This window comes from Amphiprion ocellaris, chromosome 17, assembly GCF_022539595.1.
Source record: "Amphiprion ocellaris isolate individual 3 ecotype Okinawa chromosome 17, ASM2253959v1, whole genome shotgun sequence".
Taxonomy (NCBI): domain Eukaryota; kingdom Metazoa; phylum Chordata; class Actinopteri; family Pomacentridae; genus Amphiprion; species Amphiprion ocellaris.
In genome coordinates, this window is record NC_072782.1 from 6,046,191 (window position 1) to 6,190,369 (window position 144,179).

Genomic DNA, 144,179 nt, shown 5'->3' on the forward strand with positions numbered 1-144,179 from the left:
GCTCAAATTCTCCACTGCGACAATGTCACTTCTCACTCTTAAACACTACTTGCTAAGCGATGGCCACATATACGATGATTTCTGCAGTTCTGTAGTCAACTAGAGCCACAATGTTGTCACCATTAAACACGGTATGACAGAAGTGCACACAAACTGCGCCAACATTAGCAGTGACGGGGCGAAGTCCAGCTTTTCTATGACCTTTCCTACTAAAGAGCATACACTGACTGTACAGCTGCTGACTGATATGACTCTTCTGTAGCTAAACAACCAATTAGCAGTGATAGTCACATGTGACAGGTGTAAAAGATGCTCCAGATGTACAGCTGTTTATGCAGAGACTCGTTCACTTGTCCAGACTCTCAATGTCACCGCTAGCAAACACTAGCTAGCATGCTACGATAATAAGTATAATTCACGGCCAGCTCGGAATTCTGCTCATGTCAAGTTGGAATATTGTGTTTTCAATTACCGGTTTACATTTGAATTCACAAGAATGACAAGTGTCAGCTAAAATACCTGGTGTTATTACCTTGATAAGCGGCGACACTGCGACCGGAGGAACCATGTTGAATCAAAGGCGTGACTTCCGTTGGAACCGGAAGTTACTCTTCTTCTTCTTCTTCTTCCTCTTCTTCTTCTTCTTCTTCTTCTTCTTCTTCTTCTTCTTCTTCTTCTTCTTCTTCTTCTTCGAGGTTTAATGGCGGTTGGCAAGGTAATTTTTTCACGACAGACACTGAAAATTAACGCCCCTTAGCGGTTAAACACAGCTAATGGAGCTAAAAATCAGCAACTTCTCCAAAATGTCATTTCATTTATGGTGTTTTATTCTTTCTTTTTAGCTGCAAACAAATGACACACAAGCCCACTTTCAGGTGGACTGACTGTCTCTACCAGGTAAAGTTGCTCACACAGTTAGCAAATACGTGTAGAGTTAACAAATATATAGCCAAGGATGCTAAACTCGTGTTAGTTCAGGTGCCATGTTCAGCCCAATTTCATCTCAAGTGGGCCAGGCCAGTAATATCACACCATAAGAACCGATAAATAACCAAAATTCCAAATTTTCCTTTGTTTTAGTACAAAAAAGTGCATTCTGAAAATGTTCACATTTAAGGAATTATCTTTTTACTAAACACCATGAACAACCTGAAATTTCTTAAGAAAAATAAGAACAATTTCAGCTATATTCTGTCTCAGTTTATCATTTGCACATTACAACTTACAGATCACAGTGTTTCTACAAAGGAAGAAACATTTAGTCACAGGTATCTAAAACTGAATGATAGTATTTTACTTTGTGATCAAAATGACAAAAGTCAGACAAAAAAGACAGAAAGCAACAAAAACAAGACAAAACATTACACATTAGAAACAAAGAGACAAAAAATTAGACAAAAAAGTTACAAAGCGACAAAAAAACGGACAAATGACAAAAACAAGACAAAAACTTACACAAATGACTCAGACAACACCAAAAATTACAAAAGCAAGAAACAAAACTACAAAAAAGACGACAACACAAGCGAGAAAAAAAAACACAAGACAACACAAACGATACACAAAACAGCAAATAAAGCAAAACAAAATGTCAAACATAAGACAAACAAACACAAGCGAGACAAAAGGGTAACAAAACAACAAACATGAGACGAACGATAAAAGTCAGACTAAAAACAACAAAAACAAGACAAAATATTACAAAAATGAGACACAAAATGACAAAAGAACAATGAGCAATGTAGTATTTTACTTCATGATCAAAAAAACTTGTCATGGTCTAGAAATTTTTTTAAATTCATAGTTTTACAAATTTACAATTTACAGTTAATGTCTTCTCCGTAATTTTCACACTTTACAAAGTCGTCCCATGGGCCAGATTGGACCCTCTGGCAGGCCGGTTTAGGCCCGCGGGCCGCGTGTTTGACACCCCTGATATAGCCATTTAAACCGTTTAGCTGAAAAATGCAATTTAACTATAGCAGTTTGTTTCCACTGAACCATATGCTATATACATTGATCCTATTTACACTAATAAATGATTCCATGGTCATGTAAATTTAAAAATCATATGTTTGGTAAAATATATTCAATATAATTAATCTTTTCCTTGATTTTGTGGTCATTATTTTGGTAAAAATAAAATAAGTTTTTTTTTTTGTTCTCCATTTGAAACTACATTAACCAAATTGATAACTTTAAAAGTCCTCATGTTATCTATATTTTGTCATTACCAAACATATTTTTACACTTTGGTCAATTTTATCAAAGCGGGAGGACTGATGAATCTGACCCCTTTGGAAGCAGCTCAACATGATAACTATTCAAAGTACAATTCAGAGCCTCTGATTTATTTAGAATTTTCTAGACTCCCACGAATCTGTTAAATTGATAATATGCCATTCATTTAGTCAATATTTGTGTTTCCATACTAAGGAATGAATTTCAGCTCCTCCCTGCCTCAGTTAGTTTGGTGAAAATAAGGATCTCACTTACAAATCTGGACAATTATTTATGATCTCTCTCTCTACAAACTTTAGGCTGAAGACCGAAATCCAGATCCCAGTGTAAAGTTTGCTGTTGTTGTAGTTCCTGACGGCTGTCACTAGATGTCGCCGAATCCCCTCTTCTTCATGAGGAATGGAATCACGGTAATTCTTCTTGCCCTTTCATTCATCAATCATTGTTCATTTAGTCACTCACACATCATCCACCTGCAGAAGCATCACTCAAGTTTGCAGGTATCATACAGCAAGAGTCTCCTCAGAGAACAGAAGCCTTCCCTTTATTCTCTTTGTAGCAGACATGCTTTTATTTTAACAACAGACAATGCTGGACGTGTAGAGAAAAATCAAGCAAAACTTTTCATGTATTTCGGTTCATATGTACAATATGTCTCCGGCCATTTCTGCCTAAAACAGTTGTTTAGTCTACATGTTCAAACTTGCATAGAGGCGCGTAAATTCGGCGGTCTTACAGGCAGCATTATTGTTGACTTCAGTTAAGAGGTAAATGGATATAAATGTTTTCTTAACCTTAGCATATACTGTAGCTATTCTAATAACGTGGAAGTCTACATATAAATACAGAGCTCTGGAGTTTTTAAATGATGAAAACATAAACAGAAATATTCAAATACTGTTATTCCAGCAGATGTTTCCCACTTCAAGGTCCTTCAAGTAATATAACCTCTTTACATAGTTTGTCAAGCTGGGTTTTAATTTTTTTTTTTTTTTGGAGCAACTTATTAAGTATTGCATTGTTCAGAGGACTTAAAGCTAGCCCGCAACTACAAATCCTATGACAAGTCAGTCTGATTAACAGGCTAACTTATTGTAACTCCTAGCGTATACCATCAAAAATCATAATAAATAACAAAACAACAAAATGAGCAATATCAGTGTAAAACAATCAAGTGAGTGCAGGATGTTTCTTAATCGTTGTCATAGATGCAGTCTGGAAAGAAAATGTAATACTGGTTATTTAAAGAGCTTGTTTTTCCGAAAAGGAGATTTTTGGTGAACTGTGCAGAAATATATTCTCAACATACCATCTCCAATGTCATCATAGATATCGCCATCGCTGTAATTATGAAGGAAACAAACAGCATAATGTTTAGTTTCTCTCTCTTGGTGTGTACGTGTGTGAATAATTGTGATACTTACTCCGTAGCAATGTGGGAGATCGAAACATAACCAACTGTAAAAAGAAAAAAAAAGAAGCACATTTTAGAGTTGAGATGCAGATAATGCAATTTTGTAAGAATGAAAAAGATGAGCAAAACCGATGAGGAGCAGGGGGATCTTGAGCACATGTGCTGATATGCCCACAAATGAGTAAAGAGATACTCACACTTGCCGTCATCATTTCGGCATATCAGTTTGTTGTCCACGGCTTTCACGATGACGTCAAGTGTCTCGCCTGCTTTCACTGGCAGCTCTTTTGCGCTCCACTTCTTGTTGGTAAGGGTGTTAATGATGGTCACCTGGTACAGCACCTGTACCTCCCCTTCATACTGAAAGAAAGAAAAAATGAAATTCAAATGTCTTATAAAGTTGTTAATGACAGCAGGTATGATGGTGGGAACAGTTGAGGACTTAAATGATAGGGGAGGAGTGACTAACTTTGAACTTTTTCCTGAATTCCTTCTCCTCTTTCTCGAACTTTTTCTGCTTCTTTGGGTCCATATCTTCAGACCTGCTTTTGCCTTTAATGGCCGGAAGGCTTGACAGAAAAACATAGCAAGAGAAAGCAATAAGGACTTGATCAACACTTTGAAACTGGATGGATGGATGGATAGATAGATAGATAGATAGATAGATAGACAGACAGATAGATAGATAGATAGATAGATAGATAGATAGATAGATAGATAGATAGATAGATAGATAGATAGACAGACAGACAGACAGACAGACAGACAGACAGACAGACAGATAGATAGATAGACTTTATTTTCTGTCCCAAACGGTGACAGAAATTCTCCTTTGACAGGCTCCAACAATAAAAATACAACACATATAAAACACAGTTACAGTAGTACAGACATGCTGGTTCATAATATTTAACTGATTTTATTCAACCATTGATGTGGTTGTACCTGCTGATGGGAGGAGGGGGAGGCACATTTTGAGAGTCAACATCGTCATATATCTCTTCATCAATCGCTGCTCCAGACTGATCTGTATTAAGACAAGGAAACAAACAGTGAAGAGGCATTTCAGTCAGACTAACATCTAAAATTTGTTGTTGGAGCAGTCTGCATGTCAACTGGATAAGTAAAATACAAGAAAAAATTCTGATGCTAAAGATAAAAACACTAATCTCAGTGTTCAGAGGAAAGATTAGCCTAAAAAGGAAGGCGATCAACTGTTAGGCGTATGTCATAAGGATGCTATGATAGCATGTATGTAATTGCTCTCACTGCCAGAAGGGGGAGGCAAAAGTTCAGCACTACAGGTTTAAAGACCCCCTTTGATTAATATGAAGTTTCTATTACCTTGTTATGGTGTATTTTTTAAAAAATGCTACAGGACATACACTACCGTTCAGAAGTTTGGGGTCACTTAGAAATGTCCTCATTCTTGAAAGAAATGCATTTTTTTAAAATGAAGATAACATTAAATCAATCAGGAATACAGTCTTGACATTGTTAATGTGGTAAATGACTATTCTAGCTGGGAACGGCTGATTTTTAATGGAATATCTCCATAGAGGTACAGAGGAACATTTCCAGCAACCATCACTCCTGTGTTCTAATGCTACATTGTGTTAGTTAATGGCATTGAAAGGCTAATTGATGATTAGAAAACCTTGTGCAGCTATTTTAGCACATGGATAAAAGTGTGAAATTGCCTGGTTGACTCCAAACTTTAGAACGATAGTGTATCATGAGCAAGATAAGCCGTCAGTGCCATGGCTGAGCATTTCCTTAAAACTGCAGTGTACCAATGACAGCCTCAAGAGTAAAACTTCTGTTTACTTTAAACATAGTAACTCTAAAGAACCAATCTCATCACCTTGCAGGATGCTGCCTTCTGCAACATTAATTTACTTCAGAATTGGTTTCTGGTTCAAATGGCTGAATTACTCCAATAATACAACTTGCAATTGTGTAGCATAGCGAGGTTTTACAGTGTTTAAGCAGAGTTGCAGCCAATAATGGGAGAAAAAACCTTACGAATATGTGACTTTGACACACAGAATGATTGTTATTTGTTTAATTAATGACTGGAGGGGGGGGGATTTTACATCTGCATTCAGTTATGATGTTTTGAAAAGTTCAAAGTTCCAACAAAATTTGAATTTATAGGATTGTGTCTGGTTACTTTAAGCTTGTAGATGCATCAGGCAATAATCAAAAGCATCAATTGTTCTCGACTGGAGAGACTGTAGAGGGTCAGAGTATAACTTGCTGAGCACTACCAGCCAGTGTGGACACAAGTTACAATGACAGTATAATAGAACCGCTTACGTGACTCTGTAGTGGCAGTTACACAACGCCATACCAAACCCATTAACCCTGTATGTGCATTTAATAACTTAGGAATTCTTTATGTGCAAGAGGAGGAAGACTGTGCTGTATTAACCCTTTGATGCACAGCATGGGTCAAGAGATATCTGCTTTCCATCGAATATGGGTCACTTTTGACCCATGTTGTGCATCAAAGGGTTTAAAAAAACTGACATTGGTTTAATCAGGGATGAGTTATTTTTCTTCCAATATCAATATAATACAAAGTGGTCTAATTACAGTGAGTGATACCTGAGTTCCCATCTGCAGTAAACTGGCTGGGTGGAGGCACTCTGGCACAACAGAAGAAAAATATATTAAAATGTTACATAATATATACATATCCATACAATGTCAATATGATTCATAGCATCACAAATGAACCAGCATATTTATCAGTTACAATATGATAATTATATTGACAGTGTTAGCGGTTAATATCTTGATTTTCTGATTCTGACATGCAAATTGCTTGTGAAGATTAGTAAAATCACAAATCAATAATCAGACATGCACATATGGACATCACTGTTAACCTTCACTGTCTCAGACTGCAGTAATTAAACTGCAGGTTGGGATCTGTCGCTGTTATTCAGACAGAGGTGAAGTTGTTGATCTGATGCTGATCTCGGTAGAAAATCAACATCTGTGCAGCCATTTAAGGGGGATTGTTGGCTGAAGGATTAGAGATTAATGACAGGGGACAGAAGATCTGTGATCAGTCTTACTACTGAGTGTATTTTACACTTTAGTGCTGGCAAGACGTCTGTTTCGGTCAAACATCCGCAGGAAGCCACGGGGCTTTGTAGGAGGAGAGGACCTGGGGTCAGGGGAACTAGAACCAAGGATGAAAACATCTATATTCCTTCATTTTTGAATCTCCCCTGAGTGTATTCCTCCATTTAGCATTGTCACTCAGTGTTTGCTGTTTGTAAAAGAGTTCAAATGTTTTATTTTTACTGCAACTCTTATTTTCTCACCTGACTTCCAGGTTTGGATCAACAACATCATCATATATTTCTCCTCCTTCTCCTGGTAGTGGGGGTAGGACAACTATAAGACAAAAACAAAACAACACATAAAAAATGGGAAGCATGTTTATTGTTAGTGGCACAGCCTGACATTAATCGAAAGTGAGTCAATATGATAAGATGAAATATAGTGTAAAATCATACCTCCCGGTCCTTTGATGCCACTGTAGAGAGAGAGAGAAGACATTGAGGTTTAAAAATGAAAGACATGCATTTTGTTTACTCTAATTTCTCACCAAAAAAGTGTTCCATGAGTTCCAAAGAAAAGTAGGACTATTATTCCGCTGACAATATAACTGTACTTTAATGGCCATTAGAACTGCATGTCCAATCAACTCAGGACAAAAAACTGCAAATGGAGTGAAACATTTTCAAGGAACACTCATCTGGTCTCAGAGTGGTGGAGTTGTGAAACTTAGCTTCAGATTCTCAGAGCAACTAAACTGAACTTCAATTAATTCTGTAGATTTCCTTTAATACATTAAATCAAATCTGAAATAAAACCCAACCACAGTACAGTGTTTTAGTCCTAAACTGCAACAATAAAGTGACTTGTAGGTAGTCGAGAATCTGAGACTCTCAGACACTGTGGCAATAAGCACAATTAATTATACTAAAGTTTCAAGAAAAAGGGTAAAATGTAGACAATGAATGTCTGTTAATCTGTGTTTAGTAATAACTCTGTAGAGTTTCTGTTCTGTTTTCTGTTGTTTTGGAGTAGTTTCAGATAGTTTCCGCAGCGCTTCCTGTTTCACTTGTCTCCATTCTTACAAAAAGTGCAACTCGTCTGTGTTAGGATATTGTTAGAAAAATGTGATTTGTTATACTGATAAGAAGCTGAAGCTGCTCAAGAAACTGGAGTCAGACAGCCTGATATCACGCAGTCATGAGGTGATCACGCGCTGAGCAGGAATCGAGAGCATTTGTGACAAAGTTCCCAACTGTCGTATAACTTGTATAAAAATGTGTACTTCAGAATCTAATATTCAGACAACCCTGTACCTCTGTGCGAGGCTTGTCTCCTTGCTACAAGAATTAACCATCCTGCTGTCTTCATTTATGGGCACCAAAAAATATTGTTTCCTCATCTGAAAAAAATCCGAAAAATCAGCAAAAAAAATCCCCAAATTTCTGAAAATTTGCAAAACCTTCAGGAAGAAAATTCCAATAATTCATTAAAAGTTTCCCTTAAAAGTGTTATTTTAAAAAAAAAAAAAAAAATACCCTAAATTTGGCAAGAGAATTCTAGTAAATATTTTCCAAAACTGAGTAAAAACCTTGCAAAAAAATCCTAAAAATATCTAAAATGATTCCATATATATCAGTAAAACTTCTAATATTTTCTTTAAGAACATTCACAAAAAAATCTACCAAAATCCAGCGAATTTCGCTGGATTTTGGTTGATTTTTTTGTGAATGTTCTTAAGAAATATTTTTAACATTTCTTTTTTCCACCGAGAAATGTTCAAAGATTTCCCAAAAATGTTGAAAATGTGGACATCAGAAGTTTCACTGTGAAAATATATATTTTTTCCACATTTTCAAACTTTAAAATGGGTCAATTTTGACCCGCAGCACGACACGAGGTTTAAATAAACTCTGCTTTGACTTCGGTGACTGTGTGTGTCTTTCAGAAAATTTCTCTGACAGATATATAAATGGACATTCATGGATACCTGTTTTCAGAGATCACATCAATGTCATCGTAGACCTCAGGATCATACGACTGTTGAACCTGACGATTCTTTAGCGTGTTGAAGTCAATTTCCACTGAAGTGGTCTTCACATAACCAACTGTAAGAAGAAAATGAAACATTAGTGTGATTTATTTTTCCAGTGTTGTCTAACTGTCTGTAACTGCATGCAGCTCAGTCACTGAAATGTTTACTAAAAAAAAATGAAAGCTGAGAATCGAGCTGCATTAATAGATTTATGTTATATTTACAGATGCCAGACAGCAAAGAGGACAGATGAATGAAGTATGCATCATGAACGTACTTGATCCGTCCTGGGATCGTCCCAACCATTTCCCCTCTGGGTTTCCCTGCACACGGATGATGTCCAGAGAGTCTCCCTGCTTCAGAGCGAGGTCAGTCTTGCCGCCTCTGCAGTCCACACGAGCATTTCCTTGGTGAATGACCTCCAGGGGTCCAACCAACTAATGCACACAACAATGCACAAAAAAAATTTAAATCATAATAATAATAACTTTATTCATATAGCAGCCTTAAGAACAGCGTTCACAAAGTTAAAACATGCAACACAGACAAGCAAACAAGATATAGGAGACAAGTCAGAGCAGTCAGTTAAAATAAATAGTAAAAATGATAATAAATTAAATTAATAATTAGCTAGATTAGCAATCATAACAAACAAAGGAACTAGGCAGGTATGAAAATTACAGAATAAGATTGAGGGTTAAAGTAAGAAATTAAAAATCAAAAAGTCAGAGAATTTAAAAAAATAGAGAGACAACATGGCACCAAAGAACCGTGCAGCTAAAAGTAAAATAAAACAATAGAGAACATCAAAAATAAACAGGACATAATACAGAATAGGACACTAAAACTAAGTAAAGCTAAAAGTAAACCTCATATAAAAGCAAGTCTGTACAAGTGGGTTTCAGAAGGGATTTAAGAGAAATTCTCCTCAGGCAGGTTGTAAATGCACATGAAAACAATAGATGACAACTTTTAGTTATGTTGTTTTAATAGAACCAGGTATTTGCCATTCTTTTGTAGAGCCAAAATGATGTTGATGTATTCATTTGCGGGGCAAATGTCTGGCAAGAAACCCACACAACACAGCTCTAAAATTGTGTTTCTAGTCCATGCACAGCTAAGCTAACTGTCTCTGGACTCTAAAATCATATTTAGTGCACAAGAATGAGACTTTGCACACCTCAGGTTTTATTTGGATTATGCGAATGAGATATAACTTGTCAGGTATTTAACTTTTGAAATGCTACTAATTGGATTTTTTGTTTTTTGCTTTTGGACAAAGCTATGTTAAATGTCCCTGTTTGTAGCCTTTATGTTAATTTTATCTAATTGTTTGCCAGTTCTAGTTTTAGGTTTATTTTTGGGGCATGATAAAGGTTTCGATTTTCTCCTAGAAATCTTTAAAATAAGCATATTTCCTAAATCTGCATTCTGTGTCGATGTTCTAGCAGGTTTAGCTGGAAAATCCACTCACTTTGAATTTCTTTCGAGCATCTTGCTCTTTCTTCTCACGTTCCTTCTGCTCCTTCTTCTCAGCCTCCAGTCTTTTCTTCTCCTCCTTCTCTTCTTTCTCTTTTTTCTTTTCTTGTTTTTGATCAGCCGCTTCCCTTTTGAGACCAAGGGTATAGAAGAGTCAGCAATAGACATAAAATAATTGTTACAAATTATTGTAAGCAATTGCTAGATAAATAGGCACTGATTCAGCCTGCTTTGGCAATTTTAACAAAACTAAATGTATTTTCTACGTCAGCATTCATTTGGTGAAAGACAAAAGAACTCTTCACATATCTAACACATGAGACAGGTGTGTATTAAAAGGGCAAGCATAACAAAAAGCTTCCTCACACTGTCTAAATTATGAAGATACATTTCTCTCTGACATCCTGTTTTGAAATGTCATCAGGCCCGATGAGGAATTAGCACCAAAATTTTGCAAATAAATGTATTTTTGCAAATTAGAAGGTGTGCAAGTGGCTTTTTAAACTCTTTTGACATGGCACCCGAGTAAACCATGCCTATGAAGGCCTATGCAGCACACACATGAAAATGAGCAATTTGTGTTTGTTTTTTTTTTTTTTTAATCGATGCCACGTAGAACACAGGTTTATCTGCTTTATTATTTTGATCACTGAGAACACAACAGATGAACATCTTGTAGTGTTGCAACAGAACCACCAGAGAGTGCTGTTACTAAACTTAAGTGATACATTATTAAATCTGCTTATGCATCATTCAAGGAATTTGTATCAGGAGTTTTCAGCTTTGAAACTTGTGCTCTGCCAAATCCCTCATCAGACTTAGTTGCTGAGAAACCCACAGTTCTTTTCACTCACAGACAACTTTTTTCGTATGTAAATGTGAACTAGCTTTGGGCTTTAGTTGTGTGACAAACAGGTAAAGGTTTAATGTGACATTCTCTCACCATCGTTCATCAAGATCCTCATACATCTCTCCATCATTATCATCATCGTCATTATTTTCCTCCTGGGTAGAGAGGATGCAAAGCAACAATGAGAACAACTGAAATAAATGTACTTTGTGCCTTTCATACCTTATAAATGTGTCAGCTATAATCATGTTTAGACTCATGTTAAAGGCATATTTAATTTAACATTCCTCTGTTTATAATTTTACACCAAAATTTCCATCTTCATCCTTTGCATTGTGAAGATATCCATCCATCCATCATCTAAACACCGTTTAATCCTCATGAGGGTCACGGGGAGCTGGAGTCTATCCCAGCTGACTTAGGGTGAAGGAGCAGACACCCTGGACAGATCACCAGTCTATCACAGGACTACACTTAGAGACAAACAATCACATTCACATTCACACTAATTTAGAGTCACCATTTAACATGAGCATGTTTTTGAACTGTGGGAGGAAGCCCAGACAAAACCCACACATGCACAGGGAGAACATGCAAACTCCATCCTTCCCAGGAAGGCGGGGACACAAACCAGGGATCTTCTAGCTGCAAGGCAAAGTGCTAACCACCGAGCCACTGTGCAGCCCTAGTGAAGATTTTCACAGCCTTAATTTCTGCATTGACTACAGCTTCTGCAGTTTCTTTGCAGAAGACCTAAATAGTAACTAATATTTTTGACACTGTGATTCAAACTTCTCTCTTACTTTGTTCTGATGTCTCTTTCTGATATACTTATTTACTCTACGCACACAATTTATTGTTTAAATGTGGACACGTATTGAGTCTGTTCTGTTGCCGTGTGGTTTTGTTCTCTGTTCCTTCAGTGTCTATATTCCACCACTGTTGTTTTTGTAATTATCTGAGCATCTCTCTGCATCTGCACCTGCATGCAATTATGTGTTTATGCAGCATCTAATTCAGCATATCTCACCTTCGGCCTCAGACTGGGGTGACCTGCAGAACAGAAACAATGAAATAACATGACAAGAGATTATGCAAAGCTACCAACCAAGCTTAACAGTATCACACTGGCAGGATGTACTGACTAATAGAGTTCCTTTTATGCATGTCTTCTTATATGTGAATATGGCACAAGGTTCAACATTGCAGTCTTCTTCTGTCTTCATGTGGTGCTAGACCAAAAAGCAACTTGCAACATGGTAGTCACATTGCATCATGTTATTAAGTAGCGACTGTTACTGAACCTGCAGATGGTGGTGGAGGAGGTGGAGGAGCGCTGCTTCGATCGTCAACATCATCATAAAAATCTTCTTGCTGGTTCCTGAAGAGAGCAGTTATAAAAAAGTAAAGCTGTTGCTAACTTGAGTGGTTTTATCCAGAACATATACAGTGTCATTTATCAGATTGTTTGTTATTGTGTGAGTCTGACACGTACATGGTTCCAGGATGTCGTGGTGGCAAACTGGGCACTGCAGGCTGAGGTGGTTGAGGAACATGATTGTTGTGGTTACTGGGTTGAGAGGTTGGAGGAGTTGGGAAGACGGGTTTCTTAAAACCAGGGCCTGCAACAAAAACGCATAGTGTTTGAACAACGTAGTTTAAGGAAGCTTTACTAGTGGCAATGACCGTCATACATGTATAGCAGACATTATGTATGTATGTATGTATGTATAGACAGACAGACAGGTACCAGCAAACAATACAACAATGGAAAAAATACTCTGTTACTTTAACATAACTTAGAAAGTATTCTGCACTTAAAAGTATTGAAAGTGAAAGTATTCATACTAAACACTCACTTTAAGATTTTTTAGGCTGAACAAAAACAATCAGCACTCCATGTTTTCAACGTTCAATACAGGTTTTTATGTTAAATCACAATCTGACAAGTACCTCATGTCAGATAACTATAGTGGAGCAACAAGAAGCCTTTGAAAATGTATTTGAGTAGAAGTGTAAGGCCAGTGTTAATAATAATAATAATAATGATAATGGATTAGATTTATATAGCGCTTTTCAAGGCACTCAAAGCACTTCACATTGAATCCATTATTCATTCACTCACACATTCTCACTCAGTGGTGGTAAACTACATTTGTAGTCACAGCTGCCCTGGGGCAGACTGACGGAAGCGTGGCTGCCAATCTGCGCCTACGGCCCCTCCGACCACCACCAACATTCACACGCATTCATACTCCAGTGTGAGTAGCAGCACTGGAGGCCAGGTGGGTAAAGTGTCTTGCCCAAGGACACAACAGCACATGACTAGGACAGAGCGGGAATCGAACCACCGACCCTTCGATCATTGGACGACCCGCTCTACCACCTGAGCCACAGCCGCCACAGTGTTGAACTGTGAGCATACATTAGTGTAACTAATAATGAGACTGTGTATAAATAGTGGGTTACTTCATGTGTCTTGTCGATGCAATTTAGGTTTTACAGCACAAGGGCAATACTGTGAATACATACTCATCTACTGCACATGTATGGAACAGAGTCCTCCATGTGGACACAAAGCAGACCAGAAAGTAACCTAATGACAACTACACACCCACAGTGTCCACAACCCTCCATGTGTACAATGCAAAGTGAACAGAATAACAGGAGCACAAGCCTGAATTAGTCAAAAACAAGTACCTCTAAGTGGGATTATGTACAATAATTCCACTCGACAGAAGCAGCCTGGACAGCCAGTTAAAAGACAATATCGCCTGATACACTAATCACATCAAACACATCATCAATCACATGTAATGAAGAAGGCAATGCCTATGATGGTGTAACTTTAAACTACATTCTCAGTAGTACTAAAAGAGAGAAGAGCATAGGTCATAAAAGGGAAGAAAGGAAGAGCGGAAAACAATGTGTGAAATTCCAATCTTTGCTAATGGAGTCATAGACAAAAAACACAAACTAATTAAATTAAAGGAAAAAATCTGAAGTATAGAAATATAGTAGAATATCAGAAGTATTCTCCATTTTAGTTTTCCGTCTTCCAGTGTTTGCACCACATTTTATGTTGAATTTCAGCCAGCAGTCACCCTTCACCTCTGATGGGAAAGAAACTGAGATCAGGTCTGTGTCTAGAAACGGTCTCACGTCTGAAACAATCCCTGTTTGCTTCAACTTACTTCCCCATGTGGTGAAACAAACTCGACTGTCGAGCAGAGAGCAATGGGGGAGGAGAAAGGAGAAACTGGACAGGGAACTTGGCCAGAGCAAATAGAGGAACTAAGTGTGTTTCTGTGACTCAGTCTCTTATCTGAAGCTCCAAACAACTGCAGCATTTCTGTAACTTGCACTAATTATGGACTGAATATTACAAATTCCCATCATTTAGCACCATAATCAGGAACAAAGTGAAGTTTTTTGTGTTGCCGTTTGGTCCGACAACCCAAAGTAGCATCAACAACTGCAGGCTCAACATTGCAGACGTCACTAAAACCACACTGACTTGTGAAGCAAGTCCTTTTTCACACTTTTGAAATGTGCTAACAAAGCCTGGTAAAAGTAGCACTGCAAGTGATGAAAGGGAAATGCACTTCAGACTGTCATGAGACGTTCAAGTTATATACAGTACAGCCTCACATCACTTCATCCTCTCAACAGGAAGGGTCTGGCTCCGCTTAGAGAAAGTGTCCGTTACATAAAATGCTGCTGCCTGTTTATTTGAAAAGAAATTATGCTGACAACTTTTTCTGTGTTTGATTTGCTGTATTTGTTGTACACTGATTGGGAGTATTGGATCAAAGACATAATGGAAAACAAATGATGCAGCCAAATAGTTGAAGTATTCCTGCCTGTGGGGCCACATGTGTGTTCCTGCTGGCTGCCAGAAGTTTCCCTCCTAAACACGTCTCTGTTTTATGCTTTATTTTCCATCTGTTTGTATTAATTAAAACATATCACCTTTTTTATTATAAGTTAAGCAGCAAGGAATCACTGGAAAGCAATGTTTAATTTCTTATCTTTAATCATTACTCAGTTTTCACTACATTAGGTTAAAGCTAATGTGTTGGCTGAGCATTGTCTTTTTGATCATGTCTCTTTCTGTAAGCAGCCTGGACTGTAGTCGTGTCTGTGCAGCCCAGAACTACTTTTTATTAGGGTCCGAGCACCAGCATCTATTGTAATGCATGGGTTTTTTCTTATACGTTCTTCTTCGGACGAAAGAAATGCATTTTTGAGGCCCTAAAAATACTCGCAAACGTGTGAAAATTGGCACACACATCAGGATTGGCAAAAAAAATTGTATTTTGAGGGAAATACAAATGTATGTGGCAAAATGGCTCATTAGAGCCCCCTGCAATGTTATGAAAGTTCAGCCCCTGAACCATGTTTCACTGACAGCTACGAAATGTGGTACACATCTGTAGCACATCAGGACACACAAAAAAGCCTCAAATACCCAAAACCCAACAGGAAGTCAGCCATTTTGATTTATGTGTCATATTTTGGATGATTTTGGACCAATTTTTGCATGTTTTCAAAAGCGATAAACTGAATAACTCAGACAGAGCTCAAAATTCTGCCAGGATGTACACCAGGCATGGGTGATCAAAAGTTACCAAAATGCTCTGCAAAAGTCTGAGGGCATGGAAATGGTGGCCCCTGGAATTTTGACAGGAAATGCTGTATAGCTGACCTGTACATGCACCAATCAGCCTCAAACTTTACATGTGTGATCACAGTCCGGCCCAGATGACAACCTGATGCTGGAATAAGGTCACAGTGATAGCGCCACCTGGTGAACAGTTTTGATAGTTCGCCATCAACAAGGCCTTAGGACGAAATACGCTCTCAGTCGCAGCGCCATCTGGTGGACATGCTTGGATTCGCTGACCAACAAAGATGTGAGGACCCAACCAACGCTGCGTGCAGCTTTAATTTTTCTAGTTTTTTTCTGCATTTTTTTGTATACATGAGAGCCCACAGAAAAACAATCTAGCCACAGCGATTAGCCCACGCTAGCCCTATGGAAAACACTGAATGACTATAAGGAGTTGTCATCTGGAATAATATTATCTTCACTTCCTCTGTCTTGCCTAGTCTCCGCTCATGTCTGTTCCCCGGTCTGTGCAGAAACGTTGTGAACCTGTATGGAAATAGAGCCACAAAGACCGGAGCAGGACAAACACGTGGAAAAGGAGGAACAGCGGCATGCTTAAAAACAGCAGTAGAAACACTAAAATTGGGCTTAAATGAAATGAGCACTAATACGTGAAATATTTTGTTTTAAAATTATGTGAATTTTTAAGACACCAGCTGAATGCTGGACTGAACTTTTACTTTTCCAAAGTGGTGTTGGAGATCAGCAGCCGTTTCAAAAGACGGGACTCATGCATTAACAGGCATTAACTTGCTCTAACATGCACTATCATGCACGCAAGGCCAGAGTGGCTGCCAAAACATAGATCAAAACAGAGAAGCTTGTATTACAACACACACAGAGGGAGTGTGACTTCATGTCTTTACAAAACGGATAGTTGTTTGCTGCTATATTAATGCTGTATTTATATTTAAAATCTTGTCATTTCCGCCTTTTATGAGGATCTAAATGCCGTTTCCAATATTTCCTTACAATGCCAGGAATGTAATAGGGGTTTCTAGAGTGACAAGTCCTTCCCCATCTAATCTGTGACTGGTTGTCTGAGAAGGAGCGATTGTTGGAAAGCAGTTCAATAAAAGACAAAGATCTGTTCACTAGAAACATATTTCTGACACAACACAAACAAATGCATTTGAGAATGCAGTTTAGTTGTATACTAACTTATTTTGGGAGACGGGCCTTACCTCATGACTTTTAGTGTCTCTAAATAGAAATGTGTAGCAGTTCTTGAAGTGTCTTCTTCTGCACTTGATGAAATTAATTAGTTTTTATGCTGCTGGTAATAGTCACCAGGATCGGAACCGCTAAAAGATTTTATTGGTGACTTTGGTAAGAGAGGATGGAATTAAGCTGTAAAATAAGGCAAGGACACCTTAAACATATTGTAGGTGTTTGAGATAGCAAAAATAAAAGTGAGAGTTTTCTGCTGAACCTAAATGAAGGACGCTTGCTTGAGCTTAACTGGGGCAATAAAAGTACGATCACACCTCTCTACATGAATGTGAAGCTGTAGCTGTTTTGGTGATGCCTATGTCTACACTTTGATAAATATAAATATCTTAAAAGCAGTATTCACTGAATAAATTAACTAGTGTTGGTTTAATGTTTAACTGATGGTTTAAGCTTAAGAGTTGACTATGACATCAGTTATACTCAAACAAAGCTGTATTCCCAGTCTGACTTACCATCACTGGAGGCCTCAGCACCTCTTTTAAAGTTCTGCAGGTTGACTTTGGGGGGTCGGTTGGGTTTAGCAGGAGCAGGACCCAAAGCCAAACTGTTGGGGAGGAGGTTACGCTTTGGTTCTGAAGTAGAATCACCATCGGTGCTGCTGGTTGGAGGAAAGGCTTTATGTGGCTTCCTTAAACTCGGCTTTTTATTGGCTGGAGGTTTGGGAGGAGGAATGGATTTAGTAGCAGAAAGGGACGGTTTGTTGGCCACCACATTATCTGTCTGCTCCGTGTTCTCTTTGTTGAACATATTTTGAGCATTCCGAAAGTTGGAGGAGGGTTTCGAAGTAGAGTTAGCAAGAGGTGAAGGTTTGTTTGCAGTGTCTGTGTTTGCTCCTTCCGGTTCTTCTGCATGCTGCCGTAATTTTGCAATGCTGCTGCTTGGTTTTCTTTGCAAATTCGGTATTTTGGGTGGTGTGACGCTGGCGTTTAATGCTGCACCCCCACCGCTGTCTTCTTTTACCCAGCTGGGCTTGGAGGTGAATGCAGGAGAGGGTTTAGGAAAGGAAGGTTTGGATTCAGACAGGGTGGAAGTGAGGGAGGGTTTGTTGAGAGGAGGCTTCGGTCCAAGGCCTTTAGTTTCTGGAGCTTGTGAAAGAGGTGACTTCAAGGGTATCTGCTGCTTATGAACAGTGAAAGGTTTGTTGTTGGCGTCATCCTGGGTGCTGGAAAACCTGCTAGCCAGAGCCTTAGCTTTGTTTGGTTCATGTGCATCAGTGTCACTTTTAGCAGACACTGTGTTTTTCAGGAAAGTTGGTTTTGGAGGAACATTTATGGCGCTGCCCGAGAGACTCTCCAGGACAGGTTTCTTCTGTATGGCCGGGCCAGAGGAGAGGGTGGGGTGCAGGGGTTGTTTGCTACGTCCAGCTGGTGTGGAGGAAGTCTCATCCGTGCTCGCTCCACTCGCCTGGAAGCGAGCCATGATGGCCTTAACGTCAGCCTTGTTTTCCTGAAAAGAAAGAACAAATTTTCAATAGGGATCTGATTCAGATTCGTACACTGAAAAGGACACTAAGTGGAAATGAAATCAGACTGTGCTTGGTAGATGATAAACTGACTTCAGCAGATTAAAAAACAGAAACCGAAAGTGGCAGACAAAGCAAAAGGGGAATAAAAGAAAACAAGATGCATACACACCAACTAACATAAAAGTTCAAATAGGAACAGAAAGTTTCAAAACCTCAAAAATGCCTAATTTCCTTTTTGCACATATCATTCTCTTATTTCCAAACTGTTTGTCCAATGAGTGGACCTGGGGCTTTTTCTATGGTTACTCATTGAACCAGTCAGTTTATTTCTCTTGTTTCCCTCGAGGTCAGTCACACACCGCTGATGTACACAAACACACCTGTGGCTCTGGAGGTGCAGGTGATCCGCTAATCATAGGCAACTGTGGTTCACTTTTGGCATGTCATAGAGAAAACCACACTGAGCCCAAAATGACTTGCTGTGGCCAGGTCAGCACCTTGTCTATGCGTTACCATCACTCTGAAGTTAACTTTAAAAAAAAATCATCCAGTTCTGACATTTATGCCAAAAATCACAACAATCATAAAAAATAATGTATTGATTTTATCCTGTTGGTCTTAACTGTAAAATAATGTCCTCGATACTCTGTTTTTTTAAACATAGTTTAGCCTATAAAGATGAGAACTGAGGGCTGTACTATGAAATGAGATTAATGGGTTAGTGAGGTATTTTGAGCTGAAAGCCAAGTGTCATTAAAAACACTCTCTTTTAAACAGGCTAAGTCACAAATGTAACTGATGGGATTTTAATGGACTGTAAGCATTAGCAATAGGGTCAGTATATAATTGAGGTACTTTTGAAGTCCATGGGATATATCTGGCATACATTTTTATTAAAAATAAATAAACTAATGTTTTTTATGCTCATTATGATCATGTCTTTGCAAATTACATCATTATTTATTATGAAAACAATCACTTATTAATAAAAAATGACTGGATATCACTAAAATGTCAACTAAATAACCGTCCCAATTTAATAACAACCACCTTCTCATTAGCTAAACAATAATAAAATGAGCTTATTCAAAAAATGTTTTGATTATTATTCTTTTTATTAAGTTGAGCTAATCATGACAGATATTTCTTTTTTGTCAATATATTAAATTTCATATGGAAAACAACAAATTGTATCTGTGTCCAAGAAATCACTTTCAACTAAGCTACTCATTACAAAAACACCTCTCAAGGAAGTGTGTTAATTCCAGATCACATGACCTGCTCCACATGATGTTATTTCCTCCTGAAGAAAAGACTGGCCAGACTCCAAGGCTTTCTGAGTTATTTAATATAAAGTAGTGTGTGAGTCAAATGTGGATTTATGGCATGTCAACAGGTTTACTACAATATCTTTATAAATAACTTTCAATTTCATTTTTACTCAATTGTATATATAATATTTTAGAAGAATCTTTGTGTAAAAATGCCACGTGGTGTTTGGTTATAGACAGCCATGTTGATTTTAGGCCTGAAAACAGCAAAGATGTCAACTATGATACAAAAGTCCCACAATTATATATTGACCCAGTAGACTCTCAGCAGAGGGAACACATTTGCAAACCTGTTAAACTATAGGATAGTAATGCCACTGAATGAAGCAATGCATTTACAGAAACACAACCTCTATACATTTCATTGCCATTGGAGACTACATGTATTCAGAAAAAAAGCAGAAAAATGTTTTCATGGTTTGTGCTGATTTGCTGTCAAAGCAAATCTACAGTGCTGGTATTAGAGCTAATAGAACACAGGTCAGTAACATTCATTGATTTACATCTATCTTTCAGTATGGGGAATTGTCAGAACTAACAGTTTTCTACCACATCCTTCTCTTGTATCATTTGCAAAAACAGTGTTTTTAAACTGTGATAGATGTTAATATTCCTCACAGCTCTCCATTATAACAACCTGTTTCTTTTGACTGGAGTACATGGCACGAAGTCAGTCCATTTTGGGCAGACGAAGAGTCAAATGAAGCATTAAACCTCCGTTTTTATGAAAGTGTGCACAGAAGAAGAAGAAAACCTAGGTTAACAAAGAAAGCTGATAACCACCTTTATCTCTGATTTGACTTTTAGGTTTGTCAAGCCAGCTAATGCATAGAAAACCTGCTTTATTTACCTTTCTTTGTAGCACAGCCTTCTGGGAAACACATTCATATGTAAATTTGATGTGTCTTTAAGACAAAAGCATCTTTTTGGTTAAAAGTAATAAATTAATAACAAATATGATACATGACATAAGTATTTCCCTAGAAGCAGAAACATAAAAACAGAATGATTCTATATCTTATCATAAAATGGACTAAATATTCACTACTGACCGTTTATGGTTTTCATTGCAGGTAGCAACTATAAAATTATTATTTTCTTTTTTACCGCTTGTCACACCTCAGTCCAACTTCCAAGCATGTGTTTGTCATAAACACATTAGTTAATTTTTTACCTTGTGTAAATATACCAGAACAGGAAAACAAAGGCTACTTTTGCGAAGTGTTTACTCTGGAAAAGAAGGGAGATGGATAATGTAACAATATGCCTGGTTGGGGGTTGAATCAGCCTCAGCAGAAAAATGGTTTACAGTGTCATGCATTTTGTTTATTTGTTCAGTGGTTACACTGCAAACGATTCTGTAAGTAGAGGTCTATGGTGTTAATCTGGCAGTGATATTAATAAACAAGCCAATCATAATACAGTCTGTTCTATGAGTATACAGAGGCGTGCAGAAGCTGCATTACTAACCACAGGTTGCTTGGAAACTGTAGTGACAATTGGGTTATTAGGTTTGGTTCAGAATCAGATATGCAGCTGTATTGTAGAGTTTCATAATGATGGGCTGATCAAGTAACAGCCACACCTATTTTAATGATTCTGGTTTGACTGGGGTCAGAGACACCATACCAGGAAGTGGAGATAAGAACATGAGGACGCACTATTCCAGCAGCAGAGCAGCAAAGTGAGACGAAACTATACAAGGAAAAGTACAAACTGTACCGTGTAGAGCTAAATGAGATGTTAAAACACCACGGACATCACAGTATATGATAGAGATGTTCAAGAAGAATATTGAGTTGTGTCTTTTGATTGGTAACAAGTCGTCCAGTTGCAGGTAAAGAGAAGAAGTAATGTATGTTTTGAAATTGGATTATCTCTGTAGCTGTAGCTAATGGTCATGCTCATTTGAGACCAGTCTTATTTGAGACCAGACTGGTCTCAAATGAGCATAACCATTTGAGAAACAATTAATACTAGTTATTTTTAATTATTGCCTATATTATTTTCACTTCTAATTTGTTTTCCAGTCCACAAACTGCACAAACTATACCACACTGAAGTTATAGGGAAAGAAATCATGTCACTGTTGTCTTTTGCAATATTTCCTAAAAAAAAACAATCATAAAAATGGTATAAGTTGCTTAAACATAACCATTAATTTCATGGTTGTATGAATATAGTAAATCTAATCATAATTTGTTAGTTTATATAATATGGTATCATTAAATGTGCTACATAAGCCATGTTTCCATATAATTGTCAAGTGATGGAGCAGAAAAGCTTACAAATAATACTACAGTAGTTAGGTTATGTAGTGCAGGCAGCAGCACAGGTTTTGTTACACAGGATTTAAAACAGAGTAGTGTAAGTAGAGTAAGTAATGTAATACTTTAACATGTGCATAAAAATATGTTGAAACAATAACTCTCAAAATATAAACAATGTTTTTCACCACTTTCTAAACTATTTTCACATCAGTCATATGATTTCTACCCAGTCGTCATCCAAAATATGGCTAAAAACACTGCTTTGGTTCATTAGTGTAACCTAGAAGATTAATATTTCATGCATGGTTCCACAATGTATGTGCGTATTTGCTCATTAAAAGATAGATTTTGGGTGTAACATCACTTCAGTAGTGCCACTAGCATCTTATATTGGAGGCATATCGATGTGTGTTAACGTTAAACGGCTGAATATGAAATCTGAGGAAAAGAAACGGAGGAAAGTTCCCTTGTAATACTTCTGTTTCTCAACCGCAGTAAACTATAAATTACCCAATATTTTCTGTCCTACCCGGTTGCAGTTCTTGCTTCTCTAAATATGTTCGCACGGCAGTTGCAATTTTGTACAAACCTGCAAATTCTGCCACGTCCTGAAAACACTTCTCAGAATACAAGCATAATGCAGTTCTACTCAGCAGCACATGGAGCTGAACAGCCAGACACAGTGGTCAACTTTAAGGAACTTTAGGAACATTGTAACTGTCATAAAGGTGTAGTGTATAGTTAGGGGTATAAGTATAATCCAGATGGGTTTTAACTTGCATACAATCCATTGTGTTACTCCTGGGTCATTCTTATTATCTGGAAACTCACAGTATTGCTATGTTGGTTATAAAGCTAGCTAGTTTTGCTCTCACTGAATTAAAAATGCAGTAATTTTTAAGCACCAGTACTTTGGAATTCCAATGGCCTGCTAAAGAAATGACAGAGAAAAGATGAGACAAAGAGGAACCACAGTTTCTATTTCCAGTGTGATGAAAAGTGCAGGCCAAAGTTATCTTGCTCAATGTAGCTGACACTAACCACACAACCGCTGCCAACCCTACTTGTGAATTCTGTTTTTGCACCATATGTGTGGAGAACAGTGCCTTGATTATCAAATGCAAAATTAAAATAATAATTTATGGAGCAGTGAAATGACCACAAATGGGAAAAATGTACATCAGGTTATGTTGAATATGAGGCTAAAGTTTAAATATGACAGCCTTTCCTCTTTAATTACACATTCTCAGAGAATGTAAAGTGAAAATTAATTGATACAAGTGTGTTGATACAAACAACTTGCAACAACATTTCCATTTGCAGCTTTTTTTAAAAATTCAATCTTACCAAACTCTTCTAGTTTAATTCTAACATCAAGAACGTGATTCTTTTAAAAAGTTTTAGCTGTTCAGAAAGTTGTACTCACCATCTTGAGGACAACAATCCCAGGCACCGCTGCTCGGTCTGACCGGTTGGTGGATTAAGCAGTGGAGAGTGTTTGCTCAGTGCCTCTGTGTGAGTTTCTGTCGAACAGACCGTGGTGAACCATTGAGTATCTGAGCGTGCGTGTTTGTCTGCTGGGGGATGTATACTCCACTTCTGACAGTGACATAAGCATTTGTCTACAACTGACTACTTCCTCTCTTAGTAGTATGTGTGTTATCTGAGAACGCGACTCTCACCGCCTCTGTTATCTGAGTGTTTTGATCTGGTGGATTTGACTATCCCTGGCAAACTCTCTGCAGTTTCCCTCTGTGCTTAACAACCGATGTTCCTTATAGGTAGAAATAAAAAAAAAAAAAACAGCGAGAATTGTTCCTTAGCAACCGCATTAAACAATAAAAATATGATGAGTGAACAAAAATGTCACATTAAACAAGCTGTAAACAATAACAGACAATGGAGCGAACATTGTGGTCATTTAATATGCGACACAACAAGAGTTTACAGCCATGACAGGGCTTACATCCAAATGCTAAGGAGGTGTGACTTCTTTTAGATCACTCCTTAAAACCCACTTTTATAGAGTTACTTTTATGTGAGGTTTACTTTTAGCTTCATTTAGTTTCAGTGTTTTATTCTATATTATGTCCTGTTTATTTTAGATGTTCTCTCTTGTTTTATTTTACTTTTAGCTGCCTGGTTCTTTGGTGTGATGTCATCTCTCTAATTCTTTAATTCTCCATTTTTTGAGTTTTAATTTTAAACCCTCAATCTTGTTCTTTAATTTTCAAACTGCCTAGTTCCCTTGTTTGAGTTGCATTCTAATCTAGCAAATTATTCATTAATTTATTGTCATTTTTACTATTTATTTTTAATTGACTGCTTTTACTTGTCTCCTATATCTTGTTTGATTGTCTCTATGCAAACTGCAGGGAGTCACAGGGAGATTTGCTCTTCTTATACGATATGAGCTTCTATTCTTCATCCTTCATCATCATGTGTCATGTGTAAATTAGGCTATTATTATGAGTCATGCATGAGGTCACTTCATCACAAATTCACTTGAAATACTGGCATGCATGCTGTTCCTGTAAACACTATCGAAGCGTGGAAGCACAATATAATGAACATCACTCACTTTAACTTAAAGATTAAGGATAAAAAACAACTTTCTTGATGCTAACGGCAGTTTAATAAGAAATACAGAAGAAGAAACCTAACCGTCTGTGGTGCCTTAGGCTGACATCTACTTGTCATCAGTTTTCTCATTCTTATCATTCAAATTCTTTTTATCAGGAATAATGATAAATAAAAGCTAAATTACATTTATACATGTTGCATTTGGCATGTTTTGGTTCGCTCACTGTTCACCAGTGATTGGTGAAGCAGCTGTAGCTCACCATTTGTCAAACAGATGTGTCACAGTAGTACAGTAGCATCTGTCCTACAGTAGCAGAGCAGGTAGGAACATTTGGCTGGACTTATTGTAGCTCCATTAACCTAAAGAGAGCTAAGCAGCCCCCTAGTGGATGTCATCGCTGCCAATTTTATGCACCACAGAACATGTACTGGCAAATCACACCGAGCTGTCCAGCCTCAAGAGACTCTTCTTCTTCATGATGGGTGCTGCAAAAATGTGCTGGGGAGAGTGGGGAAAAGTAAGCCAGTTTTGACTGAAGCTGTCATTACAGTGGAGGCATGACAGTCTAAAAATAAGACATGTTCATATACTTCAGGAAGTGGGGCATCCCTGGGAATAGTTGCTTTGGATCTGAAATAAGCTGTTTTTGAAATATGGCTTTCCAAAAAAAAAGTGTTTTCTTGTCTCAATTTGCCCCCAGCAAGAGGTAAATTGAGCCTTAGGAGAAAATATGTCGGGGTAAATTGTGCTGTCAGTAATGTTGAAGTAAAATTGAGTATTTTATACCTGATATAATGCAAGATCTGTCTCCATTTGTCCATCTAAGGCCTGGTGGGCGAATCCTACTTGAATCCTGTTCTGGTTGCTTATCTTTTTTTGTTTTTTTTGTCCATGAATCGCTTTACAGTCATTCTGTCAATCTTCATCTGCCCCCTGACGTATGAACTTTTCATTCTTTACTTTTCCTACAGCTCTCGCTACATCCTTATGAGAACTTGAAGTCCTGTCTATCTTCCACTTATTCACACATGGCACGACCTCAAAATCAAACTGTCACATCATTTTGGTCATAAAATGTAAAAATACGATGTAGAATTACGGTAATGTCATTATTTACTAATAACCATAGGTAGCTCAACTCAACTTACTAATGCATTAACACACACGTGAGTTTATTTCAGATGTTTCAATAATTGTTCCGACACAACACTCATAAAACCAGAAACATGAAAAATGTACTTTGAATGGCAAAAAGCTGTTTTGTTAACTAAAATGTGCTCAGCTCTTACTCCTTATCCTCCTTCTCTTCACTGAGAGAGTTTAATGGATTCCTTTTCAAAAATATTTGGTCACATGAGCAATTATTTCCATGGTTTTGTAGAAACAAAGGGTGGCTCAACTAAGCCACAGCCTCATCTTACCCCACTCTCCCTATAAGCTTGTGATCAGGCTGTTGCACACAACGAGAGGATGATGGTTTGCAAATGCAGTGTGCTGTAACTAGATTCTGTAAAAAACTGTTTGCTGAATTATGGCTGAACTGAAGGCTGTGTTTACACAAAGCAAAGAGGAGGAAAGTTTTGAAATAAATAAAAAATCAAACTAGTAAAATATTTATAGCATGTGGAGCTCACTTTTTTTCAATATTGTTAATGTCTGTGGACCTAAAAAGGTGGAAAAATGTTGTACATGTTGATTCTTTCATTTTGTAAAATATATAATCAAAGAAATGTAGCTTTAATTTTATATTTTTTATGACTCATGGCATTATAACTGTGTCTTGATGCACAACAGATGTTTTTGAGTTCTCTTTACTTGTACTTGTGGTTGTGCTGATTCCTTGGACTTTATATTGCAGAGTAAAAATGTGACTGGAGCAAAAAAAAAAAAAACACCCAGAAACTACTTGAAGTTCAGAGGGTTTATTCAGATCTCTTGTTAATCTGAGTGCTAAACATAGACTTTTCCTGCATATGTGGAGGGTATTTTTTGTGTAGTTCAGCTGGCGGTGGCATGCAAACTCTAACAGGTTGCACCAAGTGGATGGACCTCATTCCTTCCCACTGCCCGTCATCCATAACAATCTGAAATTTCAGTCCGCCTGGCTGCCATTTATTTGAAATGTGGGAGGTACATTGTGCCGACATGCAAATTCAGCGCAGACAGTTATGGATGACTTTCTGTTTTACTTCAACTATCCACTTCTTTTTTTAAAATCTATTTTTACTTCACCTTTACTTCACCATTTGGGTTCTTTTGTTCGAAGCTCTTTGAAAGTTAAGGTTAAAGTAGAATTTAGAGGGCAGTATTTTTCCCTCCCCTGTCATTTTTGCTTTACTGTATTTCATGGTTATATCCCTGTTGTCTCTTTGTTTGTTAACATTGAGTGCTAAAGTGATTGTGTGAGAAATGTGCATCAAATGAGGTCTTTATGAAATAAGTGGAAAGTTTGCTTGTAGGAATTGGTTAGCGGTCCATCATATCTAATGGAAGCAGTTGTTTTGAGGACAAGGACAATTGCTGCAGTTCTTGGGCACATTGTTTTATTTCCCACTGCTAAAAGGCTCTGTAGACAAGTGAAACTTTGCTTTTCAAAGAGCTGCTGTAAACACTTGTCCTCAGGCCTACACAGAGTTCGGCATTAATAGCTCTTTGTTTTAGTGACCCTGTGGTGTCTGCAGGCTGCCGCTCTTCAACAACAGATGTTACTGTTACTTTGCACAGTGAATGTGTTTGACAAAGACTGGACAGAAGTGTTGCCAAAACACACATTATGCTCGGCCTTCACTGATCTTTCTTCTAGTTTCATCGTTGCAATCATCAAATAATAACAGACCACCAGCTTTCCGAAGGAAGATCTGAAGGATGCACATATGCTTTTATTATGACTTTTTATAAATGCAACCATTCCATTGTTTTCCGCTCAACTTTTCAATACAAAGCTATAAAAGATCCAGCTTTTTATTGTGGTATCGGACAGATACATCATCGTTAGCTATGTAGACTTTAAACACTGATTCTTGTGAGTCTTAATAGTGAGCTTTTGAAGATATTTCTTTTTGGTTTGCTCACATCAAATCCATGTGTTGATGCGTTTTTTGTCAAGAGCTCTTCTTCACTACTTTTTTCTCGTTATTCCTCTGATCTGTGATACAAGTATGTCTCCTCCGCCCTGTCGTCATCATATCCATAGTGTCCTGTGTCGCTGCCTCCTCTTCCTCTGTCCTCGGGGCAGCTGATCCCCAGTCTCTTCTGCAGCTTCTCCTCCTGGAGGCGAAGCTCCATAGAGTCCACCAGGTCGTAGATGTTATCCAGGGACCACATGGGCGAAGGGAACCACGCCTTGACATCGCTGTCCTTCCCCACAACCAGCATGCTGAAATAGTCCTTACTGATTTTCAGCTGCTCTCTCAGATTGTTGACCATGTCGCGGGTTAACGGCTCAACCTCACTCTGACTACGACCTGGAGGAAGTATGACAGAGCAAAAACTAAATAGCGCACTTTACACAACACAGGAAAAAGGCATGAAACTGAGTATTACAGCTAGAACTTCTAATAAACACAAAGTTTTCTTTCATTTTTATGATGCTTTTTTTCAAATGAGATTAAATATAAGGACAGCTCTACCTTACAACTAAGAGAATGTATATATTTTCATGCTACCATACACAATGATGGCAATAAATTAAAATTTACTGGTCCCATTACCACTTCATTTACACGGACTGCCCCATGTGATTGTGACTTACCATTTAGAGGAAATAGCTCAACAGTTCCTGATGCTTTTTCACCATTTCCAGTCAGCTTTAACATGGCAAAGTGGCGAATACCTGAGAAAAGATGCAGGAAGCCATATTTTAACAGTAAGACCTTAGAAAGGACATCAACCACCTCATGGAAACAAATAAACAAACAAACAAACATACCATTGCCATGAAACATTATAAAATACATTTATTTTCTTATGTAATCTTTAGTATATTATACAGGTAAAAAAAAGTTAAAGCGTAGATGCATTCCTAGCTGCGGTTTGAGATTTACAATAATCAGTTTCTCTTGCTGCCCTTTTTAAATGTTCCTTAAGTAACTCTTCCCAAAGGGGCAAAAGATTATCTTGGCCTCTTCTGCCTTTCTCAATGCTGAAGGTTAAAAAGAAGCCTTTATTTGTTACAAATACATTGTTGCAGCATTGTGAAATGTTTTGGCTATCCCAATTGGGGTCAGAGCACAGGGTCAGCTATAGTACAGCGCCCCTGGAGGAGGGAGGGTTTAAGGGCCTTGCTCAAGGGCCCGACAGTGGCTGCATCGGGGTTTGATACTCTGACCTTCTGATCAGTAGCCCAGAAACTTTTTTTTAAAGATCATTTTTTGGCCTTTTTTGATGGTGTTTAGCAGAGAGGCAGAGAGAAAAGTAGGGAGAAGACCTGCAGCAAAGGGCCGTGAGCTGGAATTGAACCCAGGCCATTGTGTTGGGGACTATAGCCCCTGTTCAGTTGAGCTATCTGGGCATCCAGTAGCAGAGAAACTTAACTGTTGCACCACCACCCAAGATGTTCCCTGACCAGGAATCGAACCTGGACCGTGGCAGCGAGAGCACCAAATCCTAACCACTAGACCACCAGGGAAGGGTTAAGGGGGGAAACCTAAATCTCCTACAATATCTTCAGATTAACAGAGCAGGCGGCGTGTTGTGTTCCTTACCCAGGTGACACTCCTGTCCGCTGAGAGCAGAGATCTGCTGCTGGAAAGAGTAGTCGTCCTCAGAGGGAGCAGAGATGAGCAGCAGTCTCCTTTTAGACATGAACCTAGACATAGATTGAAAGATTGATTTATGTTTGAAAGATGTAGTCACACACCTTCATTCAATCCCACCTGCTTCACAAAAAGAAGAAGACAAACACTTAGATGCTCAGTTGTCCTCAATTTTTATGTTTTAAGTCTTTTTTTTTTTTTAGACAACATTTTGTGCAATGAAATCAGTAAATAAACCCAGATTTTTTTCCCTAATAGGCAATAGTGAGAATTCTTTCCTACCAGGAAAAGAAGAATAATTATATTATGTAACATCAGTGAACATTAGGTCAGGACATTCCCAGTGAGGAAGAGCTTTTTGATTAAATTTCTGAAGAGACTGCAGATGCTTCTTTTCTATATCTAGTAATGAGATATTCTAGTAGAGTTACTCTACCTGAGCAGTGAATTCTCAGCTGTGGGCTGTTGCGTGTCTTTGGAACAGACCGGAGGACTTTTCCTTTCTTTCTCCTTTTCTGAGTGCCTTGAGGGAAAGTTGTCAATGTACTCAAACAAAGCTGGGCTTGATGGAGGAGCCTCGAAGACTCTCTGGGGGTGAAATAGGAGATGATTGCTCAAAAAACGAGAGAACATCAAATGAAACTCAAGGATTGCAAGAGTTTTGAAATGCGTATTTCAAAGTTTGCTTCCTCGATTCCTGCATCCTGAGCTTAAAAAAAACCTCAAACATGATTCTTATTAGTTTGAGCAGCTGTCAACTAGACTGTTTCCAGGTGTGAACACATGTAAAAGCACTGTTAAAAAGGAGCATACATACTTATCAAATCCAAATAAAAGACAACAACAAAACTCAGAAGACTCAGCTGAGGCTTTCTTACGTTGGGCTTGATGTCATAATCAGTGACAGTCATTGAAAAGAGGTCGGAGGACGACAAGCCGAGTTCTGATCTCAGCAGAGAGATCAGGCCTGGATCTGAGAACTGCTCTGATAGATCACTGAGTGGAGGTTCAGACTCTGAAACACACACAAACAAAACGCATAAATTAAAGATATATGAATATGTATGTGAACAAAGATGTAAAACTAACAAACAAAATACCAGTGATACCTTACAGTGTAATGCATACAACAAAAGCATTAGTTATGATCCAAAACTTCCACCTCTATCCTGATTTAAAACCTGCCACTCAAGATAGAGGTGGAATAATATGTATTGTTGATACTGAGGAAATTTAAAAAGTTATTACTTTGCTTGGTTGTCAGTATGTTTTCACTTTATTTTTCAGTTTCAATAAAATTTACTATGATGGATGCACCTTGCTAACCAAGCTAGCTAGTGTTAGCTGCTAATTTCTGTCTGATCTGAAGTCAGACCTCAGCTTTACCTTTTCTTTGAAACGTGGTCAGTTAGGTAGTTTTAAATTAAGTTCAAGCTTCAGAACTGTAGTCCATAAACCAGCGGATGATATTACATCAACTACCTCCATCTTTAATACACACTATCCATATCTAGCTGCACCTCATCATCGATCTGCTATAAGATAGGAAAAAAGTCTTTCTTTAAACCAATAATAATCATTTTGGGCAGTGCTATGCCCAGAATTCAGCAATGGTGCCCCTGTTAAATAGTGATGGGGGATCATGTTGTGATGGAATATTTGTATGCAGGGAGATGAACACTGTCATTTAAATGGATAATTCACTGGAAATACCACCTGGGTCTACCCTATTTTACAATTTAAATGCTATGCAAAGCTTGTTGTCTCTAGCATGTGGGCTGCTAGATAAGAGGTTGTTGTGTCGTGTAGATAAGAGGATTTTTTAGCCAGAAACTAGAAATGAGGGAGACTGTTGTGTTAGATGCTTGCCAGAAATTACAGAAATCTATATCTAGTCAGTTAAACAACAGTAACTGTTTTGGCTTCTGACTTTTCCTGTAGGGCCAACATCATTTCTTATGCAATACTTTTCTTCATTACCAGATACCAGTGACATGCTATAACTGTGTTGTCATTCAGCTAAATAAAGCACCGCTACAGAACAAGGCTGTAGATTATTTGTATTTCTGTTTTTGGAAACACAACCCTTCCATTTGGTCATCATTCCAACCGCAGTTATGTCTTTACAAAACAAAACACGGCTAATATCTGCAAGAGACTGATTTCATGAAATGTTTTAGATGCAAATATTCAAACACACAACACCACACAGAGATGCACAAACACTTCTTACCGAGCTGGTGGTGCTGCAGCGTGAGCGTGGCGTCACTGCCTTCACCCACAATGGTTGCCACAGTGATCTTCCTCATAGCGAGTTTACAGCGTTGCTTCTCGTTCTCGTCAGTCTGCTGAATGTAGAGCGTTGCGTCTCTGCTTGGCGTTGAGATCAGCTTCAGGACGACACAAAGACACGGTTCACTGGTTGGTTAGAAACATACATCTGCCCAATGCCACTGGGCAACAGGATTATGGGAAAAAACTGGAAAACTTCTCACCATCAACCTTCTCGTCCCCTTTAAACTGTCCACAAACTCCTTCAGAGCTGTCTTATCCTTCTCACTCGCCTCTCTGTTGGACTTTTTCCCTCTTCCTTTCCCTTTCTTTCCCTTCTTCCCTTTGCCCTTTTTCTTAGACGTCTGTTTCTCCTGTGTATCATCCTTTAGATTTGGCTCTATTTTATCTTCATTGCTTTGCCCTCTTTTCTTTCCTTCTTCCACAATAGTGTGGGACCTGCAAAAAAAAGACTTTGATGTTCATCCAGCACTAAAAAAAAAAACACTCGTCTGCTGTATGGAGATGAGAAGGCATGGCCGTCAGATGTGAACACAAATCAAAACATTCACAGGCACACTCCTCCCTTTAACAAGTTTGAAATTTTCACTGAACAGTACCTGTCTTTCTTCACGTCCTCATTGTGCCTTGAAACAGACGGGGGTACATTTTCTTTTTCTTGCACATTAGAAGTTGCCCCAGCACCACTGCTCGAGTCCTTTCCCTTTGTAGGCTGCTTACGGATAACAAACCTCGACCGACCGCTCAGTATGTCTTGGATCTTACTCTTCAGGGCAGCTTTTTTGTCCAGAGGAGGCTTCCTTTGTACCACAGAAGTGACATTTCCTTGTCTCTGTGGACTCAGCACCATCTTCTTCTTCATCTTTTTTCTTTTCACCACAACCTTCTTTTTACACCTAAAACATGACATAGAAAAGGATTAAATTCACATTATAAACAATCATTTGGATAATACATATTAGCATCTTAACCCTCGTGTCGTCCTGCGGGTCAAAATTGACCCGTTTTAAAGTTTGAAAATGTGGAAAAAATATATATTTTCACAGTGAAATTTCCGATGTCCACATTTTCAACATTTTTGGGAAATTTTTGAACATTTTTTGGTGGAAAAAAAGAAATGCTAAAAATGTTCTTAAAGAAAATATTAGATGTTTTACTGATATATATGTAATCACTTTAGATATTTTTAGGATTTTTTGGGAGATTTTTACTCATTTTTTGAAAATATTTACAAGGATTTTCTTGCCAAATTTGGGGGATTTTTTGGTAAATAAAACTTTTAAGGAATTATTGGAATTTTCTTCCTGAAAGTTTTGCAAATTTTCTGAAATTTGGGGAATTTTTTTGCTGAATTTTGGGATTTTTTTCAGACAAGGAAACAATATTTTTTGGTGCCCGTAAATGAAGACAGCAGGAGGGTTAAAATAAGTTGTTGGTGACTTCATAGCTATACCAACACAAAACATAAAACCACAATTAGAGACGGAAAATTTTGCACAGGCTAGCTAGCATTTTCATTATTCCTTTTTTTAAAAAAATGTACCAGTGTTTTACAGATTACATTGTGAAACAATTTTTAAGTGCAAAGAAATAGCAGAATAATGGAACCTTAAGTTTGATCCCTTTCTTGTCATCTTCTCCAGCTTCCTCATGGGGAACTGATCAATGAGCTCCAAAACTGCCTCGACACGGACCGGATAAGGGAAGTGCTCGCTGACCCGTAAGTTCTTCTTAATAACCAGCATGGTGAATGCTTGTTCCTGCAAGGATTGATGTTAAACAAAAGCAGGCAAACTACAAAACTATTATTGACGGTATTTCAGAGATGGAAATTGATCATTTTGTTTATGTCACACTGTTTACTTGGCTGGTGAGCTCCAAGTAGTGCAGCAGTTTGGTGACTGTGTCAGGATCCAGGCTCTCTACTGAGGCATCCCCCTCAAAGGTAGTTTTCTGGATTCTGCCTTCCATCATAGCATTCTGGATGATGGTTATGATGAAGGTGTCTCTTTCTGCTAGACGGCAGTTCAGCCCTTTCTGAGAGAGAGATGGGGAGAGAGTTGTAGAACAGACTGATAAGAGGCTGTTTTACATCTGATTTATGACTGTGTATGTATCAAAAGACTAAATCAGCCTCAGTGCAGTACCTGTTCCATGTCTTCTAGCTGTTTCTCCATCATACGAAGATAGTGATCATTGTGTGATGGAGCTGTTATCACCCACAACCGCTTTTTACCTGGAGGGGAGAATTGCGGAGGTTGTACGAACTAGAAGTAAGCAAACATACAAACTGATAAAGCAGTTGGTCAGTTAAGTTCTCTTGCCTGCAAAGTCAGCCAGGAAATCCAGCTCCGGAGCCAGGCTTGATGAAGTCTCTCCAACTCCCCTGTTTTCTCCATGTTCGCTTTCCTCCTCCAGACCCAATCCGTGCTCGATACCTGGAGGAAGATCTGAATAGTCTCCCCAATCCCTCACATTAGGGTCCAACTGATGCTTTGGCTTGTTTCCACCGAAACCTGGCCAGGCGGTGAGCAAACGCGGATAGCTGAGGCTCCACAAAGCAGTGAAAAACAGATAGTATGAGGCATAAAAATGAAGCATCCTTACTGACATAACTGGCTTGGTGATCAGATGGAACCGCTCAGCAGCTCATAAATCCTCATCTGGAATAATAATACATATGTTTAGTTTTGTTTTCACCACTGCAACGTCTTGGGCAGCAATGTTGCATCTGAAAAAAGCTACACGAATTTGGCAGTCGTTTAGCAAAGTGATTTAAGAGTTTTAAAAAGCTCAGGATATGTCCAGCTGAGAAGTTTCCATACTTTGAATCCAAATTCAAAACTCCACCGAAGGCTGCAACATTTCTGTATCCTGAAGAAAAAAACAGGTGGATCAAATCTGGAATCTGGAAGGTAAATGGAGAGAGAAGACTTCAGAGATGTTAACCCCTCTCTCCAGCAGAGAGGCTGAATCGGGAGACGTTCCTCTCTTTGCACACAGACACATACGCTCCTGGTTCACATTATACCCCAGGCTCGTTAACAGGAAACTCCTGGAATTTTCTGCAGCTTCAAAGCATTTTCTTGCAGAACAATCTCTCTCTCTCCCTCACACACATACATTGTCCTTGTGTACGCGTGGTGCTGCTTGATAACGCATTAATTTTAATGTCTTTTATCAATAGAACCACAATGAAGAACATTTGTACATACCCACATATGTGCATTCATTGTTGCATAACTCGTTGTAGCCCAACATTGTCTTTGGTCCCTTCCTGCTTCAGGGGCATTGCTTAGAAGCCAATCCTGACCTATGACCTCTCCATACTGGGGCCATTGAACAAACAATATGCCTGCCAGGATCTGCAAAATATTAAAGTACCCACATTTTACACCAGGTGAAGACTGATTGTATTTGACAGTTTCGATTTAAACATACGCCACAATCCATCAGACACCAGCACTTAAACTGTTGCAGGCTAGTTCGCACATGGAGGGTTAAAAACTAGAAACTACAAAGAGGTAAAAATATGAGAGAAAAGTGGGGGTCTAAAAGTAGTGAAAGCAGTTTAGCCCAAAGCCATTTGGTCCGTGGGGTTAAAACTAAAATGAAGGGAAAAGGCAGTAACCGTAAATAACCCAGACTGGAGAACAGATGGCAAAGTCTGGAAAAGTTCACACCAGTTCAATGTTGTGAATCTGTTGCCCACAGGCAAGTTAACCTTTAAGAATTTCTACTTGGAAAAAGCACTGATCCCTCCCACAAATACTTCCCAAAATTCTCCACTGACTCAAATCAGAATATCTTAACCACACACACACCTCAGAAACGAGATGCCTCCGACCATGTCAGTTTTCTCTTCCCACCAAGAATCAAACCAGTTGCCACTTTAAACAGCTAGTATTAGTGCAAGACCACACGGCCTCATGGATAGCTCCAAATGCATCCAATAAAATGAGGATGCATAATGTTATACACAGTTTATTTGTAACAGGTTAGTGGTGATATTAGTTTTAATAATACAGTAGTCGTAATATAAATGACCTCATCTGCAATCCTAAAATGCTATGTTTTTTGTGTTCATAAAAAAGAATTTAATTGACTAGAATCTGATTTTAGAACTACTTGAATGGCTTCTCAGAATATATAAAGTAATATAAGCGGAAACACAAGGAATATGATGCTCAGGACATATGAGTCAGAAATGAGTTTACCAAGTAATGTTCTAATAAGATTCTAATTGGGATGGTGTTTGATTCGTAATCATATTCTTTCTTTCTTTCTGAGGTAGACCCAGGCTCAGTCCATATTTGCATTTTTGATGGCCACCAAGCAAAACATGTTTATTATCAGAATTCATAATAGAATCTTCAGAAAACTATCAATGTGCAGCTTGGTGGCAGTTTTAAGTTTCGTTTTCAAATTATTTCTCAGTGATTTGGTCCTAAATTTTTATAGCATTAACATGAAAAACAGGCTTGGGCTGAAAAATGGCAAGGAAAAATGGATATATAGTTAAAGTAGCAGTTATTAGTGACAGCCTGAAAGCACATGCACAGAGCGAGGTACTACAACAGGTAGAGTTACTCAGATATGACTGAAACTTGTAAGAGTTACTACCATCAGAAATGCTTTTGCACCTGCTGTTTGACCTCAAAGTTGCACGTGTTGGTTAAATTTATCGTTTTAATATTGCAGACAAGGAAGGAGAAATGAAAGAATATAGGCCAAAACGGGAAAAAAAGAATCAAAGCAAAGCGAATGCAATTAGAGTGAAACGGCACAATGAGAACCAGGCGTAGCAACAATGCATTCCAGCCTCTGAGCCTGATAAAAAGAACCAGATGATCAGTATATGTGAGAAAAAGGGGTGTTTATGCTGTATACAGTACATCCAGTACACTGTAAGTGAATAAATGTGCTGATGTGGAGTGAAAATACAGCACAGAAAGACAGACGAAGAAGCTATTGCTGCTGTATTTTTGTGTATGTCAACACAGGTTGTGCCCCAATTTTCCCAAACCTTTTGTTTTTCATTAACAACAGAAACCAGTAAAATTCCACATGTCGCTATTACCACAAGACATATGCAGTTCCTTATTAACGGTGGTGGTAGGAACCTTTCTCCCAGTGGTTTTTGTTCCTATCTGCATAAACCTCTGGGGCTCACGGTTATTAGTCAGATTTTTGCGCGATACTACACTGAATGCTTTATTTTTTTTTAATGCTACATTTAGTTGGGAAGGAAAGTAAAGCCTGGATCGAAGCATTACATAAAATAAAGATATAAAACTCATAGTTTTTATTTCACTTTGCTGTGGATGAAGCTGTAATAGAGCGCCCCTTAGTGGAAGCATATGGAGTTGCATTGTTACTGTTTGGACGCCATTTCTGCTTTAGAATGAGATATAAATATTCTAATCAATCAGATTATTTTCAGTCATGCATTTGTCTGTGGGTAGTTGTGGTTTGTGCATCCAGAAATCTGTCTGCGTAAAAAAAAAATAAGACATAACATAAGTTAATCATTAATGATAATCTGATAGTGTTAAACACACACATGCTGCTGCCGGTTAATAACATGTTGAAGTGACTGCTACCATTACAGATGCACAATAAAAATCTATTTATAGCCCTTTAATGCCCCGTCAGAGGCTGCAGCACATCAGATGTCCGACATCCTCTGATGCGTCTCATCGGATCCAATAACGTTCCCGGACCGGCCGCCGCTCCAGACGCCTTCCGGGTCGACGGAAAGTTCGCCAGTGCTGCACAGAGCCCGGACTGTCTGCAAAGGTCAGTCGAGATATCCGTCGTTAACCTCTCTGCTCTCACTTTCCGCCATGCACTTGTTTCGTTTTGCATTGCTGTGAGTGTGCAGAGGCACCTTTTGAGTCAAAACCGCATCCACGAAAACCGAGGTGACTTTGTTGTTAGCTAGCGCGCCGGCTAGCCGCCGTTAGCTTCAGCCGCCCCCGTTATGTTACGCAGCGGAGACAAAAAAACAGAGAGAAGCTGAGCCCGCCTGGATGTTTGAGTCACAGACAGACATTACTGAGCGGCCAAAATACGGAAAAAAAAAAAAATACACACTTAATGCGCCTGTTTTTGCCCTTAAGGTTCTTTGAATGACCGTTGAGAGGCGGCGCTGCTGAGCGGAAGCAGTTGATTCAGAAGTGACTTAGTTTTATTGGTGATTTATTGCGTTATAAAAGGTTAATAGTGTCGTTAGTAGGAGCTTTATGAGAGTAACGGCCGGGTTTAATTCAGCAAATTCAGCAGAAAACGACCAACGTTTGTAATACGAAGGTTGATTGTGTTTGTGCTAGCTTAAATGGTATCCGAAACTGGAGGCTTCATATTTTTGGACAGCAGCCACAGTTTCTGGTGACGTGGTGGTTTAGATTTTTGGCCCCTGAGTGACTTGAATATACTGTAAATTGTCAGTAAATGAATTAATAATAATAATCACAAGATAACAGTCCAAAACCTAACGTTAAAAAATGTGCAATATACGAAAAATAAAAAAGAATTTTTTTGTGTGGCTTCCATTTGCCCTTGATAAAATAGCTTAAATAATAAAAATGATCGTCAAACAATTGATGTGACATTTTAATGTCACAAATCTGAAGGTAAAAGGTCTTTTAGTTGTGTTTCTTTTCGTACACTGGAAGGGCTTTTTGAGAGAAAAACAACTTAAATATATTTGAATCACTTTAAACACTTTTACAAGCACTTCCTAACATTTTGAAGGTTTAGTTGAGGAAATTCGGAAAATGTTAAGCCAGGTCTGAATCAACATTAAATGATTTTGTTTGTTCGAATAGTTTGCGAGGTTGTTGTAAAATTTTAAATTAATCTCCGAAATGTGCCAGATCTCATCAGAGCAGTCAATTAAAATAAAGAGTAAAAATTATAATACATTCAATGAGTAATTAGCTAGATTAGCAATCATAACAAACAAAGGAACTAGGCAGTTTTAACAGTTAAAGAATCAGTTTGAAGGTTAAAGTTAGAAATTGAAAATCAAAAAAATCAGAAAATTAAAAAAAATTAGAGATGACATCACACCAAAGAACCAGGCAGCTAAAAGTAAAATAAAACAAAAGAGAACATCTGAAATAAACAAGACACAATACTGAATAAAACAGTAAAGTTAAAAGTAAACCTCACATGAAAACAAGGCTGTAGAAGTGGGTTTGTAAATGATATGTTGTTTTTTTCCCCCTTAAATTATAAGGAGTAAATTATAAGTTTTCCGTTGGCTAATTTATTAATTGTACCCTTTTTAGCTCCAGTTTAAGTTAACTAAACAATAGCTACTGCTCACGAATTTGGGCATTTGCAGGTTGTCTACCATTGTTTTTAAAGCTTCACCTTAGTATTTGCTGTCCGATAGATTTAAAATATGTGATTGATCATTACCACATGAAACACGTCACATGAACTGTTCAGATAGAAAACTTTTACTAGTTTTTAATGTCAACATGTGTTTTTTAAATGGCAAAGACAAATGTTATCACAAAGCTATGACTTTTAAGTTAAATAAATGAAGTAATAATGGAAAATACAGTAATTCCAATAAGAAAATAATAGCAACTTTCTGTACATGCACATGCTGCAATCAAGTTAAATAAAATAATAATAATAATAAAGACAATAAATAAACTCTGCAGCAGACGTGCTACATTTTGTGTATCTAAATAGCTAGTTGACCTATTTCAATTTGCGATTTAGATTTGAAATCAATTAATTGTTCAGACCCAGTAGTTGTTTAAACTTTTTTTCTTGTTCAGTTTTTTTTAAATTTCTTTTTTGACCTTCTCCCTGAAAGTTGTGTCATTATTCAGGGCACAAACAGTGTTAGTGTGGAGTTTATAGCCAGTCAATTCTAGTTCAAACCCTACTACACCAGCCACCTACCCCAGTTTATCCCAGTTCCATTATCTCCTTTTAAAGTAAACATGCAGTCCCACAGGCTGTTTACTGCCTCAATGTCATTCGGGGGCTGCGATTTGAAGAAGAGTCTGCGGTTGTCGGTTTAGGCCTCCCTGATTCTGTTAAGACCTGATAATAGACGAATCGTTCAGCGTTTTCCCATATTTAATGTACAAATTTATAAATAAGATGTTTTCTCATAAGGATAAAAATTGTACGTATGCATGTATGATAGTGTGAACGTGGTGGAGGTTCATAATGGTGGCTCCAGCAGCAGACTGTGTGTTGTATTTTGGCACAAATGCATGTAAGAAAGTGTTGCCTCAGTCAATGTGACCTGTTGCATGAAAGAAAGGTCATACATATGTACTTGTTCCACAAAGGAACAGCGAAGGACGTTTTTCTGTGAAACTTTTTCACATGTGTACAGTTTTTGGGTGAAAGTTTTGACATCCTCACTTTGGTTGTTTTACTGATGTTAACCTCTAACCTCCCTCCCCTCTCTGTGTGCGCTGTCCCCTCCCCAGGAGGGCTGCTGTCTGTCCCGCTGAGCTCCTCCTGCAGTGTGAGTGTCAGGTGTGTGTGTGTGCACCATGGCGAGCCTCCTACGTGTTGTGGCGGCCAGCTGCTCGGCGCCTGTGTTCAGCGGAGTTTCCTGTGTGAAGCTGCAGAGTGGAAGCGCTGTCAAATGGTCATGCCAGAGGTTTTTCAGGACTCATCAAGCTCTCGGGCGATGTGCAAGTCCAGGTAGGAGACTATGCAGTGATTAGGCACTGTAAAGTCACTGCCTGTGCAAAAACTGCAACTTTAAAGAGATAAACTTTGTTGAACTGAAGTGTGATGATACATACACTTATTATTGCTACTGCTGCAAACTGCCAGTATCATCCTGAGCGTTGTGTGAACAAGGTACATCAAATGCATTCAGGCTGTGATGGTGTCAAGTTGCCCCAGTGTCAAGAGGGCCTTCAAAATTTCTCAATCCACTTTTTGGTTGCACACAAACAGTTTTTGGAGACAATATGCACACCTTGATAAGCCACATATCAGCTAATAAGTTCACTTGCTGCTTGTTTGTGCAGCTTCTGATTGATATGTCTTTTTTTTTGCTCAGTTCCACCTCATGCTTTTAATTGTTGTACATTTTAATTCATGTTCCTCTTTCATATTGTGAGGGTTGTGATACATGGCTTATTTTTTCTCAGTTCAGCTTGCAAAGAGCTTAGACAGGAAAAGATTCTCTCTAGAGGTGAAATGATTTAATTTAATTCAATTTTTTTTCTTGTTCTGGCTTCTCAAATGGGACAGTTTTGATTTAAACACTGTAAACTGAATCTTGAATGTTGAAACACGCAAGTTGCAAAGTTGATTTATCAGCCTATAATCCATAGATTGGTCAAGGATGAAAATAAATATTAGCTGCTTTACATTTCTGTCTTTTGAGGGAAAATGCTGAGGTACAATTTTTTTTCACTGTGTGTTACATAACCACATTTTCCATGACTAGCACCTATTTTTTTAAGTGCATGTCACCCCAGCCATAGGCCATAGCTCGTGCATTTACATGTTGGAACACACACGGAAAATACTCCCACTTGTTGATTCATTGGGTTTGTAAAAAGAAGAAAACCTGCAGAATGACCCAGTTTTAAGTCAGCATGGAATTTCTGTTTTTAAGCATTTCTAACCTGGTGTTTCTATGTAGGAGTCGTGGTCTGAATTGCAGAATGATACAGATACACTACAGTATACATGCATTTAGATTTCACAGCACATTTCATAGTAGAAGTAAATGAGATCATAAAGGAGTTTCTTGTTTTCCTCCCGTTGGAAGCCGTATTTAACGCACATCTGTTTAGGTTTATAGATAGGAGTTTAGCTGCTGATAACCACATGAAAGCAACACCACCTGCAGCTTCTCTGTGCATTCTCATGCACTTGTGTGTCAGGTGTGTGTCAGGTGTCAACCACTTATTACTGACAGAGGGGTGTTCAGTTAAGTGGTAGCACAAATATATACCATTGTCCTTTGTTGGCCTTGGCAACTAGTGAAACAAATCTGTCATTGGGATCTAAATATACTGTAGAGTGAATCGCTACCCATACATTCATCTGCACATTTATTTTTAAGGTCAGCGCCTTCTTAAAAACAAGTTAATCCACTGTTTAGGCAAAATGGAGATAAAGAAAACCTCACAGAGGACTTACAGTAGTTTGTCCTTTAACTCCTGTTTATTTAAATAGATTCAGGGTCAGTGTCTCAGCCTGCATTCACTTTCAGCTCCAAGGTCACATTAAGGAGACTGCGGCCCTCAGGCATTATTCTCCATTTTTTATGCCCTGAGATCTAGGTGAGCATGCAGAGGGTGCATGAGTGCCGTGAAGCCGGCCGGTACCAGCTGGTTGCAGGAGCTTTATGTCTGCGTGTGCCGGGTTCATGAATGTGCCAATGTCTCTGTCTCTCTGGTTTATGGTGACAGAGGTTGACAGTCCTGCAGTTCAGGCAGCTCCAGTAACAGCTGGCAGCGTCTATTCTGGACACACAAGTATCAGCTTGCAGCGTTGTAGAGGAGGGGCACACAAACCACACGCTCTGTATGGATGATTGTGCTTTGACCTCCAGGGAGCCTATAGACGTACAGTATAGACTGAGACCACATGTTGACTGGATTCTTGAACTTGGAAGTGGGTGAGATCACACTCTGCTGTATGAGCAGACTGTTACTGGTGTTTGTAAACCTTCAGTTTCTTCACTGTAAATGTGCCAGAGCAGTTAGTTCATCAGACTGGTGTTTTGAAACGACCGCAGCAGTTGTGCTTCAAGTTAGCAGATGCTACCTATGTAGATCTATTTTTACACTGTGCCAAACAGCTGACACAGCACTGTCACACCTAGGGCAAGTTTCTTCAGGTGTTGATTGGCAGAGAAATACAATCCAGGAAGGCTTGTGTTATGTGTGCATGAGTTTAATGGCTCAGAAATGTCTCTATAATGGCATTATCCACAGTTCTGAAAGCCCAAATATGTAGCGTGTAAACACAACGTAATGGTTGGTCGCTAATTTTTTAGTAACACGTTGGTGGTTTGGATTATTGCTTGGTTTCTACTCATTCTTAAAAGAACTTACAGCCCCTGTTTGTTCAGTAACATGACATCCTTAGGACAGGCTACCCAAGTATTAAGCACTAATCTCTTAATCTTTACCTAAATTGCTTCAAAAGTGCAAGAAAAACGCAAGACATCCGTATGGTATACCAGCAGTGGTGTGTGGTGACCTTCGGTTTCTATGCGTTGAAAAATCACATGGACTCCTAGTGATCAGTTATATCTGGCTGTCTTGTGTTGTGAAGCTTTCAGTCGAGCTAAATTTGCAAGAGGATGGGTCACCGCAGCAGGAGGAGGAAAGACAGAAGGTTCTTATGTTTATGTGAAGGTGAAGAGACAGTGGGAAAGAGCTGCAGTGGAATTTTCCATAGGAGCCAACCCAGCATGTGACCTGCCTGTTGCTCTGAGGCCTAGATATGAATCCAAGTACGAAAAAAGACACTGAACTATTTTTATTTTCAGACAGTTTATTTTTTCTGTGTGCTAATAATTCGGTCTCTCTCTTGCCACTGATTTATTTCATCCTTCCTGCTTTTTGTCACAATTTAAATTACGATTTCTTTAAATAGTACAAAAACATCACTGTGTCCATATTTTACCATCTCTCTCCCTATTACTTATTCTTTGTGATGTTCATGTTGCTGCGCTGTCACAAACCTATTGAACCTAGACAGTTATTGTACAGATAGCCTTTACATTTGGATACAGACGTTCATATCTCCTCAGGATTTACTGTAGTGAATCTGATCAACCAGTGACATTATCAGGCCAAAATTAGGATTTCTCTAAATAAACAGAGCTTAATTTGTTAGAGGACATAGACCCTGACTGTCTGCTTACCAAGGCCATTGCACATATGATACTGTATTTATAGTAAACATAGTTTTAAGCTGTTTAAAAGAAGCTGTCTATTCATGCAGCAATCCATTAAATAAATAAAATAGCTGTATAAAGGTAAAGATGTTTGCCTCCGTGTGCATTTCATTGATTCATTATGAACTCATTTGACATTTTATGGCTTTAAGAAGGCCTGAAATGACCATTTCCCTGTCATTAATTCAAAGATTATTTGTCATCATTATAGAATGAAATGTGGTTATTACAATAGTCGTCCCCTATGTCACACGCTCTTGTATTGTTTCTCTTTTCCTCTCCAGGTATTCCATACAAACAACTCACAGTCGGTGTTCCCAAAGAAATTTTCCAGAATGAGCGTCGTGTGGCGCTGTCTCCCGCCGGTGTCCAGGCGCTCATCAAACAGGGCTTCAATGTCGTTGTGGAGTCTGGAGCTGGAGAACCCTCCAAGTTTCCTGATGAACAGTACACCCAGGCCGGAGCAACAATTAAAGACCTGAAAGATGTCCTGGCGTCTGATGTGGTGGTTAAGGTAGGTTTAAAGTCAAGAGAGAGGAGGAGGAGGCGTATGAGGGGGTTTGATGAAACCTTAGACACAGTTAAAAATGTCAGAAATGTGGTATTTGAGGAACTGGTGAAGAAGAGGTAATAAACGAGGGATAATGGAAGGAACAGGCTTGGCAGATGATTTGTGTCTTTTGGTGTTCATTGTGGGAGGGAAATGAGGAATGACAGAGCATGGGAATGTGGAAAAGAAAGAGTGTTCCTAGGCCAAGACAATTAACTGCCAAGTATGTTTTCACTTCAGACACAGTGGTTGAGGGAACAGAACAATTCTGAACATGAAAAGCAGGATTGTGCTTTCAGAGATTTTCCTCTTCAATATGCATTCCTGGTTAAATGTTTGTGAAGTATGTATAGTGAGGATTCTTGACATACTTAGAGGCTAAGGTGTGGAAAAATGAAGATGACAGGAGGAGGAGAAAAGATGTTGGAACACAATCCTATGTGAAGAAATGGACCACAGAACACTGTCTGAAATGCTGGTGTAAAATCAGAAAGATAAAAGTAAAAAACTGAGAGAGAGGAAACAATTCTGCTCTTCTACAGTATGTTTGATATAAATCCTGCAGCCAAATCACTGATCAGGGCAATCAAAGTACTGAGGTTGGAATTGGAACAAAAGAGGACAAAGGTAAAGAGATGGAATATAAGTTGTTGTTTTTCTCTGTTCAGGTATGCAGAATAGTCACATTCTACCTGATTTTTTTGCTGCTTCCAGGTCCGTGCTCCTGTTTTCAACCCTACTGTGGGTGTCCATGAGGTGGAGATGATGAAGGACGCAGCTACTTTAATCAGCTTCATCTATCCAGCTCAGAACCCGGAGCTGATGGACATGTTGTCCCAGAAGAAAGCCACCGTTCTGGCTATGGACCAGGTGCCCAGAGTCACCATCGCTCAGGGTTACGATGCACTGAGCTCCATGGCAAACATTGCAGGGTACTTGTCCACTTCAGTGACCTGCTGCTGTTGTATTTTATTTATTTAAGAGTTTAGGAGTAGTTTGAGTGTTTGGAAATTACTTTTTACTTTAATATTTGTAGCAACCTCTTGGTTTCATTGATCAGGACGCAGAGGGTGTGGAGTTATTTCTCACTCTCAGTGAGCACCATGCACCATAAGCACCATGAAAACTCATTCTGCTCTCCAAGGGCACTAATTTAAGAGTGTCAGCCATCAGCTAGCATGCTCGATGCACACACACGTCACTGTTCAGAGCTACGAATACAAAGTAATGAGGTAAATCACAACGTAAACTCTTTCCTCATACAGTTCAGATAAATCTAATGTTTAACTCGTGTTTTTAGACAAGGTTTACCGTTCTTTCGACAACGCATGAGCACAACGTTGAAGACAAAGAAACAGGAAGTTTTGCGTCACAAAAAACATAAGAAGAAACGCTTTTATCCACAAGATAAAAGCGGAACACTACAGGACTACAATGTCTTGTTAACACATAAACAATACTGTGTAGTAGAATGTTATTACAGTTTATCAGACATTCACAATATAAATGACTTTTGTTGTCAACTGTTTCTTTCTCACAACATAATCCACTTGTCTGGTACATGTATCATGCACTCAGCTTAAAAAGATAAACCATCCTGGTGTATTTACAGTACATGTGTATACTCTGTATTATTAACTTTGTATGCTATAATACCTTTAAAATATACAAAACAATCAATTGCAGCCATAGTTAGCTAAGAACTTCCACTAACTGCAAAATGTTCTGCAGTTTATGCCAGCACAGTAACACCAGCAGTGACAAAGTGTTTTTACTCTTTGATTAAGCTGTCTCTTTTTTGGGGGGGTTCTCTATCTTATCAACAGACATTTTAGTTTATATCCACAGACTAGTCTTTAATTTATATCTTTGCCACATACATTTTTGTTTGTCCTGGTGTATCGGCAACTACAGCGTTTGTTGCTTTGAAATGCAGGATGCGTTAAACATGCCGATGCTTAATGTCTGTATTAATAAATTTTCCCCATAATTTCCTGTCATTCCAGATACAAGTCAGTCGTGCTGGCAGCTAACAGCTTCGGTCGGTTTTTCACTGGACAAATCACAGCAGCTGGTAAAGTGCCTCCTGCCAAGGTGTGTAGTGTTAGTGAATGTGTTTCTGTGATTAAAATTAATTTTAACTAGAATGGAAGTATCATCTGTGAATGTGTCTGTGGTAGTTGCAGCTACACGTGACTGTTCTGGCTGTCTCAAACTAATCATTATGTATGTTTGTTACTAGGTGCTGATCATTGGAGGAGGTGTGGCTGGGTTGGCAGCAGCTGGCACTGCTAGGGCCATGGGAGCCATTGTCAGAGGATTTGATACCCGGTTTGTTTATATCTGAATTACTGACTTTGAAACATGTATTTCCACAAAGGTTTACATTTAGATTCGATTAATGTCCTGTTCACCACCTAAAATGGCTATTAATATTAATTCGATTGGCTGATGGTTGCAGTGGCATGTTTCATCTCAGAGCTAAACAAAGTGAAAAATACTTTGTGGCTTCTGCATAGTAAAAGCCATCTAGTATTTCCAGTTTGAACACTTTTCTAGTAAAGCAGCAGCCTGTGGGAAATGGGTCATAAGGCTGTTCTAAATGTGATGAAATTACATGCAGTTCTTTCATGCAAATCTTTTTTTTTAACCTGTGGAGGGACTCTGCCACTAACAGTAAATGATGTTATATAGAGAGGGGCTTAATAAATGAATTACAATAAAATGCACACTGTAAATAGTAACAAAATGGGATTTGATTTATTGAACACCTCAGAGATGGAAACTAACTTTTTACTGTAAAGCTATGCAGCTACTCTACCATTTTGTTCTATGTATGCAGTTTGAAGAACTGACAGATTAACTCCTTGAAGCTTTTATTATCAAAGTAGGACTTCAGCTGACAATTATTTTCAGTATTTGTTTATCTGATGATTATTTTCTTGTTTAATTGTTTTGTCTATAAATGTTTGAAAATGAGGAGAATGCTTATTATTTCCCGCATCCTAACCTGATGTCCTCTGCTGTCTTGTTTTGTCCAAAACCCAAAGATTTTCAGTAGAATTGGGATTTTTTAATAAACATGATGGAAACATTACATTTCATGCAGATAGATTTTATGCAGTTCAAATAATTAATTTATTGACCAATCAGAGAAATCTCTCCTCGCACCTCATCTCCCTTCTCTCTCTTTCAGAGCTGCAGCTTTGGAGCAATTTAAATCTCTGGGTGCAGAACCACTGGAAGTGGACATTAAGGAGTCGGGAGAAGGACAGGGAGGCTACGCCAAGGAAATGTCAAAGGAGTTCATCGAGGCAGAGATGAAGCTGTTTGCCAAGCAGTGTCAGGACGTCGACATTGTCATCAGCACTGCTCTTATCCCTGGTACGCTCTGAAGTACAGACTCATGCACAATACAAGCCGTAAATCTAAAAAGTGACGGGCACTTATCAAAGATAGACCGTGCCCTCGAAATCAAGCTAACGTAAACAGTTTTCTCTCAGTCTGTCTGCAGCATCTAATTGTGAGACGTGGTTTTTCCAGGTAGTCAGAGAATTTACGCCATTAAAATATATTTATAAGAAAGGACCAGAACATTATTTGCAACAGTTACACAGTTGTTCTGTTACTGGACCTGGAACATATATAATGTTTATATTATCAGCTCAACTGCAGTGAATATCATGTCCTTGTTCAATCATAATATAGTGAAAGCTTTTTCTCTTGAACTTTTAAAAAATATATATTCTTCACCATGTTTGACTTTGAAGCTTAAATGAATGTGACAAGCAAGATATTTAGTTTTGGATTTCGACAAACCGCTAACGCCTTCAAGTCTGTCTTTTACACTGCAGGTAGGCGAGCGCCCATCCTCATCACCAAACCGATGGTAGAGAGCATGAAAGATGGGTCAGTGGTGGTGGATTTGGCTGCGGAGGCCGGCGGAAACATCGAGACCACAGTTCCTGGAGAGCTGTCAGTACATAAGGTCAGTGGATTTCCTGTTCAAACAGACTTTTACTAATGACAAAGCTTTTTTGACTTGTGTTGGTTGTCTTATGTCAGTCATTGTTGTCTGCCAATCCAATTGAATGTGATTTTTCTTTTTCTCAATTTCTTCATTTCAGGGAGTGACCCATATTGGCTACACAGACCTGCCCAGCCGTTTACCAACACAGTCCAGCACTCTGTACTCAAACAACATCACTAAGCTGGTGCGGGCAATCAGCCCTGACAAGGACAACTTTTACCTTGATGTCAAGGACGTGTTTGACTATGGGACCATGGATCATGTCGTCAGAGGATCTATTGTTATGCAGGTATGAGGTCTCACGTGGCTAGAAGCCAAAACAAACATGCAAATGCAGTTATTGTAAAGGTGACATTTCTCAGAACATTTCCATGTGATATACAGGCTGCATTACTGAAAGAACCTGAGGAAATATGCAATTATTAGAAAATCATTCAACATGTTGTAGCTCCCTGCCACAGTCACTAGATGTCACCATGAGGACACGTTACCATTCTTACCAAGTGGCAAATGGAGCACTGTCCGTTTAGCGCGCCTTAGCTTAGTTTCTGACAAATGTGGCTTAGCAAGATAATAAAACACACATGCAGACAGATGTGCGGTTTTCTGTCTTCATATTATAGCTAGAGCATGCCCAGCATAGAGATCGTAGATTACTTTTTGTGTCATTGTCAAAAAAAGATTACTGTAAATGGTTATAAATGAAAATCACAGGGAGAAAGTAGTCGTTAGTACTCTGCTCTACTTGTCAAATATAGTAGCATCATTTTATTGTCATTTTTGATATAGCAAGATTTAGTAGTACGTCTAGTGATGTTTAATGCACACTAATTCAGTAACAAAGAAAAGACTAAATCTAACCTAACAGCAGCTCATCAAAGATAACTAAGAGACTAAATTATTTATAGTTTCCTAAAAACTGAAAACTCTGTCCATGTGTGATGATAATCTAATTACATGCTGATTGATTCATTCTCGTAGTCGGTGATCATTTCAAATTGTAACAGTTGTTCCAACCATAAATGTGCACAACTCTCTCACTTATAATGAACCTGCTCCTGTCTGCTGCTGCAGGCATTTAATGAAGTCAGAAGACTTTCTTTGGTGTGTTTGGACCAATATAGGTGCTGCAATGTGGATAAAGCCTTCTTTTTATCATTTCACACAACTCAAACTACCATTTATTCTATCCGTTAATATAACTGTATGCAGTTCAGCCTTGTGCGGTTTTGAAAGTAATACTTAATCCGACATGCACATTTCAACAGGATGACAATGTGTTCAGTTGTGATCAGATGCAATAAAAGGAGTGAAGGGGGCTTTAGATGTAGTTTACTTCATGCTAAGCCAACAATGACTAAATTATGGTTCTTTTATCCTCTGTCAACCTTTCATATTGCACCATTTTCTGTCTATTTATTATCACATCCAGAATGGAAAGAACCTGTTCCCGGCTCCTCAGCCCAACAACGTGCCCGTTGCAGCTCCTCCTAAACCCAAGTCTGTCCAGGAACTGGAGGCAGAGAAGACTGCTCAAATCTCCCCCTTCAGGGCTACACTCACTACTGCTGGCGCGTACACTGGAGGTCAGTTGCTGTCAATTAAATGTAGATTTTCTGGTGGAGAAATCAGGAAGGTGCTGAATCTGATTAAAGTTCTAATTTATACAGTTTACACTTTGATAATGTCATCATTGGGTCTCAGGGTTTGAGGGCTGCCATAAGGTGAAGGACAGGTTAAAAACCAGCTTTTTAGGTCACTGCTGGAATGTGCACAGGAGGCGAGAAGTGACAGAAGCACATTACAAGGGTGCACACGCACACAGGCACCCTGTTAGTGTCAGGAAGTGTGCATTGTAAAAACGGCGTCACGCTGAGTGTTTGTTTGAAGTAGCGCTGTAGTGTGGGGTTCCCATGGTGCTGCACAGCGCTCTGTCTAAGTGCACCACATGTAGTTAATGTGGTTCACACATTGTTTAGGTGCTTGAGTAGTTTCCTACTTAACACCACCACACAGCCACTGATGTTAGCTGCTTAGGTGAGAACTTGCTTAGTGCTGGTTAGATGCTTATTGGCTTGGCGTGTAATTTAGCCATTTTAGTCATTTTAGTTTGACCGCCATGGATAGACAGTCAGTCAGGTCAAGAAAATGTCCCCAGTTTCACAAATGTAATCAGACAAATTGCTCACTCTACCTGTCTCTTGAAGTAAAAGGAAATTAAGAAAACTTGGGTGGCCAAGCGGTCTACCACATCTTAAAATCAGCTGAATGTGCTTAGATCTGCTAAATCTAGAGCTCATTTATACTCTTCAACTTGCTACAGTCAAAAGACGCTAACAAGCGAAGAAAGGGAACTAAAAGAATTAGTCATTTTATTCTACTTTTCTTCAATCCTGGCCTTTTTCTAAAAGTTTTGGATATATTTACGCTTCTTTTGCTTGGCTCAAACATTCACATCAGTTAGCATTATGCTAGCAAACAATGTACTAATTATTTTTGACCATTATTTTATAGCGAATATGTTTTTGTATAATTTTACAGTGACTTTATTTAGGGGGGCAGAACATGTAGACATGTTTAATCTGGAACAAGGGGTCACCAGTGGATGTGTTTTTATATTTGTCTCCAGATATACTGTCAAACCTTTATATTTTTTTTTGTTACATTAACTCTGATTTTCTTTCTTTAACCTTGTGTCTCTGTGCCAGGTGTTGCCACCCTGCTGGGTCTGGGCCTGTCGGCTCCTAACGCTGCCTTCACTCAGATGGTCACCACCTTTGGTCTGGCAGGCATCGTGGGATACCACACAGTGTGGGGAGTCACTCCTGCTCTGCACTCTCCGCTCATGTCTGTCACCAACGCCATCTCAGGTTAGTAGTGTTTTCCGTTTCTTATAGAGTGAGTGAGTTAAGCTTTAAATCAGTGAAGTCGGTTTGCTCTCTGATTTCACATGAATGCATCATTCTGCACCATAATGTAGGACAAGTTGGCAAAAAACTTAAAAACACCTTTCAACATTATGGAATCCCAAATTATTTAAATCATGATTACTCATCACGTTTAGCTTTGTATCAAAGTACATGAGAAAAATCGTTCACATCTGGCATAGATTCAAACATGCATCTTGCTTACCCATTAAGAAATAAATAAACACAATTATTTCTTAGCAGCTGGAAAAGTAGCAGTGAAAATACCAATAATGTTTGTAATCTGTGAATGGATGAACAGGTTACAGCTGAAAAATGTCACACTCAAAAACGTAACCTCCTACAACTTGTGTATGGATTGGAATAAATTAGTTCTTTAGTTGGTCGATATATAATTGAGGGACTTTTGAAGTCCATGGGATATATCTTGCATACATTTTTATTAAAAGTAAAAAAGCTTATATTTTTTTATGCTAATTTTGATCATGTCTTTACAAATTCCTAAATTATTTATTATGGAAACAATCACTTATTAATAAAAAAAATGACTGGATATCACTAAAATGTCAACTGAATAATCGTCCCAATATAATAACAACCACCTTCTAATGAGCTAAACAATAATGAAATGAGCTTATTCAAAAATTGTTTTGATTGTGTTCTTTTTATTAAGTTGAGATAATCATGACAGATATTTATTTTTTTGGCAATATATCAAATATTTTCAATTTATTATAAAATAGTGTGTCAGTCAAATGTGGATTTACTGCATGTCAACAGGTTTGCTAGAATATCTTTATAGATAACTTGTAATAATTTCAGTTTTACCCAATTGCATATATAATATTTAGAAGAATCTTTCTGTAAAAATGCCATGTGGTGTTTGGTTATAGGCGGCCATGTTGATTTTAGGCCTGAAAACAGCAAAAATGTCAACTATGTTACTAAAAGTCCCGCAGTTATATCTTGACCCAGTTGCTGTAGTTGATCAGTTCACATGATTAGTCATTATCTTTTAGTGAAACTGAATTTACATACATTTGGTTTGTTGTTCAGGTCTAAACAAAGATATGTTTATGAAGTTTGAAATCAGATTTTTGCACAAAATTAACACAAAATCAGTCACATAATGTCAGTAATAGTTTTATGACTGTCATTGCCCACACGTATGTTAATACAACTTCATTGTCTACCAGAGTGAAAAGTTATCGAGCACTCTGAAAAACACAACTTACACGAAACAGCATTAAGTTACACACTCAGAATCCTTGTTAAAATTCAAATAACACCTCTAAAACATTAAATACAGACCATCTAGCAGGCCTTTGTAGCCTTTCTGTTGCTTTTTTCCTATTAAGTCCAAATAAAAGTTTAAAGATGGTGTACTTATTGTTTGCTGCGGCTTAACACAGAGAGGTTAAGAGGTTAGAGAGGTAAATGCATGTGTGTGTTCTCACAGCTTTGATCACTTTAAAGCCTCACACTGGGGTAGGAAGTAACACACCATCTGTGATCTTTGGGGGTCAGGGAAGTCCTTTGCCTGTTTACTTGTACACACAGCCGGACACCAGAGCTTGGTGGTGGAGCCCAGCGGTGTAACAACTAAGAGACACTTTTCACTTTCTTTCAAACTTTATTAGTGACAACTTTACCCTGTTAACATGTTCCTGTCTTCACACCATCTCCATCATGTCGGTGCCCTTTTATTTTCCGCCTTCTTTTCTTTAGATTTATTATCTGCAACTTTGAAGTTTTTTCAAACGCCATCCTTAAAGGGGGAGCACTCTAACAGCCATAAATTTACAAGTTGATTACTGAAAATTGGCAGAATTTGAGAATTAATTTGCAATCAGGTTTCTTTGAAGGTTTTTCTCATGGCTCTCCTTCTGTCTCCCCTCATCTGTCCTCTTCTCCTCTTCACTCCTTCTTTTCCTTTCTGTCCAGGTATTTTTTTTTCTTTTGTATTTGGCATAGCCTCATTACCTTTTTTTAAATTTCTGTCACTGGCTGACTGCGGTTATGGAAACAGACCAGCAGAATTCTGTTGTTGTTGTGCCAGGCATCGTAAAGACACACACACACACACACACACACACACGATCACTTGCAGACATTAGGGAATCATGTTGGAATTTAGGGTTTGAATGAAAGACAGTTATATTCTTCATGGGGAGATTATAGTGTTACAGTCAGTAGTGACTCTGACTGGTGGGTCATCTTAAATTCTTCAGATACTGGTTTCATATCCAGTGGCTCACTCAAGCACATCTTCATATCTGATGACTGGTGAAAATGCTTTCATCTACTTGAGAGCATTGATTCACTCTTTCCTGTACCTGATGTTTGTCACGGAGTCACACCTACACGACATTAGCCCACCCAACATACATCTGTGTATGTACGTGTTGCAGTTGCGTGTCCACCGATGCCTATTGGCTTTCTTTCTGGCTAATCAGTTCATTGTGGTGGACAGGCGCGCCTTAGATCTCCTCCTAAATGGTGTAACTGGACCCGTTTTCTTTTCTCTCCTTTTGTAAAAATACAAATTCTTGGCTTAATCATTGTCTTTTGTCAGTGACCAGGTTGGGCTTTCACACTGGCCACAGGATAGCCTCTGTTATAGGAGCATGATGGATGTGGATATATAGTATGTTAACAGCCTGTTACCCAGTGTTATTACCATTAACCTGTGTATCCTAGTATAGGTCATAAGGTGGCGGTTTGCAGCTATAATTTCTGCTATTTGTATGTCTTTTTTCTGTCAGAACACATTTTACACCAAACTTTTTAGTAAATGTTAGGCTGAATATTATTGAGGAAGACAAGCCTGAAAGATTTAGTGTGAACAAGCAGGCAGTACTTGAAAATGTACAGTAAAGGGCTTGACATTTGGGTCAATAAATAATTACAGGACTTTTTATAACATAGTTGACAGGTATCATAGTTGACATTTTTGCTGTTTTCTGGCCTAAAATCAACATGGCCGTCTATAACCAAACACCACATGGCATTTTTACAGAAAGATTCTTCTAAATATTATATATACAATTGAGTAAAATTGAAATTGAAAGTTAATTATGAAGATATTGTAGTAAACCTGTTGACATGCCATAAATCCACTCTTGACTCACACATTACTTTAAACTTAGAGGTAGAAGCTGATAGACACATAAATTTAAATTTAACTTGTGCACTGGAAAATAAAGGTTAGATTTTTCCCTTTTCCCTCATTTGAAAGTCCAGTATTACACAGTTGACTTTAACTGTTGGCATTCATCCACACATGCAGACACTCTCTACCTGTTAGTCAACCTAAATTGCACACAGTCTCAAGTCTCCCACAGCGCTGAGCCACATCGTGCTGCCTGTAAATCATTACAGGTCTGATCTTATCAAGATTTCCTGAGCCTCTTTGGGTAGAAACACGCACACTCCCTTTCACTCTTTCCTTTTTATCGCTGCATCTTCCTGTCTTTCTTTTTCTTACATGGGAAGCAAACAATATTGGGAGCAAAATTTCAGTAGATGTGCTGATTAAACAAATCTAATAAATGCTAACTTATGCAGTCCCTCCAGGATTTTGCAGGCGTTTTTCCAGATTGTTGCGGCCTAAAATGCCTGAATTCACGGCAGCTTTTCTAAAAACTTGTGATGTTTTCAGTGTATTTGTTGTGATGAAATTGCAGGAGACAGTGACAATTGCTAAAAAGTTGCATTGTTTTTTTGTTTTTTTTTTAGCTTTTAGAACATGTTTCAACATTTTCATCGTCAATATTTATTCCCAAACTAATTCTGTAACACGCTCCAACCCATTTACACAAGCTGGGAAATTAGCACCAGCCAGAAAACTGGTTTAACATGAAGTGGTTGGTAGATTTAAAGCACAAAATGATAGTTTACAATTGAAGTAATCATATTTGGACATATCTATCAGTGGCTTCAAAAGTTAATTTCACATCCTGGCACACACGTATTCACAACAATTACAAATTTTTATTCAGATTAATCTCAGGGTTGCTGTGGATTAATTTCGATTAATCACAATTACATCTATATTAATCACGTTTCATTTTGCATGAGCAAATATATATATATATATATATATATATATATATATATATATATATATATATATATATATATATATATATATATATGCCCAAAATGTGTTGCTAGAGACATTTCAGGAATTTTGAGTCATTCTGCACTGTAGATGAGTTAATTGCATTAACATTTTTAATCAAATTAATCCTGATGATGGATTAGTCTGCATTAATACGTTACTTTTGACAGCCCTAATTCCACACAGTATTGCACGGGGTGCAAAACAGTCTATCTCCGCTTTCATGAAGAACATCAGGGAATTGTTTTTCACGGTCTTTAGCAGTAATTTTTGTTGGTAAATATGAGACATTGGAACGGGACATGTCTGCATCTTCAAACCATAAACAAGGAAGTGAATTCAGTGATGTACGTGCGTTACGTTTGCACTGGAGACTTCAATGATTGGTGGAAGTCATGGGAGGATGGCCAAAATTACGAAGAAGTTGCGGTGGTTGGACAGTTGGAGTTTGTTTGAATTTGCGTTAATTGTTAAAATCGCAATATCGCGAATTCCTGGAGGGACTGCTTATATAATGACTGAATTAATGTTTTGACATCCTGTGCTGTTTTTTTTTTTTTTTTTAAATATCTTCAGTGTCTTGTATTGTGTAGTGTGAAATTGTAAGTAAATGAATGCTGTAATATGAGTTGTCTGCAGGTCTGACAGCTGTGGGTGGTCTGTCCCTGATGGGAGGCGGCTACCTCCCAGGTACCACTGCTGAGACGCTGGCTGTGCTCGCCGCCTTCATCTCTTCGGTCAACATTGCGGGTGAGTCACCCGAACACAGACACCTCACGGTGATCCCTGCCAGTTACAGCATCCTCGAGCCAACAAAATATCAACTTCCCCTGAAGATTGAAGAGTTTTCTATTGATTGTACAATAACATCATTTCGAACCAAGTTTTGCAGCTGCCCTCTCTGCCCACCTGCTCAGACCAGAGTCGGTGGCTCCAGCTCGGACCACACACATCAATTCCTGCTATTACCCTTAATAATTCCCGTTAAAATGACAAAGTGTTCCTGGAGTCATTATAATACTCATCACTCTGTAATAGTCCTGGGAAACGGAGTGGTCCTCCGGGGCTGAGCCATGAATTGGTTTTAATTTCTCCTATTAGCTCACAGCCAGGCATCAGGGGAGACTTTGATGCAAATGAATAGTTGAGTGGCAGAGATCAGTTCAGCCTGTTTGTTAAAATGCTCTGGAGCCTGTTTGAGTGTTGTGTGTGAGAGATTCAGGACACCATAAGCTTCAAGTTCAAGCCAAGGCTGTGAATCTAACCACAAATCACTAGCCCTTTAGACTCTGTGGCATTACTGTTCAAACTGTTTTAGATTTTTCCTAACGAAAGCATGCTCAAATACCACAGCCGTCCGAGACATACCTACCCGCTGTTTAATTTCATTTTTGATGTCGTCTTTGGGTTCGGTTCCACACGCACATTTCTGAGCAGTTTACCACATTACCCATAAACCCATGGGATCAGAAAAAAAAACATTCCATGGAAAAGGGACGAAACACAATGGTGAAAATTTAGCTCCAATAAAAGCGACCTATCTACACAGTCATACGATGTGGAAATGCATAAAAGACACCTGTTGAGCTGAACATGTTCAGTTTCTCACTATCCGAATGTCAAAGTGCACAAGATTGGTCATTAAATTCAGGATTTTCCTGGTGTTGCTCCAAATGACTCATTCTACTCGGTAAACTTTGATTCTATCTCTGATCATTGATGATTTAATATGCAGTTCAGTCCGTGGTAGAAACATACCTTAGTGCAGTATTTAGTTAGTTGCTACCATAAATTTGTCTTCTAAAACTCCAACCGAAAATTAATTGCCCAGTAAATCACAGCTCCCGTTCTCCTTTGAGGAAAAAAGCATCATTTTAGAGGGAGAAATATATTTTGTGTCTTTAGCCATATTCGCACAGGAGTAGTATTACCTCTGGACCAATGGTGATTTGTAATAACGACGGAGGATGTCTGTGATCTTAATCCCGTGGGAATGCGCCATGTCTGTAATTTGTAAAGTAAAAATTCTGCCTCAAGTTACCTACCAACGCCGACATCCTGTGATAATTCTGCGAATCTGCATCTCAGTGACTGGGGGTATTTTAGTTGTTGTTTCAGCCATGACGTCTGTATTTTACTCGAATTTTCTGCCATTACAGCCCGGATATGATGTCAAATCTGTGCACGTCGCAACATCCGCTTTTACCGTGGTATGTAGTCGTCATGGCAACAGTAAATATGTCAAAGCAGCAACGTGACGTGAGAACAGTGGGCAGCATTGTCGGGATAACGGGCCGTCATGGCGTTTGTATTAAGCCTGTTGAAAGATAGGCCTAGAGAAATGTTTATTAGAGCATGCTGCTATGCATGTCATCCATCTCAATATCCTCCCAAATTTCCCTCTTCTGGTTGATCTGATTTTGCCGTTTTTGTGAATGCTCCATAGGCCTGTTGTGTATCAGTCTACACCTGCATTTGCACCTAAAATGCTGTCAGTAATTTCCACTGCATCCTCCATAATTCAACTGAGAAAGAGGTTTAAAAAAAAAGGTGCGCAATACAAAAAACAACAACTAAAATACCCCCGATTCAATGAGATGCAGATTTGCATGGGACTAGTATTATCATAGGATGTTGGTGAAATATGGTAGGTAATTTGCGGTGGAATTTTTACTTTACAAAGTACAGACATTCACACTGGATTAAGATCACAGACATCCTCCGCAATTATTACAAATCACCATTAAACCCGAGGTAATACTTATCCTGTGCGAATAGGACTTAAGTAGATAAAAAACGTTATAGCTGCAGCCATTAAAGTCGATGCATGTTTAATTTAAGGTGCTGCCAGTTTTTGGTTTTTAAATTCTTAGCATGCTAACAGCATTATACAGAATTAATAATAGTGGTGTTCGGTTGGTGCATCCATCACTTTGTTCCAGACTGAAATATTTCTGCAGCTATTGGACTGATAACACTGTACTTCTGCTCCACAGATGATGAATCCTGATTACCTCTGAGGGGGATTCTCTAGTTTCAACTCTGTGAGCAGTTTCCGTGTCTGTGCTGCCACAGTGGCATTAGCATAAATGTGATGACACTTGTGCTTGAAATGTGAACTTTATTCACCTTCCAAAACAGAAAAATGCAAGCAAATTGAAGCAACAGATGCAATTGAGCAACACGTGGTATCACCACTTTCAAAGTGAATAAGAAGAGAGACCATTGAAACCTGAAACACAGATGTGTAAGTTCTGCCTTTAGTCTCGTTTTAGGTTTTAGGCTTTATAATGTACACTATGTTCCTGTGCTTTTTTTAACTTGCAAGCTTTCTAAAGGTAGTCTCAGGTGACCCATTTTAGGTTACTTTAATAAAAATATAAGAACAACTAAAATAAATGAATAGATCCTGGCTTTGCGTTGTTTAAACACATGAACATTCCTTCATGTTAATGTATTGACTCAGACTGGTGTGCAATAACAGTAGTCGGATTATTATTTCATGTTTTATCTCGGACATTCTATAACTAATATTACATTCGCTGGAAAGAAACAGACGCTCACCTCTGATTCACCTTTGTATGTATGAGTTCGAGTGTGCACGTGGCTACAATCATGCCAGAGGGAAAAAGAGAGACATACACGCAGTAATGTGATCTTCCCCTGTAAAGCAGTGAGGCACTGTCTGGTCCTGGTTTGACACTTTTGAGGTTTTCAACTTGAAATGTTTACACTGACATAAAGTAGACTCATTAAATTCCTAACATTGGTTATTGGGCTTGGCAGCAATTTTAACTATTGGCTTTAAAACACCTGTTCGACCAAAAATTTTAGATATATTTCAGGTGCTTTGACTCCCTACCTCTCCTGTTGTTCTCTCCATTTTGCACTTGTTATAATCAAGTTTTTTGTGTACTACTTCTTTTGCACTCTAAAGCAACTTTTAAACCTTATTTTGTGCCACTTTAAGTACAAGTGTGTTATTTTTCTCTCACCCAGGTGGCTTCCTGGTGACCCAGAAGATGTTAGACATGTTCAAACGTCCCACTGATCCTCCAGAGCATAACTACCTCTATCTGCTTCCTGGTGGCGTCTTCGTCGGAGGCTACGCTGCTGCTCTGCAGTCTGGATACAACATTGAACAGGTGTGAGAGGATGTTTATGCCATGTCCACATGTTTAGTTGAAGACTGCCTTCGCAGTTTCCTCCTGCAATCATTTTCTTTGTCCCTCAGAATTGGTGCAAAACAACCTTTGACGATATAAAAGTCCTCCAGACCTCCAAATGTATTCTTTGTTTGCCCAGATGTTGTACAGGACCTTCCAAGTAAAATCATTTCATTTTTTTTTTCATCTTGTGATCCCTCAATCCTCATCTGCAATCCCCTTTTTTTCCATTCTCTCCCTCTCACCAGATGATGTACTTGGGCTCAGGTCTGTGCTGTGTCGGTGCCCTGGCCGGCCTCTCCAACCAGACCACAGCCCGTCTGGGTAACGCTTTGGGTATGATGGGAGTCGCAGGGGGGATCGCTGCCACTTTGGGCGCTCTCAAACCAAATCCAGAGCTCCTGGCACAGATGAGTGCTGCCATGGCTGTGGGTGGCACTGCTGGTGAGTATCTAGAGAACAAGTCTTGCAGGAATATCTGCAGAATTACGTGGCGGCAGATGGAATGTCTCTTGACTTCCTAAAATAGTGGATATGGGTTTGCATTGTTTGTGCGTGAATGCACGTATTCCAAATCTGGCCAGATTAAGCAGCAGGTGTGCTGAGAGTATAGTCTGTGATGTTTACATCAAACACAACATGACTAACTCCCCGCCAGACGCAGGAGGTCTGTCAGGACGGTCAGCGGCAGGTATTACTCACTTTCTTTCTCTCTTTCAGGATAGCACGATCATTTAAATGGTAATTGTTCCGGTAACAAGGCTGAAACCAGACTAAACTATCCACGCAAACAATAATGCTCCTTTCAGCAAAGACTTCCTTCAGGACACACACGCACACAAAGTGTAGACCAACTCACAAATGTGGAATTTCCCTGAGCAGGCCTCATCAGCAACACCTGGCTCTTCAGATGGGCCCACTTCCCAGCAGTCATCTGAGTGTGTGTGCACATGCTTGTGATTTGCATGTTATTTGTGTGCAGGTCTTTCGGGGCTGCTACATTTATTTGCTATCTTCTTTCTCTCTCTCTTCTCTCAAGGTCTGGCCATTGCTAAGAAGATCCAGATCACTGACTTGCCTCAGCTAGTGGCTGCTTTCCACAGCTTGGTGGGGTTGGCCGCCGTGCTCACCTGTGTGGCTGAATATATGATCGAGTACCCCCACTTTGCCACAGACCCCGCAGCCAACCTCACCAAGATAGTCGCATACCTCGGCACCTACATCGGTGGAATCACTTTCAGTGGCTCTTTGGTGGCGTACGGCAAACTGCAAGGTGAGAAAAGCACAGCTGCACTTACCTGATATTCCCTGAAAAGTAAACACTCACACCTCTACTATGCTTGTGTACAGACAGAACTCTTATTAATTTTGCTATGCACCTATAAAGCACATTTCACACACTGTTAATGACCCTGGAAAATACAGCCCATTGTATGCTGCTATTTGATTCCTTATAGGGACATAATACACACTGGAAAAACCTTGGATGAGGTATTAGTTTTGAATTTTGTTTAGTTAGTTTTTGCGTAGTTAATTTACAAAAAAATTAGCTTTGTCCTAGTCTTCTTTCTCTCTTCCTTCCTTCCTTAAGAATCAGCTCACATCTCTGTTAAAGCCACTCACACTGTGCGATTTTCGGCCTTCCCAGACGAAAGATAACAATGGTGAGAGAATTGTGGTAATATCTTTGGTCTTGGCTGTAAAACGGTGGTCCTACGTCGCACTGTGAGACCAAAGACAAGCGGCGAGAAAATTCTGACTGTCAGAAATTTGGGGTGATCATCTCACAGTGTGACTGCTGCTGTGACCTACGTCAACTAACTAACCAATAGAAAAGCTGGATGAAATGACGTACTGATCAGCGCAACACTGGTGCTAAACCCAAATAGATGATTTGTGGCGACAATGACAAAACACATCAAAACAAGTATGTGGGATTTAAACAAAGAAGAAGTGTGTTTTATTGGAAAATGACAGACCATAACAGTAAATGCTAACGTAAAATGCTAGTAGATGCTAACAAGTACTCACTTCAAGCTCCCCTTGCCTCTCTTGCTGAGCCACGACTGCATCCATATTCTCCTCCTCCTTTTTTTGGGATTCCTCTCCAAACGTATAATGCCACAAGGGCGAGGGCTCTGTTCATGTTTCGCTAGTTTCCCTGTGATTGAAGGAGCTCCGTCTATGCTCTGGCTGTTTATTTTTCATGGATGGACGGCACATGCTTATGACGTTTTAATCTTGTGCATTCACATCGACTCACGTACATCGTAGGCTGCGATTCAGCTGCATTTTCATTGTGCAATCTGTGCAGAGTGAACTTCACATCGTGCCCAAAGACTATTAGATTCATGTCGTACAGTGTAGCAAGCTGTCAACTTATGAGACTGTTAAAATCGCACAGAGTGTAGAGGCCTTGAGACCTGCAGGTTCGTTAGCTTAGCTTAGCATAAAGACTGAAAACCTGGGGAAACTGCTAGCTTCACAGTTTTGTTTTTGCAGAAGATTAAACAGAAGTGTTAACTGGGGAACTTTACAGATGTTAGATGAAGAAACTTTGCACTTCAAAGTGATCTATTCTTGCCGTTTCCTCCTGTGTTTAGTCTTTATGCTAAGCTAAATGAATCACATCCTGCCTGTAGTTCTGTAGCTGCCAGGAGAGTGGTATTGAGTCCTAAAATTTTCCAATTCCCAGTTTCTTCTCTTTGTTAAAATTGTGATGCATCTTTTATTATGTTTTTAGCAATTACCCTTCAGTATTTTACAAGTTATTACTCCCTAGTTATGGGTTAAATATCACAAGTTAAGTGAGCTGGGAATCCTGATGCACTTTAATATCGAGCTAATAAAAGGACCTGATTGTCTTTATGGATGTGAATAAAGTCCCTTTCTAAACAGGACTGATGGAGTTTGCTGCTTACAGATGATGTGTTAGCTTGGCTGTACTGTATTTATCAACCTAAGAAGGTCACTGCTGCCCGCTGTGTAAAGGAGAGAAAATAACAGTTCATCAGGTTCATGTGCTGGCACCAGTCCTGGCAGCCACGCTGTAATTTCCATGTTGACGGCAAGTGTTTCATAAGGACAAATTATGCATGAACATGACATTCAGTTAAAGACAGGTCTCAAGTGGTGGCAGCTGAAGGAGAAAGCTAAATGATAAATGCCACGCTTGGAATTTGAATGTCTTTAAATTCACAGCTCAGTATTTTTTGTTTACAGGTGTAATTTAGGTTTTATTCCCCCTATTTCATATGACATATTTTACCTTGTCTTTCCTCCACCCTTTCCTTTTGCCCGCTTCAGGTGTGCTGAACAGCGCTCCTCTGATGCTCCCTGGTCGTCACGCTCTGAATGCCAGTCTTATGGCAGGTAGTGTTGGTGGAATGATCCCCTACATGCTGGATCCAAGTTACACCACAGGCCTCACCTGTCTCGGATCAGTGTCTGCTCTCTCCGCTGTCATGGTATGTTGTGGGTCTGTGTTTTTGAGGTCTTTAGTTGCCCTCAGCGGGACCCTTTTCGGAGGGAAAATCTTGAAATGTTCTTTCGTGCTGACAGTCTGAACATGTAAGAATGTTGTTAAAAACTTCAATAAATGCCAGGAAGGAGAGAAGGCATAAAAGTCAGAAAAAATTATGCTCGAGACAGACTAAAATGTAGTGAGAAAATAGACAACAGAAGGGATTTACTAATAAATGTCAAGTAGGAGACTTTTTGCAGAGGAAACAGTAGCTGCCCAGAAATTCAGAGTGAAGCAGAGAGCTGGAAGTCATAGTGGCAAAAAGACCATGCTTTGTGAAGCTGCCAGGTCGCTGCTTGTTTTCAACTTATTACCTTGGTCTCCACTATTGTTAAAGGTATAATATGTAACATTCATACATTAAAGTAGGGGTTAAAATCTTTGGGCACCTCACGATTCAATGACGATTCAGGGGCTATGATTCGATTATAAAATGATTATTGATGCATCTTTAATTTATGTATACTGATGCACTTTTTCACAACACACATTTCTTTTTGTAATTCGTTTCACCTTTTCCGATGAGGGTGGCAGCTTTCTAATTGCTTCCTCGATTGTTCTCTGGTCGGTGGCGCCACTAGTAGCAGTCTTTTTGTGTTGACAAAGTATTTTATTTTAGCACGACACACAGGATGACGCATACCACGCTTCTTAGTTCCGCATTATTTAGAACCTTCTGTATTACTTTAATTATCAGATTTAAATAATCGAAATTTGGACGTTTATGAATTGATTCAGATTCATCCGCGTCCGAATCGCAATGCATCTAAGTATAGGAAATTTCCCCCACTCCTATATTAAGGTGTTTAAAAATGGCTGAATGCCCAGATAGCTCAACTGGTTGAGTGGGTGACCCATAAACAGGGGCTAGATTCCTCGACATAGTGGCCTGGGTTTGATTCAAGCTCACAGCCCTTTGCTGCAGGTCTTCCCCCCTTTCTTCTGTCCTACTTTCCTGTCTGCCTCTTAACTTAACCGGTCAAACCAGGGCTATATATTATCCCAAATGTTTCCAACATTGTTTAAACTCAGATAAATCAGTAGTTTTATTCAGTGTAATATTAATTTTGGTCACTTTACATAACGTAAGAGGGGATATGCAGTAAACACAGATGACACGACAGAAAGTACAGATAGAAGAAGCTGAAAAGTTGGAGCCACAGTTGTGTTGGTATTGCTCACACGTGATGGATCGCTACTGTTTTAGTAGAATTGTTTTGACCACAGAGAGCAGCTCTGGGCCATCCCACGACTGAATTCACCTCCTAACATTAGTTACAGTAGCTGTATTAACCACCTCATAGAATACTAAGTTGAGATTTAACTTTACATTAGTTCATGTTACTTTCAGCTTTTTCATTGAAAAGAAATTACGTAATGTGAATTTATGTCCCTAAATATAATGTGTATAGCACTTTATTAGGTTACCTGATTTCTGTCACAACAGATTCCATGATGATCTGATGTTACTTTGCAATCTCATCCAACTACATCTTTTGGTTTCGTTTTGATTGAGGGACCCCTAGCACCAGAAGTTACATCCTGTCTTTGAATCATGCTGACACTTTTTGAAAATCTGACTTTGTCTGACAAAGACAAACACTGTTTAGTGTAGATATTTTCTCCATAGCAGTTCTAAATACTGAATATGTGGTGAAATATTACACTTTAAACAGCAACTCCAGCTACTGTTGACCTCCACAGACAGATTATTCATTGCATATGATCTTATGGTCTGGACAAAGTATTTTTATCAGTCGGAAACGTTAAAAAAAAAAAAAAAAAAAAAAGAAGAAGAAAGTTTTACATTTTTTTTCCAACATTGCAAAAAGAAGCCATTATCGTGGTGGCTCGTTTTCACTTCATGATTAGAAGGAGATTAAAAACGGAAGTGGTCATTTTTGTGGGATTTAATTAGTCTTGGGACGTAATGAAGTTTTGATAGGCCTTGGCAGTTTTCTTTACTGATGTTGAGTTTTTGCAGCTTCTGAAAATAGTTTATAATCAAGTGAACTTGAGCAGAGCCGACAGAGGCAGAGAAAACACACTTTTTTGATTACTGCTAAAAGTTAAAAAAAATAGATAAAATTTAAACACAGTGACGTGTTGCAATTTCAGCATTTCTGCTCACTTTGTGTATTTACATGTGCTGCTCGGAAAATCAGCAACTGGACCAAGTCCCAGAAAAGACTATGAATGCATTCCCAGAAAATTTAGATGGATATCGGTTCACTCTCTTTCATAAGTCTGACCTCTAATCAGTCGTTAAAGTACAGTATAATGCATCATGTACTGAACATGCGTGTGTGTTCGCTTCAGTTCAACAATTCAAAAAATTAAGCACACCCTTCTGGATCTTGCTGCTGCTTTGGTAACTACAGTTGGCCCGTGTTGAACAAAAGCTGCACAGATGATTCAGGGACGAAGAACAAGTGAATCTGATTGTGAAAAATGTATCTAAAACCAAAGAGGTGTTTTTTCTTTTTGATTATAATTCATAACTTCACCTTTGTTGATTGCTCTTCCATATACTGACAATATCAAACAACTAATGTGATTACAGCAATGGATAAAATCTCATGTTTTCTCGTTGTTCTTCTTAAGGGTGTGACTCTGACAGCAGCTATTGGAGGCGCTGACATGCCAGTGGTTATCACCGTACTGAACAGTTACTCAGGCTGGGCTCTGTGTGCTGAGGGCTTCCTGCTCAACAACAACCTGCTGACCATCGTCGGAGCTCTCATCGGGTCCTCTGGAGCCATTCTGTCCTATATTATGTGTGTGGTGAGTGGAGCACAGTCTGGGTTTAACAACAACAAACATTAAAATGCTGGTACTTCGAATCCCAACACCACTGTTTGAAAATACAAAGGGAAATACTGCAAACACTGTTTAAGATTCAAGAACTTTATCATACAACTGAAACATTGTGGTGTCTGCCAGACAGATGGCAGGAGTGTGAACAGTGTGTGCTGTGGGTGGGTGTGGTCCTTGCTGATGTTGTGTGCTCTTTTTATGACCCGGGTGAAGTAGATGTCCTGTAATGAGGGGAAGGCTGCTCCACAGACGAACTGTTCTGTCTTTCTGACACGCTGGAGAACCCTCCTGTCCATACAGCTGTAGTTCTCATACCATATAGTGACAGAAGTGGTCAGGACACACTCCGCTGTGCATCTGTAGAAGTTGCTGAGGACTTTTGGGGGGTAATCCAAATTTCCTCAGCTTCCTTAGGAAGATGAGTCTCTGTGTTAATGTGGTGGTTCCTCTCCTGTCCACCAGGAGGGACTCTAACTTTACCATTACAGTAACATACTGCAGTCCATGATCTGAACTCAATCCCATATTGCGAATGTGTGAAATTTCCCTTTAAAGTTCCTTGTGATTGCCATATTTTGCTGCGTACAATCCATAAGGTAAAAAAATAAAGGTGCAGTTGTTGAAGATTAGTACTGAATATCCTCTCTTCCCTCTCAGGCCATGAATCGCTCCCTGGCCAACGTGATCCTGGGAGGCTACGGCACATCTTCCACAGGTACAGGAAAACCCATGGAGATCGTCGGGACACACACAGAGGTCAACGTGGATCAGACAGTCGAGATGATTAAAGAGTCCCAGAACGTGATCATCGTTCCAGGTGAGATGCACACAAAAACACACACACACACACACACACACACACACACACATACAGAGGTCTTGTACGTCAGTGGAAAAACATGGTACTCTGACTGTGCCAGTCACTTTTTTTTCCAGCATTAGCAAAGTGTGTGTTCTGTTTATTTAACCTTTTCTTGACCCATGTTACATCACCATTTTGCTAGGCTAATTGACAAGTCATGGTGGAGCATCTACACACACACACACACACACACATGCACACACTCTTAGGTTTCTGTGTGGTCGTCAGTCCCTCGTAAGCAGACATTCTACAGTGCAGCATATATATATGCAAGGTCAAGGGGAAATTAGATGGAATGAGGGTATGCTGGCTTTTTGTTGACAACTCAAATACTACATTCCAAATGAGCTTGTAGTTCTTTTGTCAGGGTTAAAGCGTGAGGTCCAGACTCTGTTCGAGCTACATGGTTTTCTACGTTTCACATGTTTTCAATATTTGGCTAGAAATGTGTGTCAACCTCCCACCAGGACCATTACGATTGTCCTTGCCCTAAATTCGTCATTGTGTGGCCCAGTGACATTTCAGTCCTCTCATCAGACTGTTGTGAACCAGTCACCATTCCAAAGAGTTGTTTTACTCACGTGGGTACATGTAAACACAGACAAAAGACATCTAGCCTGCAAATTGGTGATTCCAGTCACAGCGCTGAGTGCCTATATACAAAAACTAAATCTTCAGAGGAAACCGCTGCAATTTGCAAGAATTGCAAAATTAAGGTGGTCACGTGGTCGAGTGAAAAAGAAGCGAGCCAAGGAGAGCCATCGAATGTAGGTTAAATCTTTTTTCCCCTCTTTCTCTTTTCTGAGAATACAGGAAGACAAAGAGGAACACGTCGGGCAGCTAAAACCAAAACCAAGACAAAAAAAAAAATGGAATTGAAAGGAGTAGGAGAAATGGAAGAGCGGAAATGAAAAATTATGTTTTTTTTTTTAGCCTTTTCTCAAAAACAGTCCATAAACAAACCCACACCAGGACAAGACGGATAATAAAATACCAGACATTTCTTTGAAAGATTACGGAACATCATAAATCTGTTGAAATACAAGGATTGGAATAAGTTGAATGAAATTGTAATAGAACCTGTCAGAGTAATTTTATAAGCCGTGTAATTTAAAAGATATTGGTCAGCTATCCAGACTTTGATGCTCAGTCCGGGTGTCACACAGCCTCGAAAGTTGGATTTAAAAGTCAAAATCACACTTACTCTTGAGCAGTGTTGATGTAGCTTTTGTTTGGTGATATTTGCAACTGGAAAAGTTCATATGGAATTGTACAACCACCGGCACAAAATTTAAATACCGAAACATGACATCAGCCAGAGCATGCACGTAATATTTCACTGTTTAGACCGGTTACGTAACACTTACCAGCCAAATACCTCATTCTTCTCTCTGCTCTCACGCTCGGTGTCAGACTGGTGTCGGTGCTCGTCGCCGGCTTTCACTCAGCGCCCTTGTTTCCATTTTGACCCTTCTCCCTAATTGGAGCCGTCACAGTCGCTTTGCCTGATTGACATCTGTGGAAACGGTTAAGACCTCATCTGATAAACATAAGTGTTTTCCTGGCTTTGTCTGGCCCATCTCTGCATGGTCTGGGTCCCGTTGTTTTTCTTACAGGAGAAAAAAAATCCACAAAGAATATTGGAAGCACAGGGAATAAAGGAATTGTGATGGAGAGAGAGAAAAAAGTGAAAACCATTAAATAGCTTAGCTTGATGGCAGACAGTCAACTGTGTTTCTAGTCAAGTTTTTTATTTTTTTTTCCTTTTTCTTAAGCTGAATTTGAAACCTTGTCATTTTTATTGGTGTGTTGTAACAAGACGGTTTCTGACTGGTTGTTGTGACAAGGCTAGTAAACACCACTGGACCGTTTGACATGTGTTTGTGTGTGTGAGAGATGGTGTGATAAAAATCAAGTGCCATACACCAGATTATTAAACATGAAAGAAATCCACGGCTTGGAGAAAGAAACACATACTGTATATGGAATACAGGGTCACTTTCTCACTCATATTTATAAATATTTTAACACTTTTAAATGTCATCTATTCACAGACATGAAGGCAGGCCAAGTCATGTATATTTTTTTAGTAAATAAATCTTTGTGCAGAGTTTTTGGTCTTCTTTTTGAGAACTAGATGACAGTCTAGGTTGCTCACCTTTATTTCTTTTGAGTAAAACACTGTTGAAACCTCAGTAAAGGGCTAACATCAAGCAAAAAAACACATATTGGCTATTTCTCCACTTCAGATCACTTATATAGAAATTCATTTAGATTGACTGGGTCATGTGTTTGACATTTAAGTGCCTGGTTATACCTCATTCCAGACGGCCACACGGACAGCTGCAGACACCACAAATGCATAGTTGTTCTTATTATGATACTTTCTGGTTGGCTCGGAGGATGCCTGCAATATATACGTAGCATTTCTGCAGGAAACTGAAGACTTCTAATGTCAGTGGAGGCATTTTAACCCTGGTTTACACCTCACTCATTGAATCCATCCTCACATTCAACATTTCATCCTGGTACGACTCCATCTCCACTAAACGCAAAACAGAACTCTCCCGTATTGTTAATCAGGCCAGCAAAATCACTGTTTCACCACAAACTCATGTCTCTGAACTGTTTAACCACTCTTTGATCACAGATGACTCTCTCATCCCTCCATCACTCCTTCCACTTACTTCCATCAGGCAGACGTTACAAAGTCCCACTGACCTGCAAAAACATCTATAAAAATCCTTTTTTCCCACTGCAATAACCATCCTGAACAAAATGAAATGAGACACTGAACACTACATATATTTTGTTACCGGCTGTTTTTTCTTTAACATTTCTTTTAGACGTCTGTGCTCTGTGAGCTTATGTTTTAAATGTGTTTTTATGTGTTTTATTTTTATTGTTGGAGCCTTGTCAAAGGAGAATTTGTGTCACCATTTGGGACAAAGTTTATCCATCGTTCTATCGTTCTATCTATTACATAATTGTCACAATGAATTTATCCTCTGATGACGAAAATTGTCACTTAGATCCTTGCAAATACAGAAAATATAACATTAGCTTCAGTGGTATACCTACTCAGACACACACATGCACCATCTTTTTCCAAATCAGACCCCAATTAACAAACTAGTTATGAGAAAATAGTTTTTTTTTAAGTCCCAGCATTTTAGTGGTAGTGGCTTTCATTTTGCATTAGCTTAAACTTTTTGGGGCTACATCAAAACCACCACTTTTTTGTAATTTTCAGTTTGTAAAGACTAACAAGTGAGACAAACAACAGGGATATCTGATGGTTAAACATTTGGAGTCAGAACATCTCTGTCCACTGCTTTGCTGCTGCTACACTTCATTTCTTCATTGGATACGATTCATCTTCTGTCTCTACGGCACTCAAACTTCAAGAGCATCTAGTTTTAAGCTACAATAAAGGTCACATGCGTCTGAAAGTTGCCTGTGTTCGTTCATAGTCCGGTCAGTGCATGTCTGAGTAACGTTAGCACAAGATGATGAAGCAATAGTTTTTGCCTCAGGCGTGAGAAGTTTGTGTAACACAGGTATATCTAAGCAAAACTTTAATAAATATATGACCATTCTTAACTGTCTTCTCCATTATTTTTGTGTGTTTTTCAATTTAAGGTTATGGACTCTGTGCTGCGAAGGCCCAGTACCCCATCGCTGAGTTGGTGAAGATGCTTAAAGAAGCTGGCAAGAAAGTCAGGTAAAGCAACAAAGCTAACATGGGGTAAATTATTTATTAAAATACACTGCAGTAACTAGCTGTAGGTAGATAAAGACGGTACAGATTAATATAGACAGATGTAGTTAAAGGAGGGAGTGATACGCAGGACATTTATATGAGACAAGATGTAAGCTGTTCCATGAAACAGAAGTTAAGGCTTGAGTCTGGCTCACGATAACGTGTGATGGGACAGATAAGAAAAGAGAGCGTGTAAAGGAGAAAATGAGAAATGAAAAGAGGGAAAAAGGAAATGCAAAAGAGAGGAGGGGAAGGACAAGGTACAGCGGAAGCTTGTGTAATTGTCCTGCCTCTGTCGTTTGATCCTGGCTTTTGCAGCTGCTGCTGCTTACAGCATTTGTACTTGATTAAAGGAAAGTGGGTGGTCAGAGAAAAATGAAAAAAAACCTCCTTCACCGTGATCTCTGGCTCTTTCTCTCTTATTTTCTCTTTTCCACTGTTCTGTATTCAATCTCTTGATTTGTCGCTTGTCCTCTTGCTCTTCATACCAGAATGTGTCATTTTCTGTCACTTTTTCCAGTTGTTTTGATTTTATTCCTCTTTCTCTGACTTATCAATTTAACTGTATAGAGCTTGGAGACACAACACACTCAGTTCTCTTCTTTAAGACCAAAGCCACTGTGTTTTCCTCCCATCTTACTATACATATGGACTGTATGGAATTATACGAAGGGCAGAAACTGACTTTTTCAGTTGGCAACAGATGATGCACCAGCATTTTGTATCTGCCTCAACTTACCGATCAAACAGAAAATAAATCTCCAAGTGGTGGATTTACATGGAATAGCATCTAGGAGAGAGAGAGAGAGATACAGCCACCAGGATTCAGTGACTGGTGTTAATTTCCTACTCTGATTACATGACATGGCTAATTGAACCTGAGAGCTGTGTGTACCCAGGCACACACACACACACACACACACACACACAAACACACACACACACGCACATACACATACGTAATACAAGGTGGAGAAGTGGAATTGGTGTGTTTGTGTAATCAGACAAAATGTAATTTTTTCCTCTCTGACATCTCCTGTCTCCTTCATGTCTTTCTGATTGAATTCACTTTATTGGTTGCCAGTGAACAGGTGTTTAACTGAAGTTCTGTGTTCAAGTATTTATTTAAAACAGTCCCTCCAGGATTTCGCGGGTGTTTTTCGAGATTGTTTCGGCCTAAAACGCTTGAATTCGCGGCATCTTTTCTTAAAAAAATTGCGATGTAAGTCGCGATGTTTTAAGCGTATTTATTTTGATGAAATTGTGGGAGACAGTGACAATTGCTAAAAAGTTGGATTTTTTTCAGCTTTTAGAACACCTTTCAACATTTTAATTGACAATATTTACTCCAAAACTAATTCTTTAAAACGCTCCAACCCATTTCCACAAGCTGGTACACTATGGTGGGAAATTAGCAGCAGCCAGATACTGGTTTAACATGAAGTGGTTGGTAGATTTAAGGCACTAAATGCTAATTTAATACTGAATGAATCATATTTGGACATATCTGTCAGTGGCTTCAAAAGTTAATTTCACATCCTGGCACACATGTAATCACACACACACACACACACACACACACACACACACACACACACACACACACACACACACACACACACACACACACACACACACACACACACACAGCTTGTCACGTCAATTAATGAATCTAACTTACCTTCATTCACAAAATTGCAGAATTCATGGAGTTTGGTTGAATTTGTGCCAATTGTGATCACAACACCGCAAATTCCTGGAGGGACTGAATAATCAGCCCTTGGTTCCCACAGGTTTGGTATCCATCCGGTGGCCGGCCGCATGCCTGGTCAGCTCAACGTGCTGCTGGCTGAAGCTGGTGTCCCATACGATATCGTCCTGGAAATGGATGAGATCAATGACGACTTCCCTGGTAAGAGACGGTCTTTTCCATTTTTTATATCCTGAACCTACCGTGCATTCGTCCAGAATGAAGGCTGATTCATGTTTTCTGTGTACGCGAGAGTCTGCGTGACATAAATTTTGTTATCTGCTCAAGTCTGCGAGGCTCAATGTGGACATCCACATGCAGGCCAAAATTTATGACCACAAGGACTGCACATACTGCAAATGTGCCGGCTGCAAACGCAGCAGGAAAACGAAGGCATTTCACTTGAAGTAGTCGCTGCCAGACTACACAGGTGCTTTGATTTGTACTTGCTTTCCATCAGTGGCGCCCAAACACAATGAGAAGCTCCACATTCTTCAGAAATCCTGTGATATGTCTGTATACAGCGATCGAGACGGGAAGACAACAAACTCCAGCCCAGCAGCAGACTGTTCCATAGCATTTGGCAAACCTCAGAATAATCATTTATACAAGACGCTGCTGTCCAGTCTGTATTTAGCTGAAAGAGCGTGTAAAAAAAGTCACTTTCTGCAGAAAACATGAATTGGTCTTCTTGTGACTCATTGTTTTATTTTGCTGCTTCCATTAGAGAGTTAGCAACAAAGACAGTAAAAGCAACAGTTTGACATTTTGCTTAAACAGAGCCTAGCTAACATTTCCCCCCTAATCCCACCCTTTATGGTCACTGGCTAGCTTCACATTTAGCACTCAGAAAGAAGCCTGCTAGCAGTCTTCTCTTCTGTGTCTTGGCATGAAAGCAAATAAACATATTTCCCAAAACACCAAAGGATTCAAGTTAAAAGATAGTTTATGATGAGCTTCCTAGCAAATGTCAACAAACTTTTCGGATAGGGATGACATAAATATTGCTCCATAATGTCTACTTTTCTATTTTTTACTTGTTGTAGAAATAAAGTAAAAAGAAATTCCCGAATCTGTCCCATCATGATAGATTTCTTTTGGTATTTTTCATCTTATTATAAACCTATAATCTTCTAGTATCATCTCCTATGTCATCTCTGACTAAATGAGGTAGAACTTGTGAGATATATCATCATAAAACAGGATGCACGTGGTTGGATGAATCAAATTTACACTGGATTTTCAATATTGGCTTTTTTTGCCGATATGCCGATATTGTCCAACTCTCAATTTCCGATTCTGATATCAACCGATACCGATATATGTGGGCTATTTAACTAATTTTAGGTAACATCACATATCTCCTGCTGTGGAATTAACACATGAAAAATTTTATTGTGATGCTTCATTGGATGCATTCTCAGATGCAACAAGGCTTTCAAATGTAAACATTGTGTGTGCAAAAACAGAAAACTACTTCAGCTTAAGTTATGGAAAAAAATGGCATATTTATGCCATTTTAAAAATGTTTTTATTGTCTCAAACAACAGTTCACACTCTCCCCCTTTTCCTCTATGAGTTGGTAAAAAAGTAGTTTGGCAAAAATGTTGAATTGCAGAAAAAAAAGGAGTCAAATCCCTAAAAAAACGAAATAAATAGAGATGTAGTTCATACATTTTTCTCTATGTGTCCAATCCAGACACTGACCTGGTCCTGGTGATCGGCGCCAACGACACAGTGAACTCGGCCGCCCAAGAAGACCCCAACTCCATCATCGCCGGCATGCCAGTGCTGGAGGTCTGGAAGTCGAAGCAGGTGAGACATCTGGCGTGTGCATGTCTGATAATAAGGTTTGTCCCAAAGCCCAACGAGATGAAGAGGAATGGAAGATTTTACAACAACTGGACTGTCCACACCCGCTGAGAGGGCCTCCATCTGATGATACACACAACCCTGAAGAGATGCCATCCCACATTAACACACACACACTCACACACTGTTCCAGTTCCAGGTGCGGTCCCATCCTGATCCCATTAGTGGTGACTGTGTCGGTGTGGAATGACAACATTCAGAGCATCCCACTGGCACTGCTCAGAGATGTGGGGTTTATACAGCGCTCCCTCTAGTTTCCACACACTTTCCCCAGGAGAAATCAAAGAGAACGTTCTACTTAACCTCACACACACACACACACACACACACACACACACACACACACACACACACACACACACACACACACACACACACACACACACACACACACACACACACACACACACGTATACTGTGATTTATAAGTGCCCAACTGTTACATACATCGTGCACTACTTGTAGAATTTTGCTTGGTTTCAACTCAATATACATCTTTACTGAATTCACTGGCCAAAACGAAAGGTTATGACTTGTCGTTTTTGGAATTAAATTTACTTCAATGAAAACAAGGTTGTAAAATATGTTCAAACACAAGCCAAGAGGAAATTCACCTAAAAAAAAAAATAGCACAATTTCAAACATCTCAGCTGTATGGAAAAAAATTATCAATCACTTCACTTTAGTTCTACATCCAAGTTCAACAGACATTGTTTGGTGAAGAGGGACTGGCAAGGAGGAAGGAAAATTTCAGTTTGATTTACAAAACTTGGAAGAGCTTTGACAATTTGCATTTCTCCAGAGCTCTTCTTCACTGTTTTTCAGGCTTCTCCTTCTTCTTATTGTCCAATTAGATCAGGGGTGTCAAATTCATTCTAGTTCAGTCGCTACATTCAGCCCAATTTGTTCTCCAGTGGGCCGACCCAATAATATCACAGCATAATAACCGATAAATAACCACAACTCCAAATTTATCCTTTGTTTTAGTGCAAAAAAGTACACATTTAAGGAATTATCTTTTTACAAAACATCATGAACAACCTGAAATTTCTTAAGAAAGATCAATTCAACTTCAACAATATTATGTCTCAGTTTATCATTTACACTTTACAACTTCCAGATCACAGTGTTTCTACAAAGACAAAACATTTAGTCACAGGTGTCTGGAACTGAACAATCTAGTATTTTACTTTATGATCACAATGACAAAAATCAGACAAAAAAAAGATAAACAACAAAAGCAAGACAAAATGTTACAGAAATGAGACACAAAATGACAAAAATGAGAAACAAAATGACAAAACTGCGACGAACGATGTGAAACAAAAAAGAGGCAAAAAAATTAGACAAAAAAGTTGCAAAGCAAAAAAAAATTGACAAATGACAAAAAACAAGACAAAAAATTACACAAACGGCAAAAGCGAGAAACAAAATGACAAAAAAAGACAAAAAACACAAAACCACAAAAAAGGATACACAAAACAATGAATAAAGCAAAAGACAAAAATAAGACAAAAAACACAAAGGAGACAAAAAGGAAGCACAAAACAATCAAAGCCAGAAACAAAACAACGAAAACATGAGACAAATGATAAAAGTCAGACAGAAAAAGACAAAAAAAACAAGACAAAATATTACAGGAATGGGACAAAAAGACAAAAACGAGAAACAAAATGACAAAACTGCGATGAATGATACGAAGCAAAACAAGAGACAAAAATTTGGCAATCTAGTATTTTAATTTATGATCAAAACAGCTTACAAGAAATTATTTTAAATTCATAATTTTACAAATTTACAGTTTGCAGTTCTCTTTAATTTTTGCAGTTTACAAAGTCATCCTGTGGGCCCCATTGGACCCTCTGGAGGGCAGGTTTTGGCCCGTGGGCCTCATGTTTGACACCCCTGAATTAGATGCTAATCAGAGTGTGTGTGTGTGTGTGTGTGTGTGTGTGTGTGTGTGTGTGTGTGTGTGTGTGTGTGTGTGTGTGTGTGTGTGTGTGTCTGTGTGTGTCTGTGTGTGTCTGTGTGTGTGTGTCTGTGTGTGTGTCTGTGTGTCTGTGTGTGTCTGTCTTTGTCCCGTCTAGGTGGTCGTGATGAAACGTTCCCTGGGCGTGGGATACGCAGCCGTGGACAACCCCATCTTCTACAAGCCCAACACTGCGATGTTGCTAGGCGACGCTAAGAAGACTTGTGATGCCCTGCAAGCAAAGGTCCGCGAGGCCACGAGCCAGTAGTGTGTTTTAGAGAGAGACACCTCCACTGAGAGCACACATGGAGAGAAGACGACCAGGAGAAGTTTTTCCAAACAGCGTTGAGATCATCTTTGTCCAATTGCAGCTCAGCCAACTGAGCAAAGATGATAACTTGGATAAAAGGTTTTTGGCAAACCCTTTCTGTTATCTATAAATAAAAGGAAGTTAGTTGCAAAAAAACAAACAGGCTTTTGCAGTAAGAGCCAAATAATGCACACACTGTAGATTTATTAGTTCCTCTGAGTTAATGCACTTAAATGACTCTTTGACGCTTCTTTTATTTGTAGATATTAAAGGAAGGGTGCGTCGACCATCTGCATGTGCTCTGTTTAATCTGGGGAGCAGCTGACCGAGTGTCATCTTCATTTTAGACCCGTATGTTAATGTACAACAACAATCAGAAGTGTAGATGCTTTAAAGTGTTAGGTATGTTAAATTTCACTGTTAAGATGTTTTAGGAAATAGTCGATAGCTCAAAGAAAATAGTAGATGAACTGAAATCTCACCAGAGGAAGAGATAAGAGACTTGAGCACTAACATCTTTTCCACACTGTAAAGAGTTTCCTCCCCCTTTTTTCTCCAGAGTTTAATTCTCTTAGGTAATACGGTGTTCCCTTGGATAGATGCTCATTTCTTTCTGTGTAAGTTAAAGGGAAAAAAAGCAGAATAGTGCAACATTTTTGTAAAGTTCTTTCAGTTCCAGTTTTCTACTGTATTGAGAGATTTTTGTATTCGGGCTAATAGTTATCCTAAACTTAGAAAATGTCTGTATGTCGTCGTGCTATTTGCTTTTTTTTCTTTTCACTTGTCTTGTGACCTCCACCAATGCCTCAAGAGCACACTTGGATCCAGAAACAGTTAAAAATCCATTCATGCGTCTTTTTTCGAGCCCATAATGCAATAAAGCGACTGGTACTGACCTTTCCTTGTGAGACCACAGCTGTCCTGAATGCCAGTAAAGGCTGTCCCACTCTTACAAACACGGCTGAATGGATTTTATGATGTTTTTGAACCAGGTGTGTTCTTTCACCCTGTGTGGTTCCGATATTACAGTACATGAGATGCTAGCTTTTGGCCTTAATGGTGAAGAAGGGTTTTTTTTTAAGTGAATGTGGCTCATCCACTCCAATGTGTGTCTTCATTATTGCTCCATGGGGAAATGAAGGATCACTGTTTGTAAAGTAGAGCCAGATGGCAGAATGACTGTTGTGTAAAGAGTTGAAACAACAATGCAGTTTTTTAAATGGAAATTGTTGCTACATTTCAGTATATATGGATTGCTAGTTAGTCCTAAGTCAGCATTTCTGAACTGAAATTGCCATTTTATTTCCCCTTAATTTTGTTAAAACCTAACATTTGCCATAAACATGTGCCAACCCCTCCTTTCTCAAACTCAATCTGGTTAGAAACGATGGCACAAATCTAGATAATCTGACTGGTGTAGTTGAAGAAAGATCACTGACAAATGACAATAGCTTCCACTGTATTCTACTGACTTTACCAAACTAAAAGTACAAGAACTTGGTCCATTGAATTCTAGTTTTTAGGTAAGATTTCTTCCATTTGTATATTTCTTTGACAGTTCTGATACAGTAGTTGAACTAGGATGTATATTGGTACATAGTTCGAGGATCAATAGTTCGTGAGGTGACGGGTCAGCAGTCTTCTTCACTTTGTAATTTATAAATGTACTGTGAGAAGTTATAGTTTCATCCTGGGACCTGACACTTTGTTGACCATGACAACTATCCTACCTCTCCATAAAACGACCAACACCTTTCCACCGGACCTTCATCTGACCAACCGTCTCTTACCGTACCTCCCGCAGGACCACACCGGTCATTTCCCATCCACAGAACTTCCATCAACCAGTCGCCTCTCATGTTATCCAAAAACCAGGACCAATAGCCTTCTGTTTTGTGTTCATTTTTAACCATCAGACCTCAGTTTAATCTTATTTTTTGCAAGTGTAGAGCTGCAGATGTCATTAGTGCTTGAGAAAGCGGGTTATTGTTGTCGATTTACACACACAAACACAGTCTTTATGACTACAAGAGCGAGATGTTTGCCTAATATTTGTAAGTTGTCGCCATTTTTGAGGTGTTGACAAATTAAGGGAGAAGGAAATTTTTACTAATTTTGACTAAATGCCCCTTTGTGTCCTTTTTTCTTCTTCTTAAGGAGAGTATTTTTGTAAAGCGCCATTATATTTGTGCAGAGCAACAATGGGATTTTGAAGAATCAATGCGCCACGTTAGGAAGATGAAATGATGAAATGTACTGTGAATTTGTTCCCCCACCCCCCTCTTCTGTTTATCATGGAACATTTTCATCCCTAATAAACCTGTATTTACACTAAGTGTTGCCTGAAGGTGTCATTTCTTCCCTGACACACTCTTAAAGGTGAAAGGTGCAATTGAATTCCCAAACAGTAAACATGTTGATCTGGAAGGTTTTCCTTGAGGTCTACCACAGCTTTGAGGTTAATGTTACCGGCCCAATTTTCTACGGCTGGAGTTGAAAACTCAAATATTTGTAGAAATTACCTGGATGAAGTGATCATGAGGGGAAGGAGTTTAATCCACATCTCCTCACGTACTTCGTCTCTGCAGAGCTGCTTTACAGAAAATAAAATAATGTAAACATGATCAATAGAAGTTTAGATCACGATGTGAGGCAAATAGCAGGATTTAAAACTGTATGTTCACTGTTCAGAAAAGCTACTAGTTTACAGTCAGGTCCATATATATTTGTACACTGACACAAGTTTTGTTTCTTTACCTGTTTAATGATACATATTCCAATTACAGTTATATAATGGACATGGATGTAAAGTGCAGACTCAGCTTTCATTTGAGGGTATCCATATTCACCTGGATGAAGGGTTTAGGAGTTTCAGCTCCTTAACATGTGCCATGCTATTTTAAAAGGGACCAAATATAATTGGACAATTGACTCAAAGGCCATTTCATGGGCAGGTGTGGGCAATTCCTTCGTTATGTCATTACCAGTTAAACATACAAAAGGCCTGGAGTTGATCTGAGGTGCTTGCATTTGGGAGATTTTGCTGTGAAGACATGCGATCAAAGGAGGTCTCCATGCAGGTGAAACAAGTCTGTCCTTAAGCTGCGAAAACAGAAAAAAAAAACATTTGTGAAACTAATACTATGTTAGGAGTGGCAAAATCTACAGTTTAGTTCATCCAGAGAAAGAAAGAAAGCACTGGTGAACTTGGAATTACAAAAAGACCTGGACGTCCACAGAAGACAGCAGTGGTGGATGATGGCAGAATTATTTCCATGGTGAAGAGAAACTCCTTCACAACAGCCAACCAAGTAAAAAACACTCTCCAGGAAGTTGGCAAGTCATTGTCCAAATCTACCATAAAGAGGAGACTGCATGAGAGTAAATCCAGAGGGTTCACTGCACAGTGCAAAACACTCATGAGCCTCAAGGATAGAAAGGCTAGATAGGACTTTGCTAAAAACAAAAAAAAAAAAACATCTAAAAGACCAGCACAGTTCTGGAAGAACATTCTTTGGATGAATGAAACCAAGATCAACCTCTACCAGAATGATGGCAAGAAAAAAGTATGGAGAAGACGTGGTACAGCTCATGATCTAAAGCAGACCACATCATCTGTAAAGCATGGTGGAGGCAGTGTGATGGTTCCCTGTGGCACTGGGTCACTGGTGTTTATTGATGATGTGACACAAGACAGAACCAGCTGGATGAATTCTGAGGTGTTCAGAGACAAACTTTTGGCTCAAATCCAGCCAAACTGATTGGACGGCATTTCATAATACAGATGGACAACGACCCAAAACATACAGCCAAAGAAACCCAGGACTTTATTAAAGCAAAGAAGTGGAATATTCTTGAATGTCCAAGTCAGTCACCTGATCTCAACACAACTGAGCATTTGACCTGTTAAAGACTAAACTTCAGGAAGAAAGGCCCACAAACAAACAGCGACTGAAACCCGCTGCAGTAAATTCCTGGCAGAGCATTAAAAAGGATTAAACCCAGATCTGGTGACGTCCATGAGTTCAACACTTCAGACTTTGAGCCCCTGAAATGAATTAATTGTGATTTAAAAAATGCTTAAATTCCTCACATTTTTAAACAATCTTTTTGTTCAACCCACTGAACTAAAGCTGAAGGTCTGCACATGAATTGTTTCATTTAAAATTCGTTGCGGTATTGTACAGAAGCAAAATTAGAAAAACTTTCTCTGTCCAAATATTTATGGACCTAACTGTATTTGAAACCATAAAAAAATGACAAATACTTCAGGGAGCACTCAGTATTTGCTGCTGACCGCCATGTTGCTGTTTCCAAAATAAAATAAAATGGAAATTAAATGCTGAAGAAGTCCAAGATAACAGTGTAGCTCTAACACATGGTTTTCATGAGGATAATTAGTTAAAGACGGTCGCATAATTAAGCCATCGAAACACAGCTGGGAGGCGGTTTTCTTCTTGCCATCCTACAATCCGTGTCATGCAACAAACATTTCTTCTGTTTTTTAAACAAGACAAATGTGTGTTGCATGCCTAGCTCTGCCCCGGAGAGGGTTAGTGGGGAGAAGATGGGTCGGAAAAGCCACCTCGATAACCTCAAAGGCTTTTCTTGGTTCCACAATGGGATCGCATGAGTCTGTGATGAGGGCTGTGACAATGACTGCAATGTAAATATCAGTTTGTGGGACATCTTCGCCGACAAGCGCCACTTGATTTGCTATTCATCAGCCGAGAGCGAACTGGAGGTACTTAGGAGGGGAGTGGTGCCCACAGAGATAGAGCAGATTAGAGCGTAGATAGATGTATGGGCGTTGGGGATTGCATGTGTGTGCGATGAGGGTGGCTTCATCCTGCAACAAGTAGCACTCAGACGGGCCGTTATCTGCTCTCAGGCTGGAGGAGATCTGAGGAGAACTGTCACTCCCACAGCAGAGGCGAGATGCTGCGATAAAAGCTGACAAACTCACTGCAAAAGCGTAAAATCTTACCAAGTCCGTGTGTCTTATTTTTAGTCAAAATGTCTCATCCCACTCGATTTAAGATAAATTCACTTAACGAGTGACATTTCAGCAAGATGGAGAGACTTTTTTAAGACAATGCATCTTAAATATCTTGTTAAGTCAAACAATCTTGAAATTATCTTGTTTTGAGTTGAATTTTACAAGAAAACTCAAAATAAGTTTAACCCTCCTGCGGGTCAAATTGACCCGTTTTAAAGTTTGAAAATGTAGAAAAAATATGTATTTTCACATTGAAACTTCTGATGTCCACATTTTCAACATTTTTGGGAAATCTTTGAACATTTTTGGTGGAAAAAAGAAATGTTAAAAATGTTTCTTAAGAACATTCACAAAAAAAATCAACCAAAATCCAGCGAAATTCACTGGATTTTGGTTGATTTTTATGTGACTGTTCTTAAAGAAAATATTAGAAGTTTTACTGATATATATGTAATCACTTTAGATATTTTTAAGATTTTTTGGACTATTTTTACTATTTTTTTGAAAATATTTACAAGAATTTTCTTGCCAAATTTGGGGGATTTTTTTTTAGAATAAAACTTTGAAGGGAAACTTTTAAGGAATTATTGGAATTTTCTTCCTGAAGGTTTTGCAAATTTTCAGAAATTTGGGGATTTTTTGGCAGATTTTTTGGATTTTTTTTCAGACAAGGAAACAATATTTTTTGGTGCCCGTAAATTAAGACAACAGGAGGGTTAATACATCTCAAATTAGGAGGCTACATGAAAGCAAAAATCTATTTTTGAGTGAAAAACTGCTATTCTTTTCAGCATGTCTGGCTTATTTTAAGACACCTAACCTTGACAATCCTGGTAAAATATAGCTTAAAATAAGTTTTCCCGTCTAATTTTAAAATCTCAATATTCTAAATATCATATCTTATTTCAAGAAATCTGACCAAGCCATTTTTTACTTGTTGTATTGGCAGATTTTTGCACTATTTCAAGGTAAAAGTTCCTTAAAATAATTTTTTTCTTGTTTTGAGAGGGGCATTTTTTCCAGTGCCACTGTGTGGGAATTTGTGTGTCGTAATGTGCGAGGCCATTTATTATGTGTGCATCGTCCGTCCGACTTGTTTTGCTCTTGAATGCGACTATTTACTCATCCATCTTCGTGTGTTTACTTCTTGCAGTCACTTACTTATGAACGTCGCGTCTGCTGGAGTGTATCCGTGGCGTGAGTGTGTGTGAGAGGCAGACCGTGAAGATGCATGAGCTGATAAGTGCTGAGGTGACAGCATCCTCAGCTCAGATCATCCCATTGTCACACTGCCAGTATTTACTCAGGGCGCTGAAGGACGGCCAGCATGTTCCAGACACAATAAGCCTCCATTTGCCCTCCTTGTTTTCTCTGCTCTTGCATGCGATTTGATGTGGAGTAATTATTTACAGCTAGGGTGTGTTTTGATGAATCTGTTCAGTGATGAGCATGTGGAGCTTGATAAGGTCAGAGAACATGCATGTACATGTGTGAAGATATTTTCACTCCAGTGCTGCAGCGATGGGTAACAACATCAGCAGTAGATCCTGCCTTCTGGACTGCAGGGTGGATCAGGGAAACTCGGAGGCCAGTTTCTCAGGTTTTTTTTTTTTTTTTTTTTTTTTTTAACAAAACTAATTAGCCAACATGTTCAATTAGTCATGTTCATATCTTACTAGGTATTTCTGTTTTTTTTTTTTAAATTCATTACGTTGTTATTTTTAAATACAGTTTTAAGTATATTTAAACCAAACAAACAACAACAATAAAATACAAATAACTCCATTGCTCCGCCCCCTCATTAATTTCAAACGTCACCGTCTCACCTGCGGCAGTTGATGCTAATGTAGCATTTCGCTAACGGGCTTCGTGTCATTTTATCGACACATTGCGGCTTTCTTAAATAAATAAGCATTCTCCGCTGTTAACTGAGAAGTGCGCCAGGTAAGAAGCTAAAGTTTGATGCTAATGCTGCTACTGAGAATTGTTGTGGCCTGAGTAGCTTAAGCTGGGGTTGTCTGAGGTTCGTATTGGCTTGTTTTGTGTTGGTTTCTTGAATTAATGTTTGATTAACTCCAGCTTTAGGCTGTGGTGTTGCTCTTGGCTTTCATTCTCTGCTTGTTTTGGCTGGCTTCCTCCTGGTTCAGTGTAGTGGATGTTATGGTAACTGCACTGTTTTTATACAGGTGTTGTGCCTACTACTGATTGCTTCTTGTTAAAGCTGCATTTTCCTGCTTGTGTACCTCTACAGCTGCTTTTATCATTATCTAACAGTCATAACTTGCAAATCTGTTTATATCAGTAGTGATATTGTTTTTGTGAAACTTTTCCAATGAACAGATAAATGTTTGTAGCATAATCAGACATGGCATTTATGATTACAGGCAATTTTATAATAGTGCTTTGATGTTTAGGAGATGTTTTGTGATATGTTATTCATATTTGGACACTATACTGTGAATAGCATGACTTAGAAATGGGTTTTATATGTACAAAAAATAAATTATGTCTATTGCAATTATCCTATGGGTTATATCTTTTGAAATATAACCTTCACAAAGTCCTTTTGATGCATTAATATATTTTCAGTCACAATGTTAGTGCACCAGTTTCAAGTGGAAAAATGTCATTATATGAGTTGAACTCTTCCTATAAAGTTATTTAATTAGGTAAAAGAAACTAAATTGGTTGTAATGTAGTGCACAGAATAAGTTTCTTTTTTGACAGAATATCACTTTTTGGCACAACACTATCTGTACTGTGGATGTAGCTAACCATGACTACTTGTTTCACGCTGTTTGTTTACGTATACAAACCCAAATTTCAGATTAGTAATGTATAAATCTTAAACCCCATCTGTCTTGTTTCTCTTCTCCTCATGTTATGTTGACTTCTTCTGTGATTTATGCTGCTACTGCTGCTGCACTCATCTACACTCCAGGGAGAGGTCAGATCATACCAGGGTCTACTGTTGGTAATCTGCCTCTTGTGTACTGCATACAAACTAAAATTGTTAGCTCCACGTTATAGCTTTTGTGAATTGTTTTTGTAGCATGTACCATGAGGCTGCAGACCAGAGGACTGAACTATGAAGCAGGATTTCAGGCTAGGTAGGTAACTTTAGGTTTTTCTTTCCCTGATGAGCATAAAGTTGAAAGATATAGATCCTCAGGAGAACAAACTTCCTTGCTTTGTGCTTTTTTTCCCTGTTGACTGTAAGCAATTTCAAACAAATTTTGCTGTTCTACAAGCCTTTGCATGGTGATATAATTCTATTCCAGAGACTGATTAAAGCACTAAAGCCTTGTCCTTGTTGACCTTATGATATTTGTAGTGAGCCTACTTATTATGTTGTTATATTTGTTCATTACTCTCTCTCAAGAATGTTTAACATTACCATGGTTGTAGCTAAAAAAGTAATGCTAAAATCGCCTTAAACACTATAACAATACGTCTACAACACATTAATATTTTGGAATACACTATTATCATTATAGACTGATTATGCTTTAATGATGGGGCAATGATACTTATAAGGCTGTTAACATGTCCATTCACACAGTGTACAGTTTACAGTTTCTTACCTGTTGATTTCAGCCTGTTTTATAAAATTCCTCCTATAGGTTTAGGTTTGTATTTTGTTCTTCTTGCAAGAAAAATGCAGTTCTGGACCTGGCCATGTCTGTGATTGGTGATTTGTTACCAACACCACCACTTTCATGTGAATGCGCTCATAGTTCAATTGCTGTTTGAGTTGCTCAGCATCAGTGTGGTAAGACTCCGATAGTGACAAGAAGTACTGGTTATGCTAAGCTTGCTTCGTAGGATCCTCGGGTGAATTGTAGATGCGTCTAGCTGTACTGTGTTTGGTAACGAGCTTCATTCTGGGAGGTGTTAACTGTTGTCACTGCTTTGTCTTTGCTGTGCAAATCTTGGCACGTTTGCAAGCAGTGATCATTTCAGAGCCAAGAGGTGAAATTTTAGCTGTGCACACTTTCTAGATTCACATAAAAAAAGAAACTTATTCCACATCAGGTGGCTGACAGAACCCACTCTACTCTTAAATCCTCTGAAATACGGGCAAACAGTATTTCAGTGCTAAAGCAACATCTCATCTCATCACACTCAGCTGAGGAAGCACATATGTTACACAGACATGCTCAGGTCTCTGCAGTGTGTTTGATTGTGTGATGAGCGCTAACCTCAGGCCCCACAGCGCTTGAAACTATCTGCAAAACCCACAGATGCTTGTTAACTGTGTGTGTGTGTGTGTGTGTGTGTGTAGAGATTCCCTTGTGAACATGAAGTAATCCGTGTTGAAAGGCATGTGGATGAAACTGTGTGATTGAAGAGATTTGTAGACGGGTCCCCCATGGTCCCACCACAGATGAAGCAGATGTGTGTGTGTTTGTGTGTACTACAACATGAAGCACCTCCAACAAATCTGTTTAACATGTCTCCCAACTAATTATGAGTCTAAACATTAGCTACTGACTGTATGTGCTACTTTGCTTACATGCAATACAGACTCTGATACTGAACTCACTGCAGGAAGACTTATTTAACATCAAATCAAAGAAATATGTTCTTGTAACCCAATAACAAGGGCTAATTAATTCATATATCCCTTACTATATTCTTACTCAAACTAATTTTACTTCAAAGTTGTAAAACGTAGTTAAATAGGAACATTTTGGGAAGTATAGTCTTGAGAAAGAATTCCAAAAATGAATCCATGTTAGAAGAAAATGACTAATTAATTTTCATTTCATTCAACAATTCTATGACCTCTGTGGCTATGGATTCAGACCAGCTTTGTATTGATTTTCAGTGATTTTTGTCCTCTAAGGGGACAAATGTGGACCCAAACTATGCCATTAAAATGAAGCTCACAGTATATCAGGATGCCCTCATTCTAGAGGTCAAGGGTTCAGGTTTTTCCTTCAATTTATTTCCCACCTGTGTGTTATTATTCCGTTGATCTCTTGAAGTACAGTTTTTTCTTCCTTTTGATGTGGTAAGATAAATCTTTAGGTTCTACTAGTGTTCGGCTGTCAAGTAAATGAACCAGATAAAGTTGCAAACAGGATGAAAACAGAGTAAAGGACAGAATACTGTAGAATAAATCAAACTTAAATTAAAGCTATGTTCAAATATGAGTAACCACAGGAAAGTAAACAGTAAAAACATTATACAACAGCTTGAAATATGAAGGTTATCTACTACCTTGCACTCTCAGTACTTGCAAAATAGCCAAATGAAGGTTACATAACAAATACAAAGAACCTTTTTCTTTGCAAGTAAAACGTTTGACTGGTATTTTTAACTGCCAAGTAAAGTATTTCTCCACTAGCAGTTCTGAGCCATATCAAACAGGAGGTGCACTTTGCTAATCTGTCACTGCAGTCTCTTTATATCTGCAGGTAGAGTGATAGTGTATCATCAGTCGTTGGTAAGCTGGACCAGAGGAATCTCTTTCATGCTCGATCTTGTGCATGTTCCCTCTCTTAATGTCTAATCTGATCATCCTAACAGCTTGTTTGGAGAAACTGTGCTATTGAGCGGCGTTTTAAAAGCCCCCAGATCCAGGCGTCTTGGACACATCGTCCCGGAGATACACAGTGTCTGCCCCAGAGTGTCCTAAAGTCGTTTGGACTGTGACGGCCCAGAGATAGATGTGGACACACAAACCTGGCCGGCGACCAAAACAACTGGCCTCTTTACTCCTCTGTTTGATTGCTGCTCAGAGCTGGCTAACATAAACATTGTGGGAGAGTGTCCTTTTAAGCTGCTTTTATTGTCCAGCTGCTCCTCAACCTCTGGATGTAAATTGTTGAGAGGCTGGGATGGGAAGGATGGGAGAAAAAAGGGAGTGGGGCGGGGGTGAAAAGAGGTGAGGGGTGGTTAATGTAGTGGTAAAAAGTGAGGGGAGAGGATTTTCTCTGAAGCGAGGCAGGGATCATTAAAAATGGTTTCTGCGTGTGTGTATCTGTGCATCTGTGTGTTTGTACATATGTGCCATTAAAGCAGAGGCATCACAGAGTTCAGAGAGACGAAATGTTTATTGAAACATCTTCCCAGACCGCTTAGCTTCAGTTTGTTATTGTCTTGTGGCTAGTCGAGAGTTGTAGGGGCAAAAAAAAGAAACGTAAAAAGAAACAAATTCTATTTACACTGAATGGTTAGGAAACCCAACCTATGCAAATCAGGATGGGAAACACTGAGGAGGCTTTGAAGCTAATGTAGTCCCACGGTGGCTGTGAGGCACAAACACTGTGGAGGAAATCCTTCAAAGTATGTCTGCAATGCACCTGTGCTGTCCGCAAGTTTAAAATGTATTTGTTTTCCCCGTAAGTTGTCACTGTAACAGATTGTTTGACGTGAGAGAGCGTAAATTTTTCTTCTCTTGTGCCTTACATCACTTTTTACTCATTGTTTAGACTTGTGTCTTGTGGGAAAGTTAATATGTGATCAACATGTATTGTTAAACTCTATTATCTTATTTTTGCTTCTTCACTACAACAACAGTCTGGTGAAGCAGAAACTGGAAGGTTTGTCAGTATAAATACTTGCTACAGAAATGTATCTCATCAAGGTCTTTCAGGCATGTTAATATCTCAACAATTTTAAAATGTCATTATCTCTCTAGGAAGGCATTTTATATCATATATAATGTGAAGCATTATTCTGATCCAATCTTTCTGCTTTTGGAAAATTGAAAGAAGCGAGAACTTAGAGAATTTTTTCATGTCAACATGTTTTGTGATATATAAACCTGTCTCATCAGCCCAGCACTGTAAAAACATCCAGCTTTATTTTGACTGATAACACTCTATCATGACAAGGTGACCACTTGGTTGTGTCATCTGAGATAACTTTCATCTGAATTTTAGAGCTTCAACCAAGAAGAAAATATATTTGGAAGGTATAGAGGTTAAATCCCTCAGGATCTGACTTAATGTGGCATCTTTTAAGTGGTTGATTTGTTAGCAGATTTACCTTTTCAAGGTGAGAAAACAAAGTCAAGACTCCCCCTTTTGACGATGATGCAAGGTGTTTTCCGATGCTTCTTCTGTGGTATCTGATGAGTATCTGTGTTAGGGTGGTAGAGAGGTGACTAAAAGGCTCGGGACAAAGAAGAAAGGAAGAAATTGAGAGACAGAGGCTTGTGTGTAGGAAAACTGAAGAAAAGAGGATAGTGGATGTGTGCATGTGAGTGTGTGTGTGTGTGGTTTTGAGAGAAAAGCATCTTCAATGGGAGTCAGGTATCAGCTGGATAACCTCTTCAGTGTCAAGAGGGCCTCATCAGCAACGCACACAAAAGAGAGACTGACACAATGAAAGAGGGAATGAAAGCAGGATGGGGTTTCACAGCCGAGGCAGAAAAAGGAAAACATCATATCTTTCCCCTCCCTTTCTCTTTCTGTCTCACTCACTTTCTGTCTCTTTCTTGGTGTTTGTAAGACTACAAAAGGCAGAAACACCTGAGCCCCCCTTTTGGGCCGGACTGTGTCACAGAAGGAATGTGCCACTTTGTGTGAGGCTACCTGTGTCTGTGCAGTTTTATGTGCACGTCTGTTTGGGTTGTTGCATGAGAGGGAAACAGCAGCAGCCAGCATACCGCACTTGTCTACCTGCCTGAGTGTCTTTGAACGCTCCCCAGCTGCATGGTGGCCCATTCAGTGATCAGGGGCTCGCATGAAGTGTTTGATCACACAGTTTGAGTGGGGATCTGATGAAACATGTTAGCCAAGGAGATACTAATGTGTTGACATGCTGATATTTCGGGCAGATAGGCGTGTTTAATGTAAAATTGGGGATGGCGCATCCAGTAACATCCAACAACCACATCTCATTTTGTTATTCTGACTACTTAGTTTTGAAAATATAGTATTACTTTCTTACTTATGATGAGTCCTGTATGAGGCCAGATGGGAAAATTTCTGTAATACATGGTTTTGTTGTCTTAAGATTTGCACATTCTACTACTCAGTCCTCAATTTATGACATGACTACTGTTTTACTTCTCAAAATAGGAATATTTGCTGTTTTTGTGTCATGTCATGAAAAACTGGTTTGAATTATTGGTTGTGGAAAGGCTAAGTAAGTCTCAGTCTGCTCCTTCATCCACCCCATTTCCTACAGTTTATCCAGGCTTAAGTTGTGTTTGCAGGAGGCTGAGCAGGTCATTTCAGATGTCCCTCTATCCAGACAGGGAACCCAGGGGGGTGCAGAGGTTACATGAGATATGTGATAACTCAAAATAGTTCTGTATCTATCCAGGGTTCTCCTCCCAGTTGGATGTACCCCAAAAGCCTCCAAAGGTACCCAAAAGGCATCCTCATTAGATACCTGAACCACCTCAGTTGGCTCCTTTCAACATGAAGTAGCAGGAAATCTACTTTGAGCCTATTCTGATTGCCAGAGCTCCTCACCTTATCTCCCTGACTGAGCCCAGCTCTTCCACAGAGGAAACGAATTTTGGAAGCTCGTGTCTGCAATCTCATTCTTTCGGTTACTGCCTAGAGGTCATGGCTGGAACATAGATCAACTGATAAATCATCACATCAGACCAGTACTACACCTGTATTCCTACTGATGCCACTGCAACCCCTCTGTCCATCTTATGTTCCATTTTCCTTTTCCCCGTGAGCAAGATCCTGAGATACTTTAACTCCATCGCTTGGAGTAGTAAGCCATCCCCAACCCAGAGGGAGCAATCCACTGGTTTCAGAGGAACCATGGCCTCCAACTTCTAGCCTCTGACTCTTATCCAGGCTGCTTTACACTCAGATTCAAACAACCCTAGTGTGTGCTGAAGGTCACAGTCTGATGGAATCAGCAGAACCACAGCATCTTCAAAAAACTGAGTTGCAAGTCTGAGGCTCCCAAACCGGACATCCTCATGCCGGCTGTGCCATCTGTGATATTATAATGTGGGTGCCTGATGATGATGTTGATGGTGGCCGAGATGGAAACTCTTGCGATACCCTCATCATTACTCAAGCCATGCAAGTCAGGTGTTTTCAAAGCTGAGAAAGAAACTTGTAGTTGTGGTTCAAGTGTGAGAGATGAACCTGATATTAGAAATCCTGTGCCAGTAGAGAAGACCAATGAAAAGACCGACCAAGAGCAGACAGTAACGGGTTATTTTGTTCTTTCCTTCATTTCTGAAATGCACAAGAATCTTTCACTTCCATTCTTTTTAGAGATTCATGCTTGCACACATGCTGTATATTATAGTGATTTATATTTTCATAGGTAATCCCAAACAAAAATTGTTTTACTGAAATATTGGGCAGTACATTAGCAAGTGCTTCAATTTATCGATTCTATCCATCTGGGGTTTATTGTGTTCAGTGAGAATATTCAAAAATGCTAATAACAAAAATGCCTCTTAAACTGAGCTCTGTACAGACTGAGGAGATTTTATTTTGACAGCCTGGCTGTTTATTACACCATCTCTTGCTGAAAAGTTTTATTTATAGTCAACACCAAGAAAATACAAAGAGAATTTAACAGTATTGAAAACCATGGAGAAACAGAGCTTACATTTGAATGCAACTTGGGTGGAATCGACAACAGCAGCAACAAAAAACAAGATGGAGCCTTGATGGCTTTACTTATATAGACAGGCAAATTTATTTACTACACCAGCTTAGTGCTTGAACTAGGCTTGAAGACGTCATTTGATGTCCCAATACCACCATTAATTATCACACTACATGGTGGTAACAGACAAGCTTTTCTACTCAGTGTATAAATAATTTTCTGTGACGGTTTCGAGTGACTGCAAACAGAGAGTAATAACAGAGAAATCGATGCCCTGCCAACAGAGCAGACACGAATAATAAATGACAGACTGTGACACGATGAACATATTACAAGCAGAGAATAATAACAGCAGTTACATGGTGCCAGACAAGAAACTAATTTTAAATCAGTCACTCCCATAGAAGAGATATTGTGCATTGCAGATGTTTTCAGAGCTGTTTTTTGTGTCAAATGCAAGTCAGATTGTCTGTTGCATTGTTGTTTATTGGTTCATGCCAAAATTTTATTTTAAAAAACCTCCTTTTTTTGTCAAAGGTATGCGCAATTTTGATTTCCCAACGTCTTCAGTTTCAGTTGCAAAAAGAAGCAAAAATGCCTAAGTAGCCCGTCTACCCAGGACTCGACAAGAGAAGCATTTTGCTCACATGCAGATGAAACTTGGAGTATGTGAATGTGACAAAGGATTTGTGCACGGTAGAGTTCTGATATTCAAAAAAACTATTATTTTAGCAGCTTCGCATTTTAGTTGGCTGCCAGTTAAAAGGTCAAACAGCAGGTCATATTAACTATCACTAACTAACATAAATTCCATAATTTCATTTGATGAAAGATAAGACTTTCCTGTTAGGTTTGTATCTCTCTGAAGCCTGGTGAGCAAAGAAGTTTCAGCTCAGTCTGCACTCAGCTAAAGTTTAATAATGTGATAAAAATATGACATTGTAGTTAGGATGTTTTGTTCTATTAAAAGAAAATTGAAATTTTTACCTGTCGACTAGTAAGAAAAATCATGCTGTTTGACACACAAAGAAAACTCACATGGCTGACTCACTGAGTTTCCATGACTGCTGGAGATTTCCATGTTCTTGAATACACCGAGGTTTGTGAACTTTATTTAAAAGACATTGTGAAATGAGTGAGGAACAGGAAAGAAACACTGGAAAGGAAGGTTTGATTTAAACCAGCATCTGTTGTATGGATATATTTTTCCACAGTGAGGATTGTGTCGACCAAAAACAGGCATTTTGTCGTCGGTGTCTTGCAGTTGTTACCATTATGAGGCAACACAAAAAGGAACTTTTTTTGACATTTAAATCGACAAAGCTCTGTATAGGGGTGCAAAGACAGAAAGCTGTTTTGTTGATTGTTTTAACAAATGTTAAATCACCTGAGAAAAGGTTCCAGATGACAGAGAGAAGTCACTGATACAATAGCTTTTCACCTCTCAAAGGACATGATACCAATTAGTACGGTTACCAGGAAGGTTTTAAAATGTGATCCCAGAGCTGTAGGAACAATGTATGGCATGAGTTAAAACAGAGCTGTCGCAGTGGAATATTACTACAACAAATTTGTGGTCCAGTCGGACTACAGAGCAGAGCATAAGTCTTATTGCTCACTCTATTGATGAGGACTAAAGTGGTCAATTATACATTTTGTCCTGCTAAACAAACAACTCAGTATGGCTGAGTAGATGAACTGAGACTAACGCTACACTTACAATTTAATCCAATTTACCTGCTCTCAAAGATGCATTTTTCTCAAAGGCTTATCCTTAGTCTACTGCAGATGAAGTTATATTTAATTTATATATCTTTTTAACTGTTTGTGATCAGTTCATGAGTTTAAAAACAGGTGAGAGATAAGAACTAGTCTCCTGTGTTGAAGTGAGATATTTTCTATCCACTCTGACCTCCCCCTTTGCAGTTTTTGTGGTAGTATAATGTTGAAGTACTTCCCTCTAGAGGACAGTCATCCTTTACATTACTGAAATATGTCGCTTGTCAGTAAAAAGTAAACATGGATCCGCTGAGAATTTGAGCAAACGACCAATGTTGTTGTAATCACACCATGCGTTTGGAATAATTACATTACACTGTGTGGTACTGACAGAAGGCACGATGGTGATGATGATGATGACTGAGAGAAAGGAAGGCTCAAAGACAGACACACCAGCATACAGAAATAAACGAAAAGGCAAAAAAATAGGATAGAAGTAGGGGAACCCCTCATTAGTGTGGCAGTCCAATGAGTCACCTCCTGGAATGGTAATAAAACTTAATTTAGAGAGCTTTCAGTGAAACTCTGTGTTTGTGCAGCCAGGCCACACACTGCAGCAGCACAGCCTGCCAAAAGAACACTCCAGAATAGGAAATATTAATAAGAGGCCACGACCTGCCTGTGTGTGTCCGTGCATGTGAGTGAGTTTGAAAGTGTGTGTTTGCGTGCGAATGCATGTGTGTTAGGATTTGTATGTCTGGGTTACAGCATTGGTATGAGATGCTCCTCAGCTGTCGTAGTAGACATGTTGAGAAAGAGCAGTGGGGTGCAAAGTTGTACAAAGCTATAAAGAATAGAGCTTTTATTACGCCTAATTACGCTTATGTTGTTTCCAACTTTTGGCCCCAACTTTGTCTCTTTTATTACCATTTGCGATTGTTCTGTTTGATTACAATTTTATTTCAGTCTACAGCAGGTTCACAGAGCAGTGTGCCTGTTTATTTTCAATAGCGAAGAGAACATGATGTGCACCAATGATTAAAATGTTAATTATTGAGAGAACAAAGCCAACCAGCTTTGATAATCCAATTACTTTTCATCTAATGCCATCAACAGATTAGTATTTTCAGTTATCTGGTCAAGTATCAGCACTGCTGGATTCATAGTTCCTAGGGGATGAATACTTGGGGTATCCTCTAATAGTTGACTGAATGTCACTCAGTGAGGGGAGGCTCATTGACTAGGTTTTAGTAGGATCAGTTGGTGGCAAGAAAAGCCCTCTCCAAGAATGAAGAAAGAACTTGCAGGAACAAGAGCTCCACAAAAAATGGAAACATATCTGGTCTTCATGGTTACTGAATTACAGATGTTAGCCAGGAAATCCAAAGTGTGTCATCATTTCAGATTAGGAATATTAATGACTATTTGTAAATCGGTCAATTGCCATTAATAGTTTAACCAATTAGAAATATATCAGTTGAAAAGGCAGAAGATGAAGGATATGCATGTCAGAAAATGTATTGCAGATTTGTTGTAGTACTTGGCTGCACCACCAGGTGAAGCCTCTCACTATTGAATGAGATTGAAGACTACAGCTTGTTTACTATGTTATCACTGTAACAACCCGAGTAGATCACAAGGCTTTACTGAAGCTTAGGAGTACCATGACCTGGGTGACTGAGAATCTACACAGACATTGTGATGGTTTAGCTACCAACAGGCCATCGTGACAGAGACTTCTGTAGCAGTTAATGACTTCCAGCCAGTGCTCATGTATTGAAAATGTATCCCTATTTCAGAGAGTAATGGATGACCAAAAGGAGGAAATGTCAAATTAGGGTTTCACTATGAAGTTTGTATTGGGTCTTAGTCAAGTGTCTTGATAACTGTTGGGAGGATACCATGAATCTGATCCATCCCTTGACTCCTCATAGACTCTTCATTAGGCTGAAGTTTGAATTTTGCCCACTACTGATTACATTCTCATTAGACTGAGCTGTATTTTGTGCTTATTAACAAATGTTGTTATTTTAGCATGCTACACAAAGTGGGTGAACATCACTCGGGCATTAAGCTAGTTGAGTTTTGCTTGATCCAGAGAGATACATCTTCCAGCTTTAAACTAAGTGAACTTGGGCTTTTTTGTGTTTTGATATATGGTGACAAAGCCTGATTCTGAATCATATAAGTCTACCTTACCATACACAGAAGCCTGAAAAGGCTTTTCATTATTTTCCGGCCTGTTGAATCTCTTCTTGCGAGGAGAAATATTGTTGTTCATAATGGGTGGTCATTTTAGTTTGATTTTGACTGTGGTTTGTCTTGGTGCCTGATAAAACATGCACTGGATCGTGGAATTTTCTCCAGTGTCTTTCCTGGTGATAGACTGAACCCAGAGACCTCAATCAATTCTTGACACTAAAGCTACTTTGTCCTTTCAGTTTGACTTTTTAGAGAAATGAGATTTAGCAGAAGAGGTCATTAAATTCACAAAAAGAATAGACTAGTCAAGGTTTCATTAAATTCAGAGTTCATGCAAACCATCCACAATGCACATAACATGCAATATAAACACATTGAAAGCAAGTAAAAATGCATCCAGACACAGCTGAATGCTACATAGCCATTGTTAGCCAAGCATAGATATAATTTGAATTTGACATGGTATCATGTCTCAAAAGTAACAAAACTGATGACAACTAAATCAGGAAGTCTACCTTTAATCATAATTGACACGTGTTCTTGCTATAATTTTTGACAATTCAGACTGCATATATCAAAGTGAGCAAGTCTATCCATCAACTAAAACCAAAATAGGCGTGCCTTTGTTGATAATATTCTTAAGATTATGGTTCAGAACTTGTGTAACAAACAGGAACATATTACACAGCATGTGATCATAAAATTGATGTAAAATACAAAGACTGACAGAGCCAAAATATGATCAACAGTGTGCAAACTCCAAGCCTTTGAAAAGCACATTTTAAATCTGAATTAGGGGTGGAATAAAAGGAATGTCAGACTGTGCATTGGCTCACACTTGCATGTTAATATTTCCAAACTTGTGTTCTGGTTTTAGTAGTGCAGTCAGCTATTTGTGACTGTTAGGACTATCAATAAAGTCTAATAACTAATGGGCAAGACTGATGTTTATTATTTTCTGCCAGATAATTTTTCCATCATCTGCTCACATTAGTTCAGGATGTTTAGTCCAAATTTTCCACACACCTGGAATGTGATAAGTTTTTTCCACTTTTTTGATGTGTGTGTCTGTGTGTGTCTCTGTATTTGTGAGTGTGTGTGTCTGTGTGTGCGCGTCTGTGTCTGTAAGTAAGGGTACTTCATCTTTGTTTTTGAGCAGAGTTGGCGGTGTGTTTTGAAATGTTACCCCTCACACCCTGGCCTGCAAATGCCAGCTCCAGGCCAGGAGCATGAGTGTGTTTGGCGTGTGTTTGTGTGCGGGTGCACACTGATGTGTGGGTGTTCCTTGATTACCCTGTAGTCTGTGGAGGTATAAGGTTTACTACCAGGCCAGCATGAGCTGAAAGACTACCCAGGAACGTGCATCATCATCAAAACTAAACCGATGACTTCATGATGACAGTAATATATAATACAGACTTTACACTTCAATCCATCTTCATCTGTTTCTGCGGTCTCTTCCATGTACTTTACTAAAGGTAATGAAAGCTTGAAAGAGCCGCTGATTTACATTTCCACCTTCCCATCATCAGTATATCATTTATTTGTACTCATATTGCAACCACTTTCATACAGTTAACTATTAGCAGCTGGAGATGTAAAAACCTTGTTTTAAGCAGAGCTCCAGACTAACCTTTCCACTGATGGCACTGGTGCAACCAGTTTTTCCAGTTTGTCGAACGACCGCATATCATTGGTACATCATGGTAATAATCAACACTGCATGCAGATGAATAGCGGTCTTTGCATAACCTAGTTTTACAATGATGTGAGTAACTTAAAACTGATATTTGCAACGTAATCTAAAAATACATTCATTCTATCAACAGTTTTTTTCTCCAAGGTTGCACGATATCACACTTTAGGAGTGTAATGGTACACAAAAAACACATGCCTTGAATTTACGGTTATGATTCAGTACGTTTTCTATGAATGTGAAATAAATTATTTTTACTTGATAAATAATAAAACACTGCACTGTCTATGTCTGTCTTTCTTAAAACAGTCTGTCAATACATCAAAATATAACTATTGCTAACTAAATCTAGTGTTGTGCAGCATTTAGACCTGCTTATAACCTGCTCAACTGTACTGTACTTGTATTTACATTACCGGCTTTCAGGTTCACACTACAACACTTCAATGCAAATATTTTCTGTCTCTCGGGGAAAAAAACATAAAAATCCATGTGCAGCATTTAGAAAATTAATGCCTTGAACTGTGCCATTACTGTCAGAAAACTCACCTGTATGTCCACCCATCAGTTGCAAGAGTGATGTTAGATGCATTGGAGAAGTTAATGTACCTTCTTTTTCTTTATGAAGAGCTGGTAAGGCTTGCTAGCAGAAATTCAGACAAGAGGGAACTATACAACTGGATTCATGAATCCAGTTATATAAGATGCATTTTGTAGCCAAAAGAGTGTGTTCTGAGGTCCATGACTCTGTTTATGTAGCAGCCTACATAAGAACTGGCCTGCAACTGTACAAATCCTGTGCTTTGATAGTGTACTAATCTCTTTAATTATGCATGACAAGATTTTATATGGTCTTGGAGAACTCCAAAAGCAACGTGCATATGTCCCAGCTGTCAGTTTGCGTAATCTGCAAGCTTTTATGATTTGTCATAAAAAGTGATTTTACCAGTGGTATAATTGCCAAAACTATAAAGAGAATTTAATATGGGACATTATTTTTTTTCCAAACTTCTGATCACGCGCTTGTCTCTCTAATCTTCAGTTCCAGATCCAGAAAAGCTCAAGATAGAATTTATTGTTTTAGAAGAAACAAGTCTCTAAGTTCAAGTATCATTTGACCTTAATTTTTATGCTTGAGATCTGACAATAAAACAAGGCCTGTGTTTTTGTGTCCATCTGTGTGAGTGTTTCTTTGAACAGCTTTAGAGTCCCACCTCTAAAACAAATACAGCAGGAGGTCACAGTTAAAGATGAGCCAAGAGAGACACCACAAACTGAAGGAGACAGACAGAAATGTCAAATAAACTCGCTGCCTCCAACATCTTGTTTATCTATCAGAGTTTACTGGTGACTCAGACAGAATGTACTTTTCGTGGCTTCCATGTTTGCTTCTGTATACATGTGTATAAGCACAAGCTCACGTTTGCTTGTGTGACACGTGTGGATTTGCATATAGATTTAGACTTTTGTGTATGTTGTCAGTGGGTGTCCCTGAATGTAAGTGTTACACCGTGTACACGTGCAACATGTCTGTGGTTAACCGGGGGTGGCCTATGTGCCATGGCTGGTATATATATTTCAAGTGTATGTTTAGTTTTGTTTTCTTGCCTCGGCTACTGTTGCTGCCTGAAGTGTTAGTGATGCATCGTGGGTCAACGCAGTCACCAGTCTTGGCTCAATTAGAATGAACTTGTTTAATATTACCAAAAGTCAGTTTATTTTGTTTAATGTTGGTGTTGACGTTGAATATTGCTTGAAAAATAGGCATACTATGCACAACATTTTGACAAAACAACTGAAAAACATCCCTAAAACTATAGGGTCCAGCCTTAAATTACCTTTGGTCTAGAACAGCGCTCTTTGCCTTTAACTTCAAGCAGTGTTTGTTTGCTTCTCATTGTTACAGTCTGCTTATGTTTAACCAGAGTGAACACCTCCATCTCACCCATGCCCATGAATACTTTCTAAGTCATCCAGTAAAAACAATATAAAAGTAAAGATCAAAGAATATGTGTTTTAGTTTTGCCGAGGGATTCCCCCTTTCTTTTGTGTCTTGTTGACCATCTTGTGACAGATCTTGAGTTCCAATGGAGATCCTGTATACATGATATGGAACCACTTGGAGACAACAAATGTATGGCTTGCTGATAGTGCAATTACTTGTCATATCTGTTTTTTTTCTGACATATCTAGACTAAACTGTCAATAGTAAGCATAGACAATAAAAGAATATTGATATGTACCAGTGATAGACAATCAATGTTGGATAGTTTTACTTGAATGCATTAGATGCACATTACCTGGAAAGTGAAAGCACATTACAAGTGGGAAATTTGCAGTGTCAAAGCAGCAAAGATGGTGCAAACATTTAAGGAATGTAGTAGGGCTGGACCCGAATATCCGGATATCCGAATATTCGGTCGTTAAGGTGGTATCTGAATATTTATTTTGAGATCTGAATATTCGGATTCCCCCCAGTTGGACGATGTCGCATGATTGGTATTCGGCTTGTCAATTCGCGCATCCCGCCTTCGTCGGACGCTGCGAACCGATCGTAATATGCGGCTTGCTCCGTCCTGTTATGTTCCATCCGTCCGTCTGTCCCCCGCCGTTGGATGTTACGAACCGAATATAAGGCTCATCTCCCCCACCCCCCGTCGAGAGAGCCAAATCACTGCCCAAAATAAAATGGACTCCCTCTATAGGCAGCGCTGAGTACACCTACAGCTACCTCACCCTGCACCAGCTCACACTCAAAGGCTATCCTATGCAGAGGAATGCGTAGATCAGTCAGCCGCATTCCACGGCTAAGGATGTGGTCACCAACACAGAAACCACTATGTAAGAGTCATAGGCCTGTGTATCTTTCAGGATTGTTATGAGAACTTTATCTTTGCCTGTGGATCTGGTGGCTGGTTTGCCCCCAGCCCCTGACCTGGCCCCTTCAGATCCCGAATATATTCAAACCCTATGAGAATGGCTGTAGCTGGCACAACAAATCACCAGAGACGCCTTTGCTGAGAGAATGTGCAGAGAGACAATACGACAAGAACTGCTGCCACACACAGTATGAGACTAGTGAGGCTGTGTGGTACCTTATGAAAGGCACCCATAAAGTCAAAGATAAAGGTCCAAAAGATTCTTCCATCATTCGAGGGACCACACTTCATTCTGGAACCGTTGGACGACCTGGTATATTGCATCTAGAAAGGCCCCAGGGCCAATGTTCATGGTTTACCATGAACAACTGAATCCCTATCACTACTGTGACCCATTGGATAACACCTGGACTATGAAACAGGGAAGGAACTGGACACCTATGGAAGTATTGCCCCCAGTTTTGGATACATTTCCTGCAGGCGCTTACATGGGTCTGCCCCAGCTGCTCTCCAACACTAACACTGAGATGGCCTCCCAACATTACTTCATCAGATCCAACAGTGGACACTGTGACAGCTGTCCCTTCACTTCATCTCGTCTGGACTCTTCTGCTCCTGGGGACTTCCAGGATAGTGGGGGTGGTGGGACAAAGCAACATCATCATAGACATCATTCTCAAAGTCCGAGTCACCAGAGGAAGCCACTGGCCAGGTTTGGTGAGTTTGTGGCTCACTAAACTTGAGTTTGTAGACAGTTTCTGGTCCAGCCAGAAATAAAGGCAACGGCTTTTCAAGACCAAGAAGAAGTCTGCGAGTTAATCTGACTGCTGGAGAGTGTGATACTTAGCCCTGAAGCTAGCAAACACTTTTGAGAGTGTTGAGAGTTGAGAGTGAATAGTTTCCCTGCTAACAGACCACCTTCCAGAGGATATAGCAGGATAAGGCTAACACCTCTTTTGATTACCAGTTATTGGTATTGGTGTAGGTCTCCTGAGGTGCACTAATCCATGGCTACATGGTCCTCCATCACCTCCATGCTTGCACACATTAATGCGCATCAGTGTGAGATCACAAGGATTCCTTTATACTTAATGTTTTGTGTCAAGCTCCACCATCTTGGATAACAGTTAAAGTCCGTTATCTCTTCGCAGAAAGTGTTGCACATTCAGCGTTCATTGAAACTTGGAGTACATTGAGGTACAGCGGCTTAATTTACAATGAAGCCAAGTAACAAAATAACACATGTAGGAACATAAATTAGAAACTTAAGCCATTTCTCCACTTGCTGCTTTTCTTGTTGAAGAAGTCTCTCCCAGGGATCAGAACAAGAACTAAGCCCCCCCATCATCAGCTGCAGTCTATAACTTTGGATTTGGAGTCAGTCTGTGAAAAAGACTCACTGGAGAGGCAGCTGAATGATATCAAAGACCAACATAACAGCAACCTGGCCAGCAATTATGAAAGCTGGAGATTCAACCGACTGAGGCTAAGTGGTCAACAGCAACTGAACTTTCAAAATTCATATAGCCTATGTATGTATAGCAGCCTTAATGATGCAATCTGTGTGATTCCTCTGAAAAGCAGATTGTATACCAAACAAGGATCCATAGACATAACTGTCAGATCACTCAGCATTGTATGAAGCATAAAGTAAAAGCGCATTCACATACAGGTGATCATAACTTTTCTGTTACTCTGCAGCTTAACCTCTCCTGCCGGTAACAGACGTAAAGGCCAGTGCTTCAGCATAGAAAACATGTTTTTACTTATGTGTTTCTAAGTGGTACAGAGTTACTTTGGGGTGATTGTGTTAACAAAGGGTGAATCATCCCACCCCTGGCTGGATGTCTCCCCACCAGGGACTATTGTAAATATTTGAGAGGAACTGTTGACATAAAGATAACACTGACTAATGGATACACAAGCCTGGACTCAGAAAAGCACTGATGGGTCTGTGGGAGTGATGGAGAAAAGGATGGGTGGGAGAGATACTGTAAGGGAGATGGAGAGGGAACAGGGAAAGATGGAAATGTAGTAAAGGACAACGGAAGATAAATGGAGAGGGACATGGGAAATACGGAGCAGAGAGGATTGACATAACTGGAGAGAAATCTCTGAAAAGTTGTGACAAGACAAATATTGGTGCCAGACACAAAGACAGAAATCAAAAACTGCAGTTCTTCCAATAAAAACAGAATAATTCTAACTTATCAGTCTTTTCTGTTTCGTTCAAAAGTCCTGCCTTTTGAGTTTGTGCCAGTTTTATTTTGATGAGTAAAAAGGAAGAAGCGTAGAGACAGAAGGAGGCTGGAAGGGTAAAATTTTCCATTCCAGTACTGTTTGGTTTGAGATTATATCAATATTGATAAAACTGTCTGTAACGGTGATTTCCAGCACCTCAACTATTCTGAGACATGGATAACAGAAAGGAGGCAACTGCTGTTATCTAACACAAAACCTAATACCAGACCTAAATAAAGTAAGCGTATCTAGAACAATAGTGCCGTTCGTCTTGATAAAAGTGTTGGAGATGCAGCAATGTTTGCTACATCAGATGATATAGACTACAATGGCTTCTGTTAACAAAACGTACTCGGAGCAGAATTTGGCCTGAAGATTAAGTTAAACATATATGGTTTCTTCACTATTTTCAAGTTTAGTCTAACCCTTTGCACAACACAGATTTCAACATTATTTTTCCGGAACCAGAATTTAAGAAATGTTAAGATGTTAACACTAGAGGTAGACTTCAGGAATTTTTCCGAGGCAAATCGGGTGGCCTGATGATCTATTTCTGCTGCACTCAGCTATCAGTGGTTGGCCATCGCCGGGGAGTTGCTTTGAGGCAATCATTTTATTGTTTAGTTTTTTTTCCTAGGGAATTCAGCTCAGTGAATAACTAACCTGTGAAGTGTAATACATGTGTGTTCTAATTGGAACTGGCACATGGAGAAGTTGTGTGTGAGAAGCCTGTCAGCAGCAGCCACTTTGAAGCTGCAACGATTTATCAAGTAATCAATGAGCTGTCTATACTATAATATTATTTCCAAGTACTTTTAGAATCAGTTAATCAGTCAGGGTAATATCCAGCTTCTGAAATGTAAATATTTTCAGATTTCTTTACTGCTTTGTGAAAGTAAATTGAATATCCTTGGATTGTGGAAAAAAAACAATTGAGGGCATCATCTTGGACATTTTTCACCGTTTTCTGAAATTTTAAAGACCAAATAACTATTTGGTTCATCCACAAAATAATCGGCAGATTAACCGACAAAGAAAATAATCACTGGTGCAGCCTTAGTGCCAACAAAGTTAATAAAGCTACTGTAATCAGCCGCAAAAAGTGTAGGAAGGGTCAAATGTTGTGCACCATGTTCACCGCCCCAGAGAAGGGAACAGAAAACACTTTAAACACCGAATAAAACCACAGGGCTCCCTGCTGCATGCAGGAGCCCAGGATTTCAAAAGGTTCTGTAGCACAGCTTACTTACATGGTTATAAATTAATTGACAAGCTGGGTTTCCAAGAGTAACAACATTGGTTTAATACCAGAAATACCTTGAATGCATCAGTTTTGGACAAATTTCAACAGATGTGTTAATGACACTAACCATTCAGATTGATTCTGTTCTCTGGGGAGCAACAATCCCTCGACTGGAGTGTGTTTTGATCCAGAGTGTTCACAGAGAGGAGAGGCTGTTCACAGACGTGTCTGTTGTCAATGTGTTTGTGAGGCAGAGAGATTTTATCCATTTTTAATAGTAACAAATAGAAAATCAATATGTGCTGGTCAGTGTTATTGTGCTGGGGCGCCACAAATAAATGTTTGGTAAACACTGACCTCACACCATCAGAGTCCTCAAATAGTGTCAGACGCCTCTGTGAACGTATCAGCAATCACCAGTTGTTATACTGACGGTGGCCAATTGGAAAATGTTCCCATATCGCCCAGCCTTAACACACTCTCCATGTCGGAGGCCATTCATGCTATTTTACTGGATACTGAAAGCAAAAAGCATCTGGTGTTGTACGCTCAGTCAGCCTCTCCAGGCAGAGTTCAGGGAGTTCAGTGAACATTTAACTCGTTCTCAACTATTTCAGTAGTGAAGCTGCACCAACTCATATGTGGCATTATATCTAAACAACACTTGTGCTATGATGTGTAGCAAAATAAATACTTTTCCTCAAACTGATTTATAGCCAATAGAAATATTGATATATTGTGATTTTTTGTCCACCTCAATGTTCAACCTAGTCGCCACAAAATCTAATTTTTAAACACCTAAGCTGCAGTAAATGTATTTTCACATCTGTGACATTGAAGGAAAAGGCCTACTGTTTAACAGAGCCAAAAAAGTCTGTGTAAGGAGAATAGAAGCATTAGTCAGCAAAGTTTTTTCATCCAAATTTGTCTGTTTTTGTTGCAACCATTACTCTTAGATTTGACTTTTCACTGGTTGATTACTTTTGGTTTTCACTTGCTCTTTGGCAGAAAATACATTTACCCCAGTGTGTAACTGAGATTGTGGTTTAGTTGTATGTACAAATGTTATTTTGTGGAGAAAGGGTTGCAATGTAGCCAGAACTTCTTTCACTATATCAGCACCAAAATGTTGGTTAACTAGTTCTATTAAATGTTTAAAGATGGAGTTATTGCAAGGAAAGACTATCACCCTGAATGCAAGACTGCGTTTTCCATTGCATTCAAAGGTGTAGAGCCAGAGATTCACTCCATATTAATACCAGCTGTGACTGCAGTGAAGATTTAAGAACCATTGATCTAATACCTACCGAAGCTATACCTTTAGTTTAAGTAATAGTAATGGGGTTAGGTTTTTGAAATCCCCGCAATAATACAATGTTTTCCTTGAGTTTACTCTCAGTTAATTCTAAGTCCAGATTGTTATCTCAAAACAAAGACTTGGCTATTTAGGATGGTTTCTCCAAAACCAAACAGCAAAGCAGAGTCTGTATGAAGTTGCAGCAGCAGGCTCCTCTTCCCTTAAAAGGGAAAAAAAAACAAACAACAAGCCTATGCAAAATAGCATTTCTTTTTTATCCAAAGCAAGTATGCGTGACATTTAAGGGATAATGGCTCTCTGTTCTGCATCTATACATTCTTTATGGTGCTGTTTCTGTTCTGGCTTGTTTGTGTTCCTCAATGTCGTTGTATATAACTTAACAATATCCAGGCTTGGTTAGTGTGTTTGGCTGCCAAGTCTATAATATACTGTTTTACACATGCTTTCTTGTTCATATCTTTATACTGCCTTGCAGATTTGTCCTGCACGCTAGACTTGTGCTCTTCTGTAGATATCCTATCTGTTCACTTTGTCTGTTTTGTAATCATTTTTGGTTAAGCACTAGATGTCATCCCTTTGGCATTTCGGTAAGATGCCAGATGCAGCATCCCTTCAAGTTTCATTCAAGTCAGGCATTGGTCAAACCTTTATTAACATTTTCTTACTTGTAATTAGAACTTGATAGTCAGGGCAGTGAATATGATGTTTTTAATTAACTTGGTCAGAACTTTCTGTCTTCGTCTGTTTTGCCACATTTACCAATAAGACAGGAAAATAGTGCTTCAATTGCTATAAAAAAATAAAATTATTAAAACTATATTAAAATCCTGCCCTGGTTCAAAATAGGGAAAACCCACACAATATTTCTGATTACATCTAGTGCCAAACTCAGTTCAAAACAAGCATTCATTGAGTCTCTGTAGCAATGGAAAATGCAATCATTTTCCATTGCTCCAGCCATGAAAGGGGCATGTTAAGAATTCAGAGTATGAGCGATGCCAAGGTTCAGTCAAATAACCATCATGGCAAAGGGAGACCACAAATCCAAGACATGGAATCTCAACAAGCCATGAAGAATGTAGAAAAGTAAGACTGCAAAAAAAAGTAGACAAAAAGTCTAGTGAAGGAAAGGAATCTTCAGAGGAGGTCTGGAAGGAACTCTGACCCATTTTACACAAAAAAATCTAACGTTTTTTCAGACATTGCATTAACTTAGAAACATCGATGGACTGCCCTGTTTACCACAACCTAAATATTCTAACCGATTAAAGTCTGACATTGTGCCGTCCATCCAGACCAAATAGAGACAGCTGCACTCCCCTCCCTCCCTCCACCCACAATAATGTCCAAAACAATATTGATAGTGCAACATAAAAAATGTGATATTCATGGTTTTTGTCACTGGTATTATTCTTTTGATGCTCGTGCTCTAAGGGTGTTTTTACACTCGTAGTTCGGTTCATTTGATCCATACCGAGGGAAGAAAAATGATACCTTGTTGCATTTTAGTTCCTGTCTGATTCATATTCACACTGACTTTTCACAAACAAACCGTGAAACCGTGCAGACTGACAGGTAACTCACCATGAACTGTTTGGGTGATATCATCCTGCATCATCAGTGCATAATCTGGAACCATATGGGAAAATCTAATTCTGGTAACAGCAGGTCAGTCTGCATTTAATGCTGCTTGTGTGCACATTTCTCTGGTAGCGCAAAGGGGTCATGAAGATTAACTGATTATTCATGTTTTACAGGGCTCAGCAGTGCAAACATTTCACTCACATCAACAGCGACTGTTTTGGGTCTGAAATGAAAGAAAGTCACTTAATATGAGCGCCTTACTTCAGAAGGACCGCCTTAGTGAAAAATTAAATGAAGGGGCTTTAGTAAAAAGGTATCAGAAAAATATTGACATTGATATGTGTTGACAGGCATAATCTACAGAGTAACATCTTGGATCAGAGAAAATGACGACACAGATGTGTTTTGACACGAGCCGGAAACTGAGTTACTGCTCAGAACCCGAAGGTCAAAACACAGACAGAAATAAGATTTTCTCAGATAAAAATATCTTTCTTTTTTTTTTTTGGTAACAAAATCTAGATAAATAAAGCAGATTATATTTGGTGATTTTTTTTATGTATATGTAGAATAAAGTCATAAGTAATAAGATTACAATGGCACTTTTAATTTTGGTTAATTTCCCGGACAGAACGTCACAGCCAATTTGTTCAAAGACCGTTGGAAAGTTGAAAATCTGATCATTCTGTCTGTCTTTACAGGCTCTGATAAATGGTGTCATTTATGTGATTTTTTAAATAAAGATATTTAGATTTTGGGGTTCAGAAGTTTAACATAAAATGAACCTTTAGGCAGTCAAAAACATTTTTCTAGTCCCAGCTGAAAATAGAAAAAAAACCGTCTAATTCTTCAGTTTGAAATGAACACACACTTTTGGCACGACTTGCAAATCACCAGCTCAAGTTCCTGTCAAAGAAAACTTCGCTTCATAATTAATTTCACCATGAAATTAAGAGTTTTCTACGCCTTCTTGAATTTATCACGCTCCAAATTTGATTAAAATCAAAGCAGCCTTCACATCGTAGTGATTCAGAAGGGGTGGGGCCTGAGGTGGGTGTCACTTTGCCGCTTTAATTAAATGCAGCGTTTGAGCCGTCGCCCAACCTGTTGTCAGCAAAGCGGCCATGTCTAGTAAAGTGTGTATCTGTGTGTGTGCGCTCATGCATGTGCAATGTTAAGAGTTCCAGGAATCAAAGTGAAATGAGAGGGAAAAAAAGCTTGAGCTCTAAAGGACCTAAACTACGCCCTGAAGGGCAAGTACCCCCATGTCCCCTCCACATGTAGGCACACACATACTGCAAAATAACCTGTGGCTCATAAGTGAACCACAGAAAGAGAAAAGATCGAAGCTGCCAGCTGCCTGTTCAGCCTCACTGAAAAAAATCAGTGACAGAAAATGATCCTTAAAGAAAAAATGGGAGCTATTTGCCTCTCTGAGTCGACCTGAATCATGCTGATGTTAATGATCAACTCGCTTTACGATTCACACAAATGAACTGTTTGACATTTTAAAGCAGAGACTGTTTAGGATAATCACAGAAAAAAACAATGACTGGATCTTACAGATAAAAACAACCACAATTTGTACGTCTGTTTGTAAATTTTGCATCAAAAGAATTAATCAGTAATTCTCAGAAATAAATAGATATGTATGTAGAAAAGTGATGCACGGTAAGGTATATTTGTTGTATAATTATGTAGCAAAAGTTAAAAAAAGATGTGTATATTCTTAATTTAACAACTTAATATGCTGTCTGTAACATTACAGCAAACACCCTGGGGTCACACTGAGGTGCTTACGGTCCGATTCAAGACGTCTCAAGGGGGTTTAATGATGTGCAATCACTGATGCGTCTTTGAACACGCATGTCCACATACACTTTTTCATATTCATGCATGCCTGTGTGCAAGTTTGTGTATATCTTTTTGGTCAAGGTAGGAGTGTGTGAGTCATGCTGCCTAACAGCTGTGGCCCAGATGAAGGAGGCCACCTGCTCCCTCCCTTTCCTTCATTTTCCTCTTACCTCCATCATTTACGCGTTCTCCCAGGCATACAAACAACCTCCAATTAGGCCAACCTTGACTCGCTCCACGTCTTTACACACATGCACTCGCTGCCACCTTGTATTTGATACGTATGTTCTGTACGAGCCAGAAAATGAAGGGCATAGGAACGGAGAAAAGTAGAAGTAGGGCTTCATCTGATTCAGGTTTTAATCCATGCTTCATTGTGTCAGTTGACCAAAGGGATACAACACGGACACAGTTCTCTTAAAATCATCCACACCAAACTAGCCTGTGGTTTTTGGCAGAATTAGACTTTAACTGATTAGTTGTATTACTGCAGATATACACTCAGCAAGGTGGCGATTTCACTCAACCATCCAAAGAATATCTTGTATATCCAAAAAATTGGGAAACCAAAAGTAAAGAATAAGAAAAAAGAAAACTCCTATACTCACATTGTGTCACTTTAACCCTTTGATGCACAACATGGGTCAAGAGATGCCCATTTTCCATTGAATATGGGTTACTTTTGACCCATATTGTACTTCAAAGGCTTAAAATAGTTGGGCTTGGTCCCTTTTATTGTCTTTTTTATTTTAAGAAGAGCAGAGGTTAGCATAATTTTCCATAGAAACAGCCTTTCATACATTTTTAATTTTTATACAAACATAAATGCATCTGTATGGTATTCAGTGTTTCCTCTAGGATTTTTTTTCAGCAGCAGCAGCAGGCTCTCTGGGAGCCGTGGCGAGTAAACAAATGACACTTGACTGCAGATTTTACTTTTACAACTTATTTTTTGAACGGCCAGTTGAAAATAGCTTTTTAACGGCTGAATGTAAAAATAAAAAATGAAATAAAATAAATAAAACTATTTGAACAAGCTCATCTGAAAATACAGTCAGTAGTTACATCATGGTATGTAGATATTAGCTTAATGTTATCAATTAGTTTACTCACATTAGCGACACTGAGTTAGCACTGGGCCCAATTAACTGAAGTTACCGATATGTTACGTAACGTTAGCTGGACATCAATATTTTGCAAATGTCTATTTAATTTGTAAAACCTATTATGAGTTATCGTAAGCTAATAACTTTTCTAAACTTTTTAAGTCTCTGCCCTATTTTCAAAGACTACACTCCTCTGACTCTCTGACCTGGTGCCTGGATGTTTGATGTGACGTCGCTTTCAAGGCCGTGTTCTAGCGAGTAATTAACGTCATATTAACCCCCAAAGAGTAGATGCTGAGCAAGATAGTTATCTGTAGTTTACCTTAGTACTCATGAGTACCTGACACAGTGCAGAACTCTGCTATGAAGGTGGAGACATGCAGTGGTGGTGTATTTGCTAGAATTAAGAAAAAAATAAATAAAAAGAAATTTGAAGGAGCTGCGGCTAGGATTTAGGAATGGCAGCCCGTCGCTGCTGAGTGAATGTAGAGGAAACACTGGTATTGATATGTAGAGATCAATTTATGTCCGTACTGCCCAGTGTATTAAATTTGTGTTCACTTTGACCCTTCGATGCACAACATGGGTCAAAAGTGACCCGTATTCAATGAAATAAAATAGTTGGGCTTGATCCCCATTATTGTTTTTTTTATTTTATTTTATTTTATTTTATTTTAAGAAGAACAGAGGTTAGCATAATTTGCCATAGAAACAGCCTTTCATACATTTGTAGTTTTTACCCAAACAAATGCATCTGTATGGTATTAATATGTAAAGATCAATTTATGTCCGTACTGCCCAGCGTATTAAATTTGTGCTCGCACATGTTAAGCATTTTACCAAATCAATCTTTTATTTGAATATTTTCTCAGTTGGGAACGACTGGATGCCTGTGGTTTGTGTTTGGGTCTCGTTCAGTCACGGTGGTCGTCGGTTGGACCACACTAGGCGTGTGTGTGTTTCATGTGTGTGCGCAAGTCCGGAGACGTGTAGCATGTCGGTCTGTGTTGCAGCGGCTTCAGACTTGTGTGTGCTTCCAATTCCACGTTTGTGTGTTGTGTACAAGAGCACCATATCAACCAGCCATATCAAATCTGAGGATAAATATCAGCCATCGCTTTGCTTAGTTTCACCCACACAACCAACCAATCAACCTGAGCTCAGCCTCGGCGCTGATTGGTGGAGGAGATGTGATCTGAATTGCTGTAGGTAATGCTAATTGCCCAGCATGCTGTTGTGCTTGTGTTTCATCATAGAATCGGTGCTCATAGATTGGATCAGCAATTTGGATTCATGTATTTCTGCTTGTGCGTGCTTGTTTTAATTCAACTACGGAAGCAGGGTGGTTTGAGTAAAATTATTTTAACACAGGTATGTTTACATATCCAATCTGTATTTGTATCCATTCCCTGATTCAGCGAACATCTGTTTTGGCATGTAAATATAAAATAATACACCATATGTGCACTGTGCCATATTTCTCATACTGGTTTAACTCATCCTCTAACCTTCCATCCAATCATCATGACTTCTACAGCATCCATAATGAATAAATTACATGAAGATATGGTCATTGACTAAACTATGATTTTATTGTACTCCTTTTGCATCTTTGGTTTCATGCATTTTTGGATGCATTTTATATGTTATGCTGTTTCTGTGTTTATTATCATATTTTTCTTCTCATGCAGTTGTACAACCCTAAATATATTTCACAAAAGCAACAACAGCTGTTTGAAATTTGTATATTCAGTTAAATTTAAGATCAAGAAAGATTCTATTATTGCTGCTGTTACGAGAAAATGTGGGTTGGGTTTTAGGATCTAATGGATTTTCACAGGATCTTTGGAGGTTGGAGAGAATGAAAAATGCTTATAAATGCAAGAGATCAATGGGAAAAGTAGAAAAGCCACAGTATAATGACAAAGAGAGGCCGCCTTTTGAGCCTCTCTCCTGTGGACACAGTTTTTACAAGAGCATATTAAAACACCTAGTCTATAAATGGTATTTCTGTGTTTATCCCTGTTCTCCATTTCAGCCTCCATACATTCCAGTCAAATGAGGCCTCCCATTGGACCCAGTCAGTAATCAGCCCACTGGCTGACTGCTGCTGTTCTGTAATAATATTCTAATAAGCAGTGACTGCTGCTTTGATGAAGGCCTGCTACTCCTACTACTGATCTACTGAACTTACTCCTACTTGGGTAATTAAATATAGCTGAAAACAAGGAAATGGACCACCAGCTCCACTTGTTTCTGTTTCTTTTCCTCCGTCCTCCTCTTTCTTTCTGTCATGCTTTTGCACTTAGTCTTCCTCCCTATTTTCCAAATGCCCGCTTTTATCTGCCTTTTCCTCATGCGTCACTGGTTCCAGGTCCTTTATTCTCTCGTCCCTTGTTTTTTCTTCCTCTCTCTCAACTCTTTAATTTCTTATTTGTTATTGTTTCTCAAGTCTGATAGAAGCCTACTGCTGAACTGTTGCTCTGATCTCACTCCTACCCGGGCAATTAAATCAAGAGAGGCAGCAGTGGGAACATGGACCACCAGTGGGAGAATGTAGAGACACATTTCTTGTCTTTTTCTTTAGGTTTCTTTCAGTTTCTTTGTAATTATTCATTTAGTCATTTTCTGCCTTTAATACAGGCTTCCTTTTTAATATCTGTTTCCCTCTTCCTGCTGTTTTGTTCAGTGTTTGCCCCCTTCCCCCTATGTCTATCTGTCTGTCTCTTTCTCCATTCCCCCCTTGCTCTCTTGATTGACTTGAGTGGGTGAAAGAGGCCAATTTGTTCTCCCCCAGTCTAAAATTACCTGCCTGTCTGTTTGGATGTGGAGAAGCACAGATGATTTCTCTCTCCCATCACTGACCAGGCCTCATGTTGGTCAAATAAAATCAAATGTGGCATTGTTTGTAAAGCTTTTTGCACAAGTTCTTTTGCTAAAGAAACCCTGAGAACTGTTGGGGGTCTTTCCTGAAGAGATATTGAAGTTGTTTGTTTTAGTGTCACATCACATAGGACAAAACAGAGCAAGCTCAACAACATGGATTTAAATTATAACCAAAACTTGAAATTACTACTTCATAAAATCAGTAAAGAGCTGTTTATTTAAATATGTTCCCTCTGTTTCTGGCATTATTGTAAGAACATTTCACATAAATACCAGTGGAATTAACTTCAGTAGTCATTCCAAAGTGTATCTTGTAAATGTAAACAATTAAAATCACAGTGTGGAGATGAGAGACATTTTGTTCCCAAATGTTCTGGAACTTTTTTCAGGACATTTGCCCCTTTATAGGTGTAGTGAATAGAAATTTAGCAAAATCATTAAGACAAACGATTACCTTTTTAATTTTTATTAAATAAGCAAAAGGATATAGTAAGTAGTGTGTCTGGTTTTGTAAAAGATACTGCTGTTGTTGACGCCCTGCAGTGAAAATCAACCTTGACTTGTCCGTATGAGTCCTCATATTCATGTGGATGTTTGACGTGTACCACCCACCTAAACATTGCAGGTCAACCACCCCCCCATCTCCCCAACCCCCCACACCTCATAGTCTTTAAACCAATCACAGTCATCTTGGGCGGTGCTAAGCCCAGGTTACAGCGATGATGCCCCTGCAAAATAGTTTGCATGTAGCGATGTTAGCACTGTCATTAAAATCACTTCATCCTTCCTTTCGACACGATCCAAGTCTTCATCAAAATTTTCCATTTTTAATGTGCAACTGGCTGCTCTGAGTTCATTGTTGTTGTTTCTTGTAGTGAAGGGGATTTTGAAAATGAAAACACACAGCAGAAGCTGACGGGAAATGAAATGCACGGCAAAAATGTTGGGCGTAGACCAACAGACAATATCGGAGTCGGTAGTTGATTAATGGCTTTTCAAATGTTGCTGCTGGTGTAAATGTTGTCACTTCTGCAATCCAAAGAACCATCAAGAGACCCTTGAATGACCTCCTTTAGTATAGCCCTGCTTCAGTGTTCTGTTGAGAGACGCTTTCAAGACCCGTGTAAATACGACAGATGATGTACATCTCATGGAGATTTAGGAAGGTGTGAGTGAGTACTTTTTGGTCTCTTTCCTGGCTGTGTCTGGCCCTCGTTCAGCTCCTGTTTCACTGCTCTGTCAGGCTTCATACTGGGGGTCTGGAATTAAACAAAACAAAACAAACATCGTGCAGATTCCATTGTGTGTGTGGTTTTTAAACTTGGCTTTTTGGGGTCATTTCGGCTGTTCGTGGATGTAATTTTACACATGCAAACACTCACACACACAGACACTCAATATCCAGATGAAATAACATTGCCTCCATGTTCTAAAAGGTGTATTAACATTGGCACTGCGCTCTCGGATTAGGAAAAAGACAGCAGATATTTCTAGACAGACATTCTAATTTTACTACTTTGCATTAAAATGCACGGAGGGGGGTGTGATATTTTTTCTAGCCTCCAAAGATCAGCAGTTGTTTTTTGTGTGGTTTTCAGGGCCAGGATTTTGTGGCTACATCTTCTAGTCTCCAGTGTGCCTGGCCTTTTGTGCTGATTCTTTGTGTGAGGAATACTTTTCCACCTCACTAGCTGCGCCGTTCGCCTGTTTTCCCAGCTCATTCTTTGGATGGAGAGTGTGTTTTTTCTTTGTCAGTGTGAACATTATTTCATCTCTCCCCTTGTCTGTGGAGACTGTGGTGAGGTGTGGTGACCTGAACTTCGGTGGAACAGAACATGGCTGTGTGGGCTTGTTTCCTTGTGTCTGTTCAAGATTTGAGTTTAAGTTTGAATGTGGTAAATGTTAAATATTCATTTTAGAATATTTGAAGAGAGTCCAAAATCTGTGTAAAAATGCAGCCCCATGATGAGCGATATTCATAACGTGTGGGTGTTTTTACACATCCACAATGACAAATCTGAAAGCAGCATCAGCGGTCATATTGGACAAATACAGGAAGTCGATGACTGGATATTTAGTGTTATTGTTGGCATGAAAAAATTGCTTTTGGCCTGTCAAGATTCTTGTTGGCCTAGTGGTCCACGAAGCCTGTAAAACTGTAGGGGAAGCTCTGTGTAAATTAGAATTTGTTGGAACTTGACAGCCTCTAATTTAAGTTTAAATTTAGGATTAACTTGTCGACAATAAACTTTAGCCTTAATCGTTCATATAACAACAACCAAAGCAGCTTTGAACCCTTTATCGGGCAAGTGATCTTATTTGGTAACTTACGAACACGTTACTTCCGTCTCTCAGTGAGGTCGAGAAGCCAATCAGTGAGGATCCCTCTACGTTACAGCACACTGCACTGTGGCATTTGGCCAATCAGCAGAGGCCTGGAACGTATCAAATTTTCTCTTTTCTCCGAAATTGGAAAAAGACAGACTTGCGGCTCGGTCCTCTTCCATATTTGTGGTTGAAACGTCAAAACTAATCATGGTTGGTTGATGAAACTCACACTTTTTACAGTTGAGTAGTTGTGCTAAGTGATGGTATTTACATTTCTTGGGATGTTTTTTTTTTAACCACTAACGGACAAGGAAACATATATGGTAACTTCACTGACCTTGAATTTCAACATTAAAATTGAAAATGTCACAAAAGTAAATTAAAAAGTCTTATGTCCTCCAATAACACTCTAGGGTTGACATTTTGAATTTCAGAGTACTTCAATGGACTTAAATTTAAATTGGATCATTTTTTTTGCAGTGAAAATTTAAAGTGAGTATGTAAGTAATTGTGAGCAAGCTTCAGGATGATGAGCCTGCTTACAGTAAATTTAATGTGTTTGTGATACATTACTAAACAGACATCTGTTCATTTTACTGTCACTTCTCACTACTTGCTAAACAATAACATCTATTATGCTAAAGTAATTTGCTCAACTGGCTCTAAAACAATGTTATTCTCAATTCTTATCATTTTGCCGCTGGTGATTTTCCTTTGCCGCTGGTCAAAATGTTTTTGGGTGGCACCAAAAACTCCTCTTTGCAGAAAAACCCCCTCTATTGCATCTGTTTATGCATGCGTGTGTGTTTGTCATTCTTCAGGATTCAGCGACACCAGGCTGTCTGATCCCTGTTGTATTTCAAAAGCAAACACCTCCGCACATTTCCCCCGAGGTCCCAATAAAGTCACCTGCTAATACAAAGTTTATTAGTTCACAGAGCCGCTGCAAACTTAGATTCTTTCACAAGTGACTTGTTATTGTTTTTAAAGCTCTGTTTACTCTGCACAGCCCCTCAAACCCAGCCCCTCTCTGGGCTGCAGCCCAAAAGCTTTATTAGCTAGATGAGTGCTGGGTGGCCAAATCTGGAAACTGTGTGTGTGTATGTGTGTGTGAAACCATGCAGAATCACACACAATCTATATATTTATGAGCCTGCCTGCTGTGCGTATCATTACATGTACATGTGTGTGTGTGTGAGTGTGTGTTTAGGCCAGCTCTGACCAGCTGCTGTGGCTGTTGTGTGGTTGAGTTCACCTCTAAAAATGTTTGTGGGGAGGTGATTATTGCATTATTTGTTTGTTTTACAGAGTCTGCAGTGAAAACTAGGCAAGTGTTTATCTCGGCCAGCTATGCTTTCACCTGCTGGCAGGTGCAACGCAGCACTACATTAAAGTATTTACTGTTATTATTAGTGCCCTGGGTGGTTTACTCAGCTCAAAATGATTGAAAAGGAGAAACATATGTCTTTCACAAGTGCACACACTTAATAGAGCAGGAGGAGCTAAATGGGTCAGACAGTGATGCTGTCTCTTGAACAAGTTAACATATTTGCCATTCCTTTATTTATTTCTTATAAAAGACGCCAGACCTTTTGCTGATCTGCTTGAGTTTTGATGGAAAATCTATAGCATAACTGCAGCAGTAAGGCTATGTGGAGGCCAAAATCCCTTTTAAAAGAAATCTGTTGTTTCAGCTCTTTTTCACCGTAGCACAATGATGTCACCAAGTCTTTTCTAGCAGCTCCTTCAGTCTGGAAAAAGTTTTTTCTGCCATCTCTAAATTATCATTCACACATGTAGCCTGGTTTGCACTTTTCTGCCTGCAGCTGTAGACTATATATTGCCTTGTAAAACATTTTTGATTAGTCTGTGTAGTCAATTAAGTGTCACTTAAGGTCTGGCGATATGTTAAAGTTGTCCAACTGGCCATCATCAGTCCAACGACTAACGATTGCCAATATATTCATGGAGGTGTCTGATAACTGAAAAAGTGTGACTACAGTGATTTATCCATCAGCTATGTTAAGTTTCTATTTTATTTCTATTTAAATCATTGTAGAGCTCGACCTGCCTTTCACATACACCAGCTGACAATTGACTCGTCGGAGAAAAAAAGTGTGCAATAGGAACGCCTGTTGATTTTTGAGGGGGCCTTTGTCTGTAGACTGGAATCAATCAAAAAATCAAATCAAAATTTATTTGTAGAGCACTTTACAACAACATAAAAGAAGACCAAAGTGCTTTCCATCAGCATGGTAATACAAAACAATACAGTTTGGTTACTATAAAACCATAATCTGTCATTCACAAGAGGTCAGTGAGGCATGAACATCTCAAAAGTAAGCAGTTCTTCACTCAGTTAGTCTGTCTGTTTTTAACACAACCCTGTCGGAGACCCAACTCTTCCATTAGGTTATTAGCAGGCATGTAAGGAGGCTTATTATCTTTCAAGATCTTTGGATTCTAAACGGGTTAGGGAGACCTCTGATTTTAGGCCAAATGCCTTTACTGTAGCCTGAATTATAGTTAGTAACTAGCCTTTACTGTCTAGACCAACTCTGCAGTGATTATGAGAGGCAAAGAAACACCTTTCTAGTGATGCATGAACCAGGCCTTTATTCCTTTTCTACATCAGTGCATAAGAACCTGTTTGAGCATCGACTGTTGCGATGTGCAGGTTAACAATAGCCTCACTGCAGAAAGTGAAGAATGTGAAGTAAGGCAAATGAACTCAAAGACATCATGCACAGGTAATGGGATTTTTAAAATAACCATTAGACAGATGGATAGATGGATAGATGGATAAATGGAGGGAAATTCAGTGACAATTACACAATGATTTAGCATGTGTCAGTCCTTAATATACAACTTTTTTTTTATTTTAGTATTAATTGAATTAATTGTGATTATCATTTTGGTCGTAATCGTACAGCCCTCGTCGGTAGTGTAGAAATATTTTGGCTACAGAAAGGATAATGTTAAACAAAAAACAGATGCTCTGTCTGCACTATCGTTCAGTTGTTGAGTGTAAAACCAATCTGACACTAAAAGCTATTTTGAATGCTTTTGCCAGCATTGCACCACATGAGAAAGATTCCAAATGGTTTCCAAACCTTTTTTTAAAAAAATGTTCCCCCTATTCAATCTAGAATGATTAATTATTTTCAAATGGTGTCATTCAAGTCATCTGAAGAAATATTGTGTTTTTCCCCCATATTCCACTATATATTACAGAAAAACTAAATATCACAATGTCCTTTTTTTCCCCGGTATCAGCCAGTTGCCAATAGCTGATCGCCCAGCCCTAGTGCCATTAATATGATTATATTATAAGGTAAATAGAAGCCTGATTAGCTGGGAAAAACCTACATGTTTGATAGGTATCATTCAATCAAGCAAAATTCATTTTCTTACAACTTTGAAGTGTAATCAATAAACACAATCTGACACAAAGACGCTGCACAGCATCTTTTACAATGGCTTATTGTAGTGTGAGGTTTCCCTTTATTGAGCTGTTTGCCAGTCAAACATCAACACATATTCTTCTCAGTGAGAATAATGGATTTACCCTGACACATATCCTGCAGAGACATGGAAATGAATTCCTTTTGATTCTTCCCAGGCCAGTTTGGAGGGAAGCCCAGAGGACATTCCTACAGAACTTGTACAGATCGCAAGACAGAGAGATGTGGAAAGAGATATATATATATAAGGCTTTGGGACACGAGTGGTGACACAGTATTTGGTGTTATATTAGTCTCGCCGACAATTCCTTTTTTTCTTGACACTGTTTTTGACCAAGCAGGACAATAGAATTTAGATTTTGCCTTTGTTTACCTTCAAAATGTTTTTACTCTACATTTCTAGATGAAATATGGACAAGTAATTGAATGTAAAATATCAAACTGGGGAAAAACAGTTTAAGATTGGTTCCAGTGTTTCCACTTGTGAGCAGCATACTGTAGCTTTTCTTCACTTGCACCCTACAGACGGAGGTTAAACACACCAAAATCAAATTCCCACAAACCTTCTGTGTGTAATGTTAAGTCAAGACTTGCAAACTTTGTAAGTTAAAGTCAACATTTGCTCCTTTGACAGATAATGAAAAACTGACTTCACAGGCACTGACAGTACTGAGGGATTTTTTTTTTTTTTACAAGGATATGGGCACATTCTCTGGTTTAGAGATGTCAACACTGGAGTGAAAGAAAGGATGAAAAGTAAAGTTCAAACACACTTCATTCAGCCTTCAGTTCTTTCTTAATTTCCCTGGCTGCAGGCTTGTGAGAAACGTATTCCTGTTCACAATGACTATCTGAGCTGTGTCGGATCTTCAGAATAACACATGGGAAATCTGTTTAGAGTGGCTTTTCTCTTCAGTATGGAGCTTGTCAGGAGCGATTTAACTGACTTCCATGATTCAGCTGCTCAGGGATGCGACTGTATGTAGCAGTTCTTTATGTTTCCATAAAGCATCATTTCATTTAAGTATTGAGTGTAATGTTATAGCAGTTGGTTGTCGTCTAGTTTAAGTAAGTTTATCTGTCTTGTTCTTCTTCCTAATCCCTCTCACCTTCCCTCCATCTTTGCGCCTCCCTCTTATACTTTGGTTCCCTCTTTGTTTAGCGGGTCAACATGTCCTGCCTCCTCTCCACATTAATTGTTGTCTTGCTGTATCACGCAACCATTCCCAGCTGGGACTCATTAGACCTGTGTGTGTCTTTTGCCTGAAAGTGTGTGTTTGTATATGGGTGTGTGTGTGTGTGTGTGTGTTCGCCAGGCAGAGGGTAATTCCCCCTCTGTCTTTGATGAGCAGGTTGGTCCAAAGGCTCCGGGCTGAGCTCTGTAAGATGCTTCACACTTGGATGATACGCTGGTGTTTGTAGTTTTCCACGCTTTGCTTCTGTCTCTCATGTGTCATGTCAAAACTGCAACTGCGTGAATACTGGGAACTCGAGGAAACGTGATGTATGGTGAGATGCAGAAAAGACAGACAACTAAGAAGCAAACAATAACAGATCCAGAATGACCTGATCCTCTGTTATGTAAGCATCACGACAGTTTGTAAATGACGTGTGTTTTTTAGAAATGTGCAAATTTTATTAAAGCCGAAAGAGTTGCTGTGAATAATTTATTCATCAGTTAAGTTTTATAACATTGTAAACTGAATTTTGTATAGTTTAGCCTGTTGGTCAAGGAATACAAGGCATTTCAAGTTGTTACTTTGATTGTTTTTTGCTATTTTATAGATACATTTTTTATTATTTGAGAAAATATTAAGCAGATGAAACATAAAATACATTTACAGTAGTATAGAGTTGGTTAAGCTTGGGAAAAACCTCGCTCCAAGTTCGTCATTATACTGAAGAAAACCTAAATGCAGCATGTGATATTTAGTTAAATTCTATCCATTTTTTTAAAACATAGGTGAATATAACAGAATGGACATCTGAAAACAACCACTATATTTGAAATGATAGGGGGCAGAGTGTGTCAGTAACAAGTGTGTCCACAGTTTGTATTGTGTATTTCCTTACATCTGCAACGCAAAGAGTTAACAAGGGTGTATAGCTGGTTTGTGGATTATTGAATTATAGTTGTGAAAGACTCAGGTCTTGCCTAAAAACATGTAATGGTTTGCCTCAGATGTGAGTACACCACTTTTCCAATTTTTTTTTCAATCTCTTTCAGTGGTGAATAAAAACTAACCAACTAAATGGAAACAGCATTTGAATATACAACTGCGTACCCTTCACATTAGATGTCATGGTTTCATTGTAGGTCAGTTTACTGGCTGTGTCAATATTAAACAGAATATTTATGTTCCTCAAACACAACAACTCTGCCAGACTTGCACATCTTCACTCTCTTCCAGTAATAAAGTCTTGTTGTGAAACCCTCCTTTTCATTTCAGTCCCACATGTATGGAGCGAGCCATCACTTGATATCAGATATAGAGTTTCCTTTAAACAAACGCAGGTGGGTGCACACACAGACGGATACATGAAGTGAATCATCGCAAGAAGAAGCATTCCCTGCTTCTGCCAATTAGCATGACATCGACCAGATGGTTCTCTATGTTTGCATATTACCACTGTCATATTCAGCCAGCAAATGTCCCTGTTTACCTATTAACAGTGGGTGTGTGTGTGGGTGTGGGTGTCCTTCAGTACACTAGACAGGATTTGGGTTTCAGTGTTTGAAGATGATCCCTAATCAGGCCCCTGGTCCTCATTAATCGCAGGTGGATGGTGGATGGTGGATGGATGCGTTGTGAAGCCTTTTATTCATTTTTAGCTGAACATGCAGCTGTTGAATATCTGCAGTTTCAAAGAGGTATTTACTACAGTAGAGAACTGTATATATACAGTATGTGAGCCAAAGTGTTGCAAGACAAGACCCACAACTTGTTGAAATAAAGCATATCCTTCAGCAGAAACCTTCATACATTCCTGTAAAGCATTTGTATAATCCATATGGTGTAAAGAAGACTGATTGTTTAACTTCTGGAAACAAATGAGTATCTCAGTACCTCTTAGAAAGCATTTTTTTTTTTTTTTTTTATACTCAGTGATGCATCAAACTTGAGCAGAAGAAATGGATCAAATGTCCGTGCTGAATCCATACAGCAACAGTTTACATGGCCGTGTGTAGAGCAATCATGCTGCAGTGCATAAACAAAGCTGCAACTGTCACTGTGGGATTCATCTGTTGCTCCCATTTTCAGCTTTGCTTCCATTCTGCCAGCACAACTTTTAGCTTGTGTTCAAACAGGAATTAGGGCCGAGACCACATCACAACCCTGTGGGGAGTTTCAGTGTGGCAGTGATGCTTGGACTTTTCATTCACCCAGCTTTGTTTAATTATAGGTCAAAGACACCTCAAGGTTTGTGGCCACATACAATTCAAAGGGGGAAACCCCCCTGAGGGTACCTCCCGCACCGTAAATAACACAATCCTGCCGTTTTTCTCTGGCTGTCCTTGCACATCTATTTAGAGATCACTGCAGTTAAATTGAATCGGGAGTGTTTTAAAACTGTTGTACAAACTAATTTACTGGGAAAAATTCAGTGTAGTTTGTGAAGCAATGATATAAAACAGATTACAACATTCAGATTTTGTGTGGAGGCATGATGCTGAGATGGTTCATTAGCTTGACCTTTACAATATGACGTCAAAATCAAAAAGTTCTGGGACTGTATAAATATGTGAATCAAAAACCTTATATAATTAGGCCTCCACGTGTGTTGAAGTAGTCTCCTTGTAGTGATAACGGCGTTTCCAGTGCCCCTCAAGTGCTTGTAATCCTCCCTGGAAATTCCCTTAAGTAAACGTGTCAAGCATCATCTGCGATGGATACTGATTCTCCTAAACTGCGTCAAAATAGCAGTCCTTCAACTTGAATTTCTTCCTGTGGAGATGAAATAAGTTGCAGGAAGCCACATCTGGTGAGTAGAACTGGTGGAGAGTGGTGATTGTGTTGCTGTGGCCAAAAATACAATGCGTAATCACCAAGCTGTAAATGTGTCATTTTGCCATAGTTCAGATCTTTTGCATCAAATTTTCTCCCTCAGACACCTCAGGAAATTACAGTAAAACTCGACCCTGTGGTACCAATTATTGGAGCACAATCACCTTATGTAAAAGAAAATAAGGAACACGCTCCTGGTGTGCTATTGACCAGACTTGCTATGTCAACAACAAATAGTGACATTACATCCAACCAGGCCATGCAGTTTTTATTGCAAGCATAAACATGCAGGGTTTTAAGATCTGAGTCCAGACTTTGGGATTTGGTGCCATAAGCTACCATTTGCAACTCCACTACATTCCAAACCAAAGGGGAAATATGTTAAATACACATATTTAATTAGTTTATTTCATTATTCTTTTGTGCCATCATGACATGATTCACTTCTATGTCATAGCTACCAATTGTAGCTACCAATTGTTAAGTTTTTGTAACTATCATGTTTTACCAGTTTGATATCTTTGCCTTGTTGAGTCTTGGACATTGCAGGCTCTTCCGCTGTGAAAATGATGGTTTCTTCTCTTAGTGGTAGCTGTAGACGCACCTCTTGTAACCAGTGTTGACTCTCAACATGAAGGTTCCTTCCTGACACAGAATGTGATGTTTTCTTCTGTGCTCCAGTTAGCTATTGATGGAGAAATTATAAATGGCCACCTACCAGTGGTCACAAAAATGTGCTGCTGATATTGTGACCACGAAGTGTTCCAGGTATGGCACCAACAGCAGCCTGAAAAACTTCTGATTGTAGGTAACCCGACATTAGCTAATGATGCATCGCCCAAGAGCGTTTCTCAGCACCAAAACATACCAAATCTGCTCTTGGTTTAGTGTTAATGTACTGTAGGTCTGTTGGAAATCCTGTGACTTAAAAGTGCACAGATCCAGCATTCTTTCACACTGTTTTCTCTCACTTAGCAGACTTATCTGCTAACTCAATAACTATTATCGGTGGTGACTTCAACATAGTTTTAAACCCTTCAGTAGATCGATCTAATAGTCCAATACACGTTAAACAGTCACAATCAGTTAAAGTCATACATGACTATATGAAAGATTTCGGACTAGACGACGTCTGGAGACTCAAAAACCCTACAAAGAGGGACTATACGTTTTTCTCTCCGGTGCACAAAACATTTTCAAGAATTGACTTTTTCCTCTTAAATAACTCTATCGCACATAAAGTTACTACTAAAATCCACCCAATCATTATCAGCGACCATGCACCAATATCACTCAGCCTGCAAACAGATTCCATCCCTAAACCTCCTCAGACTTGGCGCCTCAACATCTCTCTACTCAAAGATCCAGAATTTGATCGAGTAATAAGGAGTGAGTGGGCAGACTTTCTAAAAAACAATGACTCTAATGACTTATCTCCATCTTTGCTTTGGGAAACTGGAAAGGCCGTAATCAGAGGTAAAATAATATCATACTCCTCATACAAGAAAAAAAAAGATCTACAAACAGAGAAAGAAATTGAAGAAAAAATTAAACAACTTACAGAGAATTATGCAATAAACCCAAGTGATCAATTATGGTCCGAACTACAAAACGCAAAACTAAACCTCGATAATATCCTATCCAAGAAAACAGAGTTTTTATTACAACAACTAAGATATAATGATTTTGAACACAATAATAAATCTGGAAAATTTCTGGCGAACCAACTCCAGCGCAATAAAGAAAAATCCTTCATAACAGCAATTCAGGATCCCTCAGGAAAGTATACTCAGTCACCTCAGGAAATCAACCAGACCTTCTATAATTATTACCAGAGTTTATACTCAGCAGCAGTTAACCCAAACATAGAAGATATACATAATTTTCTCAACAATCTAAACATGCCCGAACTAACGTCAAATTACAGAGACATATTAGATGCTCCACTGACTATGAAAGAATTACAATGTGCATTAGACAGTATGCCAGCAGGCAAGGCACCTGGTCCTGATGGTTTCCCTGCTGAATTTCTTAAACATTTTTGGTCAATGTTAGCACCCCTTTTCTTCAGGACAGTGACAGAGATTAAAAATAATGGTTATATCAGTCCGCACATGAATACAGCTGCAATTAAATTATTATTGAAACCAGACAAAGATCCTACGCTTCCCTCTAGCTATCGACCTCTGTCACTAATCAACACCGACATCAAAATTATCTCAAAAGCTCTCGCCTCTAGGCTGGAGAAAATCATCCCATCAATAATTCACAGCGATCAAACAGGATTTATAAATGGCCGACACTCCACCAACAACATCAGAAGACTTCTAAATCTAATCTCTTTGACGCAACGCCACAACAAAGAAGCTATTGTTATGTCACTAGACGCAGAAAAAGCCTTTGACAAAGTTAATTGGTCCTTTCTCTTTGCTGTGCTCCACAAATTTGGCTTCGGAGAATCATTTATCCAGTGGGTATCAGCTCTGTACAACTCACCCAAGGCTACAGTCACCACTAATGGGATCACTTCACAAAGCTTCAGTCTGCAAAGAGGAACGAGACAGGGATGCCCACTCTCTCCCTTATTGTTTGCGATCTTTATCGAACCATTAGCAACAGCTGTACGTCAGAACACCGATATCAAAGGTATCTGTGCTCTGGAGTCTGAACATAAAATTAACCTATACGCAGATGACATTTTACTTTATCTACAAGAACCCAAAACTTCAGTAAAGGAAGTATTTAACCTCATCACAACCTTCTCGCGTCTTTCAGACTACTCCGTCAACTGGTCAAAATCAATTATATTACCTTTAACAGAAAACTCGTGGAAGCCCGCAGCCCAAAACTCGCATTATTCTTTTCCTACTGGCAACATCAGATATCTGGGCATAAATATTTCCTCCAAACTCTCAGAATTAGTTCACCTGAACTTCACTCCACTTTTGGACAAAGTCTGTGATGATCTGAGGCGTTGGAACAACCTCCCCATCTCCCTTTTGGGACGAATAGCTACAGTCAAAATGAAAATATTACCTAAAATCAACTATCTTTTCTCCATGATTCCATTTAAACCCACATCAAAGTGGTTCCAATCATTAGACTCCGCTATTGGTAAATTCTACTCAAAGAATAAAAAGGCTAAAATCAGTCTGACTACCCTCCAGAAGAATAAATCCGAAGGGGGACTGGAGGCTCCCAACTTCATGTATTATTATTTATCCAACCAAATACAATATCTCACCAAATGGATACATCCTCATGAAGAATATAACTCCTGGCTGGAACTAGAACAGTTAGATTGTAACCAGATCAAAATCTCTGACCTTCCCTTTATCACTTCTGCCCTTAAACATCACTCCTGCTTCAAGAACCCTATGATCGCTTCCACCTTGTCTGCTTGGTGGAAAGCACTGGAAACCACAGGCTCCCAATTAAAACCCAGTATACTCTCCCCAATCTGGCACAACCCTGATTTTGCAAACAACAAAATAGCTCTTTATTTCAGCACATGGGCAGAGAGAGGAGTCACTCACCTCCATCACCTTCTGGATGATAACACATTTAGGACATATATAAACTTATTCCAAACATTTGAAATAAGAAATGGAAATTTTCTTCAGTACCTACAGGTAAAGAAGACTATTACAAGTAGAATTCCATCGCTTCAGACTACTTTACAGCCAACGGATTTACAGCCACCTGAATTTGTCGACTACATTGTGAAACTCTCTCCAAGAAATAAGAAGAATCTCTCAAAAATTTATGGTTTACTCTCAAAGACACACTCTATACACCTACCAACTCAAAAATGGGAAGAAGACGTATCCAAATCTTTTGACTCTGATTTTTGGACCCAAATCTGTGAAAACACATTTAAAATGACTAAAAACACCAACTTACAATTGATCCAATTTAAGGTGCTTCACAGAACGCATATAACGCAATATAAACTGTATAAAATGGGCTTCTCACGCTCAGACACATGTACGCAATGCACCCAAAACATGACTGACACTTACTTTCACGCTCTGTGGCTTTGTACACCCGTCTATCAATTCTGGGTAACAATCACGCAGAAACTCTCCAATATTTTGGACTGCGGGATTCCACATTCCCCGAACGTTTGCCTAATTGGTGATCTAACGCAAACAGCCCTTCCAGACATTCATATCCAACCCACACTTGCAGCTATCGCCATTGCCAAAAAGACAATTTTAGTTAACTGGAAAGATAAGAAAGCCCTCAACATCACCCATTGGCTGAACCTCCTCACAGAACACATTTCACTAGAGAGAATATCTGCTATCAGAAAAAACCATTTGGACTCCTTCAAAGAAAAATGGTCTCCATTTATTAAATCAATAAATATTAATCTATAGCCTCCGCTTGTATGTGGGCGTATGCCATTTCCCTCATAAAATTGTAATTATTATTCTGTCTGTGTGTATGGTCTGACTTCTCTCTGCTTTATTTCAGCTTATTAACCCTCTACCTTTTTAAGTAGGATGGCACCATGGACTTCAAGGCTGTGTGCATGCACTGGTGGTGTCCCTTCCCTATTGCTCTTGGGGTTGCTCTCTGGCTCTGCGGGGCCTGCGTGGCTCGGGCCCCTCTGCCTGGGGGTGGGTGTCCCCGGTGTCTCTCCCTTTGAGTCCTGGGTCTGCTGGGTTTGTGCGCTCTCCTGGGGCCTTGGGGGTGGCGGCGGCTGGTCTCTTCTGGGGCGCCCTGGCTGGCCCTGGGGTTTGGGGTGGGTCGGCCCTCCGGTCGCTCCCCTGTCCTTTCCTGCTCTGCTTCCCTCCTCCTCCCTCCTCTCCTGCCTGGCCGCTCGTCCTCGTCCCTCTCCCTCCCCTGGGGGGGCTGGGGGCCCTCCGCTGCCTGGGGGTCTGGCATGGGGGCCGGGTGGTCTCTCTGGGGGGGTGGCTCTGGCTCATCCGGGCACAGGCCTTGGTACTTGCCTGTGTGCCGCCACTGGAGATAAATTTCTGCTGGCTGGGGGCTTCTGTCCGGGCCCGGTGCTGTCCTGGGGAGTAGTGGGGTGGGTGGGGTCTCGGTGGTGCTGCGGAGTGGGCGCCCTGCATCCTGGACGTGCCGGCTCCGGGGTGGGCGTGGGGGCTCATGGCCCTTGCTTCCTAGTGGTGCGGCCTGGTCCTCCCTCCGGGGCAGGGGTGCTGCATGCGGCTGGCCCGTGGTGGGGCTGTGGCGCCTACCGGGGCGCTGCTCTAGCGCTGCGACTTCTGGGGGTTTCGGTGCTGGCCGGGCCGGTCGGGTTCGTGTGGGCTCACCTTGGCCTCTTGCCTCTGGGCTCTGGGGGCCCTCTGCATCAGTACCGGTGGTCTTACTACCTGTCTCCCCCGCTGCTCTCTCCTCATGGGCCGGATCCACACCAGACTGCCTCTTACTGTGCACTTCACACACTCCACACGTCACTGTATATAGTTAGTCTTAGGCACATATAGGGACACAACAGCTAGGGCCCCGAGAGCAGGTGGGGGCAGGAATGATGGGCTCTGTGGTGGGGCGGATGGCAGGGCTCTACGGCCTTGTCTCTTCCCCATCACCCTCTTGCTTGCCTCCCCTGCTCTCTAATTTCTTTTTAATGCACCACATACACTCACACCTTGGGGGTAGGTCTGGGACGGCTCGGGGAACTTGGGCCAGGGTAGGCTGCAGAGTAGCCATCCTCTGTGGTCCTCTGGCCCGCCCCCTGGACGCCTCGCCCAGCCTCCCCACTTTTAATGCACCACATGACACTCAGGGTTACACTATCACGGTGCAGGGATAATGTCTCCAGTCTGGGATCGGGAGACATATTAACAGGGAGTAATGGGGGGATCTCACTAATATGGCCTCACTGGTGGGACCCGGCCCCCTTATAGCTATGGTGTGGCGGGGGTGGACCATCATCCGTGTTGCTGTGGCTGGGGGGTCCCCGGGACCTGGGGGCTGTGGTCGGGGGGGGTTCTCCTGCGTGCCCGACGGGTCCGGGCAGGGTGCGATGGCTCTTGGTGGGCTGCGGGGGCTGGATTGGCCGTCCTGGTGGGCGCTGTGGCTGTACTGCGGGCTGGTGGCATGTGGTGGCTCTGTCCTGGTGGGTTGTCAGGGCGCATTGCGGGGAGTGGGGGCCCTGGGTGTACTGCGCTCACCTGGGGCCTGGTGCGGGGGGTATGCGGGGTGCCTCCCTGTCGGCGTCGCCGGGCCCCACCACACTGTCCATTTTTACCCTCTGGACTCACATCGGGTCCCGGCTCCGATTTCCTCTGGCCGGCTCCCGGTGGTGGCCTGCCTTGTGATGGGCTGGTTGCCATCCCTTCGGTGGGCCGCTCGGCCCCTGTGTCTGGCTTCCTGGCTGTGTGGGGCCGTTGGCCCCCTCGGGGGAGGGAGAGGGGGTGGGGGTGGGCGGGTCGGGTGGTGGGGTGGGGGGTTTGGTGGGGACTGGGGTGGGCGGGGTTAGGGTTTGGGTGGCGGGTGGGTCCTCGTGCCCCGGGCCACCTGGGTCGGTCTGGGCGCGCAGGGGGTGTCAGTAGCTGCTCCCTCTTGTTCTCCGGGTTCGCGTCGTTCACGGTGGCCCCGGTGGCTCTCTGGGGGTGCCGCCCTGTGGCTCCTACGGCCCGGGGGGGAGGGATGCCCTGTTGACTTGGCCCTGCCTTGCCGTGACTGCTGTTCTGGGCTTCGGGGTTCTTCACACTTGCATGTTTGATCAGGTCTTGCCAGCTACTGCCGAGTCCCATTTCAGCGATTGATGGGTCCCGCCAGAATGTGCTGAGAATTTCTCCAGTCTCTACCCTAAACTCATTCTCTCTCGCACTAGTATCCTTTTCTGGCCTATTCTATTCTATTCTATACTATCAAGACACCCACAATTATGGTGCTCAGTACCATTTGTTCATTTATTATTGAATCTCTTTTTCTTTTGTGTTGGTTTGGTTTTCTTTTCTTTTTTCAAATTTTTATTTATTTATTTATTTTTTTTTTATTGATGGGCAATTAGTAGTTGGGCATAACACACCACCTTACAATCTTTAATTGCAATAGCAACGCCTGTTATTTTCTATCCCTGTTCATCCTGTTCGTCCTGTTCGTCCTGTCCAGTCTTTGTTTCCCCCACACATCACTGAGGTGTAGCACTGCCCTCCCTGGCTCATAATAGGGAATTCTAATAAAGAATATCTGCTTAGCTTTCAGGGAGGGCCGGTGATGGTCACACACATGCACTAAATATTAAAATATTTGGCTGCAAGACTAAAATATGCATCAATCTCATAAAATGTTGACTCCCCTTTTGTGGAGTTAAACAATGAGAACAAATGCAGACAAAAAAAAAAGAAGAAAAAAAAAAAAAAAAAAAAAAAAAAAAAAAAAAAGTGCACAGATCACAGTACTGAGGCTTACGGCCAGATAGATAGATAAGACGGCATGTATTCTAGAAAGGCAATAAAAGTTTGTTGCAGCACATGAAGACAGTGAGGAGGGTTTGCCATTTCTTCTGGACAATGATAGCAAATTGCATCAGTGCAGCAAGTAAATACACACTTGATAATAAACATACCATCATCATCGTTAAGTACTAAGTCTGTTCCCCCCTCCTTGGTCCTCCTCTCCCTGAGGTGCTTCGTCCCCCACTTTTGAAGTCTGTTCTCAGTCTCTGACTCTTTTTAATCATGTAGAGGACTTGAGTTTTAAAGCCAAGGTAAGATAAACTCTGAATATAGAGTGCATCTGGCTGGGTTAGCTCTGCTAGTAAAACAGCAGGAGACAGAAAAAAAGAGAGAGAGCTAGTAAGATGTCAGGGTGAGGGCAGCTGCAGGCAGAGCAGGATGAACTAGACGGGGAAGTGATGAGAAGGGCATGGAGAAGAGGAGTAGACTGAAACCATAGCAGGAAAGTTAGACAAGGAGAAAATGGAGACTGGAAATGTGAGCTAAGAGACTTTCTAAACATGCATCCCTGAGTTTTGAGTGAAATCACATGCATTTTAAGAGATGATCAGATAGCTTTCCAGCTGTAATCTCTAAAGTCAAACCACTTGTACAGTCTTTGTTTCTCTCTGCCCTGCCGTTGTTAAAGACATGTCTGGACTAACCGCAGCCCCTCCACTTGTTCAATGACTCACGTTTTCTTTTGAGCTGCAATAGCCAACAAAAGTCCATATTTAATAGGAAGTGGTGGTTGTTTATTGAGTAAACAGTGGAAGTAGATTATTTTTCCATCAACTGCTGTATTTATCTTACACGTGAAATGAAGAATGCAGTTATATTTTAGTAGCATAGTCATCAAGGTCAATGAGGTTTCACTTTATCTCGCTATAGTTCTGCCATTAGAAATCATAACAAAACTATGCACTGAAGGTGGGAGCACAAAGCCGCTGCGTCCGCATGCACCGCCATCTTGAAAACATTCCGCATCCACAGGAGAAAATTCAAAGATTCTCTGTGCTAAATTCAGAGGCGCCATTCAGAACCAATGAATGTCGCGAGAATACGAGCATCTCAGACCAAAACGACAACAATGGCCACATTTCTCCTTTCCCTTCACTTTTAATTACAACTACAAATGCTGTGTCCACAATAGGAAACAAAAAAACTGTTCAGCCACAACTATTTGCACATGCTAGCATTATGAAATAGATTGAATGGCCCAAACAAGTTGTTTACTACAAGAGTAAGGTCACCCCACTCCACTCTGTGTGTGTTTGTTTCTATAGTCTGTCAGACTGGAGTAAACCTGTGATTGGAAACAAACGCACAATACTTGAGCAGAAAAAGAGTAGCTGAGGAGTGCCTCAAAACAGCAGTGGAGGCTCTCAAGCTGAGCTAAAATGAATAAACAAAGTGCATTAGGGAAACAACATTAAAAAATATTTGGTCTATTTATAGAAACAACACAAACTGACTGAGAACCATTTCATAATATAAAATACAAAATGCAGGTGGCAGCTGAGTTAAAACTGTGTGACACTACAGTGCTTTGGTCAAATGCTTTAAGTAAGAAATGTGGAGCGTTAAGATGGCTGAGGAGCTGATGCATCCCAGAGTTTATTACTGGGAGTCGACAGTGTTGGAAAATTTAAATTAAGGCACGAAACAGCAGAAAAATGGAATGAGAGTATAAAAATGTACAATAAATACAGTTAAAGTGTTGTTCAACAGTTTCAACGGGAGGGACTCACATGCACTAACATTCCCATGTGGCCAGAAACACAACACACACAGGGAGTGTGACCTCATTCTCTGCCAGTAACAGCATCACTCCACTCTATCTTTACATAGCAGGTAGTTTTTTCCTGTATTTAAGGGCTATATTTACATTCCAAGACTTACTTAATTCTGGATAAAATTAAGAACGCCGAAATCAGTGGTAAATATCTCAATTTCTTTCTCTTTATCAGGACTTCTTGTCAGAAGAGGCCTCCCACTGCACTGAGACATGCTGGTTAAATATAGCTGGAATACATTAATTTATGATAATGTATCTAAATACAAAACACTAGGTTTTTATGTATGTTCATGTTAGTTTTGAGGGAACGTTCTTCGTAATTTGTTATAGTTAGAAGCCTTCTTTTTCTCTCATTTCGATGTAGTGTTTTACAAAAGAGTCATTGCATTCTAAACATGGATGGTCCAGCAGTAAGACACACTAAGGGGTAGATCCACCTTATCAAAGACAGATGGAAGTGGAACCTGCAAGCAGGAGTTCGTGAACGCCTGTGTGTCTGTGTGGGAATGTGCATTTGTTGCGTGTGTGCTCATGAATGTTAATTGGCCGTCTGTATCTCCTTGTACTTTATTGTACATTTGCCAGTGTTTGCATTAATATAATGGTATCAATACCTGTGTGTGCCGTCATCGTCACTAACTGATCCATTTCATGCTAGAAAAAGTCCAACGTCGGAACGCCTGCCATATGGAGGTTGTTACTACGGAAAGCAAAGCAAAAGAGTCTACTTGTGAATGCAGGTTGCACAGACTGGACTCTGCAGGAGAAGACCGAGTGCAAACATACACACACACACACACACACACACACACACCATGGAGTACTGGACAGTTACCAGAGAGAATCAGAGATAAGGAAATTGAAGAGTCTCTTTCCTCTGTCTCATTCGGCTTGTTTTCTCTCTAAACAAACAGTCGGCAGCAGCACAGCGTTTAGGAGCCCTTTATGAAATAGTCTGACATCCTTTATGGGACACACAAGCGCACACACACGTTTTAGAAAAAAAAAAAATCAACTCTGACACACACGCACAGCGGAGGTTAACTAATTCCAGCAAAATAATGCTTCCCGCCAAATTCAGCAGCTGCAAACTGAAAACGCTGAACTGCTGGAGGTCCCCAGCAGACACCACCAGAGTTACTGAACTATCTCACATCTGGATCTGCGGGTGACCTGAGGGGACAGACGAGAACGCCAGTCCAAACCACCACTGTCCTCATGCTGCTATAGTGATCAAACAGCGGGGTGGTTAGACGTCCTGCTGTAGCTCGAAATGACGGATTAGAGGCAAAATAATGCACACATATTGCAGATGCCCACAGATGTCGATGCAGAAATGCCTGTTTGTACACATGTACCCACACAGAGTCTGGGCACAGCGCTGTGAGTGACATTGTGGTTGCCCATCCTACTCTTGTTCTGCCATAAGCACTGTTTTCTCCACAGGAAAAAAGACTCTGAGGCTGACTGCATTAGACTCAGGCCGCAAAGTCTCCAGAGATTTGTGGTTCCTATTAGCTGGCCATCATTTTTGACAGTCTAATAAAGGCAGATTTTTTCAGGAAGGGCTTTTCCTTTTGTTTCAAGCTTCAGTTTTGAAGTTAATGTCTGGTGCTGTTGTCTAGAGTGTCTAGAAAAATAAGAGCAAGAATGTTGTGTGGAACGGTTTGTCTTTTAGTTTTATTTGTTAAAGCTGGAGCTGTAATGATTTGTGTGTCTATGTGTGAATCGGGGTGCCAGACGGTGGGGACACCCAGAGGGCATCAGCCAGCCCATGTCTGCTGAGGACACAGAGAAGCTACTGTTATCAGCAATCATACTGACTCAAAATATATTATCAGTACTTTTACGTGCACGTCTGCCTGGTGTCAAAACAGAAAAACTACCAATACATAGTCATAGTCTCTGAGCATTGCCTTACTGAACAACAAGAAATATCCAGTATCTAAAAATTACATGATCCACTGTTCTGGGATGGCGGTCAACTTCCCACAATCATATCATCGAAAACTGAACTCATTACTAAAATTACTCTAAACTTTCACACATGACTTTGATTAGGATTTCAAACTATGTGATTAGCAGTGAGTGATTGTGTCTCATATAACCTTGGGGGCTTGAAAGCACCATGCTAAATAATTAAATGTGTTTTGGACAGTCATTGTTGCTATTATCTACGCTCGCCCTGTATGACGGCTGGAATTGGGGACATGGGGCCAGAAGCTGTTTATTACTTTCATATGGAGCCAACATGTGCTTCACATTTGCCACAAGATTTCTTATTTTTTTTTTACTGTATTATGTACGCTGAGGGTGCTCTTACCATTGAGACATCATCACACTGCCTCTGCTGGGCTGTTATCGTTTGTTAGATGATAAACCGCTACACTGCGTTATTCTCCCCTCTTGTGTTGGTTTTCTTTTGTAATGAACTGATGCAGATCAGATTTTGATGCATGCAAAGGAAAGTCCAAACTGTATCAAAACTAAAGTGTAGAATTGCAATGCAGCGTGTGGCTCGCCTATGAAAGGATGACTGTTGTTTGTTTATAATTCATCAAGTAAATTTATCTGGCTGCTTTTGATCAGTAGTTTGCCATTTGATTATCATGTCCATATAAACAAATCTAGTTTGGAATCCCCAAAACATGCTCTCCTCATAAATTGATGCTTTGGGCTCTTACGAATGCCTTGAGTTGCTCTGAGCATCTTGAATCTGTCTTCTAATGGAGATCAGTTGAAGATACAGTCCAGCGATGATACCCCAGCATGGAGCACGTGCAAGCTATGACATCAATGGGACATCTTCTACTGTGCTGAAAGGCTAAGTGCATCACTGAAAACCTCATCAAGGTTCCTCTGAGCTCTGTGCTGCTCAGACCACATCATGCGTCTGCACACATGTGTGCGTTCCCACACACCACAACCCAATCATCACAGGACTCATCTTCTCCATGATTAGCCTGTTGTGGGGCCCAGCAGGAGCTCGGCTGAAATGAAGCAGGCATTGTTTTATTCCGGAGCACGAGTGGAGACCGAGAGGGGAGGAGAGAAACAAGTGAAGTTATTTTCTCAGGGCCTTGTTCCGTCTCATCATGCGAGATTAGTGGGTTTGCGAGTAAACTTAAAGCTTAACACTGACCTGTTGGTCTCACTATGTTGGTTTGTGCTGCAACAGATCATATAATTATGGTCACTGCATTGTTAATGTGGTTCCAAGCAGGTTATGTCGAGACTATATTTGACCTAGATTTTCCTAAAGACCTCAGTTGAGCATCTTGATTCTGTGAACTTGTTTTTAAGAGTTGCAATTTTGATGACATTTTGTAGAAAATAACTCATAAATAGGAACTAGTCAATGTTAAGGAATGTTACTTTTCAGTGTCACTGATCTTGAATTGGCACCAAACTACCTTTCACTTGTATATAGTTAATTTCAAAGGTGCAAATGCCTCTCATTTCAGAATATTTCACTGTTTTGTGATCAAAATCTGTTCTCAAAACATATGAGATTCATGAGGCAGCGCATGTGTTAGGTTTTGTGATGGACAGCACAAATGTGTTCCTTAATTTTTAAAATCATGCCTACGGTATGTTTAATCTGACATTTGGCTGCCACAGTGTGGTCCTCTGGTGTTTTTGTTGTGACCGTTCTCACTCAGTTGGTCTGTGGGTGTTTCAAATGGTTGTGACTTGGCTGCAAAACAGCATTTGAGAATATGTGCATGAAAAAGATTCATTGTTCGGATATGACAAGGCTGTTTTCCAGCATTTTTTAATCTTGTTTTTGTCTTCTTGTTCTCTTCAGCCCCCACATATTGATTGAAACAATCGTACATAAAAGGAATCTTTTATGTACGATTGTTTCGCCCCATTGTGGCTGGTGGGGTTAGTTTTTATGCAGCTGCAAATATACCTGTAATAACTATAAATGAATACCTCTGAGAGTAGCGTTCCCCTGGACTGCCCTTGTTGTGGCAGGGTTTCTCTATCTAAGCAGCATTCTCACCTTTTTTCCCCTTATCTGTTTGCACTCTATTGCAAACGTTTGGCTCTCTTGCAGTAGAGCAGGATTAGTTTGAGTTTTGATCAAAGCTTTCATTAATGAAATGGATTCTTCATTGAAATTTTGAAAGGTACTCCTCTTTAAACTCCACATTTAAGGCTCCAGTATGACATCTTCACCCATGCAGACCCTTCATACTGTTTATTACCACACAGTCGAACACTGTGTCTAGACACTTGGACTATTTTTTGCTCTGATTTTAAATCCACCTAAGACACGGCATCACACTGAATCTGGAGCTGAGGTACAGTTGAGCCCAACAGCCTGTGTAAATGCTCATGCATGATAGCTTTCAAGACTGTGTACTTGAGCCTCTTTTTTTTTCAGATGTGTTGATTTTCTTGGCTTGTGTGTCATGAAGTAGTTTGAGAGTCTCCAAGAATGAGCTCAATTGTAGCAACAGCCAGAGAGAGCTTAGCTAAAGGGGGGAGTAAATGAGAGCAAACTGAGAAAAGAAAAATCACTTAATAACTCTGACTCTCACAAGCATTTATGAGTAATTGAGACTCTCAAGTACATGATGTAATTATTAGCAAAGTATGTGACAGGGGAATTATATTACATTAGATACCATTAGGTGTTTGTGCATTTAGAGTTACTTTTTTGACTCCTAATGGTCACTGTTTGTTGAAAAATGGAAAGAAAATCATTCAACGAAATGGGAAATTTCAAACTCGGAAAGGAAACAAATAGATTGAATGTCTAAATCTATTCAAGAAGGAACATAATTCTGTCCCTTTTCATTCACAGTTGCATAAGTATTTGTATTTGACACACTTACTCTGTATAACTTTGGATAAATGAGATCCAAAACACGCACACATGCTGAAGCCCCTAAAATAGGTCTCTGCTACAACAACCCTCCTGTAGGCCTGCACCACAGTAATCTCCCTACACCACCACAAAAAACCCACTCACTCCTTTTACCACCTTACCTCATGTTCAGCACATTCAGTCTGTCCTTACTTTACTCGACCCTCACCACATACAACACACCAACCCCGGCCACAAGCCGCTCATATTACCAACAGTCTCACCAGAGGAAGATTATGGGGTCGCTGTAATTCTCACAGCTACATATGTTAGAAAAAGAAATCAAGAAAACAAACAAGCTAAGAACAGGAATGGCCTCAGAGAAAACATCTTTCCATAGTACACTGCACATTCTTAATTTTAGAATATAAAATGTTTTGAAAGTATTGATTTGCGTCAACGCAAAAGCACAAAGTGAAAACAGTTTTTGGAGAAGACATAAAATCTGGAGGGCTGCACAGGGGCTCGGCGGTTAGCACTGTCGCCTTGCAGTTAGAAGATCTCCGGGTTTGCGTCCTGGCCTAGGTCTGGGATCTTTCTACATGAAATCTGCTTGTTCTCCCTGTGCATGAGTGGGTTTTCTCCAGCTTCCTCCCACAGTCCAAAAACGTGCTGAGGTTAATTGGTGATTCTAATTGTCCATAGGTGTGAATGTGAGCATGATTGTTTGTCTATGTGTAGCCCTGTGATCGACTGGTGACCTGTCCAGGTGTCCCCTGCCTTTGCCCGAATCAGCTGGGCTAGACTCCAGCCCCCCATGACCCTAGTGAAGATTAGGTGATGTATAGATGATGGATGGATGGATGGATAAAATTCAAAACTCACCTCAAACAGTGACGGAAAATGAACCAGTCTTGCAACCATTGACCTTTAACTTCTTTGTTAAAGGTTTGTTAAAGGTTTGTTAACTGTTATGTTTTTTTTTTTTACCTGCCTAGGGACGGATGTAAATTAGCATTGTTGCTATAATCTGGCATTTTTACGTCTCTTGATGTCTAAATAGATGTTCATTAATGCGCACTGTCCTTGTCAAATAAATAAATAAAATCTGGAAATATTAGAGCTTTGGACAATGACTAAACATCCAAATGTAAAACAATTTCAACCACTTTATGGACTTTTAAATACCTCATGTCACTTTAGAGCCGCAACATGACATCATAAAATACATTTTCAGATGGGAGGCATTCACAATGTCACAATGTGTCTCTGCATCTGCCAGTGTGGCCATCATGGTAGGAGTGGACAGAACATGTTAATTCCACTAGAAAAGAGTCCTGACATTCCCCACAATTTTGTGGAAGAAATATGTGCTTTTATTAGCAACTAGCCAAAACAAGTTGGATAATGTCGGCATGTTGGACACTGGCAAAAATCTTATATTGTGCGTCCCACCTTCATACGTCATCATTAGGTGGCATTTTCTTTAACTAAAGTTTTTACTTGGCCTATGTTTTACTAATTCTGTAAGTTTTACAGATTTAAAGACATAACCTTCAAGTTTAGGCCTTGGAAAGATCATTTGTTGCAACCAGAAGATGTATTTTTATCTGATACTGTGGAACTTTGTTCATGTGGTACATGATGAAGACCAGAGACAGCGTTACAAATACTCTGACCTTGTATAGTCTTGCCTGTATCACTTTGTAACTGTTCTGTATTTGGTGTCTAAATGGATTTAATCCATCTTACAAACACCTCCACATCAGGCTTGGAGGTCTGTGCAATGAAAAACAATGTGAGAGTGAGAATGATTGTGATTTTAATCTGTTTGATGACACTTTTCTACACATGGATCCACACGAATCAGTAGCAGATGTTAAAGGTATTCTCTATCATAACAGCTTTAAATTCTATGTACCAAAATCTTTCCTCTGCAATGTAAACATGACATTCGCCCAAACCTTCTTTTACATCAGCAAATACGTTATAGGGGAAAAACTGAATCAAAAAAACGGATGTGTCAGGTTTGAAATCATTAGTTTTTAATGCTCATACAAGCAACGAATGGCAACAATGCAAGAATTTCATGACAGGCTGTTATTTTTCCATTTATGTTACTTAATGTTTTCTCTAAGCAGCAATCATAAAGCATCTTTCTTTTCTTGTTTTGCTCTCGTAAAGATAACTACCCCTTCTGTTAATTAAATCTTGTCATTTATTAATTTCAACAAATTTAATTATTAAAAAACAAAACTGGGAAAGGCAATGGTTAATGTGGTTTAACCATATGCAAGCAGCCAGTAAATTAGTCTTTATTTGATCCCATGTCAGGCCCTAATGCCCTGCATGTTGACTCTGCTGTCAGGCAGCCAGTGATCAAGGACTAATAGAGGCTTTCTGCTGCCATAGCCGCTTCCAGCGACCCTGGGTCTGAAGCTGAATCACGCCAGTGGATTTTGGTGGAGAAGGCCAACAAAAACAACAAATATATTTTCATTTAGGCTGCAGGCATATTCCTCTGGAGAGCAGGGGGTGGAGGAGTAAAGGTGAGGAAAGCAGAGCAGAGGAGAGAAAGTGGAAATAAAATGAAGTGAGGCAGATTTAGAAGATGAGACAACAGGAGAATAATTTGACCCTGTTCTGAATGTGGCTCTGGAAAATGTTTCATAGGTTTATCAAAGCTTTGACTTAAACATTAATACAAAATACATGTTTACATTCTTTTTTTTTTTAAATCTCCGTGCAGCCAGAGCATTAAGATAAAACACTCTCCTTCAGTGAGTCACAGTTTAGGGACTTTAGTGTCAAGATGAGTTTTCCTGAATGTTTCTTGCTCTCGCTGACATGCTCAGAGTGTCTAAAAAATTTTTTCTGTCTTTTTATTTTGGTCTTCCCCTCCTCCTGACTCTCCACACTCTTTCCGAATCGATAAACAGAGGCCTCACCTCAGTGCAGGCCAAGGCAAATGTTTGAGCCACCTGTTGCAGGAAACTTGAAGCCCTCAGGAGATGTTCAGATGGAGCTGGAGCTGAGGCTGTGCTCCAGGTACAGGTCACCCCTGAACCAGAATAGAGACCCAAAACTGTGTGTATGTTTGTGTATATCAAGGGGCCAGGCAGGGGGTGAACTACTGGATGTGGCAGTGCGTGTTAAAGCATATTTACAAATGAGATGGAATTATGCTTATTTCTGTATTTAAACTTAGAGGTCTTTAGGTGTGTTTACAGCAGACTGAAAAGATAGGAAAAGAAACGAATAATTTAAACTTCAAAATTTAACTCCTTACTATGATCATACATTTTGCGATTACTTTAACTAGGTTTTGACAAGCTTTTAAACAAAACCATATTTAAGTGTCAAATAACATTGACATTTCTAACAAATAGCAAGTGATATGTGATCAAATAAGGAAAATTGTAATAATGAAGGAAAGGTGTTAGCCTCACCACAGGTAAAGTGCTAATTGCCATAGTCATAGAAATAAAAAATGTTATTAATTTTTGATCCCCAGGTAAAGAACTCAGTATTATCTTTGTTACTCAAACATCTCAACATGAAAAACTTCTGTTCATTTGCTGCATTTGGAGCAACATCGATCACAGTAAATTCTTACTTAATCACAAAATTAATTGTTTATTCTATCTGATACTTACACTAACTAAAGCTTTAGTACTTGTTTAACTATTTGACATTAGATGAGTTATTATTGCGCTTCTATAATTTGGCAGACTTATGATGGATAGTTAAAAAAGAATTCTGAAAATCAACGCAGCAGAACCAAAGATTGTCTTTGCTTGTGTACAAATAAAAGATTTGTACCACTGTAAAAAAAAGGAATAAAAAGTAAAATAAGATATAAAAGAAAACAGCAGAACTAGGATTATCTACTTCCATGCCTTCGCTACCCCCATTTTTTTCATTTTCAAACTTAAGCTTCTTTTACAGTAACACAAAAAGCAGTTGATCAGATTTGGTCTCACTCTGGAGCCACAAAAGACTTTGGAAAATGTCTCTTTTAGTTGTAATTTCCATGTAACATAAACAGATGTTGATGTTCCTAAAATTGAATACAAACTTCCACTTCACTCCACTGTCTGTAGTTGATGGCTGTTATGATTTTTCACCACTAGAGGAGTGAGGAACTGTCACAACCAATATGTACGATTGCCACAGTAAAGGTGGGGACTGATCACGGAGAAAGATTGTTGACATTTAGCTAGTTAGCACGTTTAGATAGCACTTCCAATCTCCCATTTGCCTTTCTTTCCCTCAGTCCTGTGCATGAGGATGAACAGGAATAGTGTTTTGTAGATTCATCTGAGCCACATTGTTTGTTTCCCTTTCACAGAGCTAATGTGAAGAGAGATAATTCACTTTTAGCTTTGTTTTGGTCTCCAACACCTAAGAAAAATATGTGGTTTTAAATGTTTGACTTTCTTCAACAGTCCATTGCGTTGCATTAGCATTTGTTTATCTGCTGTTTGTTGGCGTGAAGCTTGCAGGCAGGGATTTTATGGGAGCTTTTTTTGTTCCTTTGCTTGTTTCATGCAGAGCAGTGACACTGTTGTTGAGCAAATGTTGATCACAGTGAGAGGAAATAAGATGAAACTGGTGACATGTTTGGGTACAAAGTCTTTTAATTTGATTCTATACAAACTAGTTGAGCTTTAATATCGGGGGTAAAAGTGTTAGATAAGGAAGACAAAGTAGTTGAGCGTTTTTGGTCTGAATGGTGAAGAAAAAAACTAAATTGGGTAAAATGAGCTGAACATGAGAGGGGGAGGACTAGTGGTTCACCTTCTGGGTTCCAGGAACTCCCTTGGTCTGCTTCCAGTGATTGCCCCTAAACCCCCTTTGCCCACCCCAACCCTCTTCACTTCTGCAAATACCCCTTCAAGTCAACCCCCTTCAACTCCACCCTCCCTAAGTTTTCTGGCAACTTCTTTAATCGCCCCCATCACCCCTTTTTCCTCTTCCCCACTCACTCCCTCCTCTCACCCTTTGGCATCCCGTCCAAACTGCCTCCCCCTCAGCAAACATCCCCCCTCCTCCCTTTATTTCTCGTGTTCCCCCCCTCCACCCTCAACTGCTGTAAATGCCCCCAGGACTGTGGTTCTTTCAGTTATTCACCTCTCCTCCAAACCACCACGTCTTTCTCCGATTCAGAGCTTCTTGCAGCCTCCCTCCCTCCCTCCCTCCCTCTCTCTCTCTCTATCCCCTCCTCTGTCTCTCTGGCTCTCTCTCCCCCTCTCACCAGGATGTAAAATATTCACAGCTGCTGCTGCGGTCAGGTAGCGCGGCCACAAGACTCTCTGAGCAAACAGAGGAGCTGTGAACGTGTGAAGCCGATGGTGTACGTTTCATTTGAGGTCCGACACAGGTCCGATAGATCCTGATGTAGTCAAAACAGAAACCGCATACTGAGCCTCGCCACATGCCTCAACAAACCAAACACTAACCAAACACACCCAAGCACAACACTAAAAAATGACACAGCAAACAGTTTTTAGAAACATGCTTAGAGTGCACTGCACAAACGGGAACTTCTGGCTCGATGCCGCCGAACTCGGGCATCATCGGGATTGATAATCAGTGTGAAACATCTGTCTTAAATAAATAAAGTCTGCCCTTGTTTTGCATTACGGGTAAAGGCAAGAGCGCATTAAGTCATGTTGAAGTCGCAATAAAAATACATAGAGCTCCTCCAAGAGGTCTACATGTTAAATATTCAAACTTGATTCCAGCTCCTTCTGAATGAACAAGTGGATAAATTTGTTTGGAATATAAGAAAAAGTTTCACTGCGTGTTCTAAGGGCTTAAATGGGATGTTTTACATCTCTGAAGCTGCACCACCAAATAATAAAGACATCTTGGGCTAGGAATGCCAGCCCTTGAACTTTATGAGGGAGGGAGAACAGGGGGAAAGAGGGGGGGTATCAGTGTCTTGAACACATTTCAAAGTAATTGTACTTGATATGTCGTTTACAGAACACCCAAGTAATCATATAAACAAAGGACTGGATGCCCTGGGAGGATGAAAGGAAATCTGAATCTCCCTCTGATGCATCATACTTACTCACATTTTGACATGAGTGTTAGACACTGAGGATTCCTGCGCACAATAAGAGGATCGAGGACCTTTTTGTAATAAACACAGCGGGACGGACCATCTCTGGTGGATTCCATCATACTCGGAAATTAACTTACTTCCACACACACACTCGCAGAGAAACAGATGGCAGAGAGTTGAAAGTGACGGACGCAATGAACAAATTACAACTGCTGCGGCCCTGAGCAGAGGGAGACTCTCTGTGTTTCTCCGATAACCTTGTTCCATGTTTGATCCCGCTATGTGCTGGAATCTACGTGAACTTTAGCGAGACATGGCAAAAGTTTCTAAAACAGTGGGGGGAAAAAACATAATACGCAAATGCAGCGGAGATGGGAAATCGCAGACGGCAACAACACCGGAGAGCGAGTCAAAGAAAAAGAGAGGGAAAAAAGCAAAAGAGGAATAAAGAAAACATGACATCATAGTTAATTAGAATCAGGTGATAAACAAAGGAGTGATATTTACGTTATACCATATGCCCTGCTCCATGTGTCTTTCTGTCTCGGGGGTACAGCAACAGGTTTCAGACACGTAAGGTCAAGGAGGAGGCTTTTCCCAGCTGCTTAGACCACACTGATGCACACACTTCTCTACCCAGCCGCCCCGTGTGTGTGTGTGTGTGTGTGTGTGTTGACCATTTCTTAAGCCTGTTTTGTCTTTGTTGTTATCACATAAAAGACAGTGTTTATCCTCCAGGAAGCCATGTTTGCCATGTGTACTTGTAAGAGAGAGGATTTTGCAGCGAGAAACGAAAACCCCTGAACTAATTAGCCAGGTTGTCTGCTGGACTCCTTTCAAAGCTCTAATTTCTTGCAGATTCCTGATTCACGTCTTTGATTTTAACAACACAAACTCTGATTACTCAGAAAGATGAGTATAATGTTGTGAAGTTGCCAAAATGTTGTCTTAAATAGGCACAAAATGTCACTCAATGCTTGAAATAGTAGTGTGACAACATAATATTAACCCACTGTACCTTGAATCAGGTGGCAGGGTAGAAAAACATGCTATTTTAAAAAAAATCTCAGTATTTTATAAAATATAGTTTCTATTATTAGAAATTTGCCATATCAGTATTATATAAAATATAGTTATATTTATAAAAAATTGGTTAAATATCAATATTTTTCAAATATAGATTAGATTGAAAAAAAACGGGTAAATATCACTATTTTATGAAATACTGATTTATTTATAAAAAAAAGTTAAATATCAGTATTATATAAAATATAGATTTATTTATTGAAAAATCTGTTACATATCAGTATTTTACAAAATATTATAGATTCTATTGATAAAGATCAATTAAATATCAGTATTTTATAAAATATAGATTTATTTATAAAAAAATCAGTTAAATATCATTTTTTATAAACTATAGATATATTAAAAAAATCTGTTAAATATCAATATTTTATAAAATATTCTAGATTGTATTGATAAAAATCAGTTGAATATCAGTATTTTATAAAATAGAGATTATATTGATAAAAATCAGTTACATATCAGTATTTTATAAAAAGTAGTTTTTTTAAATAAATTTCCAAAATGACACCATTTATCATAAGAAGAAACTATAATTATGTGTAACTTTTGGATTTTTGTAGAAAACGACCAAATGTAGGCTAAAATTTCATCAATATCACCAAAAATTTCCAACTATAAAACCATTTTTGCAGTAACCAGAGTGTTTAAAAAAATTTAGCAGTGAAAAAATGAAGCCGTGAGTTATTAAACTATGACCCATAGCTACAAGACAAAAATTTAGGGACTTTTCAGATGGGAACAAATTAAAGTGTAAATAGTTAAATATCTGTAATCTGTGGAGTCACCTTTTTTTCCTGTGTTGGTAACACACTTGGAAAAATGTTGTCCATGTTGATTCCAGATTTTTTTCTTCCATTTTTGTACAATGAATAATCAAAGGAATTCAATGTTGTATTTTTTCTGATTTACGCCATTATGACTTTGTTATGCTAGAAGACATTTTTATATTCTCTCTCCTTCTAGCTGTGGTTGTGCTGCTTCCATAGAGGTTCATGGCATTGAAAATTGAGAATAAAAATGTCAAAAAGGCCAAAACACAAGATAAGTTTTATGTCTTGCTCTTGCTGACATGCTCAAAGTTTACATGTTTTTTTTTTCTGTCTGCTTGGGGTTCAGAGGGTTAAGTCTTGAGGCCTTAATTACATCTGAAGCTTTCAGCTGCACAGCATTCATCACTCCGCCTTCTCCAATGTCCATCCACCAATAAAGACCATTAGATGTGATTGAAATCTTCAGAAAAGCCTTGTTAGGACCACATAAATTAAGAATATTGTGTAATATGAACTAAAAGCATCCCTAGAGCTTTATTAGCAGATCAAATTCAACTCAATGATGAATACAGGTGTAGTTAAAAGCGTCAAGAAAAACCTAATAAGTAGACCATGATTTATGATTATTTATTACAGTTCAAGTATTTGTCTTCTATCATTCCAACCAAATGCATTATTACATTTGAGCCCAATGGTTTTTTTTTCTGAATAAAATGTCTTTGAGTCGATGTAATTTTATGTCAACATTTAAAATGGACATATAACGTGTTTTCCTATAGCTGCAACATCACAATATCTCTTATTTTTTTTAATTACCAGCACTTTGCATTGTAAAAGAATTTATTAAATGAGTTAAC

The 144,179-nt window shown here is 39.4% G+C and overlaps 3 protein-coding genes, 1 long non-coding RNA gene and 1 other non-coding gene across 7 annotated transcripts; 2 read left to right on the forward strand and 3 right to left on the reverse strand.

Annotated features, from left to right (window-relative positions):
- Positions 1-840: 840 nt before the first annotated feature.
- Positions 841-9,185, forward strand: LOC118470128 (uncharacterized). Its single transcript, XR_004847152.2, has 3 exons — positions 841-897; positions 2,541-2,651; positions 8,992-9,185. It is a non-coding gene; the product is annotated as an uncharacterized LOC118470128 (long non-coding RNA).
- On the reverse strand, positions 2,764-23,693 carry fybb (FYN binding protein b). Of its 2 annotated transcripts, XM_023268019.3 has the most exons (19): positions 23,492-23,693; positions 17,452-18,445; positions 12,590-12,716; positions 12,399-12,475; positions 12,125-12,147; positions 11,188-11,249; positions 10,240-10,372; positions 9,043-9,202; positions 8,721-8,838; positions 7,189-7,208; positions 6,994-7,066; positions 6,759-6,848; positions 6,266-6,306; positions 4,601-4,682; positions 4,125-4,224; positions 3,853-4,015; positions 3,666-3,699; positions 3,551-3,582; positions 2,764-3,456 (listed from the first exon to the last, which is right to left on the reverse strand). In XM_023268019.3, the coding sequence occupies exons 1-19, from the start codon at positions 23,492-23,494 to the stop codon at positions 3,434-3,436; spliced, it is 2,355 nt and encodes a 784-aa protein (XP_023123787.2). In that variant the 5' UTR covers positions 23,495-23,693; the 3' UTR covers positions 2,764-3,433. The 2 variants fall into 2 exon arrangements, with proteins under 2 accessions (XP_023123787.2, XP_023123804.2); XM_023268036.3 differs by lacking the exon at positions 6,759-6,848 and having other exon boundaries at positions 23,492-23,692.
- A 3,815-nt stretch (positions 23,694-27,508) lies between these two features.
- Positions 27,509-34,700, reverse strand: ccdc80l2 (coiled-coil domain containing 80 like 2). Of its 2 annotated transcripts, XM_023268071.3 has the most exons (13): positions 34,521-34,700; positions 34,020-34,358; positions 33,843-33,931; positions 33,559-33,732; positions 33,304-33,455; positions 32,295-32,591; positions 31,899-32,133; positions 31,637-31,793; positions 30,282-30,418; positions 29,840-29,991; positions 29,353-29,456; positions 28,401-28,481; positions 27,509-28,113 (listed from the first exon to the last, which is right to left on the reverse strand). In XM_023268071.3, the coding sequence occupies exons 2-13, from the start codon at positions 34,306-34,308 to the stop codon at positions 27,782-27,784; spliced, it is 2,199 nt and encodes a 732-aa protein (XP_023123839.2). In that variant the 5' UTR covers positions 34,309-34,358; positions 34,521-34,700; the 3' UTR covers positions 27,509-27,781. The 2 variants fall into 2 exon arrangements, with proteins under 2 accessions (XP_023123839.2, XP_054875094.1); XM_055019119.1 differs by having other exon boundaries at positions 34,020-34,700.
- On the reverse strand, positions 29,205-29,276 carry trnae-cuc (transfer RNA glutamic acid (anticodon CUC)). The gene has a single exon. It is a non-coding gene; the product is annotated as a tRNA-Glu (tRNA).
- A 2,636-nt stretch (positions 34,701-37,336) lies between the features above and the next one.
- nnt (nicotinamide nucleotide transhydrogenase) lies at positions 37,337-78,612 on the forward strand. The gene is made up of 22 exons (XM_023267998.3): positions 37,337-37,494; positions 40,164-40,383; positions 43,900-44,129; positions 44,880-45,097; positions 46,172-46,259; positions 46,408-46,496; positions 47,362-47,549; positions 48,020-48,153; positions 48,293-48,484; positions 49,628-49,781; positions 50,904-51,065; positions 55,885-55,995; positions 59,245-59,390; positions 59,660-59,855; positions 60,451-60,684; positions 62,718-62,878; positions 65,539-65,718; positions 66,409-66,568; positions 70,256-70,337; positions 72,170-72,288; positions 73,826-73,941; positions 76,086-78,612. The coding sequence occupies exons 2-22, from the start codon at positions 40,230-40,232 to the stop codon at positions 76,233-76,235; spliced, it is 3,264 nt and encodes a 1,087-aa protein (XP_023123766.2). The 5' UTR covers positions 37,337-37,494; positions 40,164-40,229; the 3' UTR covers positions 76,236-78,612.
- Positions 78,613-144,179: the final 65,567 nt, after the last annotated feature.

What these genes read in the sequence shown, in the direction of transcription:
- fybb (XM_023268019.3), bottom strand. An exon ending in CGTCTTGCCAGCACTAAAGT is followed by an intron (nt 6,307 to 6,758) that starts GTAAAATACACT and finishes CTGTTGTGCCAG; the next exon opens with AGTGCCTCCACCCAGCCAGT. An exon ending in CCGAAATGATGACGGCAAGT is followed by an intron (nt 3,700 to 3,852) that starts GTGAGTATCTCT and finishes TTCTTTTTACAG; the next exon opens with TTGGTTATGTTTCGATCTCC.
- ccdc80l2 (XM_023268071.3), bottom strand. Translation starts at nt 34,308, where the DNA reads ATGTCAGTAAGGATGCTTCATTTTTATGCCTCATACTATCTGTTTTTC. An exon ending in ACTTGGAGCTCACCAGCCAA is followed by an intron (nt 33,456 to 33,558) that starts GTAAACAGTGTG and finishes CAATCCTTGCAG; the next exon opens with GAACAAGCATTCACCATGCT. An exon ending in CGGACAGGAGTGTCACCTGG is followed by an intron (nt 28,482 to 29,352) that starts GTAAGGAACACA and finishes ATCTTTTCTCAG; the next exon opens with GTATTCGCCACTTTGCCATG.
- nnt (XM_023267998.3), top strand. Translation starts at nt 40,230, where the DNA reads ATGGCGAGCCTCCTACGTGTTGTGGCGGCCAGCTGCTCGGCGCCTGTG. An exon ending in GTCAGAGGATTTGATACCCG is followed by an intron (nt 46,497 to 47,361) that starts GTTTGTTTATAT and finishes TCTCTCTTTCAG; the next exon opens with AGCTGCAGCTTTGGAGCAAT. An exon ending in GAAGCTGGCAAGAAAGTCAG is followed by an intron (nt 70,338 to 72,169) that starts GTAAAGCAACAA and finishes TGGTTCCCACAG; the next exon opens with GTTTGGTATCCATCCGGTGG.